A 121,896-nucleotide genomic window follows, 5' to 3' on the forward strand; every position below is an offset into this window, starting at 1 on the left:
TGTTGGGTTGGTGGTTGGACTTGATGATCTTACAGATCTTTTCTAACTGTAGTGATTCTGTGATCTCACTTAGGGATTTACATCAACCCCTTTCCAGTTCTGCCTTGGCAAACGGGTGGCATGAGGGTGGCTGAACCACACGAACTACCTGGAAGAGGAGTTGTGGTAGGGGCGCTGAGTGAGCCCAGCAGTATCACTTCTGGAGTCTCCCTTTCTCTTCCTGGCTTCGTGCTGCCAGGGAGAAGCTGGAAAGCTGGGAGCAAAACCCAAAAGGCAAGGGATTCGAGGTGATCACAGGGGTACATCTCCTAGCGCAGCCTGAGAGCTGAAGAGCCACAAAAGGCTGAAGTCTTTGTGGCTGTGACATTCTTGGTGTTTGAGGATTGCAGGCAGCAAGGTTAGCAAAAGCTGGCAAAGCTGACCCCTAAAAACTATTGTTCAGATATTGGGAGGAAAAGTTTCCTGGACATCAGTTTGCTGGAGGCCACTCCAGCAAAACATTACTCCAAGGAAATGGCTAATGTCATTATTTTGGATTCTTTCCACTAACCCCGAAAACCGTTAAGAAATTTATTACAAGAGAATACTGAGCAGGAGAAGGAGTAGGTTAAAAACTATCATGTGCCTTGTAGCAACTATGTTTTTATGAACATTTCTACAACGAGCCTGGCCTTTATTTGCCAAAGGATGTGAACTCCACCTGCAATTGCACACATGCAGTTTGGTATGGAAAAACATCAGGAACACTGATGAAAAATTGCATATTGACAATTTCAAGATGGGACATTAAAAGTATTTTAAAACATTTGGCCCAAAATGCCTGAGTAATGGATAGCAAATAGCAAGTGGAAATTCGGGTAATGGCCCTGGATGGATTTCACTCAGAGCCTGCATCTCAGGTAGTCTTTACGGGGGCAAAAGCTGTCTGAAACATGAAGGCTGCTCATGAGTTTTGTGAGGGACCCACATTCATGCCATTAGATTGAAGTCATCAGTATCTGGGGTGGTTTGCGTGCCTCTCACCCCAAATGTCTCTGAATCTTGGTCTAGCTTTCTTGTTTTGTAGGACACTTCATGGTGAGACTTTATTTTTGAGCTCTAACTCTTCTCTTCGAACTACATCGTTCACATCCTCTCTGCTGGAAAACAGATGCATCCTCCAGTGCCCAATCTCACGTATCAGAATATAAAGAATATATTTACCAGATCCTCTGCTCTGAAAATGCTTGGATGTAATTTCTGAGGCAGGACACTCGCTCGTTAACACTGGAAGAACCTGTTCCCGATACTGCAGCCCACATGCTGCTCAGAAATCGTTTCTTTGAGCTGTGCTGAAATTTCACAAGAGACTTGAAGGAGTCTCGTTTCAACCCAGTGGGGAAATCTCACATTGTTTACACCTTTACACCTCAATGCCTCAAGACCACAATTATTATTCATAGCCCCTCATGTTCAAAATGGCACATAAACCCTCACAAAGCCCTGAGCTTAGCTTCAAAATCACCAGGTATATTTGTTGGTGCTGTGCTTTTTCACAGCGCAGCCAAGACAGACTTTCAAACTTTGCTTCACGACCTGAAGGAGTAGGGAAAAAAATTTACGTTTTCTTGAAGTGCAAATTGAAATTCTTGTAGTTAGAAGACTCCAGAAACCACAGTTTTAAATGGAAAGAGGGTTGGTAACAGCAGGCTTTGTAGCAAAAGTGCGTCGCAAGAGTTGTTGCAGCTGTATTTACAGATACAAATGTATTAAATTACGCTGATTAGCTAAATATCTTCCAAGAAAGCCAAGTGAACATTGTAACATGAGAGCTAAAAGCACTGAATCTTCAATGTCACATCAGGGAACTCTCAGCAATGGAGGTATTTTCTCCTTTGTGCTCTCCACGTTTCCAAATACCACGTGCTTCCACAACGACCCAGAAGAGGATCCTGAATTAGTTCAGAGTTCTCACTTCTCATCCAGAAAATGGTCCATAACAGCTTCCAGAGATTGCAGAGAGCACCTCCTCAGCCAGCGCGAACCCCTTGGAGGGCTTCAGGATTCACGCCAAGGAAGCCATGGCAGTTTCCACCGGGCAGGAGCTGCCGCTTCGGGAGTCCCGCAGTGCCCTGCAGCCCTTTGCAGCGCTAGGGACACGCACAAAGCAATGGGGGAGCTGAAAAAGCAACACATTTTGTGCCCCTAATCCCAAGACCTGGATTCCAGATCAGGGCGCTGAAGCGTGCAGCTCATGCTGACAGCGAGGGTCTGCTTCGCCCAAACCCTGCCAGAGACCAGAGCGCCGGGGCTGTTTGCACGTCCCTGCTCTGGGGTTGCTCCAGGTTAGGTGCAGCCCGACGTAACCGAGGTGCAGCCCAGTTGCAATCTGGTCCCCTCCTGCACGGGCAGCATTTTCAGTGCTTGCTCTCTGAAAGCAGCGGTTGTTTCTGCGTTGCTGCTCGTGTCATGGCATGTGCTGCATCACGGCAAAGCACCGCGGCCAGAGGTTGCTCTTTGAACATTGTAAATTTTCAGCACACAGCTGCTGCATCCCAGTTACAGAGCGCTTGGGTTGTCTCCACGCTAACCCACCGGCAGCGGACACGGAGGAAAGTTACTCGGTGTGCCTGCGTGGAGAGTTAGTTTGGCTAAGGGAGGGACGTGGCACAGAGGCATAAGAAATCTATTAACTCTGAGTAAGCAAAGAGCAGCTGAAGGCTGCAGGCAGTACCATAATGAGGTAAAAATGATATAAGCTGGGGAGAAAACAGGAATTACTCACGGACTTGCTCCTCAGCACTCCCACTGCGGCTGTTAGTGCCTTAGCCTCACAGATGTCGAATGCAGGCAATTAAAGTAAACCTTACGTAAGGTCGCAGCTGAAATTAACCCCCACCACGCAGCAGTTTGCACCCGTTGGCAGGCGGAGGGCACGCAGGTGAGCAGAGCCACCCTCCCGTAGCGAAGCAAACGAGTGGCCTCTGCTCGATGGCCTGTGCACGGGCTTTAGTTCAAGTTACACGGACAGCAATAGGTGCTGGGCTGCAAACAGCCCTGGGCACACGCTGTAGAGGACAATTTCTAGTCCAATGAACTGCTGTTTTGCCGTCCTCCTTCTCCTTGTAGACCAGTGACCCTCTCACGTACGGAAACAGTGCCCAGCCTTTGTTCACAGCGTCAGATTTCCCCTCCTCCTCCTGTCCTTAAAAGCGTCCCGGGTTTGTAACACGCAGACATCCGTGTTGTGGTTCCTTATAAATGTGGGTGGGCACAGCATGGAGGAGTGGAGCGTATTTTGCCAGAAAACACATTTTTTTTGTGGACAGGCTATTTTAGATAGCAACCGTACAACCTTAGAGAATAACACCAGCATCACAAAATTACGGTGCTAAATCCGATGCACATCTCGGGGCCGTTAGGAATAGTTGTAGATTGTACCTTGAGCTGGAAAACTGACTGACACCTTTCCTTGCCTGACGGGTACGTTCAGATTAAATGCACGCCAAGCATAGTCTCTGTTGCAAGAGACGAATTCTTCTGGCAACACACAACTTTTAGACCATTGGGGCCTGCTTTCACCTCCTTAGCTGCCTTCTGAATTTTAAAAAGAAACAGAGATTTTTAAGCGCAGTGCAAAAACAAAGTGCTGGGAAGAGGCTTGAATTACTAACAGGAGGAGCCAGCTGCGGGGGAAGCTGTGAGTGTTGCATGCAAGCAAGCTGGAAGGGCATTTCCACCACCGAGGGAAAGGCGATGGTCAGTGAAGCAGACGGACGCTGGAAGACACACAGCCGTTGCTCTGAGATGTGCTCAGAGGTGGCCCGGGTTCCTCGGGCAGCCCTTGGAGGGAGAGCCCGGGAGGATGCCGCGTCCTGTGGAGTCGGCACAGGGCTGCTGCACGTGGGTCCCGTGGTGGGGCTCCCCTGTGGTCCCAGAGGATGGCTGAGAACTTGGATCCAGGGACAGAAAGGAAAAAAAAAGAGAAATAAAATGGAGCATTCTTCATTTGCTATTCAGTGTCAAGGAAAAGAAAGCTTTTCTGTGGGTTGCAGCTATAAGATTAGGAGAGACAAAGTTGAATTATTAAAATATTTATTCACCCAAGTACATGCTGAGCTCTCCGAGGACCAAACACATCCACTTAATTAAAACAGAGAACTTCCCAAGGACCATTTATATTGGCACTAAGTGGCACATTTAATACTTGTGTCCTGAAAGGGTCATACATATCCTTAGCAGTAGACCTGCAAAGATAAAAAGCTTTTCTGACTTTGCTGTACTCCCTGCCAAAAAGCACCAGCACTTGGTCTGAAGGCAGCACGATGAGGAGGAGGCTGTTGCCTACGGGCTTTGCCGCTAACAGTTGGTCAATAGCAACAGTAGGTTGTGCTTTAGCAAGAACCACTCACCTGTTGTGAAAGAGCGACAACGTCCAAAATCTGACAGACAAGGCAGGCAAACATTCTTGGGGACTTACAGAATCACAGAATCACTAAGGTTGGAAAAGAGCTTTAAGATCATCAAGTCCAACCATCAACCCAACACCACCATGTTCTCCTGTAGAGAAGGGAAAGGGAGGAGGACGTGGCCTCCTGAGGGTCTTGGCCAGGGTTCCTCCCTTGTGGTTCCCATGAGCACAGACCCATCAGTGCGATTCGCTTTTTCAAGACTTCTGTGGCAGATGTGGAAGGGGCAGAGGAGAAACATCTGCATTGCTCATGTCCCACAGCAAACGTAGAGAAGGATGGATGTTTTGTCATCGCCTGTTAAACCCACGTGGCTTTGCAATACGGTTACTGTCTGCCAACTCTGGCAGGAGTTTGGCTCAGGAAGAGAGCAGTGGGCAGGCTGGAGAAGGGTGACTCGGGAGGAACGCCTGGCTCCTTTACCTTGCCAGTCTCCTGGTGAGACGCAGTGACTCACAGAGGACAGCTCAGTGGGAGAGGGCAGCTGCGGACGCAGCTCTCCATCCCACGGGTACAGCAGCAAAATGCACTTTTCTTACCTCTGGTGTTGCAGGTTAGCATCTGCTCCACCTTTACAGCCCCTCTAAGGGGGATAATTTCTGTACCAGAAACAGAGGTTGTACAAAACAGGGCCTCGGCTTTTGGCTCATCTCTGCTTCTCCTGCATTCCAAGTGCTTGGCATCCTTCTCAAACCTTGTTCCCATAAGAAAATCTCAAGTAGCTCAAAAAACCCCATCACATATATATTAAAATCCACAGTCTCCTTAACATGTGGTAGGGAATTCTCCAGTACAGTGGCTAGTATTGGACTTGGAAGACAACAGGCTTCAGGCAAGCATTCATCCAAAAGTTTCAGCTCTTGGAGAAACCCAAAAGTGAGGTCCACACCTGCCTTATGCCTCCTCTGTCTTAGCCAGCATTGAATAGTTAAAAGGAGCTTGTTTGACATACGCAACAGCAGTCATGCTCCTTGCGCTCATTCTTTTTTCCCTTGCATATCCCCTCAAAAAGAAAAAAAAGAAAATCTTTTTACTGTGAGGGTGACCAAGCACAGTCTGTGGAGTCTCCATCCTTGGAGACATCCAAAACCTGACCGGACATGGTCCTGGGCAACCAGCTGTAGGTGGCACTCCTGCTTGAGCAGGTTGGACTAGATGACCTCCAGAGGTCCCTTCCCGCCTCAGCCATTCTGTGATTCCGTGAATTTCTCTGTTTATATGCATATATTGATGACAACAGACTCAGTCTTTTTCCTTGGAGGAGAAACATCACAGGAGGACACGTGGGCCCAGTGGAGAGCCAGGAAAGCAGCTGGCCTAGCTCTTGGGGAAATAACCTTACAGCTGCTGGGAATGAGCCAGACGAGAGCTTTACAAGGGAGCCCAGACCAGAAGCAAAGGTGAGTTTCTCCATTTATGGTTATGAGCTGTACAACACTGAGGAATAAAGTTTTCCTAGGTGAAGGATGTTCCTCCCTCCACGTGGAAGCACTCACACCCAGCCCACAGAAAGGCAGTGGTTTCACTTGTCCGTACTATTTGTAATTGCTCTGTTGCTATAGTTCATCTGTATAAAATAAAGCCAGTTGAAGACTCTTAATTAAAACAACTGTGGTGGCTACTTTCCCACCTGGAAGAAACTGAGACTTACCTAGAAGGGCTTTGCGAAGCCTCCAGCACCTCAGGTAATGACTGTGTCTACAAGAGGTGGAGCACCGGGTCCTTCATCCTCCGGCTGCTCCTGAGCAGGCTTAGCTTTCAGTACTGAAAGGGGGCTGGTAAGAAAGACGGGGACAGACTTTTTAGCTGGGCCTGTTGCGACACGACAAGGGGTAATGGTTTTCAACTAAAAGAGGGTAGACTGAGACTAGATGTAAGGAAGGAATTTTTCATGATGAGGGTGGTGAAACCCTGGCACAGGTTGTCCAGAGAGGTGGGAGATGCCCCATCCCTGGAAACACTCAAGGTTGGATGGGGCTCTGAGCAACCTGATCTAGTTGAATATGTCCCTTCCAACCCAAACTATTCTATGAATCTATGATTCTATACCTTACCTGTGTGGCCATGACCGAGAGCTGCCTCTGTATCTGCTGGGTTCCTGGTTGGTGAAGACAAGGCTTTTGCTGGGCCGGCAGCCGGGAGCACGCCAGGATGAGGAGGACCCTCTTGATGGAGCTGTGCTGGGGGAGGAAGCCTTACATCTAGTGCTGGTTTTGGAATTTTTATGGGGAGATCAGGTAGGTGATGTGATCGCCAGAAGAGGCGCTGCATAAGCTGCATGTTCTTTTAGCGTGCTTTAGATGGGGAGGGGAAGGGCTGGTATGATCATAACAATATGATAAAATAATAACTATTAATGATGCGTGAGTAGGAAGGAAGATCTCATTAGAAAGAAAGAGCAGAAACACCCCAGCCAGATCACCAGGAAGAGCCTAGGGCATGCCGCTGCAGCAAACCAGCCTGGTGTAGGTGATGCTGCTGGGGGGATCAGGTAGTTCTGCCTCCCGTTCCTCAGAGAGGGAGAGGAGAGGAGGCTGTGCCGGGCACTGGGCTCCAAACACTTCTGAAATGACAGCAGAAGGTGGTATTGGACAGGAAAAACACATGTATAAAAAGCTTGCATGCGGGTAGTGAGAACTGGGACCTACTGGATAAAGACCGTGACGGGAAAATGTTACTTCAGTGATGGAATTGGGCACACGATGGCTAGGGCTCAGTGGCAAGTGAAGGAGACAAACCAAGGGGTGGAGTGGCCCACACAGTGCCCATAAACTTGAATTAGACAAAGAAAAGAAAGAGGATTTGGAGGCTCTGCTGAGGAGAGAAGCAAAAGAAATAATGCACAGCCTTCCCCCTATTTTACCTTCTGTATCACATAAACCCACCTGTTTTTTTTGCAGTATCAATTTGACTTGAAGGCTTAGCTACCAGGGAACATTTCTACTTAAAAAAAGCGCTGTTTTTAAGAACTTCTATGTGCACTTTTGTTTTTTAGTTAAAAATGATTCGTGAATGTTTTCCTTTTGGCTAAGCCTGATTGAATAACTTACGGGAGACTTCTCATGCTGAATTTTCAGCTACATGAAGAGATCCACTTCCTTAACAGGACCACTATATATTCAGTCTTCGACTTGTTATCTACTGCAACGTTCACTGTAGTAAAAATAGGCAGAGCTGAGAAATCTTTAGGTGCGGCTCCAGGTTTGTGTGTGTGGATTTTCACGCTTGTAAGACAGTCACCTATTTTGCAAGCAGTAGTGCTAAGAAGGAAACTTGAGACTTTCCACCCTCCGCAGAGGATGTTACTATCTAACACTGAGAAGACTCGAGGGCCCACTCCACATATGCACAAAACCTGACAGTGAAGGAGTTTTTCACATCTCAGCGCTAAGCGACACTGTTCCCTTGTCTTCCCCACTTCCCAGCACACACGCGCAAAGAAAAGCTTGGCCGCTACCCGACACTTTTTGCTTTTATTATGGGTCCCGCTACATCCCCTACACAGAGCTGTGCTGTCTTCCTGTTCTCTTAAGATCTGCTGAGGGCAAATCGAGACGGAAAAAGTAAAACTGCTGGACTTTACATTGAAGTCTCGCCTGTTTTTGAATAATCGTCAGACCTTAGGAGCCATCTTTCCTGGACAGCAGCGATAGTACACGCTCAGAAAGCTTAACGAAGCAAGGCGCGCTGAATGTCCCTCCTGTGCTCGCTTCCACGCCTGGTATCTCTTCGGAAACCAGCACTGCCCAGTTAAGTTCGGTGCGAGTCAAGTCTTTGCTTCTGCTCTGAGGGAGCCCGTCCTGGCAGCAGGTCCTTGCAAGCTACCCGACGTGTACGTCAAGAAGACAGGGTAAAACAACTAGTCAAGAGATGCGGGTCACTTAACAGAGAGTTAAAAGCCATTTCACAAAGCACATTTGTTGCCTTTCCGAGGATGCTCCTGCATCTTGAAAAAAGCGTAAGTTAGTGGGAGTGAGTGACAACTTCATACATCCAAAGACTTCTTGCTGGCAGGTTAGTCAGGGCATTTCACTTATCACCTATCAAATTTTCAGTTTCCATTTCTCTCTCCTGCCCGTGCAGAGAGAGAGGCTGGTGACCAGTTTACTAGATACAGCTACCTGAATGAGCAGGAGTCTTACTTCTAGATGGAAAGCAGGCTCAGTGCTGTCTGGGTTGCTCTGGCAGCGAGGAATGTCCTGGTGCCTCTCAAAACCCCCGTACTAGGTACCCCCACCCTGAGGATTGGAGAGCAGGGGTTATGAAAGCTACCAGAATAATTAATGTCAAAATAAGAATTGTCTGGGCATTAACGGTCATTAGTTAAAGCCAAAATTAGTTAAAGCCAGAAAATCTGCTTGGCTTTAATTCTGGCAGCACGCTGCCTGCTCCCTGGGCCCCTGTGTGCAGCACCAAGCGCAGGCTTTCGCAGCTCCCGGAGAGGCAGAGGAGTCTTCACTGGCACCGTTCCCCCGGATAGATGCAGCGCTCGGTCTGGTGGAGAGCCCTCGCTGGAGGGCTCCAGCTCATACTGGGTTTAGTGGAGTGCTGATCGCTTTTAGGACTCCTGCCCAGACACACACCCCACCAGTTAAACTGAAAGTGGCAGCCATAAAATTAAACTGGGAAGAGGTTACAACCTTTCGCACCAAAAAGCTTCTCAAACTTCACAGAATCACTACGTTTGGAAAAGACCTGTAAGATCATCAGGTCCAACCACCAACCCAACCCCACCATGCCCACTAAACCATGTCCCGCAGTGCCACGTCCACACGTTCCTTGAACACCTCCAGGGATGGTGACTCCACCACCTCCCTGGGCAGCCTCTTCCAGTGCTTCACCACTCTCTCAGTGAAGAAATTTTTCCTAATATCCAGTCTGAAACCTCCCCTGGCGCAACTTGAGGCCATTTCCTCTTGTCCTGTCACTCGTCACTTGGGAGAAGAGACCAACACCCACCTCACCACAACCCCCTTTCAGGTAGTTGTAGAGAGCGATGAGGTCTCCCCTCAGCCTCCTCTTCTCCAGACTGAACAACCCCAGCTCCCTCAGCCGCTCCTCACAAGACTTGTGCTCCAGACCCCTCACCAGCTCCGTCGCCCTTCTCTGGAAATGCTCCAGCACCTCATCATCCTTCACGAGCACTGCGAGACAGCTGCCGTGCCGGGAATGCGGCATCCAACAGGCAGCAGAACGCTGCTGAGCTAACAGCAACCTACCCTGTTTTGCTCGCTGGCGGTGTTTACATTCAGAGCTCGCATGCTGCCACAGAGCCGCGTGACTGGCAGAGATCATCAGCCGGAACGAATCTCTACTGAAATTTGTGCTGTCATTTGCAGCATCACAGTGACCTGAAAAGTTGGTATTATTTCAAATTATTTCAACTTTCAATTTAATTTTTAATTTAAGAAAACACGAAACGTACCCAACAGCCCCCCTCATTTTAATATTTAATTGCAAGGAGTCATCCTCTGATAGCTGGGAATGCTGAAAAATAGTATTTTGACTTCCCAATTTACAAGCACTCGTCTTTTTCTTCTGTTCGTGCAACTCAGCGTGGAGACATCCTGCTTGTTTTCATGGAGTTGCAGCAGGCGGGTCACAGCAGGCTTCAGCTACGCGGCACCTGCCTAAACGTCCAAGAAATGTAACGTTTCCCCACAGAAAACACTATTTTTGTCTTGTGGATGCTGACCTTGCATTCTGAAGTGGAAAAGTAGTATTAATCTGAAAAGATTTTCCTACTTTCTTGGTCTTCCTTTTATTGCCGTTACGAAGCGTTGAAAACTAGGCTGTTCTTCGTAAACCAGCTGAGATTCTATTGAAATATTCTCTCTGTTTTACTGCTAAGTGGCAAAATTAAGTATTTCTGCACCAGAAAGTACCTCCTTTTAACCATGACATCTGAATTAATGAGTCTTCTGTTGCTAACATGTTTTAAAAGGATTTGTCTCTCCAGCTGCTAACAATTGTGAATAAACCATGGTTCTAGCCTCAGAAATTCAACACCAGGGCAATAACTCCTACGGTATCTTCAGAGGCCAGTCACAGAGATCCAAGAAAATGTCAGAATGTAAGAGTCCACACGCCAAAGAAAAGGGAATCTTCTGAGCCAGTGTTCCTCTCCTCTGCCTCAGTTACTGCCAGAATCTACAAATTTGCAGTTGCTTTCAATGTTTTTCATTATTTTCCTGCAGAGTAAAGGAAAGACACCATGCAAAGGGGCCTTGGGTTTGATGGAAGCAAATGAACAGGAAAGGGAAACAAAGTGTACAAAATGAATTTTTATTAAATGAAAGAAAATCTGTTTTGTGGGTCAAATATGAAATAGAATATACAAAAACTTTACATCAGATCTCTTGTCAAAGAAAGTAAATCCTATCTAGACTGAAGTAGCACTCGTTCTTTCCAAGACAACACGAATGGGTGAATATGCTTCTTATGGCAGTACAGGATCACACAGTATGCTGTGCTAAATTTCCGGTTACAGAGAAGGAAAGTTAAAAATCTAAACGATGTCCCTAAAGAACCCAACTATTCCACACAGTAACTTAAAAACATGAGTTTTGATCATTATGTATTCTCTTTGAAGCAAATGACAGGTGGGTCAAGTGCAGAGGCCACAAAGCTTGCATATCTCATTCTCCGTTTCTATACAAATATAAATCGTTCTTTTTTATTTTAAAAATCCTTTTTTATTTGATAGCATTTATTTGTGGAAAAGGATGACCAGTTCATCAGGTTCCTGCTGTACTACCCAGACAATTCCATCTCCTTTATCTCCTTTTTTGTGAAGACCGTTACCCATAAACCACAGACTGCAATAGTTTTAAAAAGTTGCTTTATGTTTAATCACAAATCTTTGTATCACTGTCCTGTATATGAAGGTTCTGCAGAGCTCCTAATGTGTCTTTGGCATAGCACACCAAGTCCCATTTAATACTTTTTTTTGTTTAAAAAAGTATATTTTCCTTTAGTAAAACACCTTAAAAACATCTATTTCCAATTTTGTAAAATAATGTGTCACCTCTTGTGTTGCTTTGCAAAATATACACACACATTTTGGAAAAACATTGAGTACTGACACAAGGGACTCATCTGAAGTCCGATCCGTTTATGAGAAGTGAAATATAATTACAAATTCCGTCTGCTGCATGAATGTCACATGAAGTCGTTCAATTCAGCTTCAAGCGCTGCTGCCATTTCGTCCGCTTCAGAACTGCTTCCTTCCTCATCTTCGTTGCTAGATTCTTTACTGGATTCACTGGCAGCATCATCTTCATCCAGTTTGCGCTTGTGACCCCTGGAAGGGTAGACAGAGATAAAGTCCATGAATCAAGGTATCGCATTGCTTATTAACACAGACCGCTGTTTAACGGGAGAAAAAAACGGGGCTAACGGACTTGACTTTTTCTCAGGTCTGGACAAAACGTACAGCACTTGCTTTTAAATGAATGAACAGTAGTTAGTTCACACAATTGATTTTTTAGTTGCTGTTATTTACTGTCAGCTGTAGGTGCAAAGAACAAAGTACTGTTAATTTTATTTCTCCCATTCTTCTGAACAAGGAATGAAAACAAAGTATAAGGCTGTTTGAAAATAACGAGTTAATTTACTTCCCTCTCACCTTGCAAAAGAAAGAAGAAATCCATCGTGTGAATGAGAGATTACCAAAATACGTTATACGTTGTTCTATGATTTTGAAATATTCAAGTTTCTGCTTTTTTGTAAAAATAAAGCCTTAACTGACCAACCAAACCTCACTGCACTAGCTTCTACACTCCCATGTTTCCAAACATAGGGGTCTCGTTCTTCCCTTTTATGTCTCTTTGGATTAGTACTGCCAGGCTGAACAACACAGTTCTTAGCACCTCCGGAGAATTGACCAGTTTAAGCAGGAAGCTGATGGGCCCCTTCCCCAGTCGGAAGAATAGAACGACAGAATGAGAGGGGCTGGAAGGGACCTCTGGAGATCACCTAGTCCAACCCCCGCCAGAGCAGGGTCCCCCAGAGCAGGTTGCACAGGAATGCGTCCCGGCGAGTGCTGAGTATCTCCAGAGAAGGAGACTCCACAACCTCTCTGGGCAGCGTGTTCCAGGGCTCTGCCACCCTCAGAGGAAAGAAGTTCCTCCTCATGTGGAGATGGAACTTCCTATGACCAAGTTTGTGCCCGTGACCTCTTGTCCTGTCACTGGGCACCACTGAAAAAAGACTGGCCCCATCCTCCTGGTGCCCACCCCTTCGGTATTTATAAGCGTTGATAAGATCCCCCCTCAGTCTTCTCCAGACTACAAAGCCCCAAGTCCCTCGGCCTTTCCTCATAAGAAAGATGTTCCAGTCCCCTAAGCATCTTTGAACCCATGAACCCAGAACCCATGTTCCCGGTGGTGAACGATCTCCAAGGAAAACCTAACGCTTCAACTGGGACGTGGCCATAAGCCAAAGAATTTGGATTTGTGGAATCCTGAACTCTCTTTTCCTTGCCAAGAGGGATTTTTATATCAGACATGTGCTTATGAGACAAAAATAAAGTTGAGAGTTTGCACTGCATAGACTTCATAACGAGCTGTAGAAACACCTTCAAAATCCTTTCTTGATCATTTGATCAAATTTGAAGCAGATGAAGATATGGAAAGGGGTATCTCTCTTAAATAACTGTCCTATTCATTGCTAGGTGGGGTTTCATTAAGAAGAGAATGCATCCGCCTGCAATCATGAAAACTTAATAAAATTATTTTCTATCTTTTAGCAAAAAGCCGTAATTTAACAACGGTCCCTTTACTTCTGAGAATATAGAGAACTAGCATATAGCAAGAAAGACCTTCGATAAATACTGACTTGAACTGTGTATATCTAAAAGAAATAAATACAAAGATGAACAGTCAAACTTGTGAGCTTGTAAGCAACACTGAAATACAAAGCAATTTTTATTTATACAGCCATTCTTATTGCCATTTCCCTGGAAACCTCAATTCTCAGGAGCCCAGACTGCTTGATTGGTGGGCTGGTGGAGTGCCACCCGACCTCCACTTTCCCGGCTTTTCCGGGAGATGGACAAGACGGGGCATGAAGTCAGGAGGGGACTCCGAATCGGAACGGGAAGCGAGCAGTACTGTGTTACCCTGCTTTCCCTTTCTGCCGCACCAGTGGGATCCGAAGATACGCCGCTGCCGCTTTACTGAGCGCTTCCTCCCCGGCACATTAGGTGGGTTTTTCTGTTTGGTGTAGGGTGGTAGGAATAACATTCCAGGGAGGTAACCTGAAGCCCTGGGATTCAGTCTGGGGTCTGAAAACCGGGATGAGGTGATAGCACTTCCTGAATATTTTGCTATTGAAACTCAAACGTGGCCTGCTGAGGGAGTTACAGGGCACTAAATGCAGCCTAACACAAAATAAAAAGCAGTTTCTCAGGCGTAACACTGATTTCCACGCAGCCGACATTAGCACCCGGTTCGGACGAGGAAGCACTCAGACTAAAAATGCCCAGTTGGAAGAAATCTTCGCACATTTCCATTAAAAGCTCTACAAATGTATGGAGCTTGAGTTTCGTTGGCTCGCTTCATGATGATTTCAGCCTTCAGAGATACGGCACTATTTTAGGCATTAATGATACTATAAGCTAGGGAAAGCTAATGGGGAATTAAAGAAAGCTGAGTCTTACTCAGCAAAAGCAGAAAAAAGTTGTGCGTATTTAACAAGTAGTGGATAAGAAGTATACAGGTAGTGCTAACCGATAAATAAATATAAATAAAGACATGGAGGGAACCCATAGCACAACATTCACAGCTGAAAATATTCGTATTCATCTGTTCGTAACACTGCATCTATGGGAACTGATGGTATCTGCCAATTGAAAGATAAAATTGACAATCTGACAGCTATAATTTGCGCATGTGAAACACGTACACACAACCGCAGATCATGTAGTAAAGAACGTGGCAGGACAAGCAGGTTTTTAGAGCCAGCCCAGATACCGTGAGTTTGTTGGGATCTAAAGGTGCCGTAGAAAAAAGGTCTATGAAGAAATAATATCTCACTGCCAGTTGATTATTTCTTAAAAGTAAGGAACAGTTCATTTACTAAATAATTATGGCAAAGACTAGCAAAATTACTAATTTATACAACAAAGCCACCTTTTTATTTAAATCTACTCCACAGCAACTAGGTTTCAGTGAGGACAGTCAACAAAATACAGGGACCTGAAACAGTCAGTGTAACTAGATAATTAAAGAACGGAGCTCCAGTCTACAAAAGGGCTTTCCAGAAAACTTTCATCACAGAATCACTAAGGTTGGAAAAGACCTGTAAGATCACCAAGTCCAACCATCAAACCAACCCCACCATGCCCACTAAACCATGTCCCGCAGTGCCATGTCCACACGTTCCTTGAATGTCTCCAGCGATGGTGACTCCACCACCTCCCTGGGCAGCCTCTTCCAGTGCTTCACCACTCTCTCAGGAAAGAATTTTTTCCTAATATCCAGCCTAAACCTCCCCTGGTGCAACTTGAGGCCATTTCCTCTTGTCCTGTCACTTGTTACTTGGGAGAAGAGACCAACACCCACCTCACCACAACCCCCTTTCAGGTAGTCGTAGAGAGCGATGAGGTCTCCCCTCAGCCTCCTCTTCTCCAGACTGAACAACCCCAGCTCCCTCAGCTGCTCCTCACAAGACTTGTGCTCCAGACCCCTCACCAGCTCCGTCGCCCTTCTCTGGACACGCTCCAGCACCTCAATGCCCTTATTGGAGTGAGGGGCCCAAAACTGAACACAGCATTCGAGGTGCGGCCTCACCAGCGCCGAGTACAGGGGCACGATCCCCTCCCTACTCCTGCTGGCCACACTGTTTCTGATACAGGCCAGGATGGCGTTGGCCTTCTTGTCCCTTCTTGGGACAGTCCTGGCATATTTTCATCCCTCATTTGGTTGTATTAAACAGTACCTTTGGAAGTGCAAAAGGCTGAATGTGATCTACTTTGTCAGTCCTTGGTCTTTCGGGAAGGCTAGAACGACAGCTCCGTTCAGTCTAGACATGAAAACCTTCCTCACTCATGGGGAGGGAAAAAGCATCAAAAACAAAAAAGAAAACACACCTAAGTATTAGTCCTCTGCTAGAAGAAACAAAAAAAAAAAAAAATCTCTGGAGAATGTGAGTATTGTTCTTATTAAGATATAAAACCCTTTCACTATTTGTGCACTGTAAACTGCAGCGTCAAAGCTATTCCAAAAACATTTAAATGTTATGAAACCAAATGCAAAGCTAACTCTGACACAAGTATGGAGGAAGAACATCAGTAACATAGTGCTGCATTTGTTATTTGCAAATTCAGAAAAGAGAGAGAACATCCCATTAATCATTTCCGTCTTCAGAGAAAAGCAGCATACCCCCATGGCAGCGTATCTATTAACATAACAAACAACTTAAAATGTGTATTTTCCTCATTATTTTGTGCCCACTCCTTGTCATTTCCAGTATCAGAGCCATAGAGCATAACACTTTTGAGTGGAAAAGTTAAATACATACAGGATTCCTTCTTACTATTTAGCGAAAATGATTCAGCAGTATGTTGCAGGCTTCCGTTAGCCTGGTTTGCATTTTAAAAAGGAATTTCGCTTGACTGCTATTAAAAACCAAACATATGGATAAGAACCCAATACCTTTAACCTCATAAACGAACAATTAAACTTTCCAAAAGACTGAATTTAGTACTTTAAATATCTGACAACTCTGTGAAAAAACTTGTACAATTCATATTTCCCACCAGTTCACGTGATGGAGAAATCTTTTTAAAAGAGAACTAAATTTTAAAAAAACACGTATTTAAATGAATTCTCAAGACATTTAAATAAACTACAAGTGTAATTCATAATGATATTAACCTAAAAAAACCCCACATGTATAAATCCTAAATGTATAAAAGTTATTTTTAGGAAAATTTAATCTACAGAATGCTAATGAGAAATACACTTCGCGGTATTCCAAACAACAAGACAGGAAGCAAAGACATTAGAAAGTTGCAACAGAGCACGGTGTATGCATGTGAAAAACAGCACAGGAAAAATTATTGAAAATAAATATTTATTCAGCTCTTGATCTGTTAAAACGATCACTAAAATATGATTGCGAAGTCCAACTATAGGTCGAGTGAAAACTTCATTCTTATAATTTCAATTCAAATTTAGTTCACTGAAAGAGCCATAGGGAACAAAGCAGTGAAAAAAAATCCAGCATTTGTTGCTTTTATTACCTTAAGACCTTAATTTACAGTTAGCTGAAAAGAAATAATATTGCAAAAAACATTTTTTTCTATTCATTAAAGAGCAGATTGTCTCCGCTCTGTTTTGCATCCCAGTGGCACCTTTTGAAGAAATACAGTGCTACGTTAAAATAGAAACGTCTACTAAGCAAAGGAACTCAACGGGCAACATAACCCTTGTTTTAAACAAAGCAAACCTAAAGCTTTTGCAAACCTTGTTTTAAACTTGCAAAAGAAAACTACAGCAAGTATTTCAATAAATGTTCATGTATACGTCAAACTCCAAAGACCCACAAGCCCCATCCCTCCTCTGATAAGAAGTAAACTTCTAAATTATTGCAACTTGACCTGATTTTTTTCAGTAGCTCCTAAAATTGGTCCAGTGACAAAGTGGCGTCTGCAGACTAACTGGGTTTAGTCTTTTACAAGCAATCAGCTTATACCATTGACATCATAAATCATGACTTAAATTTGGTACCGAATACAGTCAAGTTCCCTCTAACGAGGATACTCGCACAGCAGCCGTAAGCAGTTTGGAAGGCAATGGTTTGGAAAGAGCGTTTTGTAACAGCTTGCTGCCTTCCGACAGCATTGCGACCCTGCAAGACAACCGCTGCCGCCCCAGCGATGCCACTGATGTGGAAAGTCTGTCCCACAGACCTCGCAGCCTTCTGTAAACTTCCATAACGAAGAGAAGGGTGATGCTGAGTTTGGTAACGCAGCAGGAATTTGACTCCCTTCCATAGGAATTTGACTATCAGAACGATTTATTTAGATAAACTAGTTCTGTGGCAATGTCCTTCAGTTAGGAATTAGAGCTGGTAAAGCAGGAAAACTGTTCTTCAACCAATTTTGAAGATGCCAGCCCAGTACTTCACTAACAAGGTTAAAGGATGTGAGACCAGAGAACATAGAGATTGAAAATCAATGTTGTGGGCATTCGTACATGACATCAAACAGACAAGATGACTAAATTTTCAGGGAGGTGTTCCAAGTTTTGCAGTTGTATTTTCTTAACATGGGATACAACATCTGTCATGTACGCGTGATACAACAGCGAGCAGTTGTCCATAGCAGGCCTGTAGAACACAGGTGTCTATCCTTTGGCAATTTGTCTCGTTCATCTGCGCAGGAACATTGGTTATTAGGAAAAATGTCTTTCCTGAGAGAGTGGTGAAGCATTGGAAGAGGCTGCCCAGGGAGGTGGTGGTCACCATTGCTGGAGGTGTTCAAGGAACGTATGGACGTGGCGCTGCGGGACACGGTTTAGTGGGCATGGTGGGGTTGGGTTGGTGGTTGGACTTGATGATCTTACAGATCTTTTCCAACCTTAGTGATTCTGTGATTTTCCGTCCTGGTGCTCATCCCTGGCTCTGGCATAGCACGCTGCCAAGAACACAGCCTTAAGAGCAACAAATAGCACTAGCCCCATATTGGCGAGCTGGAGTGTGTGGTTTTACTTTACGCTCATGTTATGACAAACAGGACAATATTTAGTGTCACAGGAACAAATGCCAGACACCTCACATATTTCCTCAGGAACTCATCCAACGTTGTCTGTGGGATTACAGGACGAACCAGAAATCTAATATGCAGAAAAATGCACAGAGAATGTTTATTGCACAGCCCCGGCGTGCAGAGAGAGATCCTGCAGTTGGATGAACAGCATGCTTTTAACGCTCTGCACAAAAACGTCTTTGCAGAAAGCCACCAATTCCAACTGACAGCTCCAAAACGTATTTTAACTAACACGACAGTAAAGTGAGATCTAATTGAATTCTGTGCAGCTTCAATGCCTTTCTGCTTTAAAAGTTAGCACACCTGCATGCTACTCTAACAGCGAGAAAGTATTCTGAAAACTTTGAAAACTATTTTAACAGCTGTATAGTTCTCTGAAGTAAGCACTCAATGTATATCAAAATTGAAAGAAAGTTTTTAAAGTCAGCATGTCACAGAAAATTTAAAATAAATTCAGAAATTACTACAACGTGGCAACAAGGACATATTGTACATTTTGCTAAAACCGTCCATTTGGCAAGGCTGTATTTTCCCGATATTTAGACCGGTGGCAAAGTTTAGTAACAAAAAACCCACCCCAACTTTTTGAAAATGGTTATTTCTTAACAATTACACATTTGGCTGGGATATTTCAAAAACAAACAGTGCAGCAATAAAGCTTTAAAATGAAAGACTGTGCACTGAATTAATTTTCTCTGCACTGAACTAATTAGATACAGCTAATAATTAAATTGGATAATGCAAAACCGAGAAGTTAAATCTACAGTTTTGCTTATGTAACTAAATCACAGATAAGTAAACTATCCCTCTAAAATATTACTTGTTATGTTATTAACGGCAAGTTGTTTAAAAATAATCCATGTAGCCGTTATAAGACGACGTTTACAATATGCAACATTGAATATTTCTTCAAAAGGCAAATATGACAGTGGCAGTTTTATATTGCGTAACAAATACTCTTGGCACTGGTCCGTAGAAGACAACGGAAAATAAAATATCCTTTTCAAGATGTGGAATCCCAGACTATTACCTGACATAATGGCAAATGCACAGATGCACTCTGGCATATCATCTCTTAATCTTATCGCAAACAAACAGAAACATGATGATTTAGTCACCTTTCCTGAACAACCTCACCCCCTTTCTAGATGACTGCGTTTGAATAACCTCCCAACGCGGGAACAAGCCAACATTCAGACAAAAAATACAGATCCATCAACATATCAATATTTTTAAAGCTAACCCAAGGCTAAAGCCTTTGTTGGTTGAATCAAGTTCTCTCTCCAGCGTCTTCTAGTTTACCAATATTACCCATTCTGACAACAGATGTCCGATGGTGGACTTACAGCTCTGTAGAGATTCTGGGTAGCTCTGGGAGGCCGTAAGAGGAGATACCAAGGATCAGCAGTGAGCAAAGGAAGCTTCAAGCCTTCCTTCACCACTGCCTGATGGGTACAGTACAGCAACTCCACCTGGATTTGGTTTGAAAAAAGTCCTTTGAAAATGGTGTCACTCAAATTAATTGCTGTTACAGGAAGCACTGCAGGAGATGGTCTTAGTGATGAAGAATAACGTTCTCGCTCGAGATCTAAATATGAACTATTGTTCTAGAAAATGGTAGCATGCAATACAAAAATTAAGACGAAAAGTGGGCAAAAAATGTAAGATGTATGGCCAATTTAGAAAATTCAAAACCGCACATCAAAATAAGGAGTTGGAAAAGAAACAGCATCTCATTTCTCTGAGAAAAGTCAAAATACCTTCATTTTTCTCACAGGAGCATGCTGTGTGTGTGGAGGTACCGCTAGGCCAATGTAGTGGAATACAATTGCACTTTAAAGACCCAGTGCTGTGAAAAAATGCTTGGTATCCACCTGCCCTGTCATCCTGGTCAGATTTGCCAGCATCACCCAAACTCTGAGAACATTCTTCAAAATGCATCACCGGGCATTTTAACAACTAAAGATATAGTTCAGCTCATAACACACCGACTGTGCTAACCAGGGAGACTGGAAGTAGGATTTGGTAGTCTCTTACTTATGTGGTGGGTTCTGAAGTTAGATATTCACAGACTGTCTTAATATGTGTGGTAGTACGTCTGTTATGGGCTACACTAAGTTATATTGAAAGCGAAGACCATTTTGTCAAAGCTTTTAAGTCTGATTTTTACTAAGTCTTCTATTACTTTGTCATTGCTTTCAATAAATTATTGAGATTGAATTTCAAATAGCTAAACCCAACATCCTTCTAGGATGTTCATTCACTGAATAATGGCTTTGCTCACAAGAATATTAACTAAGAACACCTCTGTTTTATCATAAAATATCAAAAATAACACAAAACACATCACTGACTCTGTATGGATACTGGTAACACTGTCATCTCCACCGGAGCACAAAAAAGACTTAAAATTCCTTTAAAATGTTGCACTCCGCCGGGGTAAAATACACACGCTCTTTCCATGCAGGTATGTTATTTCGTGAAAGGTACTAGCTGACTCCTGCCAAAACAGGGAAGTTCTTCATCCTCCTCACATTCCCAAATGATTTAACTGGATTCTCCCTCAGTTTCTTCGCTCTGCTGCCTGCCTAATGGTGCAGTAAGCCAGTTCAATCCTTCAGCACAGCAAGTTGTCCACTGTCTTTCTAGTTAGCTTTCAATGCGCGTTGCCTTATTGTGCAGGTGTTGGGGCATTAGAGCTGTTGTGAGGGTGCGGGTGATACTGTGGTACTGCTAGGAACGTGGGAGTGAGATTGCCCGTCCGGCCATCAGCTGCCAGCTTTGCTCCTCTCTACCATACAATGTTTTCCTGGAATATTATGTTCCTCTACTACTTCTCGTTCTTTATCAGAAAACTTCAGCACTCCCAATGGCAAGACACCCTATCTTGGCACTCCCCGTGCCCCCACCTCCTCCTTCCCCAAATTCCAAGCCCCGCCAGCTTAGATTTTTCTTTATTTATTGGTAGAAATTTTACACCATAAATCTTTTTTCCATTCAGTAAAACAGGTTTGGGAAGACTTTGTTTTGGAGATACAACAGCACTGAAATGAAAAGCTACAAAGAACCTAAAAAATAATTTATCAGCTTTAAAAAGTTGTATTTTAAGTCAACATTTTGCTTTGGACATTCCAGTATGCTTCAAGATGTTTTCGAAAAGCCAATAAATTACAAGATGAAATGACATCAAGGCAGGAAGTCACCTCTTGGTAGAAGAAATGTTGAACTTAAATTTGTTAGAAATTTGGGCTAGAAATTGCTAGGTTTCCATGAGAAACAGAGGAGAGCGGTGTCAAGGCTTGATTTACAAGTAAGAAAAATTTGAATTAAAGTTGTGAGCGTATTTGACAGAACTACATGACTTTTACATCAGTTTTATAGGGTTTGCGTAAATGATATATACAGCATACCAATACATGCAACATGTTCAAAACAGAATGCTCTCCGTCTTTCTTTAGCTGTGCAATACTAACAAACTCCCTAAAAAGTGGGTCTACGTTCATTAAATTTGGTTCTCTACAATGCCGGGTCACTGAGCATCACAAATTCCATCTGGATCGAACCGGCATATGCCAGCCTATCCGCCAAATCAAATCACACAGCAGAGAATTCACTGTACCCCTTGTTTTCACGCTAGGTAAGATATGACAAACTACCCAGTGCAGCAGATTACAGTTCTGCTGACTTACAGTACTTCATGTCATCTACAGTCTGCTCTACAATTTTTTCTGTCACTATTTCTGGAATTAACTTGAACTAGCAAAGGCGCTTTGCACTTCATCTGGTTTTTTTGTTGTTGTTTCTGTTGTGCAGTTGCAAATTTTTTTGATGGTGCTGTCCAAAAACCAGATTCACTGTATTGTTCAGCTGCAGCCTTTCCCGTACGTCTAATGAAGAAGACATCTGAAGGAAAAGATGCTTCATATCTGTTATCAACCCAGAGCAACGGGTTGCTACTGAGCCCGGTCTTATCAACGTAGTGGTACCACCATAGGCTCATATAAAGTAGGATTAGCAAGTTACATGGATGCATGTTATATGGAAAAGGTGTTTCTCTGGGCCCCAAATGATGACTGAGAGCGTCGCCGTACTTCAAACATTTACCAAAAAGTAAGACTGCGACAAGTTGTTCTCTTTCTAGTTGCTGTGTGAGAATGAGACAGCCACACTGGTGCCAGGACAGGAGCAAGGTCTGACACGCCAGGCAGAGGCCTGACTGGAAAAAAAGACCAGACACTTCTGTAGAATAATTGCTGGAGGTAACTTAGAAATTAAATTTATATTAAAGGTACAGCATTGAAGAAATCTTCAGGGTGGAGTGTGGCGAATATGCAAGGAATCCATCCCACAGAAGTTCTCTAGGCAGCCTTAGATGTTGGCAACACCAGGGGAGCTTGGTGCGCTGACTCTAAGAGAAACTACACGGAGGGTGGAGCGGAGTGGAGACACCGCGGCCAGGCTCTGGGATAAGACAGGAACTGGAAGATACTACGGAACTGGCAAGCTGCGTATTTACCGCCCTGAGCCAACAGTCTGTCATGTTTTGACAAAATACTATCCTTTGGGTGAACTTTCCTCATTATAATCTCATTATATTACCAAAAAAACCACACCTCCACCCCAAAGCTACCCACCTCCAAGGTGCGACCACCCCTCGCTGAGCTTGCGCTCTGGATTTTTCTTAGCCTATATCTTTAAAAGCAGAACGAGAAAGTTTTACACCAATTACAATAGAGGTATGTATGACTAGAGTCACACAAGCTCCACCTGACAAATAATATAAAAACAGCTTAAGAGAGGAGGGATGCCAGGGAAGATACCATCGCAGACCACCTCTGACACCTGGGATCAGTCGACGGGCTGAGCCTCTCTTCCCCCCCACAGGGACGCCTTTGGGTAAGATTCAAACACTTGGTTATACTGAGTGCTTCCCCAGGCAACTTAGAAATCTCTGTAGAGTTGTTTTATAACTTGAACGCGTTTGTAGCCAGGCTACACTCACATTCTTGGTATTTGCACATGCTTTGCAAGCAGTAATTTTATCACTGGCAATCCAAAAGAACTTGTGTATCTGTTGCTTCAATAAACTGCACTATTCACTAATCTAGCCGTGAGAGTTCTCATTGAACGCCACCAAATCCCTTAAGTGTGGCCATGCTAGTTCATGGAACGCAACTAGACTGAAGGTGTATGGTGTTACGAGTGTATCCGTAATCGTGAGAGTTCAAGACATTGAACGTGACCGGACTTGTAACACAGAGAATTGGGCATCACTCCGAACCTGAGCCCAGCTGCCCCCAGCCCCTCGGATACCTGAGGACAAGCTGGAATGCAAGGGGATTTATTTTCTGCCAAATGGCCTTGCCCTTTAACGCGACAACTTCCCTCTGCGTGACTTTGGGAATAAAATCACTTTGCAGGCCCTCTCCAAACCGCCTGAGCGTGCTCCGCAGCTGAGCTGTCTGGAGCGAGGGCTCACTGGGATATACCTCTGCTCCTCTCTAGCCTGCGCGGGCAGGTTACCCTCGTGGGGGTAGCGCCTGTGCGCGGCCGTGGCAGAGGGGAGAAGTACGCCTGACCACGTACCAAGATGCTGCAGGCAGTTCTGGCCCTCCAGCTCAGGTGCGGTTTACCTGCCCTTGTTAACACCTGGAACACTAAAAACCTTCTTGTGAGGCTTTCAGGTATTACCATTAGCCACAGCAGTCTGAAGTGAACAGCAAGGTCAGCTGAGAGACGTGTCTTGTGTTTCTGTTGATTGCATCTGCAAGCTCTACAGGTCCTCTGCCTAGTAGGAATGTATTTTGTATAATCATTTAACACCTAGTAGGAATGTATCTTGTATCAGCATTTAACACCTAGTAGGAATGTATCTTGTATCAGCATTTAACACCTAGTAGGAATGTATCTTGTATCAGCATTTAACATGATCTGGTTTGTTTGATGGATTATTTCACCGTTAACTGGCAAAACAAATACCGTCATGTATTCAAATTCAGTTTTCCGGTAAATATTTCCTGGGATAGCTAAAGGCACACTCAAGCCACACTGGTAGTTTGAGAAACGGCAAAGCGAGGTTCTGAAGAGATGTTCCCTTCGGTGAACAGGGACCCCTTCGGCGCAGCGCAGCGGCAATACCCTCGAGCCACGTGGCAAAGGACACTTGGTGCTGTAACATCTACTGTGGGGTGGGGAATTAAAACATCCATATTCTGCTCTTCATATACTTGGCTGATAACAACGCAGGGACAATTCTCCACAATCAGCTTGATACAACAGACTTCTGAAATGAGCTCAAGTTTTCTACAACATCTGACTTTGTTTTTCCCCAATGGAAAAATCTACTGGGAGTTCACATGATTAATAAACTACTCACAAATAGGACGACCTACCCATTTTAATTCCTGTTTCACCCCCCCAGCATTAAGAAGCAGCACTGCTTCTCTTCTACCGACATTTTTAGCACATACTTCTAGCAGGCATTTTAATTGTTGATATACACTGCTGTTCAGCAGCCATTACAGACTTGCAGGGGTCAAGATTAATGCACATCAGTTATTATGTGGAATTTAAAGTACTTTTAGAATTCATTAGGGAAATGAGAGGGTTGTAATCTATCCGCTATTTTTCCTGATCGGAACAATGTTGCCTTACAGCATTCCTGCTAATGTCCTAGGTCTCAACAGTGGCATAGAATGAAGGATTAAAAACCTTCGCTAACAGTTAATGTACTTCTTGGTTTCCTTATTCTCAAGAGATATTTAGATTTCCATACATCTTACTGAGGAAAAACCTAAATTGTCTAATAGCTTATAAATTGCACTGAAGCATTCGGCCTGACTAAAGGGAAAAAATGCTGCCTAAATTGCCTTTGGGCCAATGCCAGGCTGTTCTCCAGAGGCTTCATGCCAGCCTTCTCACTGCCAGGTAAACTGAAGCAGTACGTTACTGGTTTTCCTCACCCTGAACTTCTACTTTACCTCTTCCTTACCCCTCTCCATTCCTTCAAAGCCACAGATGCAAAACAACATTAATATCTATAGACTACTGAAATGGGGTAGTGGTGGTGGTGGTGGTAATAATAAGTGCTTAAATATTCACCCAGTGCTGGGGGAACCGTATCTCTTACGTGAGTGGGAGTAGGATACTGAAGCTTGGTACTGTTAATTGTTCCTGTGGAGGAACAGAAATAACTCCAAAACAATCTGATGCTTAGAGTTTATCTGAATTCAGATCCCATCAGAGGAAGGAACTGCTCCCTGGGCATGGCACAAGCGCTCTGAAGTCGAAGACAGAGTGAAGTGTTTTTCCTACTCCTCCCCCTGCGAGTGAACACTAAGAGGTTATGTTTTCTAAACCCACTTGGGTTTCTGGTTCTCCTGCTCTTGCTCTGGCAATCACGGGAGCCAAGCTGGAGCTGCTGAGTCTACAAGGTGGCAGAACAGGTAACAGACCCTCAAGCAGATCAAGTCAAGAACTCCCAACTCATTTCCCATTATCCTAGTTTCTTGCAGCCTTCATTTCTTCAAACTTAAATTGTACTCTTGGCATTTCTTGGCTCTAGGTAATAACTAAATAAGATATTTCGCACAATAGCACCTCTCCCAGCTGGGCTACAGAGCCAGCATCACGTAACTGCCCTTTGTGCGTTGTTCTGGAAACTCTCCACTCCTGTCTCTGAGATTGTTTTGAACAGTCCACAGCCAACGATCTCAAAGGGTAGCATTACATATAGAATCACAGGTTGGAAAAGATCTTTAAAATCATCAAGTCCAACTGCAAACCTAACGCTGCCAAGCCCACCACTAAACCATGTGGCCAAGCGCCTCATCCACACGTCTTTGAAATACCTTCAGGGATGGTGACTCCACCACCTCCCTGGGCAGCCTGTTCCAGTGTCTCACCACTCTCTCAGGGAAGACATTTTTCCTCATATCCAGTCTAAACCTCCCCTGGCGCAACTTGAGGCCATTTCCTCTTGTCCTGTCACTCGTCACTTGGGAGAAGAGACCAACACCCACCTCACCACAACCCCCTTTCAGGTAGTTGCAGAGAGCGATGAGGTCTCCCCTCAGCCTCCTCTTCTCCAGGCTGAACAACCCCAGCTCCCTCAGCCGCTCCTCATCAGACTTGTGCTCCAGACCCCTCACCAGCTCCGTCGCCCTTCTCTGGACACGCTCCAGCACCTCAATGTCCTCCTTGGAGTGAGGGGCCCAAAACTGAACACAGCATTCGAGGTGCAGCCTCACCAGTGCCGAGTACAGGGGCACGATCCCCTCCCTACTCCTGCTGCCCACACCATTTCTGATACAGGCCAGGATGCCGTTGGCCTTCTTGGCCACCTGGGCACACTGCTGGCTCATATTCAGCCGGCTGTCGATCGACACCCCCAGGTCCTTTTCCACGGGGCAGCTTTCCAGCCACTCATCCCCAAGCCTGTGGCGTTGCATGGGGTTGTTGTGACCCAAGTGCAGGACCCGGCACTTGGTCTTGTTGAACCTCATACAATTGGCCTGGGCCCATCCATCCAGGCTGTCCAGATCCCTCTGCAGAGCCTTCCTGCCCTCCAGCAGATTAACACTTCCGCCCAACTTGGCAGCAAACTTACTGAGGGAGCACTCAATCTCCTCATCCAGATCATTGATAAAGATATTAAACAGAACTGGCCCCAGTACTGAGCCCTGGGGGACTACGCTTGTGACCGACCGCCAACTGGATTTAACTCCATCCACCACAATTCTTTGCGCCCGGCCATCCAGCCATTTTTTTCAAGAGTTTATCAAGAGCTATCCCTGTCTGGGAGCTCCTCAGATGGGGTCAATAGCCAGCTCCCATTTCCCTGGGCTGGGGTTAGGCCGGGATCTCGTCAGCACCGGCTCTCCTCCTCTCTCACCTCGTGCACCTCTGCTGTAGGCTCCTAGGAGTTGCCAAGGGCTCTTCTGACTCCCAGGTAGCTTATGCGCACTCTTTCCTCCAACTCTGCAATGCTGGCTTTACAGTTCACTTAACAGTGATATGCTAATTAAAGCAAATAAAACACTTGTTCTTGATTCTGAGACAAACTCAACTTTACTGGAGAAGCACTGGAGAAGAAAAATAGCTAGATAAAAAGACAAACATGTTCACTGAATTCCGTCCTCTCACTAGTCTAGATCACTCCTTAGGCTTAAGGTCGGGGTCCTCGAAGGGTGCCAGCAGCCTCCCTGCTGCACACGGACTCTTCTCCAAACTGAAGTGTTGTTTTCCAATGCTTTGCACTTTCTTCTTCAGCTGGGCTCACAGTTAAACAAGAAACCTCTGCTAGAAAGCACGTCTCTCTTCTCTGTTCTTTCTCTCTGATTATGTGAATGCCTCTCATCACTTTTCAGCCCTCGCTCTTTCTAAAACGACAGTAACAAATACTTGATTTCTATAGTCTGCTTCTACAAAATCCAGCTGTTGTAGACTGGTGCTCCTTGCAGATCTATTATAGAAAATTATTTTCCCTCAGGCTCTAGTCACTCCATTGTCCCAGGATGGAAGCTATTAGTTAATGGCTCCGCAGTGATAAAAGGCAACGGCTGCAGGAAGACTTCTACTTCAAACACATTGACGCATTAGTGAGAAATCAATTTCATTACTTCACCCAGAACTCTAAGTTACACACAGATTCACTAAATCACGACAGATGGTAAGAGTTAGAAAAGAGAAATGTAAGAATAACAGCAATTCCTGTATATACTTTAGCATTTATTAGCACATTTAAGGAGACAAGGAGAACAAGGCAAATACTCTTATGCCTGACGACCTACATTATGGTCCCAAACTTTTGCTCCTGCGTAAACTAGAAAAAAAGTAGCATCTTAGATTCTCAGTTCATTTTGCAGGTACCAGCACACTTCTTATGGAAAGTTCAAGTGAAGCCAATTTAGTGTTAAAGTAAATTGAGAAAATAAAGATATATTTTAACAGCACTTTCCTAATTCTAGTAACGTACAGACTTTAATTACCTACCTATCCTTCCCCTGAAGTATTAGAAGTTAAGCATCGTGTAGACTTACACAGTTAAGCCACATAGTATTGAAGTAGGAAAACCCATTAAGAAAAAAATGGTATTGACGATTTAGTTCGTTGTTAATAAATTTTCTATATACGAAGACATGCTAGCTTTCAAATCTGTTACTGAAAACACTTACTGTAAGAGGAGTTTATGCTATTTTTCACTTTCCCAAGGACAATTCTTTTCTTGATCTCAACTGCGTAATCACTGTGTTCGTAAATAGGTATAACCTCAATAGAACTTGAATTGCACATGATATTAACTGCACACACAGACACACCTAGACGGGATAATATTATCTTACTGCATCTCAACGACTTTCTAGGTATTTTCACAGCAACCAGTAAAAGTAGCTGGAGGCAGACGGTCACTCTAACCAGACCATATTTCAAAGCCTTTCCAAATCTCCCATCTGACGTGGCCTAATACAAACACAGGGATTACAAACCACCACTTCGTGCGAAAAGCATCTTGTGCAGTTCACGTGTCTTTTAGCGATCTGCAATGATTTGAATCCTCCATGTTGTGGAGGGAAACGTGAAGATACCACAGAACCATGTTAAAATATCTCACCCAAGTTCAAAGTACCACTGTTCGGCTATTTAGTGAACAATGAAAAAATATTTATAGAACAACTGACATTATTCTTAATGTAAAATTTATTATATTTAGGTGATAGTTAAAGTGGAGATTACCTCACTTATTATACCACCAAATGCTAAAGAAAGTTGGCAAAAAAGCAACATCATATCCATATGGAGAGAGACTTGGGAAAAAATCTCTTAGAAAAAAGAAACAAGGTTAAAAAAAAAAATCAACTGCTGTTTATATTTGATAGGTTTGATTTGAAAAAACCTCACGTGTTGTGGATATGAATGTTACAGAGAAACAATTTATTCAAGTTGTTTAGGAAGACTGTACAAGAAAAGTAGTTCAGATATTCTCTCCAGAAAGAACCATCCCAGAAGAAACCAGCAAAAACCAGTCAGTCCCCTTGAACTTCAGCTATGGCACCTGCCATGTACGATTTATGAAAATACCCATGTATCAGGGATAATACTGAAGTTTCTAAGGACAAATCACAGTCACCGACCATACAACAATAGCCGGCCGCATACTTGCACACACTCCATTCTGCTGCAGCTCGGAGAGCAAGTCAGCACCGACCCCGCATGGTAGAGAGCGGAGCCGGCTCTCTTAGGGCAGGTGCCACGGATATAAGGTGTAACTACAACACTTGGCATTTTAGGACTGTGGGAATGGCCCAGCTACAACTTAAAGAGCTGCCTTGAGGTTAACCCAGGCTCTAGGGCAGCCTACAGTACAATGAAGCCAGTTGCTTTTCGCATTAATTCTGCGCCAAGGTTTGCTTGGTTGGGCCAGAGAATGTATAGATTGCACGGTTTGCTTTTGAAAAGCCTCTAGGAGGATGAGCGTCTCCATTTTAAAGGAGACAAAAAAGCTGCAACGGGAACTTAGCAGCTTGACGCTTTCAGAAAACATGCACAAGCTGTACACTTGCTCCTTGTAGGAAACACAGAGAAATATAAGACCGTTTCAGCCTCGTGATCTAAATGTGAAGCAGCACCTTGGTTAATTTTAGCTCTCGTTAATAGTCTAAATGTGTGAAAGTTTACACTCTCACTGTTCTCCCCTGTGACTTTTTTTTTTTTCTTATCCAGTTAATGATCTGAGGCTTTCCAAAATGCATGTTCCTCTTTAATTAACAGATACTGTATTAGGCCTTTGCAATAACTCAGCAGTCAGCAGCCTAAAGTATTTCAGAATCTATAAGCAGCAGCTATGACGTGAACAATGTCCCGTGATCAGACTTTGCATCTATCTCTTGTGCTACGTGTATCAATGATGTACCTGTGCCTGGATTCTTAGACCAAAGACCGTCCTCTTCAACAGCTGGGCAAGCATACCTTTGCTTCCCTCCTGATCAACGCATCTCCGAACATACAACAGACCTAGTTAGACCTGGTTTTTCTCCATAATCTTTCAGTAATTTTGAGAGGTTTGATTTTGCTGTAAATGGGGATGGAATAATTTTGAGTATCTCAGCATCCCCCTGCACAGTGAAATCCTATTCTCCTTTCTTTGCACATGAGTAATTTTGACACAGGAAAATTATTTTATCAAGGAGAAAGAAAAAATTCAGGATACATCTCTGACAAATAGAATGAAGAAAAAAAGATCTGTAGAATTTCATGCAAGAATACAGCAAGAAAATGCATATATATATTGTTTCTTCATTCTGATGTGAATAGTAAGCCTAGTGCAGTAACTGGAAAACTGGAATTTCAGAGAATTACAGCATGTTTGAAAAGCTTTACTGAAGAATTTTCCATGTTTTTCTGATACAGAACTCCCATTCAAATGCCTCTTAGTTGAACTTGAAGTTTCAAAACCAAAAGTTTGAGGGCCAGGTGTCAAAGATCAGCTCTGAAGTAATCCATACTTCATGCAACCACGTTCATTATGGAGCATTATGACTTACGCCAGAACAGGATGAAGATGTTACTTCCCCTAAATTTCTACCTACAACAACCCATTTGTTGGAATCCTCAGTCTCTTGCAAAACTGATTTTGTTACTGCAAACTCCGTATGGCAAAAGCAGCCGCTTTTCATCTGTTCATCATACTGAAGTACTTTTAAATCTAAGCCAGTACTTTAAATACTGCACCTTTCCCATGCCTTTATGCTGGAATTACTATTACGCGTGTTAGTTAATAGCAAGGACAAAAAAATTTTGGTGGTTTTTTTTTTTTTAACCAAAAGGGTACTTCAGAAAAAAATTATTATGTCATTCTAAGGGTCGTGTAACTCTCCGAAAACTAGTTTACTCTGTGCTTACATCCTTCCCATCACAGCATGGGCGGTGACACGTTAGAGGGCTAGTCATGCACGCACGTCATTTCCATTACTCCACTGGTACCGTACCTTCTGGGTAGTTACAAATCTACACTTCAAGAGTTTCTTGCTTTCCACAGGATTAAGAGTATACATTATGTGAAGGAGAACATAAATGTACAAATATGAGTAGCATCTAGCTCCGTATGAGTCGTAGCTTTGCATCCGCAATCTTGTCTTTCTATTTTCTTTGAAAACCATTCCTGTTTTCATTGAAAACCAATGGTCTTCAATGAAAACTGGTTGGAAAAAACAGTTTTCTTTGAACACTGGTTGGAAAAACCTGAGATACTTCATCTTTTTTCCCTTAAGGTATATTTTGAATTGGTGTGTGCTTCCTCGTATTTGTTCCTCTCTAGTGACCAGTATTATTTTTTTCTACTCGCTTTTGAAGATGAGCGAAATCTACACATTTCTCCCATTTGTCAAATACGCGCTAAGTACCTTCATCTGAAACATGACGTAACGTTTCAGTAGGCACAAATGTGCCGTAGGAAAAGGTAATCTCCCCTAAGTATTCCATAAGGAATCCATGACTAATTTCTTAAAGTTTTTCTTCTCTTACAGAACCCTACCATTAATAATACAAGTTATAAAAGAAACCTAAGGTTAATGACTGTCAACATTGTTGTTTAATCTCTTAATTTACCACTCAAATAAGAAAATTATATCACCATCAAGAATGATACTAGAAGAAAACTGAAGTAATGCATGCTTCCCAAATGAAGCTGCAAGAACAACACTTGCTTAATCATGCAACATACCTTTCTTAAAGCCTCTGATTTTCATACTATTCATCAACAACTTCTTAAGCACAAGACTATATAAGATTATATTCCAGACAAGCATCTGAAATCTATTTTAATAAGAATACACAGTCAGTTTCCTACAAAATTCACTGATGAGTCTTCAGGGCTAAACTTCCCAGGTCAAGAGCAGCACAGATCCTTCCGTTAGACCCAGGTTTATCCCTTAGAACTGATGCTGGGTTTTGCGGAGAGTTCCCCAGTTCCTTCCACTCTTTTTTTTTTTTTTAAAATAACTGGTTAAGATAAGAAGAAACTATGACTGTATATATTAAATCTGATCTCTTAGTATTAATATCTGTCATTTTCACTATAAAAACCATTCCCTTCAAAATGCTTTATTTTCACCACATATGGAAGACAGCAATCACCTAAAATTTCTTCTTATAAAGACTTATTTAAATTTTTTTGTGTGTGGAACATAGCTTTATGTCCATGATGCCCAGGAAATCATGGGTTTCATTCTTCCCCTTCCCATATCTTACAATGCCCAGGTGGGAAGGAAAACTGAGACATACATAAATATACACATATGCAGTAAGGACTCTGATCACTGAATCACTAAGGTTGCAAAAGACGTGTAAGATCATTAAGTCCAACCATCAAATTTTAAACCATGATGTTTAAAAGGAAGCCATTTTGAGGGCATAATAGAGTTGACAGTCTCCTTTTAAAATCAAAGTAGGGTTTTATCAATTGTCCTTTCAAAATCCTTAAAATTACCTCTCTTTTGTAATGGAAATAGCTGACAGCACTGAAGCCTAAGGAAATAAGGAAGATGACAGATGATATTGAAAGGGGAAAATAAGCAATCAGGAATACAGGGAGTTTAAAAGCCTCAGCCAGCCCATGGGAATCATTCATTCACATTTTTATTTTCAGAAGGATGCTATGGCATTTTCATCTGGAAGAGTGGCTTCAGATAATAGGGAGTCTGATCAATTAAAGGGCTTTAAAATACTACCAGTGGGACTAACTGACAGAGAAGAGCTAAGATGGACACTACTGTACTTTGAACTCTTAAGACATTAAAAGCACGATTCACAAACTTCTCTTCCTCCAGCCTGGGAGACACTGAAAGACATCTCTAGTAGAAAATGCAATCCCTGAAAGGGTTTGCTCACAGAAAGGGTGCACCACAGCAGGAAGGAACTCCAGCGATGACTCCGCCATGCAAGGTATGTGGTGCTTTACGCGCAAAGTGCACGGGTTTGATCTGCAAGAGCATATTTTTCTCTCTGTTGTCTTCAGGATTTGATTTTGCTCTGTTCTCTCGCCTCTGCCCCCTCCAGAACTGTCCGGTTCCTTACATCAAACTACCATCCCTGGCACTTCACATCTTTTCTATTAGTTTCCCTAAAACTTATATCTTCCTTTCTTCTTGTACCTTCTTTTATTCTCTAACTCAAATTCTGCCCATCCTCACAAGAGAAACCCGCTTTTTTGCCAAGACATCCAGCCATGTCAAAATTTAAAAGTGATGAAATGGAGAAGGGAGCCCAAGCTCACAACACACGCATTTATTTTTCAGTTGCTGGAAAGAAAAAGATGTTCCTTGATAAGCAATAGGGATGTCACAGGCATTACACCCTAATATTCATTCTCAGCTTCTGGAAATAAGGCATCAGCTTAAAGCTTGTCTGTCTTCATTTATGAACAGTGAAGAAGGTTAAATCCATATGAGGAGCTGGAAGGAGAACTTAATGAACACAGGAGATGGCAGGAGTTTGAGGGGTTGTTTTTAGTATTAAAAATTTAGCAAGGCTAAAACTCTGCAGAAGATGACACCAAATATCAAAGAAATTTTAATTGACAGAGTGAAGGAAAACTTTCAAGGCTTGCAAGCGTTTGTGTCACTGTTGTCGACCTCATTCGGAAGACGAACCTTTCTACTGAGAAGAACACGCCATTTCCCCTCCTTTCTTCCATGCTTTGATGCAATATGTCAATAGCATCTAGAGAAAGCTATTTTTATTGGAAACCGCTTTTAATAACTGGCTGCTATTGGTCAAATATTTTTAAAGAAAACTATCCTTCCAAAGAATGTATTTGACTGCAATGCTCCTTCATTTTACAGCTGTACAAAACAGGGGCAGCCAGACTCCGTGTGCTGGGTTATCCTTGACAATAGGAAACTCAGGTAATACAAGTATTATCAGGCGCAGTTGGAGCACAGTGCAAGAAACACCAAGCACAATTTAGATCCACTGATAGAAGCTGGGGCACTGCAAGACCCCAGATTCCTCTTCTGCAACTCCAGAGAATGTTCTCAGATAGCTGAAAAATCAGTAGACTAAACAAAAAAACCCAAACCCAACCCTTCACAGAGATAGCACACTGGAAACATCCTCCTCGAAACACCCAACTTGTACTGCATGGAGCCGCCTCAGTTCCGGCGGTTTATAAGCTATCCAAAAGTAGCTGTCCTGCTGGAAATTGTGCAGCTTGGAGGTGTTGGACCTGAATTTGTACTGTACTAGCTCAGCTTCAGCCTTTCAGTGTCCATGATTATGTATCTAGCTCTTGGTTACGTTCCCTACTCCTTCATTGCACAGTATGGCCCCAGCCGTCCTTCTAATGCCCGCAACAGTAGCGCGCAGCACCGAACCCAAGCAACTGAGGAGCCGACGAGGAGAGATGCTCTGCTGGATCTCGTCTTCACAACCGAGGAGGGGCTTGTTGAGGGCGTGAAGGTCGAAGGCAGCCTTGGCTGCAGTGACCATGAGATGCTGATGTCAAAGATGACAAGAACATCTTCTACCATAAGCGTCAAATGGAAGACTAGGAAAAACATGGGCCTGCTGCTGAATGGGGCAGGGGACCCAGTGACACAGGACATGGAAAAGGCTGAGGGACTGAATGCCACCTTTGCCTCAGTCTTTCTTTACTAGCAAGACTGGTCTTCAGGAGCCCCAGATCCCACAGAGCAAGGGGAAGGGCTGGAGCAAGGAAGATGTACCCTTGGTGGAAGAGGATCAGGTCAGGGAACACTAAAGCAAACTGGACATACACAAGTCAATGGGCCCTGATGGGAGGCACCCACAAGTGCTGAGGGAGCTGGCAGTTGCCACTCTCAATCTTTAAGCAATCAAGGAGATTGAGAGAGGTGCCTGATGACTGAAGGAATGTAACTGTCACTCTTACCTTTAAAAAGGGCAGGAAGGAAGATGCAGGGAACTACAGGCTGGTCAGCCTCACCTCGGTCCCTGGGAAGGTGATGGAACACCTACTTCTGGAAACCATTTCCAGGTACATGAAGGACAAGGTGATCAGGAGTGGTGAGCATGGCTTCACCAAGGGGAAATTGCGCTTGACCAACCTGATAACCTTCTACAACGAAATGCCCGGCTTGGTAGATGAGGGAAAAGCAGAGGATGCTTCACTAAAGCCTTTGACACTGTCTCTCATGAGATCCTCATAGAGAAGCTGTTGAAGTATGGGCTGGATTAACAGACAGTGAGGTGGACTGACAACTTGCTGAATGGCCGGGCCCCAAGGGTGGTGATCAGTGGTACAAAGTCTACTTGGAGGCCGGTAACTAGCTGTGTACCCCAGGGGTCCATACAGGGTCCAGTCCCGTTTAACATCTTTGTTAGTGATCTGGATTATGGGGCAGAGCGTACCCTCAGCAAGGTTGCAGATGATACAGAACTGGGAGGAGTGGGTGATAGGCCAGAGAGAGGGGTGTACTGCCATCCAGAGGGACCTCAACAGGCTGGAGAAATGGCCTGACAGGAACCTCATGAAGTTGAGCAAAGGGAAGTGCAAAATCCTGCACCTGGGGAGGAATAACCCCATGACCTGTAGAAGGTGGGTGCTGACCAGCTAAAAAGTGGAAAAGGACCTGGGGTTCCTGGTGGACACCAAGTTGAACCCCCGGTTCATGACCCAGCAACGTGTCCTTGCGGCAAAGAGGGCTAGCGGCACCCTGGGCTGCAGTAGGAGTGTTGCCAGCAGGTCGATTGAAGGAGACGCTCCTTCCCCTCTACACTCAGAACTGGTGAGGCCACACCTGGAGCACTGTGTCCAGTGCTGTGCTCCCCAGTACAAGAGAGACATGGACATGCTGGAGAGAGTCCAATGAAGGGCCACAAAGATGATTAAGGGACCGGAGCACCTCTCCTATGAAGAAAGGCTGAGAGAGCTGAGACTGTTTAGACTGAAGAAGAAAAGGCTTGGGGTGGATCTCATCAATGTGTACAAATTCCTGAAGGGATAGTGTAAAGAAGATGGAGTCAGGGTCTTTTCAGTGGTGCCCAGTGACTGGACAAGAGACAACGGGCACAAACTGAAACACAAGAGGTGCCATCTGAACATCAGGAAACACTTTCTCACTGTGATGGTGACTAAGCACTGGAACAGGTTGCCCAGAGAGGTTGTTGAGGCTTCATCCTTGGAGATACTAAAAACTGCAGCACTACCACCCTACCTCTCTAGCCCTTTTGAGATCTCCTGTCTTACACATAAGTATTTCATGCTTCTCAGTCAGGAAACACCAGAAACTTTAGGATCATGTGAAGAGTCTGATGGTGAACAAATGCTAGATTAGACCTGCAGAGATATGAAATCATTCATCTCCCCTGGTAAGGGTGATGCTTTCAGTGCTGAGCACCTTGGCACTCATCTGAGGGCCAGCAGACTTTGAAGAGACAGTATTCACCTCTGGCACTGCCTTGCCCTTGCCTGTTCTCCTGTCCTCCGCCCAAACACATTCCAAATCTTCTGGGAAAAACAGCAGCACGCTGGTCCTACCTCCACAACAGCACTAGAGCACAGAGGTGGGCAGACAGATGGATGACTTGCTATAATGATATCTACTTTTCCCACCATTTTCATCCTCCATTGCCTCAAATACTACTCAAAACCATCCATTACGTATTTCCCAGATGTGGATATGCCAATGATAATCAATCATTGCATAGTCTCTAGTGTTTTACAGACCGATGCATCAGTTCTCACAGAGAAAAAAAGGACCACATCTAAACAAAGCTGGGCTACACATTATAAAGACAAGTTATTAACAGATCTATCTTTGCAAACCAACTGAAAATTTGAATCCCTTCTCTCCCAAAAACTCATGATACCAGAAGACCATGGAAAAGACAGGAAACAGGAATGGCTTCCTGGGGCCGGAAAAGTTTCCAGAGTCTTATCTGTCCTCATTCGGAATTTGGGAGGGGAGTTCCTTGCAAAATTCTAGAAAGGAGAAAGTTTTCTCAGGGGCTACTGTTTTGTTTCTGGAACAAAATCCTACAGAATCCAAGGAGCACAACCATCCACCGGCTTGCTTTCCAAGTGAAACATTCCCTTTGTTCATCTGGACTTCTCTAGCAAACATCTAGTTTTGTGCCTACGTTTCTGTATGTGGATAAAACACAAATTTCAAGCAAGAACACACAACGCTACCATTGAAAACACTGAGATTATAGTAATTCATGACTAAGACGCTACAGAGAACAGAGTGAATAAATGAATCGGTACACATCCAGCTTTCTGATTTTCACAATGCAGCAGCAGCAACTCACATCTAGAACTGAAGATAGTACAAACTGCCCCTGAGGTGCTTCCCTTAGCATTTGCTCACAGTGTTCCTGCTGTCTATGAAATCATAAGCCACAGTGAGAAAGTCGCCAACAGAGAGGCGGACAGTCAGGAAAAAACAGGAAGAAAAAAGAAAAATAAAAAAGGCCTTCACTGCAAGTTTGTCTCCAGCAAGAAGTACTGGCCCGGTGAAAACCAAATCTCACATTTTTCAGAAAGATCTAAATTCTGGATCCAAGCAGATCCAGGGCTAGAAATAAAATGCAGCTTTGCCACCGTCACATAGATTTTTTAAGACAACATTATAATCAAGCCTAACGTGTATGAAATAATTAAGTTAGCATTTGACTTGCCTTCATAGAGCAATATTCCAGTATAAGAAAATGTTTGTACACATTACAGATAATTAAGCTTTGTCCAAAAGTAAACTTCAAAATAAAAGCATAACTATAGAAATGTGCCACGTTATAGCACTCTCTTTTCTCATCTCAAGACACAGCCCAGATGGTTACTGATACAGAAGATTTCTGGTAACAGGAAGAGGGCAAGACACTTACTTGAATGAATGAGCGAAGGACTGAGTCTCAATTTCTTTGCCATCTCAGACTTAGGTCTGGTTTCATGCCTTACCCAAATTCTAGGATCTTCTACAAGTTCAAAGTACAGAAATCACTTACATGGCTACTTTTTATGACAGATATTCCTCTTCCGGAGCAATGCAGTCATCTGCTTAGAAGCCTATCTATCTACAGACAACGTGAATTTGATTTCTAGTTTCCGTTGGCTACATCAAAATTCTGGTGGGCTGCTTGCTCTCCTAGTGAGCATCCTAAACAGGAACTTAGTTTATGCAGAACTGACTTTTAATTGTTGCAGCTTTTCACCTTTAAGTCTTCCCACAGGCTGTAAATACAATTCATACACATAGCCAAAAGAAGAGTTTAATAGAATTTATAAATTTTTCAGTGTAATTGAATGACAGTAGATTCTTACAGACAACATAATACAGCAGTAAAGCCAACAAAAATTGCAGAGAACACTTCTCTGAAAAAACCCGAGGCGAACTGCTACCACTTCTGTCCCCAAGCTACTGAACAGTCAGATTCATTTTCTCAAGTATTTTTCTTACAATTTTCTTGACATCCACATGCACACTGTGTACCAACAAGACTAATCAGCAGCTGGAAACACAACTGTAACTTAATCTGCAACTGAACTGAAGTTGTAGTAGGTATAATTTTAGTAACAGCTTGAAAATTTACACCATTAAATTCATTAACAAGCTTGAAGATATGAATGTCTCATCTACTTAATTGAGCGCTTTTATATAAAACTAAGCCATGCATTCATTTAGTTATATAGTTGATTTTGCCATTCAGCAGTGCTACTCTTGTAATTTAAGTAATTTACCACTTGAAATTTTAAAATAAAGCAGTGTACTGCAATGTCCCAACATTTAAATGATCAAGACGAAATAATACAAAATTGTGGTCACTGTCTAGATATGAGACTACCAAAAGCGATAGAAAAGGCATCCAACCCTGAAAGCATATAAAAGCTTAAACGGAGTAATAGTCCAGATGACTTATTTACTATTACCTCTTGACACTGTACATACCAAGAAAATACATTTGGCATTCAGGCGCGTGGGCCATACAGCTGATTAAAGTAAGAAATAGAGTTTTACTTTAGGCAAGCTGTAAGCTCATCCTGTGGATTGAAGGTGCATTAGTGGCTGGAGCACAGCAGGCAAGCTCTTAGAGTCGCATCCCAGTGCAGACTGACCTAAAGGAAAGGGTGAAGACTAAGACCCCTCCGGGAAGCACACCCAAGCATTGCTTCTACGGCACACTCCCGACCTGGTGTAAAACACTCACATAGACCCAACCACCAAGTACCAGAGCGCAGGCTCACTACCACCATTTGCTTCTCCGCTGAGAGCTGGGTACCTGCCTTCATACACAGAGACTGCCTCTTCGTTTCTCATAACTTCTTTTAAACATTTACCAAGACGTGCGCTATAGTTTCTTCTCTGATTTATTTTTGAAGAAATTTGAAAGAAATCATATGTCCAGTACTTTTTGTTTAATCCACCAAGAATCTCTACTCTTCACCCAACCACAGCAGTGTGCCCAGGTGGCCAAGAAGGCCAACGGCATCCTGGCCTGTATCAGAAATGGTGTGGCCAGCAGGAGCAGGGAGGTGATCGTGCCCCTGTATTCAGAATCACACACAGAATCATTAAGGTTGGAAAAGACCTGAAAGATCATCAAGTCCAACCATCAACCCAACACCACCATGCCCACTAAACCATGTCCCACAATGCCGCACCTCAAATCCTGTGTTCGGTTTTGGGCCCCTCACTCCAAGAAGGACATTGAGGTGCTGGAGTGTGTCCAGAGAAGGGCGACGAAGCTGGTGAGGGGTCTGGAGCACAAGTCTTGTGAGGAGCGGCTGAGGGAGCTGGGGTTATTCAGTCTGGAGAAGAGGAGGCTGAGGGGAGACCTTCTCACTCTGTGCAACTACTTGAAAGGGGGTTGTGGTGAGGTGGGTGCTGGCTCTTCTCCCAAGTGACTAGCAACAGGACAAGAGGAAACGGCCTCAAGTTGCACCAGGGGAGGTTCAGGCTGGATATTAGGAAAAATGTCTTCCCTGAGAGAGTGGTGAAGCACTGGAACAGGCTGCCCAGGGAGGTGGTGGAGTCACCATCACTGGAGACGTTCAAGGAACGTGTGGACGTGGCACTGCGGGACATGGTTTAGTGGGCATGGTGGGGTTGGGTTGATGGTTGGACTTGATGATCTCACAGGTCTCTTCCAACCTTAATGATTCTGTGACAGCATCATCATTAATGCTTGTCTGGCTTGCTCCGACTTCGGAAGTGTGACCACTGGGAAATTGTTAGATCTGAGATTAGCCAATTTTAAAAAGAAAAACATCCAATATCTTCAAAGAGAACATAACCTATGTTCTCTAAAGTCCCTTGTAAACAGGAGGGTATTAGAATTTTCTGAGCAAAGCAGTATTTTTCTATTATATAGTAATGCTGGCTGGTCATGACATTAGTACATCACAAAAAGGTGATCTGAGAGCATATAAAGGAGCCAAATCTTGCATAGCTCAGGTGATAGCCTATCAAGCAGCAGTGTTACAAATTTTTTTTTTCTTTTTGTAGCTGAACGACATACAGAAATAACACCGAAGATTCTTCAACGGAGAAATAAATGATACTCCAATTACTGACAATTTTATTTTATGCTTTTGCTCATTTTGCTTCCTGAACAGCTAAAGTAGTTCAAACTATGCTTTATGATTTATGAGTTTTTAGACTTGCCCACGTCAATTTTTCCAAATGAGATCATAAAGCTTAATTCCTTTAAATTAGGAATAAAAAACTTCTTTACCACAGCAGCAGAAGAAAACTAAACACAAAAGCTAGAAGTGAAGGACACACAGACCCGCTCTGAAGGTTTAAGATGTTAATAGAAAGATAACTTCTTTTTAAAAACCAAGCAAATGGTATAGCTTATATCTCAAAAATCCCCCTGGGGAACAGTTCCCTCAATCAGATAGCATATAATAGCAAATGAAGAGGAAAAATATTTTTCACTGAGATGATAATTTTGAGATTTCTTTCCTTGTATTACAGCACTCCATTCAGTCTTCCTAAAAATAAATGTCCAGGACCAACCTCCCTTTCTGACACTGTTGTCCTCTTTTGTGGCAGATCTCCCAGATACCCTTTCATTTGTGGAAATTAATTATTTTAGGGTGGTTCCCCCCCCCCCCTTTCTTTTTCAATAGAAACATAATAATCTTTAAACAATCAATTTAGTCACGCGTGCCCGGCTTTTTTTTTTTTTTTATACTATCAAATAAAATAGCATATTGAAAAAAACATCACACATATAGGCTCCTTAGACCACATCTACCTACCAATAACTTTCAGTATCTTCCCATCCACCTGTGGGTTTACAAGGGTGTAGAAAACCCACTTCTCTGCACCTTCACACCTGCTACTGGTACACCAATGCTGCAAAACCCCGGTAAAACTAACACATACCTGTTTTTCAACCCAACATTTCCATACGGTTTAAAGTTAGTCCCCCAGGCATAACATACCATAGCTGCACCTCATAGCTTTGGAGAAGGAGGAAAAAAAACCCTCTAGTTTTACAGGGTGCTCATTATAGCAGATTGCAAACTAATTTAATACTGAAAAAAACCTTGAAAATCAAATTTTTGGCACAGAAAGACCTACAGAGACCTTTCTGTTACTAAAAACTTTCTAGGAAGATTTTACAGAACAAAGCTGAGCAAATTGGATATAATCCTTTCACACCAATGGAATTTTGAATCCTCTGTGAACAGCAATCGATGAAGCATTATAACTCCTCCTGTGCATCCAACGAAGAAAAGAGAAGTGAACAAGTTAGCTAAAAGACGTAATTCAGGTACAGCAAGCAAGTAGGTTGTTGTTGCTACTTTGCAAATGCCATTATTTCAAATATCGTGTATAAAAGAGCTACATGATTCAATCTTAAGGTCAAAAAGATTTCTCTAAATCTTAAGAAAAGACAACTCAATGAGTAAAATAGGTTTGAAACAGCATGTAGCATTAACACCTTAAACCTTTAACAAAAAAGTATTTTCAAACTGATTTCTCTATGCATCTATTTTGGCCAAATTCAGAAAACTTCTGAATTTCTCAACGTATATATTTTTCAAATAGAAAGATAACATGAATGTAAAGCCATAAAATCCTTCAACGTTTTCATGGAGGGGGGTGTGTGTGTCTATAAACCACGCATAGAAATACGTATTTAACTCCAAGTCACCTGAAACGTAGACTAAAAGAGAGAACCCCTCATTGACTATTACCAAATCTGTGTGTCCCTCGTATTCCTTTAAAAGAAAGCAGTATTTCTACCCAGGTAAGAAAAAACCTCCAGAACAAAAGCAGACTTTAAACAGAAGTGAACAATGTTTTAGAAATAGTCAAAGGCCAAATACTGTCAGAGTAGGGTGATGGCACAGGGACCTAAGGAATTAGTGGGATCCTTCATACCATCAACTCTCTTCACTGAACCCGACAAACCTTGTTGGAGAGCAAAAAGTTAAGTTCCAGATAAACTCTGGTAGCTTTTTTAGAAGGTAGCTGTCTATCCAGTGGAAAAACGATGGAATATTAGGCTGACAAAGAAGATAGATTTCTGCAGTCCCTCCCTGGAGGAAGCACTCCTTTCCCCTCGCTTGACTAAGCGACTTGCCCGTCACAATAATTCTCTTCAACACAAGATAACTGTTAATTTTCTGATATGAGGAGTCAGTGAAGAACAGTGAGCAGTCAGAGTAGTAACTTGTTTTCCAAGCCAGGAGCAACAAACAAGCCTCACAGTTCATAGAATCATCGAATGGTTTGGGCTGGAAGGGACCTTAGAGATCATCTAGTTCCAACCCCCCAGCCATGGGCAGGGAGACCTTCCACTAGACCAGGTTGCTCAAAGCCCCGTCCAACCTGGCTTTGAACACCTCCAGGGATGGGCAGTTCTGGTTGCTGCAGATGTGAAAAGTGGTTTTGCTCTAACAAAATGATCTTGCATGGTGGGGGAAACCCCCCCCCTCTGCCCTGTCCCAAGACATTGAGGTGCTGGAGCGTGTCCAGAGAAGGGCGACGGAGCTGGTGAGGGGTCTGGAGCACAAGTCTTGTGAGGAGCGGCTGAGGGAGCTGGGGTTGTTCAGTCTGGAGAAGAGGAGGCTGAGGGGAGACCTCATCGCTCTCTCCAACTACCTGAAAGGGGGTTGTGGTGAGGTGGGTGTTGGTCTCTTCTCCCAAGTGACTAGCGATAGGACAAGAGGAAATGGCCTCAAGTTGCACCAGGGGAGGTTCAGGCTGGATATTAGGAAAAATGTCTTTCCTGAGAGAGTGGTGAAGCACTGGAACAGGCTGCCCAGGGAGGTGGTGGAGTCACCATCCCTGAAGGTGTTCAAGGAACGTGTGGACGTGGCACTGCGGGACATGGTTTAGTGGTGGACTTGGCAGTGTTAGGTTTATAGTTGGACATGATGATCTTAAAGGTCTTTTCCAACCTAATCGATTCTATAGTTCTATGGTTCTGTTCCCCTCTGAGGAAAGGCGCAGACAGGCACTGCCTGCAGCTGACAGCTTCCTCGGGGCAGAAGTCATGCTGGATCTTCCATTTTGCTCTAATAATCAGAACGAAAAAAGCAAGCGGTTTCTCTAATACGACAGCTTAAAACCTACATTCTGTAATAGCTTTAAATTAATTATGGAATAACTCTGCTTTCTACAAGGAAAACCAATGATGCTTAGCCTCATTAACGAGGAGACAGAACTCCCCGTCTTTCTGGTCGCGCTGTTACAGTACTCGCACTGTCGGACAGAGACTGAAAGACCAGCAGCTACCTAACAGACAAATGACAACTAAAACCAAGGAAAAGCTTTAAACAATATAAATACAGTGGAAATTCTTCCTGATTTGTTACAAAGCCTACAGGTTTGCTTCTATGATGATTCAAGTCTACTGAGCAACATACGGCAAAAATTAAACGTGAAATTCTTTCAAGCAGTTGTTTAAGATGATTGCCTTTCTCTGTTTTACATAGATTCACTGTAACCCTCCATATCATCAAACTGAAATTTTAGAGGCAATATCTTGGCGAAAATATGCATCAAACTTACAGACTTCTATGGCATTAGAATATTTATTTTCTGTATTGTAGAAGTCTTCAAATAGTCCTTCAAAAGAAGGACTGGCTTAGCAAACGGCAATGTTACTTACACTTGCAAACGAAGCACAACCCGTTACATGTATTATTTGTGAGGCCATGGCATAAGAATGATTTTTATAAGTATCTTTACAGTCAAACAATGTGATTGGCATCTTCAAAAAGAAAAAAAAGAAATCCAGTTTAAAGCTAGTAAGTGGCGTGATAAACAGAAGCATGCTGGCAAGTAGATGCAATTTTAAGAGTAAGATTTCCAGCTCTCTTGATTCCTCCTTCTGCATTTTTTAATTCTCCACTGATAATTATAAAATGCTTCCAATATGGTGTTATAACAGTTGAGTTTGTCAATAACTTCTCTAGACATTTGCAATTACATTCTAACGCTGTTGAACTTCTCTGCTTAAAAATCCACTTAATTATCAAATTTCATTTAAAGCCACAGAGCTCAACGAGTAAAGACTCACTTAGAATAACCCACCAGTACATACTGAAGCGTTATGATAAAGACTGCTATAAGGAAGGAATCACTTAAGAGCTTGGACCGTCTTTCATTTCAATCAAATCTACTTTTCATGAAACAAAGCTACTCAAAGGAAACAAAGCACGGGCTATATCAACATCTTTCAAGTATAGCCATCCTTTGCACGGTTTGCTCTTAAAAATAAATTTTTGTGCTTTAAACCAGAGACAAGTACCACCAAAGAGTGAGATTTACCTTACTAGGTATAGATGTTCAAAGTCGGTGAAATAAACTATCTCCCCAAACTACCTATTCTTCTCCGAGGAGAGGCGGGGATAGCCTGACTGGTTCAGAGACACAGAAATTTGGAGAGGTCACTTTTACCAGGAATGCGAGAGACACACAAAGATAAAAAGCTGAGAATCAACCTTAACAGTATATTTGAAATAAAAGTATCAACTATCAAAAGAAATAACGTTTTTACTACTTAAAGAATGTGGTTAAATGTTGACGGGATAGGCTCCAGTTGCCTAAAGCAACCCTAACGAACCTTTGAAGGTGGTCACTGATCAGATCCTTACCTATCAGACAAAGATCACAGCTGAAGGTCTCTTGTGTTTTTAGGATATTCCTTTAGAATCCTAAGTATTCTGGATTACAGCATGTTTAGTTTCTCCAGCAGGAAATACTTGGTATAAAATACTTTACTAACCGTATAAAATGTGACTAAGGATGGGCTAACACGTGCCTAACGACCTGTTGGGAGAAACATGCATACTTGAAACTTTGCCACATTTGGACAGTTTTCAAGAGGGACTGAAAAAGGCACAGCCTCAATACACATGCAAGCTGTCACCTGAGATCCAGTGCTCCAAAATCCACAGTTACGAAGCCACAAACAGGTTTTTCAATACTGGAAAACCAGCGTGTTCTGGGGTTTTCTTTTTTTTTTTTTAAAAACTTTCTCCCCCCAGCTGAAATGGCTGAATCTTTTTTATTTAATTTTTCCCAAAGCAATGAAGTGTGAAGCACAGAGCAAGTCTGAGAGTATTTTAGCTCTCGTGGTTTACGTCTGGCAAAGCTAAAGCCAGTAAAATGGAGTTACGCAAGAAGGAAGTGTCAGGCAACTTAACGCTACTGATCCCACCTATTAAAATGTTTACCTGAAGACCATTTCTGCAAAGACAAACGCCTTCCATACAACAATTTATCACTTGCCGAAGCCTCCAGTTTGCCCAGTTTGCTTTTTAGCCCTTTTAAACTAAGTCAGTCCAGAAATACCTGGGACGTAACAGGCTCGTAGGCACTACAGCAGTGTGATTTCTAGTTGGTACAGCAGCAAAAAGTTCAGGTTGGATAAGTATTCTAGATATGGTTGGATAAGTATTTTAGATATTTGCCCCACATGAAAAAAAAATCTTTACTAGGCTGCAGTTTAATAATTATGCAGTAACTCTTTGCTGCCTACCTCCTCACACCACTAGAATACATTTTTACAAGACAACTGTGTGCACATCAGTAGTTAGTTTTATATCCATACGTATTTCACTACAACCCTAAATAAAGGTAATAAGGAATATTCTGAGAATATATTCTGATTCTAACATATTAGTCAGAAACAGTGGATAAGTGGGGTGAAGAGGGGGACAGATACAGTATAGATACTTCAATATCATCTTTTCTTTATGAGAAAATGTATATAAATGTATATAAACGCAAAGAAATTTCTGTGTTAAGAAAACATAGTATCAACAATAATTTCCTGGGTTTTTGATTTTATTGCTTAATTTAAGGATCTACCAATGCCTTCTGCTTGGGTTTTTTTGTTTGTTTCCATTTATTCAACCCTCTGGAACCAGGATCTACAATTTTCTAGCTGGCAATTAGTGAAAATGAGTTGTTGCTTCAACATAGTACAGAAGGTAGGTAGAGCATTTGGGACTAGAAACATTTGAAAAAACAAAAACCCAAAAAAGAAAAATCACCTTTGGAGGAAACAAATTGATTTATTTAGAATGGCTTCAAAAAGCTGTTATTGCCCCAGTAGGGATTTTGTCGTGTAGAAATTTTGGATAACACGAAAGCTTTCAAGTAAAAACATTCCAAATGGAAACTTAACGTTAATGTTTGCAGCGGAGACTCAATTCAATAATGATAGATAAGTACAGAAGCAAATTCTGCTTTGCATGCTCAGAGCTCTCATCAAAATCGCTTCCAAACAGAAGCGATATTAAAATTCTGCAGAACAGCCGGCTCGTGGAAACAGCAAGATGTGCTGCCAACAAGAGCGGTTGTCTTTAGAAGCCGATCCTGGATTTCAGTCTGGAGTGTTTCACCATTGCTTCTGGGAAAAAACCTAACTGAAGCTGCAGTAATTTTTTAATTGCTTATGTATACTACGTACAAAGAGTCTGTTTACTTCCAAACTGTTGGAAAAGCAAGGGAATTCGGTCATTTAAACATACTCTTACCTTGTCCTAATTATGAGAACTATCATTCTATCAGGAAAAATTTGTACCATCAGAAAACACAACAAAAATTTCCACTTTGGAAGTTGAATTCAGGCAACACTTTTTGGGAAAAGGAAGTTGGTGGAAGCTTCAATTCTTAATTTCTTGAATTGCTGCTTAAACTCTTCACAAGAGTACTGTACAGACTTGAAACATGCTAACTCATTCAGGCGTTGTATTGCCCGTATCAGTTAAGTTTCAAACCCAAGAAAAAAGTACTTGTGGTAACCTTGCAAAATTTTAAATCAGAATTTCCTGTTATATAAAACAAATAGTAATCACCCTCTCTTATTACCTGAAGCATGTCTTCTTCTCTCAGATGTTGAATTAGACTGAATTTATAAGAGATTAGACTAATCACGGTGATTATTACAGAGACAAATTTGGGCTGTTCTCTCTGAAACAAACTCAAACTTTCCCCATCAACTTAAAACTTCAAAAAACTATAAAATTGGAGCCATCACATCATCTATATTGAGCTTCCTTTACTTGCTCCACTTTAAGAAGATGACTTTCCAGGGAAGTACCTTCAAAGCTGACAAATGCCACTTATCACTGCAAATTCTTAAAGCAAATCAGCTTTTCCCACCACCGGGAGAGGAGGTGGTTGCCTGTCAGGGATCTTTAATTTTGGAGAGTTTAGGTCTGTTTTTTCCCCCCTACTCAGTGCTTATTCATTGTCTTCAAAGGCTGAGTGGGTTTCCTCCTTCAGCGAGGAGAACGACTGGATCTCACTAAAATGGAGTGAGATGCTCATTAACATGTAGTATTCAAGTAGGAAAACAGCATTTATTTACCAACTAACATCAAGGAACAATAACGAGCTGCTGCTCGTGTCAAACGTGCTTTGTTTGATTGTGGATTCATTCTCTCATCGCCAATATCAATAGATGGGCTCTATTTGCTTTCTGAAATTGTCTAGCAATCTTAATTCCACGCAGCGATCTTAAACCACCCAAACAAGCTGCAAGATTCAATGTAATGCACCAACGCTTAACTCAAATGCTGCTTCTGCAATACAAAGATAGACATGAGTTTTGAGGGAACACAGTCTTTAAGATGAGGCGTTTTCCTCCGTCATCCCGCAGCCATTGCCGGTCCACAGCCCAAACCACAGTGCAGTTTTAGAAATGGGCTTATACTACAGTTTGGGTCAATTCCAATATTAACTCTAGTTCTTACAGAGCGAGATCTGCACGGAAGGCTTAGAAAAGGACCTCAGTGTTACGCATGATTAAACTCTACTGCTACAGAAACTTAAGTAGTTCAGAAGAACCACACACCACAGAGATTCAGATTAAACATCTGAAGCAATTACTTGGGAAAAGATCTATCAATGTGAACAAAATAAAGTTAAATTTTTCTTCAGACAAGCAAAATTTTCCAATTACCTGCAAGGGTGAGTAATTGCTCATTTGAGGATTTGTTCTCTCCAGAGTTAAGTGTAATGTTTTCTTGGACATCCAAGTGTTGGCCAAATACAGAAATATCGATCCCCTTCTCATTTTGCAGTTAGCCGTACTGAGCGTCCCTTTAAATAAAATCTCCTTCAAGCGAAAGGAGCTAATGGAAGATTTAATTCTTAAAATTAACTTCACACAATGCGTTCTGTCTAGGGTGACCTTACAGAGAGGCTCTTGACCACTCAGACTGCCTGACGATTCCGTGAGCTATGCTGATGCAGCAAGTGATCCAGGAGGATGACTTTAAACCACCAATGTTTCTAAATCTAGATCTTCAGCTTTTCTCTATTGTAAAGATCAAATCAACAGTATATTCGCATCATTTAGAGAGGAATTCTGGAAGGCTATACAGTGTATTAACACTAAGACTTTACTCATGAAACAATGCAATGAGTTGCTTGGATAAGAAAACAGAGAATCACCATTCTTTGGCAAAACGTTTGAATTTCTACAATTATTTTGTCAGCCATATTTGAGATGTGCCGTTGGCTATTAAGGGTACCTTCAACAAGACTCTGACCATATACCAGATAGTTCCTTAACACATTTTGAATAGATTGTCACTGAAATGGTTTTTGAAAAAAATTTCAGATGACTATGAATGACAAATGCAAGGCTGACAGCCTGGCAAGTGTCGAGCTGTGAAAACTTAGGTCCCAAAATTCTCAAAGCCGAGTGTCTGAAGACTGGGAACTGGAAGAAAGTTACAGTGACAGTGAATATACCGGTTCAATTAGGATGAAAGGTGTCATCAACAAAATTTTGCACAGGAGTTTGTAGCAGTTTTTTCTGGCAGAAAGAAAGCAAGCAAACCCATAATTTCTGTCTTCTAGCAGAGTGGCTGTTGAAAGAGGTGCTATTATATTTGAAAGGAAAGAAAACACTTAAAAGAATTGAAGTAATTCTTAAGGTAGTACCTAAAATATCACTACTCCTTTTAAACAGTCTAGTAAGTGGGGACAGAAAAGACAATTGAGAGATTTTGGAGATTCTGAGCTCAGTTTTCCTGGATTATGAACTAGCAAGCCCTTTCTATAGGTAGCTGAAGTTCTACCATAGATGGTGAATCATCTAACACAGCTGTATTTTAAATTAAACAACTATTCTCATTCTTTATGGCAACAAAGAATAGACAGATTGACAAAACCTGTTTTGGAAGAACTCAAAGGACAACTTTAATATGCAGACTCTTTCTGATCCGACAGCCAAAAATGAGTAAGATAATTTGTTTTAGTTCAACCAGAGTTCAAAGATTTCTTCTGTGTAGCGTTTTAAAGACTGGAGGCTCCCTGAAAGACTTCAGATCAATACCACTCTAGGAAAGTAACTTAAAATGCTTTTCTTGAATTTAGTAAGAAATACAGAATCACAGAATAAGTAACATTGGAAAAGACCAGTAAGATCATCAAGTCCAACCATCAACCCAACCCCACCATGCCCACTAAACCATGTCCCGCAGTGCCACGTCCATACGTTCCTTGAACACCTCCAGGGATGGTGACTCCACCACCTCCCTGGGCAGCCTCTTCCAGTGCTTCACCGCTCTCTCAGGAAAGACATTTTTCCTCATATCCAGTCTAAACCTCCCCTGGCGCAACTTGAGGCCATTTCCTCTTGTCCTGTCACTTGTCACTTGGGAGAAGAGACCAACACCCACCTCACCACAACCCCCTTTCAGGTAGTTGTAGAGAGCGATGAGGTCTCCCCTCAGCCTCCTCTTCTCCAGACTGAACAACGCCAGCTCCCTCAGCTGCTCCTCACAAGACTTGTGCTCCAGACCCCTCACCAGCTCCGTCGCCCTTCTCTGGACACGCTCCAGCACCTCAATGTCCTTCTTGGAGTGAGGGGCCCAAAACTGAACACAGCATTCGAGGTGCGGCCTCACCAGCGCCGAGTACAGGGGCACGATCCCCTCCCTGCTCCTGCTGCCCACACCATTTCTGATACAGGCCAGGATGCTGTTGGCCTTCTTGGCCACCTGGGCACACTGCTGGCTCATATTCAGCCGGCTGTCGATCAACACCCCCAGGTCCTTTTCTGCGGGGCAGCTTTCCAGCCACTCGTCCCCAAGCCTGTGGCGTTGCGTGGGGTTGTTGTGGCCAAATTGCAAATATACATAGCAGAAACTCACAATGTGAATGTACAGAAACAGAAAGCATTTCAGATATTTTGAATATAAGTGGAAGTCCAAGCCTCGTTTCCCATTGTTTAAAGTACTCACTGCTTGGACCGTAATTTCTCAGGCACAAGTGAAGCACGTAAAGAGATACCGCATACCAGGGTGTTTGCAGCACAAGCTGTCCTTCAAAAATCTGAAGCTTCCCATCACGTCTTTTCCCTCAAGAATTAGAACCTGACTGCAAACCCTGCACTAGAACATATGAACACAGAAATGGAAGGGTTCATCTGGACTATCTGTTCAGCATCTCACATGAACATAAGCACTCAGAAACTAAATTAGTATTATGTGATTTTTTTTTTTTTTTTTCTGCTAACTCCCACTCACCACTAAATACTTCCAGGATCTTAAGACAAATTTTAGGAGTATTATAGAAGACCACATGCCACAGATAAACGGCATGCCACTGGGAGACAGCGATAGAGACGGCACATCTCAAATTCCTCTTTTGTTGCCCCGATTCCTTTAACATTTCAACTTACTAAATGAAGTGCACCCAATTTCCTAGCTTCAGTAATACAACTGAAGCATTTCATTAATTTCTTTTCAAAGTCTGCTCTGCATCAGAAAATAGGCAAGTCAATAGACACACAGCACACTTATATTTGCCGTACAGGGCTTCACATCTCCGCTAGAAACTTCCAGGATCTACACACTGATAGAAGCTAGACCCCAACCTTTGACATATCACTCGGCTAATTTTCTCAACAGCATTATTTGTTTCACGTTCCTGTCCATCCTTCTACCAAATATTCTTTTGAGACTGCCACAGCCTTTCACCTGATTTCTCCTCTTCCTATAAAGACCAGTATTAAAGCATACTAACATGGAATATATTTGTTCAGTACATATTATTATGGCAACTACTTCAAAATATGCAAGATAAGGGGAAATAAGAGAACTGCGAACGTGTTCACTATCACTCAAGTCTCAGTGGAGAAGCAGAGTGAAATCAAAATGGACTTGAAAAATAAAGCAAACTGTGCACTGACAACTTAAAGCTTGAAATATCTCAACTAATTAGACACACAGAATCACTAAGGTTGAAAAAGACCTGTAAGACCATCAAGTCCAACCATCAACCCAACCCCACCATGCCCACTAAACCATGTCCCGCAGTGCCACGTCCACACGTTCCTTGAACACCTCCAGGGATGGTGACTCCACCACCTCCCTGGGCAGCCTCTTTCAGTGCTTCACCACTCTCTCAGTGAAGAAATTTTTCCCTCTTGTTGCTAGGTATATACTGTGCTATGGAAGCTAAACATTCAGTTTTCTCTCATGAACAAGTTCTATTTCTACTACTCTCAAAAGCTTATTCATATTACGTGTCATTGTTACCAACGCTTATTAAAAAACACCTGTGCACGTTCATGATTTTTAAGTCCTTATTCATAACTTACAGCAGTAAGTTCCACGTGTGACACGTTTCAACTACATGAAGCGGAATTTCATTCCAAGTAGAAAATTTTAGTAGAACTGTGAGGGGGCTCAAGTCCAGCTCCTGCTGAAGTCAGGCTCCTCTTCGCTTCAACAAAAGCTGGATCAGAGCCCTAAACAGCAATCCTTTTATGTTAAAAAATTAGATAAGAAGCAGCTCAGAAAAAGACTATCTACACAAAGATCAAGACTATTTAAGAATAAAAACTTGTTTACCTCTTTTAGATTTTCTAAATAAAAGTAAGCTGCAAATGTATTTTATTGTTACGCGGGTCACAATCACAAGGGGCTGATCAAATGTGAACAGTATAAACAACTCTTTTTTTTAATTTACTCATTTCTGTTTTGTCTTTTTACACAGTATGAAACTCAGGTTCATTGTTTGGTCTACGCAGTACCCATTTAACACGACATGGGAGATAAAGGCAATAATTTTATTAAGTTGCATAAGAAGCTAGGGTTTTAGAAGGACTCTAGGCTGGCAAATGGCAACCAAACTGCATGGTACCTACCAAAAGTCATAGAAGTAAATGGATGTAGGAAAGATGCTGCATTTCCCCATCTCCTCTCAAAAAGTAGCTATTAGACTTCTTAAAGATTATTTTTTCTCCGTCTATGAGAATTTTAGAAGTGGCACCAATCAGAGAAACGATCAAGGGATTCTGCAGATTTCAAGACCCAAGAATAACATTAAACAGAAGTGCTATATTTCTATCTTGTAAGTGCCAACGGTTCCAGTGTCAGTAACTACTGGAAAGGCGTAACAGAGCAGTGGAGCATTGCCTACCAGGAACCTACAGTCTCTGCCGGCCTCGGCTCTGGTAGGAATGAGCTGAGCCAGAACATGGGAGCACTGGATCGTATTTGGACCACCTTTCTCTTGCTCAACTTTTGTTTTCCAGAAACATTAATAACTAAAATGAGGACATCAGGGTGATCATAACAAGTTGTGAAAAAATGATTTCAACAGCTGGTCCAGGGTGGATTTACATAACGAAGAGTTGGGACTGGCCTTTAGAATACAAAGCCTCCGTTTTCTTAAAGCAGCAAGAGGTGACCATGTTCATGGTAACAAGTAACTCATAAGTTCTGTGTTGATCGACAGCCGGCTGAAGATGAGCCAGCAGTGTGCCCAGGTGGCCAAGAAGGCCAACGGCATCCTGGCCTGTATCAGAAATGGTGTGGGCATCAGGAGTAGGGAGGGGATCGTGCCCCTGTACTCGGCACTGGTGAGGCCGCACCTCGAATGCTGTGTTCAGTTTTGGGCCCCTCACTCCAAGAAGGACATTGAGGTGCTGGAGCGTGTCCAGAGAAGGGCGACGAAGCTGGTGAGGGGTCTGGAGCACAAGTCTTGTGAGGAGCGGCTGAGGGAGCTGGGCTTGTTCAGTCTGGAGAAGAGGAGGCTGAGGGGAGACCTCATCGCTCTCTACAACGACCTGAAAGGGGGTTGTGGTGAGGTGGGTGTTGGTCTCTTCTCCCATGTAACTAGCGATAGAACGAGAGGAAATGGCCTCAAGTTGCGCCAGGGGAGGTTCAGGCTGGATATTAGGAAAAACTTCTTCACTGAAAGGGTTGTCAGACACTGGAACAGGCTGCCCAGAGAGCTGGTGGAGTCACCATCACTGGAGGTATTTAAGATGTGTGGATGAGGCGCTTAGGGACATAGTTTAGTCGCGGACTTGGCAGTGTTAGGTTTATGGTTGGACTTGATCTTGAAGGTCTTTCCCAACCTAAATGATTCCATGATTCCGGTTATAAGACAGAGCAGAAATAATTTAAGATTATTAAATACCGTTTCAGCCTCACCACGCTCCTAACGCCCCAAAGACTCCAATCTTCAGAACAGAAACTTCAAATCTTATTGGGATGTATACGCTTGTACAACACTTAGCTTTTCGAAATGTGGCCCCCAGAAACTGTAGCTAGTGTTTGTGTTGGAGTGGACGAAGGTCCTCAAGATTTTAATCCTGCTGTTTAACAACTGTCCTTACATTACCCCTCTGGTACGGTATCTCTTTAGCATGTACAACACTGGCTGACCACAAGAACGTCAATTTAAGACTTCAAACTTAAAATGGAATTAGGATGACAGGCGGAGGCTCCTTTCTATCAAACAGAATTTCCTGCCTAGCAGACACTGAGTCAGCATCTGAACCAGCACTTTGTGTGTACGTTTTCCAGCGCTCTGTTCAGGTTCAATCCTGGATGCAATTTAACAAACTGCCAGGGAAGCTCTTAAGAGGTAGAAAGGTCAAAAATGGAAAAGTTACTTAAGAAGCCCTCTTAAAGACTTTATTCTAGCAACAACGCTACTACCTCTACATGGCTTCTGAGTGCAGAAGTATTGCCAAGGTTATTTATGAACTTTCCTATATAAAGCAAAAGTTAATCACAAATGTACTTGCTCTATCTTTGTAAACCATACATGGGGAATAGTATTTAGCAATAACCCTAAGCAGTATTCCTTAATACAATTCTTTTTGCCTTTTGTTTCTCAGAATTTGGTGCATTTTCTACACAAGAAAACATCACAGTATTAGGATGAATTAACAGCAACATGCCACCACTGTGCCTTGCTGCTTCAAATGGTATGCTAAAAATATTCATCACTGGCTTGCCTTTCCTCTTCCAAGCTTCATTTAGGAGGGAATTTTTCTTCTAGCTATGTGAGACTGATTAAATACACATGCCTTTTAGACTGATATTTTTCTGAAGATGCTCAACGATTAGACATGCCCACAATAAACTAAAAGGCCTGTGCAAGCTTTCCATGTAGCTCTTTCTCCAATAAACTCCTGACACACAGCAACCTTGCTACCCCAATCAAAATCTCCTCATGAATATTTATATATCGCTTTCTGTGGTGGTTTTCACAATTTCTCTCATACTTTCTTTGTACGCTAGAACAAAGCTCACAAAAGTTAAAATAACGTAAGTCACAGAATCACTAAGGTTGGAAAAGACCTGTAAGATCATCAAGTCCAACCATCAACTAACACCACCATGCTCATTAAACCATGTCCCACAGTGCCTCGTCCACACATTCCTTGAACAAATAAGTCATTTAAGTCCTACTCCTTATATTACCCTCCAGTAAGGAAAAACTATTAGAGCTTAAATTCTTATGAGTGAGAACAAAGTCTGGTTATGAGAGCAGAAGGACACTACAGTGCTCATCTGAGTCATGTTGGCACTTCTAGCACTTTGCGGTACAGGATGACGATCCCAGCAATTCTAAATTAAAACTGCTATATTCTTCATCTTATATTGTTCCCTATATATTGTTAGGCTTAAAAACTATTAAGGGGCTGCAGATTGAGAACCATTCCTTAACATACGCACTTATTTTATCAAGTTCTAGTATACTAGCAAAGTGGTTGATAGTCATCATTCAACAGTCAATGGTAGGACAGTAAAATCATTTTTGCAGAAGAGACTAGCAAGTTTAAATTTCTTTCTAAGAGCCTAAAGCAGAAAACCATCTCAACAACCTCATTTTTATATGGGAAATTCATAAAAATATCTCAAAAATTTAGGATGAAAAAACCATAGCTTTCCAAAACCATGCTTTATTTTACTTAAAGTAACATTGCAGAGGACATTGTCCTATATCTGCTTCAGAATCAAGACTACTTAAAAGAAGCGCAGTTCAGTGATCTTCAGTTCTTTCAAAACAGCTGATGTCCTGGTTCTCAACAGACATTTACTACAACCATTTCCTTAAGTCAAGCCCAAAACATTGCAGAGGCAAGCATGACAATTTCAGAGTTACAAAAAAAGTTACCTACATGCAGAGGTTAACAACAACATAAAGGCTGCATTGCCAAAAAAGCATTCTGAACAGCGCACCACAATGCAACATCATTAACGCTTCTTTTTACGTTTGAAAAACTCATACCTGGGTACACTGCCTGTTAAGCTTCTTTCACTTGACGATGATGATGACGACGATGATGATCCAGGTCTCTGATCCGTTTTCATTCCTAGAGCCTCTGTTGCACTAATCTGAGGTTTTTCACCTTCCTCTTCTGGCTTTTTTTTTTCACTATCGCTTTCATCACTGCCTTCTCCTAAGATGTCATCCACCTGCCAAAGAGTGGAGAGTCAGTTGTTAGATTGCTCTTAAATACTCATTAAGAACATGCTTCAACTTTCCTTGACCTTCTCCTTGAAAATTCAAATTAAACCTCAATGTCTTCAATGCAGTTTCTGTAACAGCTCTAGCAACATTCTATTCAAATTAAATATATTTAGTCTATGTTTAACTTAATATAGATATACATATACTCACATACATGATACAATCACATTTAAAGGTGTTTGCAATTCATTATAACATGAACAGCTGTAAACAAGAAACTGCATTATGAAAAAAGGGCTGTCTTATGAAATTAAAGGGATAGATGTTTTATACTATTGTAAGTTATAACATATACTTTATACTATACGTATTTTATAGTATTATAACATATAGAATCACTTGGGCAAGGCATATTAAATTCTCTGCCTAATAAGTATCCTTGTATTTACAGGTATTCCTTGATAGATATATAGCTTTAAAGAAGTGTATTCCTAAAAAAGACAGTATGAATGGAGCGGAATGTACAGAAGCCCATTCTAACCCAATTGCTTCTGCTAATTAAGAAAAGCAAATCTATCAAAACGTTTACACGTTTCATTAAATAATTCTTTGGCCTTTGCTTCTGAAAAGTTAGCATGGGATTTGATACTCCTCCAAGAACATCCTAATTTGCTCTGACAGGTCTGGAACTGCTGAAACCATCATTAAAAGCAAATCATACTCATGAGCTACCCTGCTGAGCTTCAAAAGGTTATGTTCTCTTTGAGTTGGCATTCAACCTTCAGAAAGAGATGAAAACAGGAGAAAACACAGGTGACGATCCCACAGTCTCTCTATTTTTGTGAATGGCAGAGGACATGGGAAGAAGCTACGTGTATTTCTCTACTGATATTTAAGGATTTTTCTTGAAAGCAGCTTATCTCAGCATAAGTTAAAATATGTTTCACAACTACTCTCCGTTCTCACTCATGCCACACCTGCTTTATCAAGAAAAACTCTGTATATGAACATGGACCAAAAATTTTTTTTTTTTTTACACTGCTTAGCCACTGCTTTTACCTCGATAATCCCAAAAGCTAGAAGCAAGCTGTGAGAAAGTCACTTATATCTGCTTCTTTATAAATGCACCTCTAATTTCTTTGTTTACCTTGATACGCATGGAAGGCAAGTCAAAGCTGCCCTCTGTTTATCGAACTAAACACAAAAGACCTACACCTTGCCAGTACTCTACTGGAAATATGGCAGAGGTAAATGAAATACCCTTTTCAGAGAAAGGGAGCTCACAAGCAAGGAGGGAGAGGAAACAGAATACACACGTTTGTAACAGCCAAAGACCTATTCCATTTCTTTTTCTGCTGTCCTAACAGAGAGAGAAAAGGCGTATGAGCCAAGATGGTGAAGGTGCTCCATAGGGCAGTTTCACCAAGCACACAGGTGACTCCCATCACACTCCTGTTGACTTCGGAAAGATGGAGTATGGGGCATTTGTCTTCAGTCCTCTGCTAAACAGCTGGATTTGGGGGATTTATTGTATTTCTACAAGCCTCATTCAGCTATTCCTGTTTGAAGGTAGTAGCAATTAATTTTTCTTCCTTGTCTTGTGCTACTTTCCACTGAGGGTTCTGCCAATCTATACTGTTGCAAAAGAGAAATGATGTAGAAGGACGACTACTACTACTACTACTACAGGTAAGAAGTACTTCAAAACATCCTAAAATAATAATTTTGAGGAGACTTGCCAGCGTAAGGGAAAGCAAGGATGTCTTCTTACAAAGTATACTTGTGAAAAACAATTTCTTTAAATACGTAATTGTTTCAGAGTTCTACAACTCAAGCTTTAAAACTGGATTTAAAAATCCAGGCTGTGCTATCCTTGGATGGAATGACTTCTACACAAAACGGAAAGTAACTTGCAAGCTTCTTGGCTCTACGATTTAAGGTGTTTTTCCATTGGCCCTTGTCTTGGTGCATTTTTACTACCTGAAACATTGCTGTCTGATGCCCATTGTGAAAGCTGTAAAGAAGCCATAATAAAAAAGGAACCACCTACCAGCTTAGTGCATCTAAACACAGATGACAGTTACAGGTAGAGACTTTAGGAATTGCTGTGTCAAATCACATTACATTAGTCCAAAAATGCTTTTCCCGTGGCCAGAAGTTGTCATATGCGTGGAAAATAAGAATCATGGAACGCAACCCAAAGTCAGGGAGACTGAAGAGAAGGGTAGAGATAAGCCAACGGTGAACCTGGTAGAAGTGCGGGAAGTACACAGGGCAGGGATTTTTTGGTGTGTACAGAATATACAGAAAGTCTCAAGTGTTTAAGTGTCAGAGTTTGGGATGGGATGACAGGAACACCATGCCTCTATATCTTCGTTAGAAGATACTCACTGTAGCCAACTTGGCCGGCAATTGACAGTCAAACAGCAGCACAGGTCTAGAGCTCTAACAACCCCTTCCCAACAAGTCTTCCATTTAAAATTACATTCCTTCACTCCAAAAGCAATGCTTTCCCAGAAAGTCACGTGTTGAAAACTATGTTGTCACTACAAAATATGTTAAGGTTTTCAAAGGACAAAGTTAGGTTGATAGACATTCAGCGTTACAGATGTCTCTCACAAACTGCACTTTTATAGTCTTTTAAAATCTACTTTGTGTGAACAGCGTTGACAGACCAGCAGTCTAGTTTATTGCCATGTCTTTTTTTCTTTCCTTCTGCACAAAGATGACATTATTCTTTTGAAGTCTGGATGCCATTTAATATTAGAATTACTAAGTTAGTTGTACATGTACATGCCCCATTTCTGTAGAAGGGCATTTAAAAAGCACATAAATCATAGAAATATGGAAAATTTTGAAAATCATTGCGTAGGAAAACAACGTGGGATGGTCCTTACAAACCACTTTAACTAGAAAGGCTCCCAAAACACAGATTCCTGCCTAACTATTGACTAAATTGCAAATTGTGCTGAAAAATATAACGATGACCATCTTCCATTTCTTTTGAGAATTCTGGAAGATGAAAACAAACTAGGTTTTCATTGAGGCAGCGAGATTTAAGCCCTTCACCTGAACAAATTAATAGGTAAAAAAGCACGTTAATATTTAAGCAGCAACTATCTATCTAGACACATCACTAACTTCCAATAAATAAAAAAGCTTAAAGAACAGAGGAAACTTTCAATCTGGTTCAGACCACGACAGATACTGATGTACCAACTACAACTTCTGCTTAGAACATTAGATTTTGTATGATTAATACAAACAGAACACGTAACACTTCAGAAGAAAATGCCAGCTAATACCAAATCTTACTGATTAGATACAGCGAGGGAATGTTTACTGCTTAAACACTACCAGAGCAGCTATCTTTAAAATATACTTAAAGACTTTTATAATGCAGCAAGAATGATTAACATTGAAAAAGAAAAATGATTCATCCCTTGAAGACGACAAATTGTTCCATTTAGCAGGAGAATGAAAAGCCTGACAATTCTTTTAAACACCCAACGATAAAGGCAGATAAAGTCCTCAGCTGACAAAGCTATTTTATTTCTCATTTAGGAGGAACACAGCATACACTCAGGCAGACAAAATAGAGAGACCAAAGAGCAATGAGATTTTCAGTCTCATATTTTCTGCTTATGTGCTGTAAAGTACCTAAACCTTTGTTAAAAGAAAGCCAAAACCTTCTGTAGTATTAACAAACCAGGTCAGCTGGAAAAGGTTCTTACTCCAGAAGTTGAGTTGACACATTCAAAATTAATCAAGACTGAGAAAACACCAAAAAAAGAAACTGTCACAAGCAACCTCAGTTTGTTAGAAAGATAATTTACAGGCAGTGTTTTGGGACAGCATTATGGATATAACAGAGACCTATCACAATGCTTTATGGGTTTTTTTGAAGAAGCAATTACATATGCAGTAATGTAAACTACATATTAAAAAAAAAAAGGAGCTGTGAATAAACTTGAATTCTTGTTTTTAAACTAGCAAGTATTTAAAAATTCAACTTTTAATAGAACTGAGAAACCAACTACCTTAGACAGCAACAGGACAACACATGTAACTACCTAAATGCTCTCTCCTAAAAGCGGTAGAATGCTCTGAATCAATTCTTTACTGGGATTACAGAAAATTCTACAAAAATAATAGGTTTGATGGACAGCTGTTCATTTTGTGCTCCAGTTTTGCATGGAAGATACACACACTACCCCCCCCGCCAAGTCCTTCCCGAAAGATCAATTATACTTTTGCTCCAACTGATTGCGTAAGTTAAGGGAAAACCAGAAAAACCCCAAGCATTTACAAAGAGTTCTTTAGGTTTGTTTCTACTGCCACAAAAAATGACTGTTCATTGTTAGCAATGGAAACAGTTGAACTGGTATTGACAGTAAGCACAGAGAAAAACCGGCTGCATTTCAGCACAAAGCCTGCGTCTCCTAAGCACGTATTTGAGGTTCTGTTGAATACCTTGCATCTTAGGAAGAACTTGCGGATAATAATATAATCTGCCACCTGAATGTGCCAAAAGGTGTCGATATGTACCTTACATTCCCCCCCATGGCACATAAATTCATAAAAATAACTCTAAAATGAAAAGAAGATGTCCGAGTACAGCAGTAATTGCAGGTATCCCCACGTAAACCATGGTATTACCTCCACATGCTCTTTACAAGTGCTTTAAAATGCTGCCATGCTTGGGGCCAGGGACCACGATGCCCTCTTAGTAGTTATTAAACATAAAAGCTAGCAGACCACCAACTCCATCCAATTAGTGGGTAAACTGATGCTCTGCAAACAAATACCAGATTAAAAAAAGGGCCAATAGATGTTTCACATGTCAATTCATCACTAGCTTTCTCTGCACTGCATTTCTTTTAGCGTTCTTTCAATTACCTGCACAAGTCTGACTCTTGGTGTTTCTGGTCAGGATGATACACCTACATCGTCAACGTGATCAATACTGATTTCTTTTAATATGTATCTCAAACTGGATGTGTATGATTACTTGAAACATAATAGGCTGGTAGTCTTGAAAAAAATGAATCATGAAATGCACCCCGCACCTTTTTTTGAATATATTTAAATACATTGCTGATATCTTGAAATCCCAGCGTGCTCAAAACCATTCCTACGAACCAAAACAGTTCAGTGTTTGGGGCTGGTTTTGCTTGACATTTTCTCTTTTTAGCAAAACATATTTTGGGACTGATCTCCCACATGCTTGCATGACTTATAACGAAGATTTATTATTTTTTATTAAAGAAAGTAAAAAGCTAGTGTTTTGGTCTTACAGGTTACTTCTAAACTACAGGACACAAACTGCTCAAGGCTGTAAATATTCTGCAGGTATTTTAAAAATTATCAAGTAAATGTGCATAACCAGGCAGAGAACATGAAAGACAGTGCTTTTTAATTCTATCCTCAATTATGTCTAAAGCATCTTAAGCCACATCTGCATTAGAAAGCTGTCCCTGAAGCATGGGTGCCTTCCAAATGCTGCTAACACCCTAATTGCTTTGCAGGGCATTAGCAATACTGCCAAAAAGATGCTCTTCCATCTAATTCGTGGTTTCTCCAGCAGAACTGGAGGGCGTGCTGTTTGTGGAATATGAAGAGTTTCCCTAGAGGACACAGAGCTTGCTTTTATAAGCTCCCATAATTCTCCATTTGATCCTATAATCTTTACCCCTGCTTCCACTTCCAACATTCCCTTCTGCTTTGTCCCAAACTATTGCTTTTTAGTAGCTCAGCTGAGTTTTTACATATATTTTACATGAGATGTTAGAGGAATCCACAGACTATTTCAGGAACTTTAACGCAGCAGTAAAATGAGAAGCCGAAGAAAGAGTAGATGAGAAAAGTGACATTAAAAATTACAAATTAAAAAAAGCACTTCTGAGCCGGTGAAATTAACAGTGAACAATGGTATTGGATTGCAAATCAAATCGGACAGAGCGGTGGCTCCATCTTCCCGGGGTTGCACACTGAACTTTTCTAACCTCCCAGCACAGAGGTATGAAACCAAAACTCTCCTGTCCGTGGCAAAATAAATGGAAATAATATTGTAAAATGTTTACTAACTCCACATTAGCAAGTCGTTAGCAGGAATTAATACAGTGCTGATAACCCTAAAGAAGGTGCAGTAATCGTCCCATAACCCAACTTACAAGAGGTCACCCAACAGTGCTCTAGCAGTGCCGCAGCCCTGGAAGATGTGACGCCAGCCCAATGGTACGTGCAATTTGGAAGCAATGCTTCCCAACACGCAAACAAGCCGTACGTTGTCCCACGGCAGCGTGGGTCCCTGAGAATATTTCACTGGTAAAGTATCACAGTCCAAGAAAATAAGAATGAGAAATCTTTTTAAAAGAAGTTATGTTCTTCAAAAGGTTCAAGCAAGGCTGTCTTGGCTGCCGACACGGCATACAGTTGCCTGACAAACTATGATAGCACATTCAGAAACGCTTGTCCTCTCTTTCCTCAAGCTCCTCAAATCACACACCAGGCGTTTGGTAAAGCAAGGAAAGCTTTATCGCGAGCGGGGCAGAACGGAGATTTGTGCAACTGCCTTGGAAAGTTTAACCCTTTGACACACACACACAAAAAAGCTCTTTTGCAAAGAAGAAGAGTGAGAGGCCGTGACGGGACTGCTAAAGCACCTTCACGAGCACGCGGCAGAAACTCAAGCACAGGGTCATTTAACTTTTAAGGGCAGCCATCTTTCATTTCAAATCCCGCTTGGTTCTATGCTAGACAGCATAATACCGATCTTACCCATACGTAAAACTTCAGCAAGACCAGGCGTTGGTTGAGCAACGTTGTATCTCAGAGCAAGGTTTCGATGATGGCTGCCTACTCGAACGTTGAGTTGTCTTCTACCAAATACAGCATTAATCTCGTTTTTACATATACTTTAAAAGGCAACTGATTTGTGTTACGCTGTATCCTTGATAAAAGGGGCCAAGTTCAGCAGTATACCTATAAAATCGTTTTAATTTCTAGTGAAGGCAAATAGCAAAAAAGAAGCAGTAGCAACACTGAGGTGCAAAGAAAACGTAGTTGTACTTAAAGACAGAGTTCCACTGAAATTCCAAAAGCAAACAAACCTTTTACAGAAAGAAGAAAAAAAAAAAACCTGAAGTGAATTTATCTTAATGAGTACAGACAATCACAGTTATTCACATCGTGAAAAAAACCAAAGTAGAATCTGTTTTTAATGGTTTAAAAATGGTTTTATGACAAGCCTTCAGAACATCCAATTAGTATCAAAATAAGGGGACTTATTTTTCTTCATAACTTTTAACACCGACTGTATTTAATTATTCTTGTTCTTTGTTCTTATATTCATCAACACACTTTTTTTTTGTTTCTCTCTACCTTTCAGCAAAAAGACCCCCACAAAAAATAAAAAAAAAATAATCAGTAGTTTCTTCATTAGCAATTAAAGAATCATTAAAAGATTTCACTGTGGTTTCGTAATACAACAGTATTAATGCAATAATCAAAGACATTACTGCTTTGTTCCTCAGCAGCAGAAGTGGCAGAATAGACCTGCATTCTCAAAATGTATTATTTAAAATCACCTTGCTTTTCTAAATATCTTACGGTGCATTTTTCAGTGGGAAGGGATTGCCTTTTTCCTCTGCGAAGGGGCATTATCCACGGATAGCGTTTTTTAGTTTAGGCAGTGAACAGATTTCTATTAGAAGTCAGGCTTTTGCAATGAGAGCAAAATCAAACCTGGAACGTGCCCTTCCCGGAGGTCTGGAATTCTGCTCATCTACTATTATCGAATTGCACAAAGAAGTATTAGCAGCCCTGGTAAAGACCTACCAGTTTTAGGATGAAAAGCAATTAAGCGAGAAAAAAACCCCTTTAACCCTTGGCTTTACGCTGAGCGGAGCGGCTATGCTCAAATCTGAAAAACAGCAATTTAAAAATACCAAGTGGAAGTTGCTTAGAAGAGCTCCCGCTGAGAGCGCCGGGAGGCTGTGCTGGGACCCCGCTGCGGCAGCGGCAGTAGCTGGAAGTTCACTGCACCGCGGCACGGCATCGGCTAGAAAGCCCGCACGTATTTTAATCACAGCTCTGGGCAATGCAACGTGCTCCTAAAAGGCAGATACTGCAGGGAAGAAACCCAAATGAACTAAGATGGTCACCTGGATTAATGTGACTGCTTAACCTTTGCAAATGAACAGGTAAGGTAACTGTGACTACAGCTGTACAATTCACGACCTTTGAGTTTTACTGCAGTTAACGCTTCGACTAGAAATAAGACGTCACTTGGAGATTACATCCCAATACTGTTATTACAACGCAACACTAATAACAAACCCGCATCCTTGCTTACGATGGACTGACGCTGTTAATCCTTCAAAGAATGCCATTTAGAAGTTCTGAATATCTTTGAATTTCCCATCTGGAAAGCAATGCCTAGATTTGAGTAGAAACTTCATAAACGTTCTCAAAATCTTTAGGCCAAATACTTGAAACTGCTAAAAGAAACGTGAGGTCAACTCTTTCCTTGGTAATTAGTGCTGACTGAAGGATTCTAGGCAGTCCTTCTAAAACATTGTTATCAGCATAATGAAAATTGCTTTCTTCAATTAAATCAGTAATACTTCGTGATGTTGGAAAGAGAAAAAAGCTCATTCCTAATTACCGATTTCTGAAATATAAAATAAATTTGCATGGACTAAAAGTTACTGTTTGTAAAATTCACAATGGTTTTTTAATTCAAAGTCTCTAAAGAGAAAAATGTCTCAAGGGAGATAATACAAGGACTTCTCCAAAGCCTTCCTGAGTCAGTTACATCGCTGCAGCCTGGAAGCTACGGCTTTATCCGATTAAAGCCACCCATACCTCTAATCTTCCTTTCCTTTATTCTGTTTTCAAAAGAAATCCTCTGCCAAAAGTTGGTTAAATAGCAACAGGCCTGTAAATCTACACTGTTTTTTTTAAAATGGTGAAGTCTGAGAATAAAACCAGAATTACCACAATACCTACGGCCAGAACACAGCTGTTCACCTATCCAGCAGGACAGACTTGACGGGAATCACTGAGAAATAAGAGCAGCATTTCAACTCTGCCTTGACTCCACATTAGCTTATGACTGGGATGGAGAGGAAGGACAGCCTGAGCCTACCGGAGCCAGCACGGGTCGAGCCCTCTGGTTCTTTGGGTGCAGCGTTTCCAAAATGGGGATACCCTAACAGAAATAAGAGCTCCCTGGCTGCGAAATGCAATGCTTCTTCAGCTTAGCCTGCTGAAAACATCCACGCCAAGGTTCCAGAGAAGGCTCCGACAACAAGAGTTAAAGCCCTTGAGTAAGAAGATGATCTACAGCTACCCTTCAAAGAAAGAATGTGTTTTTAGTCTGTTACTGACCGTTACTTAGGAAAAGTTCTGGCTTTAGGGAAGACACAAAGCCGGTAGTAGGAAGAGGTCTGTCCTGGGGTTCTTCGCAGGGAAGCAATCCTCCGCTCACACCGCTGCCTCCTCAGCAGCAAACAGCCTTTCAGTTGAGTCATGTTCCGCTCTGCTACGCTGTACGGCTTAGTTCCTTAGTTCATGGTTTGCCTAGTATTACTTTATCCAGTCATTAACAGCTAAATACCATTAAACAAACACAAATGTGGTAAGACAGAGTCGAGTAAGACCCTTTCCTCCTCTCCGAGCTTAGTTGGGTGATCACAGACCAGGAGCGATCAGTTGAAACCTCACTGACAAGTAAACTCTGCGGCACTTGTATAGCACAGCTGCAAGACCTTAAATAGAAGAAAAAGCCCATTTTGGGCCTGGATTTCTGCACTTCTTGGTGCCTCTTCCCAGTATTTCTGAGTCCATTATTAAGTCTGGCTGAAATGAGCTAACAATATTAATTTCTTCTAACTTCCATAGCTTTAAGCAGCTATGGACTGCAGCATGAGGTCATTTCTTAGTGGACAGAAAAGAATCCACTTAGTTTGACATCAGGAAATTTTTTTTCCAAATAGGGTAGCTAATCTCATTATTTTTAACTTATCTTTGATTTTAATTTTTTCCTCTGTACATGAAAACTTTTCATTTCGCTTTTTTTTTTCTTAATTGACTAGCTTTTTGTGTGTATTCTTACCACCAGAATGTTTAGGAACAGTTATTTGAGGAGCAAGACATTACCACCCATGTCTTCAAAAAAGCTAGCAAGTTTTTTTACATGCTTTAAGAGGTGATATTATGACATAATGCACGTGAACAATTAAACTTTCCTATAATACACAAAGTCTGTACTGAGAGGTTTGGGCTGAATTTATATCACTTTGAAACTGAATATTTTCTTCTACAAAGATGTCACTGGAAGGATAAACTGTCCGAAGTAGGTTATGTCGTCCCCCAGTACATGAAATTTAAGGGAGAATGTGTGATATAACTCAGTCCCATTTCTTCTGAGTAACCTCAGAAGAACTTGCCTTTCATGTTCTGTTTCACCTATGTTCTTTCTTTGGCATTACAGCATTTTTTTCCCTTCAAATTTCTGACTTGATTTTTAGTGTCGCATAATGCGTTTATGCACGTGCTTCAACACCCCTTTGTCTCAAGCACGTCAAATGCAGATTTTACTGTTCTCTATCACAATTACCACTGGCCCATCTGAGCAGGTGGTGAATCAGTAAGATCAGAAATGTAACAAAAACTAGTCTCGCTCATCATTAAAAGAAAAAACATATTTTTTCCTCTATTTCAATCTCTATACACTGAAAACTGTCTTTGTACTATCCTGTTATTGATAAAGGCAGTTTCAGGTTAGAATATCAAGTCTGGCAGTGCTATTATACCTACTTTGATAGATTAGAAAAAAATCACTGTAAACAGTTTAAGGACTATTACCAAACCTTTGAAGAAAGCTTTTATGAGATTTATTTCACATATAGTTCATTTAGAGATTGACTTTCATGCCTTGGATCGCTAAATTCAAATTAAAATGCGTTCTGCTGAAACAGCTGGTGAAACCAAAGCTAGTCAGAAAAAAGGCTATACATTTATATAATCAGTCACAAACGGCATGTTCTTCAGTATTGGTTTCCCTACTGAAAATCGTAGGATTTGACTAGTAAACATGCTCAATACTTGCAAGCTTGAAGGAAATGGAAACCATCTGAGCATTCAGCATCTCCATTAAGCAGACTACTGATCTTGCTTTTTCTATTTCACCATCCCCCCTGTTTAAAAACCCCACACCTTGTGGGACATCCGAGAAGTTGTTAGACTAAACACCCAGAATCACAGAATAATTTAGGTTGGAAGGGATCTCTGAAGCTCACCTGGTCCAGCTCCCTGCTTGAAGCCAGTCCAGGGCTTTGTCCCGGAGAGTTTTTTTGAGTATCTCCAAATACAGAGATCCACGACCACTCTGGGAAACCTGTTCCAAAGTTTGATCACTCGCAAGATGAGAAGTTTTTTCCTTATATACAGTCAAAGTAAGCCAGGTTGCAATCTGTGTCCGTTGCCTCCTACCCCGCTGCTGCGCACCTTTGGGAAGGGTCTGCCTCTGTCTTCTCTAAACTCTTACGCAGTTGTTGACAGCTACTGAACTCTCATCACCATCACGAAACGAGTTGCCACGTGTTCGTAACGGTGCATATGTTTTAAGGAAAAACACTAGTTTGGATCTTGGGGGGCTCTAAGCAGGAGTTTGTTTTAATACTGCACAGCTTTTTCTAGTAGGACAGACAATCAACCATTAAACTTAATAAAACATTCATTTCTGATCTCTGAAGAGCTAATACTTTAATGACAATTAAAATAAAAATGTCAAGACTATGAATTGAAAAATATTTAGAGGGAAGTAGCATGCTGGAGTTTGGCTTTATTTTCACAAATTCAAAACTTCTAATTTGCTTTTTCTCAGAGAGTCAGGATAAGAACATTGGAATTACAGGAAAAAAACCTGAACATCAAACAGGAAGAGGAATTTAGTTACATTTATCCAATTTTTTTTTTCCTCCCCTGCATAACACTACCAAATATCAAAGCAGAAACACAAGTGGGTGCACCTTCAACAAATAGATGGTAGGTTTAAATGTAAATACAGGGTTTCCTGGTCTTGCAAGATGAGCACAGAGCAAGAAGGAAGGAGGACTGCCACTTTCACCATCCCGCTGCTAGACTGGACTACATGCAACAGAACTATCTCATTGCTTGATGAGTAACATCTCAAGAATAGTAACAGCTTAATTGCCTCCGACTACTTTTTTAAAGCTGGTTTATTGCTTAGCTACATCAGTTCCCTGTCCCTCTTCATTTTATGTCTCCACAAACACCCATGCCGTAACAGCACATGACAACAGAAACAAAACACTGGGAATAGACTTTGGATAAGCATCTCTATTACGTGTGTAGCCACAACCTGAACAGTGGAAGTCTGCAACAGGATGCAGACCAATGACTTGGAAGAGTTATGTTAAAAGTATTATCCTATGCTCTTTCGTGGGCAATACAGAATTTCATAAACTAATAAACCGAACCATACGCTACTATTGTGGTTTACTGGCACTATCAGCAGATTCTCTTACAGAGAGTAAAATTTGTGTCACTGGGCAATCTTTCAAGTTTTCACGTACGTGCAAATCTTAAAAAACAAACCCAAAAACCTGCAATGGAACAGAAACCCAAGCTGCATGCTCAAGTTCAAGTGCCACACTTCACTAAGTGTCCTGATTTCACCTTAGGCAAACCTTCATCTTAAAGGAATCAGCTAGTGTGTAAATCCACAGATGATAGTCTGTGGCACTCAAATTCTGTTACATTCTTTTTGTAGAGATAAGCACTATATAAATATCCAGAGACTGGAAAACCTAGAGACTCTGTTGATGCTCTACAAAGAGAATACTAACGTACACAAACTCACAGAGCGAAGACAAAGGAGCAAGGAGAAAATTCTTAGACACATAGACTTTCAGTGACCTTTAATCAATAGAAGCTAACTTCCAGGTGTGCAAAATGAACAAAGACTAACATCAGTGTAATCTTTTCCTAGCCAGCAAAAAGGCCTGGTAAAGACTAGAAGTATCCACACCTGGTAAACAAAAAAAATGTAACACAGGTGAACACTTCAGGGATTTCAGCCTGCTGTGAACATGTATTGGTATAGCTCCCACCTTGTAAACCTTTACAGCAATATGTTTAAAAGTCACAGAATCACAGAATCATTAAGGTTGGAAAAGACCTGCAAGATCATCCAGTCCAACCATCAACCCAACCCCACCATACCCACTAAACCATGTCCCGCAGTGCCATGTCCATATGTTCCTTGAACACCTCCAGGGATGGGGACTCCACCACCTCCCTGGGCAGCCTCTTCCAATGCTTCACCACTCTCTCAGCAAAGACATTTTTCCTAATATCCAGCCTGAACCTCCCCTGGCGCAACTTGAGGCCATTTCCTCTTGTCCTGTCGCTTGTCACTTGGGAGAAGAGACCAACACCCACCTCACCACAACCCCCTTTCAGGCAGTTGTAGAGAGCGATGAGGTCTCCCCTCAGCCTCCTCTTCTCCAGACTGAACAACCCCAGCTCCCTCAGCCGCTCTTCACAAGACTTGTGCTCCAGACCGTAAGTCGTAACAGTTTATGGTAGTACTGCTCACCCTTGTTTTAAAACAGGACAGTGTCATGATACTTTTCTTCTCCAAGCCATCCTTTCTACTTTAAAGAAAGTGTATTTTGCTGATACGCAGCAAAAAGCAGCTTTGCTTTACAATTTTGCTGGTCTCTCCTAGGAACTGTCAGTCTGGCTATTAACTGAGGCACCGTTTTGCCAGAAGTAGTCATAACTTTTGCTAATTCTCTAGGAATAAGAAGAGACATGCACAAACAGTCTAGTGATCAAGATATTTTTTAGTAACATAAATTAACCTGATTTGCTCATGAAAGTATGCGTGCAAGAGGTGTTTAAATCGTATCACAAAATACCACTGACACAGTAAGTGACAAATCTTAACATACTATTAAAAATGACACATGGCAATTTGAGAGGGCACAGTGCCTAGGCTCAGAGTGATCTTTTCTGACACATTTCACTGCCAAAGGGAGACATCTGTAGTAAGATGCTAATGAAGTGCCGAGGGCAGCATGGTATCAGTATGTTAGTATCAAGGGATTGTGCAGTTTCTGAGCTCCTAATCTGGTTTTATATTATTTATTTTATTTAAAAAAAAAAAGATATTTGGGTACAAATAACTTAGCATAAAAAAAAATATTTAGTCTACTTGTATTGCTTCCAGTCATTCCCTCCGAGCAAGCTTTCTTTGGGCATAAGCTTCATGTTACAACAATTGATCACCAAAACATGTTCAAGTGCCCTCTTGACAGCATCTGCTCTTGTGAAGTTCCACTTAAGAACAGAATACAAAAATGAAAAAAATCCATAGACATTGAACATATCTATTACGGTGTTTACTTTCACGAGCATTTTGTAGAAGCAGCATATTGATTGCCCAACCTCCCCCCAATAGCATATTGATTGCCCAAACCTAAAAAGCAGTGGGATTGGCAGATAACAAAGACGAGGATGAAATGTAATCTACTGCTAAAACCCACTCCCACTCCGGGCCAGTTGATATTGCATTGCTTGACACACAGAGGCAGCTTTGAACAAGTGTGGGCGGGTTTCCTCCATCAGTCCAGTTTGTTGTCTGTCCAGTTGGTTTTAAAAAGAGAACGGGACAGTTCTCTCTATATACTCACTATTTTATCTGGCAACATCTGCTGAATTGGTGGAAGATGTTTAAAATAATCCTTTTTCTTTTTTTCATATGAAAAGTGACACAGGTTTTTTTGCAGCCTGCACTTCTAAACAGAAAATCTCAGCTTTTCTGAAAAAAAGTACCAGGATACTTATCTACACATTCTCTTTAAGTCATCCCCAAAGGCATTAGTTAATGCTGTAGCCAACCTGCAAGCACACTGAGCACATTATCCTTGAAAACTTCTGAGAACCATTTAGGGCTTAACCCACTTGGTTATTCCATTAAAATAAGAAATCCAGGAATGGGAGGGAGCTTGATTTGAACTAATTTCCAATCACTTCAACCTGAATTACAGATTATTTAGGTTACATTTAAGGGTCTAATGTGCTTCAGCTCAGAAACAAACACCAAACTTCTGCAATGCAGTCTGTTACTGAACAGTGTCATGATCAGAAAACATCGTCTTTGTAGAGTAACAGTCACAACTATGGACTTTACTCCAACAGATAGGAGAACCCAAACAATCCCCATCCTGAAAAGATATGTACAAGCATAAAGAGTTTCAGGTATACACAATATGTAGACAAACCCCGTATTTTTTGCATCTCAACTGTTTCAAAGCTTTCTCACAATGAATCCTTGTTACCAGATGTTTTAACTCTGTTAGCACAGTGATAGGTTTTCTCATCCCAAGGTTAACTGAAAGCGTATCTTTCACTTAGAGAGACTGAATATTCATTGCTACATACATATTTCAGAGAAAAATGAGGTTTTTTCCATTTCAAAGGTTGAACTCCTGAACTTCTTGTTCAGCACCACATAAAGCTGTTCAGAAGGCAAAAATCTGCTTTCATTTATCTGCAAGTGCAGGTTTTCTGCAGGTATCACAGCTGCAAAGGAACTTAAACTACTACTGGGTAGAGCAGCTGGGATACAGTAGGGCTTACCAGCTCAAAACCACTGCTATATAAACTCAGAGATGCTGTGTTCAGTATAGATTTATTCACACATACTGTGAACAAGCTAGTAAACCCACCCTCCTCCAGGCTAGCTATAGGCAGAGCCAGCTTGGATCTGCCACGACTTACTAATTTGAACTTAAGTTGAGCGTTAGCATTGCCAGACATCAGCTGGCTTCATAAAGCATTGCTTGGTGGTCAGTGAACTTCCCTCTTCAGTAAGCCCGACTAGCTTGGTCCCTTTATCACAAGAGCCAAAAGACATTTATCAATGTGCTCAAGCTACCAAAGCCACCTCAAATAATGAGCACTGGGGAAAGCTATTTCTGCATTGGCTTTACTAGAAACTTAAAGATGACAGTGAAGACAGGTCAGTTTTGAAATTGGTTCTGCTGAACTGGGCAATGGCACTGCAAACAGATTCTGTACCATCAAACATGCAGCTTTTAAGTGAAGTAGTGAAGAAATATAAGCACTGTGCATGTGCAAGTGTCCTGCCTAGCTGGCCCACTCAATAGCCAGAATTAGGGACAGAATAAGTTAAGAAAAAGAAGAATCCAAAACACAGTGAAAGATAGGCCCAGCAGCTGAAGAGCCATCAGTTTCTACAAGCAGCTCAATATTAAGGTGATGAATACTACGCAGGTTCTGATATGATCTCTGTGTCCTGGTATGCCAACTATATCCTCAATACCTCTGTGATGAAGCAAGTTTGATGTCGGAGCACTAAAATATCTAAGATGGGCAGCTGTCTGTGTTCATCTCAGAGAAAGCGGTATCATCGTTTTTGCTACGAGGAGCAACAGAGAGTATTGCCTACAGCTGACTGTGACCCCTGGCAAAGAGAAAGTGCAAGCTCATATACACAAACCATAACAATACAGAGTAACAATGACATTCTCTCAAAAGCTAAAATTAATACCACCACTGGAGACATGAAAAAGTTAGAGCAGCATGGCCATTCAGGTGATTATTCATTTTGTGACTGCACTGCAGCAGGGAATTTTTTACATCAGTAGGAGGCTCTACTTCTGCAGCTTTTCATAATCTCTGTTAGAGCTGTACATGGAACAAAAGTATTCTTGGTGACGCTGACGCGGGAGCTAGAACACTTGCAGCTGCAGGACTATCACACAGAGGCAGAGCTGAGCGGCGTATTCAGTGCTCTCTGAAGCTGGCACCCGACAAGAACAAGGACTACCAAAGCAAAGCAAAGGTATTTTATCTCAAAGATGTCTTAGAGTGAGCAATTGCCATTATGCATCATTTAGATTTAAAAATAAGTCACCTTATGATAACTGATCAAGAACAGCTGATTAAAGGGTAACGGTACAAACTGTCATTCAATGCTGCATTTATAAATAACCTGGCCTTTATGTCACCAAAATGGACTTGCATTTTTATAACCCCAGAATTCCAAACACAAATTAAATCTGCAAATAATTATAGCAGGCTAACATTATGCAAGTATTTCTAAAGATTCTCCATGGCACTTAATGTATATTATGCTATATTGCATAGCTATATTTATTCTTATGCTGAAATACAAGTATCAGGGCATCTTGATAAAACAAAAAAACCATAGTTACGAAGAAACAGTTCAGACTTAGACCAGGACTTGAGCAGACACTTTAAATAGCACTCACTGAGAAAAACAGCTCAAATTTAAATGTAAAAACATGTTAGACTCATGATGAGGCCCAATCAGGCCCTATATGCAGCTGCTCAGAATTATGTTTGGGATCAGCTTGCAAATTGTTTAACATGGCTCAGAGGACTCATTCTTAACTGTGGCCAATTAGTGTTGACAGCCTAGCTGCATTTGATTTAGAATATGGAGGTAGACACATACATTAAAATGAGGTTCTTGAACTCTATTTAAAGAAGTTTTGCCCCATTTTCAGGGAGCAAGCGCTGCTATATTCTATATTCTATTCTATATTCCCTACAGAATAACTACATATATTCCCTACAGAATAACTACATATATTCCCTACAGAATAACCACAGAATAACCACAGAATAACCAACCCTCACTTTTTTTTTTAACACCTTGTACATACATTCTAGAGGTGGAAGCTTTATAGACCTACTTTTCATTTCATATGGGATAACATTAGAATAGCGCATTTGCTATATAACCAGACATGCTTTAAAAGCTAAAGAAGTTGTTCATATCTGCAGAAACAAACACGCGGAGTTTAGATTTAATCTTATTTGCATAACAATTTTTACTCCGCGCTTAGCAGAATAGCAGCAACATGTAAAAAGAAGCTACTTTTCTCAATAACTTATGAGAAAACCCTCTAAAAACCCAAGATTACTTACAATGGAACATTTTTGAGAACACCTTTGGAAGAACGGCAGAGGATGTGAATCAACTGTTGATTGCATCAGAAAAGTATGAAGAACATGTCAACAAAGATGCTTCTGCCATCTTACAAGTAAATCATATCAATCTTTGACTGTCAATAAAATAAACAGGGAAATCCAGACAAAACTCAGGCAGTCCATCTTATTACTATATATTTTATCAGATTCCTCAAAAAGAGGTCAGCTCTGAAGTAAGTAGGACTGCTTCTTCAGCTGACGTCCCTTTGGTGCAGCCCATTAGTAATATTTATTGTAGCACAACCCTTTGCACTTATGTCGTGATTCAATTACCCGCTAAAATGTCTGAGCATAATATAAGCGAATCAATCTCAGTCATACATTTTCTTTTATTTTTTCCTAACAATAGCCTGACCAGCCAAGAATGTGACTGATCATGTTCATTTTGCACAAGATTCTATATAATAATATCACCTTTTAATTAACAACTTGTCATGAGCGCCATCAAACTGCTCCTTACATATATAGGTAGTTTCCATTTTTATCTACAAAATGCAGATATTTATACAGTGTGCCATCTGAATGCCAAAAGGTCCCAATATGTTTCCCATATTCCCTCATGGCATATAAATTCACAAGAATAACTCTGAAATGAAATTAAATAAATGAAATAAAATGAAAATAAGATGTCCAAGTACAACAGAAATTGTTCTTACATAATGTTTTCTAAGCAACCTGTGTAGAAAAACAGAAGCTGTCCAAAATTGATTGCCTACTTGTGGTAATATTAAATTGGATAAAAATATTTTTCCTATTTTGGTAATCACTTGTCTCCTTGTAAAATGTGATATTACATAAAAAAACCTCTTTACCGACACTTAAATAAAGCTGCTAGGGCAAGCCTGGACCATGATGCCCTCTTAATAAACAAAAACTAGCCAATAACCAGCTCTATGCAATTAGAGCATAAACTAATGGTCTGCAGATAAATATCAGACTAAAAAAAAGGAAAATGTGTTTCACATGTTGATAATCTATTCCAATTTCACTAGCCTTACCTACACTGCATTTCTTTTAGAGTTCTTTCAATTAGCTGAATAACAGTCAGAGTATCAATGTTTTTGGTCAGGGTGATTTACCTACAACTTAAACACGACCAATACTGATTTCTGTTTTTTTCTTAGTATGTTTATATCTTCTGTAACTAAAAATAAATAGAAATGCATTGCTACTTTTTAGAATGGTTTCTATTTTTCAGTGGAAAATGAATTCTTCAAAGCAAAACATAAAAGCAGAAACAAATGACCGATATCCAGCTTTCCTTTAAGCGCCTGTCTGTCCTCTCTCCATCCCACTGTACCGATCTCTTAATTCCACACTGTTGATTCTCATTGCCAAAGTATTAAAAATAGTACTGGACAACTTTACTCAGTTTTCTCTACTGATCAGATGAGATTGGGTGAAATATTGCTTTAACATTATAGTATTTTAATGTTCAATTACTTCTGTGTTATTTAACCACATTAGAGACAGGTGAATGTCAAAAATCTTAAACAGGGTAAAGCAGTAAGAATACTTTCCTTGATTTAGGCTGGATATTAGGAAAAATTTCTTTCCTGAGAGAGCAGTGAAGCACTGGAAGAGGCTGCCCAGGGAGGTGGTGGAGTCACCATCCTTGGAGGTGTTCAAGGAACGTGTGGACATGGCACTGTGGGACATGGTTTAGTGGGCATGGTGGGGTTGGGTTGGTGGTTGGACTTGATGATCTTACAGGTCTTTTCCAACCTTAGTGATTCTGTGATTCACAACAGCCTTAAGGCTATGTTCATTGCAAAACAAAGTAACATTTCTTGGCGCATCAGCCAGCCGCCACACCACAGCAAGTGCTCCACGAAGACAAACCAGCACCCTGACTCCGTGCACCACAGCCTCACCGTTTCTCTCCAGAAAACTCAGAGCGAACGAAAGTGAGTGACACGTTTAGTCTTGCTGGGTTAAGCCATTCAGTAATGAGCACTCTGCATTGAAAACGAGAAGCTGACGGGGCTGGAGAATCGGTTTCTCCAGCTTCCATGCTGCCTGCTCTCCTGTGCGGAGCACGGGGGCCGGAGGGGATGCGGGAGCTGGTGCGTAACGGAAGGTGACAGGAGGGCCATAGGTGAGGAAAGAGGCAGCCCACCACCCACCCAGGCCAGCCACTCTGAGCGTCCTCGGGTCTGCTTACACCACAAGATGTTCTGGCAAATTGTTTTCACAGGCTCTTACTGTCTCGTAAGTTTTTGACAAAGAGTAGCGCATTTACCTTTGATACTTCTCCATATAATTACCATATAGTAACTCACCAACTCCATACAATTGGTATACTTTCACCAATAGTTACCTCAAATTTTCTTAAAAGTTCAGTTCGAATGGAAGGGGTCTAACAACCGTAAAGCAGACCTCAACTTCCACGGGCCAGGGTGCCTGGGTGACAGTCACTGGCAACCGCAAGCGTACGCACAGGCTCGTTCTTCCACCTTCAAAAAAGGCTACAATTTATAAGAATAGACTGCTGACTAAATTTGGCATCTGTACAATTTATGACATGTTAAGGTGTCACACAAGGAATTTTGTACAAGAAATGTAGTTGTGGAAATTCAAAGAACTGTTAATGTGCAATGCAGTGTCCAAGTGAGCCCCAGGCAGCTATTATTTTGCACTAGAGACCACATCCTCCACATTAAATTAGTACTTTTAAACTAACCAAGAGGCTAACCACTTACTGAGGTAATAGCTTTCGCTAACCTGAAGGAGACAAACACTGCCTCTTAATTCACCGCATGGTATAGCCACTAACTTAAAAATACAAAACAGAAATTAAGGGATAAAACTGCTTAGATGAAAGCAAAACGCAGCGTGACAAAATGGCCTTCCGTAAGAGCAGAACGTTGTAATTTCAGTCTTTATATACGGCACATAAATTCCAACTTAGTTAAAAGGAAAACAATGCGCAGAGTATGTACCAAATCAATGGAACCATTTTGATGCAGAAGTAGCTCACGAGGCAATTCCCACTCAAGAAAACTCTGTATACTTAAATGCAGCGATGCCCAGCACATCCCTTTACAATGCGGTCACTTTGCTAAGTACATATCCAGCCAGATGGTAGGAATCATTGCAGCTCCACTAACTGAAGTGGGAGATGGGAAAGTTGGAGGTCTGACTGGTATCGGATTCATTCCCTCTCTTCCCCTCTCCCAAGTCCCAAACTGAGAGGAATTTAAACCAGCAACGTATTTTACCTTAGATGGCAGAGATGATGACACTTGACAAGGTACAGACGCTGCTCTCAAACACCCTGACGAAAACACGGTAATACACACAAAAGCATAAGGATCATACAACCAGCAGACGATGTGTGCACAGCTGTTCCAGGACATGAGCAATCCCAGGCCACCTTGGATGAGAAGGCACTGCGAAACGTAATTAGAAACCTTTCTCCCTTACTGAACTTATTGAAATCTTACTGCCTTACTGGAAGTTCCTTTTTGAACTTCCCATCAGTGAAGCCCGTACTGGCTATCTGCCCAAGACTGGTCCTGCAAGTGTTGACAGTGACAGATACAAGTACCTATGGCTGTCTGTCTTCTACTGTTACTTCCAGTCTACCATGGATCACACAGAATCACTAAGGTTGGAAAAGACCTGTAAGAGCATCAAGTCCAACCACCAACCCAACCCCACCATGCCCACTAAACCATGTCCCGCAGCGCCACGTCCACACGTTCCTTGAACACCTCCAGGGATGGTCACTCCACCACCTCCCTGGGCAGCCTCTTCCAGTGCTTCACCGCTCTCTCAGGAAAGAAATTTTTCCTAATATCCAGCCTAAACCTCCCCTGGCATTTGCTGGATGTGGCAGCAGCCTATATACGAGCAAGAGCGAACAGGATCTTGAGCTCAGCACAGGCTTATAATTCATGGGGGTGGGGGGGGAAGAGACAAGAGGGTAATTTCTTTTTCCTTTGGCACTGGTATTTTAGAAGGGAGCATCTTGGAATCTTTCTATGCGTTTCTACAATTTACACGGACTGGTGAGTTAGAAAGCACCTAAAAAATAAAATAAAGGGACTGTACTGCCAGCCAGAGCTCTTAAAGGGAGAGACAAGAGAATAATTTGTAGCCAAAAGGAAGAGAGGAATGAAAAGTCTTGACCTTGCTTACTTATCTCATGGACAAGTGATTTATCATACACAAGAACATCAACCTAATTATGAAAGGGACACTGATAACGAATGGGAAAATATTTAAGATTATATAAAGCTGATTCAATTAAACATTTTTAAAATAAGTTAGCACAATGCACAGGGCTAAAAATCACCTTTTGGGTCTGCAACAGATATCCATGAAGAAAGAATAAATTTTACAGAAAAGCAAAGTCAAAGTCCATCAGGAAGCAATTAGTATGTAAAAACAAACACAGCTTATTTATAGCACATAGGACTCCACAGTGTTAAGATTAGATCAACTTGACTAGGTAACTGGACATGACACTAGCCCAGTTGCAAAAGGTTTTCTCCAAATATTTAGGAATATAAATTCAGAAGAAAACCATCCTTAATAAAAAGGAATTAACAATAGCTTAACAATTTCTAAATCAGCAAGGCTAACAGGATTTATTGAATATTGATGACAGGCAATTTTTGCTGGCCTTTTTTAAACGTGTAAGTAATTGTATCAGTGCAGAAAAGAATCAATACGCTAGAAGTTCACAGGAGGGGTTCTCAATGAATTCTGAAGAAATATCCTCACAAGATGATCCATGAGTAACCTCTGGGAAGGAGAACTGCACGTCACCCTGTACCGAGATAATCAATTATGAATGGAAAGACAGCATATGTCTTCACATGATTTGTATGCCATTACCTTCCTTTGCGCAACTTGCTTTAGCTAATAAATCTTATTTCTGGAAACGAATAGAGTCACTTGAAGTCTGGATTGCACTTTCTGGTTTTTGTCAGTAAACTACAGCACAACACTGTAGTGACTGGTAGGTCAGCAACTTCCACCTCGCCCGGGGGAAGGATGGCGAGTCCACACAATCACACCAAAACCACACAACGAACGGTCCGGTACCCCTACGTTAAGCAGGTGGGCAAGTGGTACAAGTGCTGTAGTGGGGGACGGGGAGACATGCAGACAACCCGGCACGCTCTTCCCCCAGGACAGGCATCTGCGACAGTCACTCTCCAACACAGTCAATGAAAGAAAAAGTAGATCCCTTCTCTGTGAGAGAGATTATTGGTTCTGAGAAAACAAAAGTCATCCTGGAACGGGTATTATGGACAGGAGAGATTTCTAGTTAGTTATTATTGACTGCATTTAATGGTTTGGAAATCTCCCCTGTAAAGATGGTTTTCAATCCTTGCCCTTGGGTGAAACCAGCAACATACCATGAAGGTCACAGCATACTAGATACAATCCAATACAAACAGCATTTTTATGGAGTAACCTTTTGCAGGTTGTATATCAGATAACCAGTTATTTAGAAATAAAAATTTATCCAGGCCTTTAAAAATGACTATAAACTAGCTAATTTAACTGGCAGCATTTAATTCTGCTTCCCTTTACCATTCCATAGCAGAGACAAAGAACAGCAACCAGTTGCAAAGCATCTGTGTCTAGCTAGCAAGGAAAAGAAAGGGGGAAAATATTCTCTCAGCTGTGAGGCAGCAGTATTAGCAGGCTGTGTATTTCCCAAGTGGGGATCCATGCCTTATGCACTTACTTGGATTTGGCAATTGCCCTTTGAACGGCAATTCTACCACATTGAATACTCTTGTTCTTGCACGTTCCTTAAGTTCCAACAGTCCCTCACATCAGAGGGAAAAAAAGAAGCTACCGTTGGATCTGGTCTCCCAGATCTTTGGCACTGAATAAGATACAAAAGGCTAAGTGACCTCACACTGCAGCCCAACAGCTGGGATGCTACTCGTTTCCTTTCACTTATTTGGTATCCATAGCACAACTACATCTAAAATAATAAAAAGAAGATAAAAATCCATGTAAGATCAAATTTTAGTAGAGATGCCTATCCATGGCAGTTCTTCCCATTGGAATATTAGAACAGATACTGCTTTTTTACTAGGAAAAGCAACAAACAAATGTTTAAATAGGTTAAGGATGGAAAGGGATTTAATTTGGGAATAAATTGTAATTAAATTCTCTTTATTGGCTTCCATCTTGATTCTTCTAACAAAACTCTCCCATGTATAAGCTACATGCAAATTTTGTATTGCTTGGGGCTGTGTGGCATTTCAGAGATTTTTGGGGAAAAAAAAAAAGCAAGATTTCCTTTCAATGTTAAGCGCAAAGGAGTTATTTATTGCTCGTTATGTCCACAGAAACAGTATATATAAATGCCTGCATTTCCTATTTCATTTCATTTAAAAAAAAATCCCAGTGCCTAAAGCTAAAAGACTCTTTTTGATCTAGTAAAATTCCTTATCTGAATTTGCCAGGGAATTCAGCAGAAATACTGGGGATGCAGTTTTAAAGCTAGAGGGCTGCAGTTCTGCCTTCACTGCTCATTCCCAGCTCTTCCCATCTCCTGCCGGCTCCTGGCACTAGCACTCATGCAGTGGCAGTTATTTCAGGAAGCTGGTAATGATGAAGATTAACCTGGCAAGTGATCTTTTCTGACCAAACCAGCTCCCTGAACGGGCTTGCCATACGGTTCCATGATTATCAATGGTGGCTCAGGGGCAGGAACACAGCAGTTGAGACTTACGCTGCAGCGAAGTCACGCTGTAACTTGCTTTCACTCTTCTTGGACCACGTACTCCTAACCCCAACAGTCTCAGCACTAGCACTTGTAGTTGTGGAGCAAGACATCACCGTCGTGACCAAAACAGACTCTCTCGCTCCAAGGTAGTCGGCAATCTTGCTTCCCATCTTGTGGCTGGCATAGCCACTAGAATGGATGGAGACAAATGAAGCAAAAGCATTTTTGTGGCAGAAAGCAGAAGTCTCACACCTCTTGGTGACAGGACTGCAGAAAGGTTCTTACCCTTTAACATGTTTTGATAAAGAATGAGGTGGGGGCAAACACTTTTCTGTGGAGTTAAACTAGTCACAGTGTCACCAGAGTGAACCGAGCACTAACCAGCAATGCTTGTCAACCTTATTTTCACTTTATTTGATAATGTTCCTGACAGCAGAATCTCCTGTGTATGCTCCACTAAACTTTTATATTTTATGGACTACGTTACCACACGTCCTCCCCGTTTCATAACTGTACTCCCACACAACCCCATAAAATCCTGTTTTGTTACTTAGATTTCTTGCACATGAATACATTATCTTTACCAAGGTGATGCTAGCGGTCCCGAGGCTAGTCCACGAAGGTTAGTCTCCCTTGGCTGTCTCTATAGCTGGCTCCCAGGAGATGACGACCTGCTGGCACTGCCATGCCCAGTTCAACCTCCCCAATACACGTCCTCTGTGTCCCCTTCTCCATGTCATTGCTAATGTTTGATCCTTGATCAAACTGTGTTGGGGAGCTAAAACACCAGAAACCCCCACCCCTGTTCCCCACCACACAAACCCAAAACATACTGCCACATAAAAAAAGTGAAGAGTTTCTACTGGTTCAGCTGCTCGAGGATCAGAGAAATGTAAATTTAATACAGACAGGGGTGGGAACAGAGACTGGTGGAAGGGAAACCTTTTGGCAGCAACTATAACCTCAAATCATACTCCTGGAACAAAAGCTAAGTCAACTATGAAAAAAAACCCATTGGAATTTGGGCTTCATTTGTTCTGAAGTTCATGTAGTCTAGTTTTCAAACATAATATGCAGCTATATAAGCAAAAGCATATAAGCTTTAGAGATATAGGTATATAAAGCTATATAAGTAAAAGCATAATTTAAAACCAAATCATCACAATTTAACATGTTTATATTTGTAGGATAGGTAGAAAAACTTTCATTTCTTTGGTCTAACTGTAGCAGCGTAGAGAGCAATCAATTACAAAACGAACAGTGCCAGAAGATCCAGATTTTTTACGAAGTTCCCGAATAATATCTTTAAAAACAGAACAATAAATACTTCCTGCAGTAATTCTGGACAACATGCACACTTTCTTCTGGCTCAGTGCACACATTGCAACAGCAATTCATTAATGTTTTCCAAAAGCCACACCATTAGAAAAATGTTAGTACACAGAAACATAAAAACAACGCATAATAACGATTTGCTTTAAGTACCACTGACAACACAGAAGGAAGAGACAGATGGATTTAGGGCTCAGCATCATGACAAGAAGAAATACTATTTCTTGTGAAAGTCTGAGATCAAATGGGCTAAATACTTTGGAACACAAAGCCAAAGAAATCAAAAGTCGTCAAGTCTGAGAGTTACCAGGTAAAGTTAAAAGCTTGCACTCATCTGAAATTCAGAGTAGACCATCACAGGGGTTGAAAGTTATTGGACCTGTCCCTAGAATACCAGCTCGAAGTTCCTCCAGAACATCTCTAGCAAGAGCACGTCTCAAAATTAAGCCAGGCTGTATACATAAACCTCTTTCTTTCCTTGGTGAAATACGCAGTTTCCTTCTCACACGTTTATTATATTTTCTGAAGATAACTCTTGACGCCTGGTATGGCTAGAACCTTGTAATCAACTTGCTGCCAGAAGCTGGCAAATTATACGCTCCTGTCCCCAACCCAGTGAACGATCTAAGTTCAAAGATGAATTCAAGCTCCAGAGTCGCTCAGTTTTATAGTAAAGTCACACACAGTGTAACAAATTCATGAAAACATGGTGTGCAATGCTAGGTATTTTTTCCCCTCTGTGTATCATTTAATATTAATGTAAGATGGTGGCTCATTTGAAAAAGGCACACACAAGGATAAGTGAAAAATAAGCTGCTGCTAGAGGTTCCCAATGAATTTCAAAGAACGTGATTTTGTATGAAAAAAGTACAGTTCACTCTGTAAGAGAAAGCTCCCCTTCACCTGCAGAACCATGACAGCTATGATTTACCAGCACTGCAGCTACGTGCCTATGGATAAGGAGACCCCATGCTCCCCTTTGGCTCTCTGATCTTCTCTACAGCCTGTCCTTTTTACGTCCACAGCCCTCTTCTCTCCCATCCTGCCACTGATATTTTGTCCAGATCATTTGAAGATTTACTTTAAAAACAAAAAAAAAGTTTAAAGTGACACCTGGCAAAGCTAAACACACAGCAAACGTGATAACGTATTTCACGTGACAAAGCTATACTTAAATGAAGTTCTGCTTTAAAGGCGTACTTACACAGAAGAGTACTCCCGCTCCTTAATTCAAGTTTGCTTTGCAGAACATAACCGCATTTTCGACTGAACTGTACTTCTTAGTCTGCTGTGGCTTTTATTTCAAGTTATGGTAGTGGCATACAAGGTCAGTTCACATACATGCATAATTTAACAGAAGTTAAACTGTTACGCATAACTTGCGATCATTATATTAGAAACCTGTCAGAATTAGTTAAGCTCACCTCTTTATCCATACTCTCTAAATCCTCTTTACATAGCGTGTACAGGGGCATTGTCTCAGACATACTTGGCTGGCGTTTCCGCTTAGATGGACCAGGCTGCTCTTCATTTTCACTCGCTGGTAGGTCGTCTTCTTCAAACATCTGCTGCTGATGTGGTTGAACAACTCTGAAAAATTTCAGGGGTCCCACATAAGAACGATTTACTTGTTTTACAGCTTGTCTAGAAATAAAAGCCTATAAACAATTTATGACTACTGAGTATCTATGCTTTTGCTTAACAGCGTTCTGTGCTCATCAACAGAAGAAAGATCAAGTCTCCCAATGATTGCTTTTCTTTTCAATCTGATGGCTTAAGTTCTTATTCTACCTTTGACAAGGTACTCGCTCCCCTGCCTTCCCATTGTTCTCACAAGTAACCATCAAACCTTTCTTGAAGCCAAGAGTTTCAGTAGCTGCAGACGCATTGCCCTTAAAATACTTCACGGTTTGTGCTCAAGTGGAGTTCGTCTGTCACTTGACACATTTATCATTCAGGAAACAATTCTTACATTCGAACATATTTTTCCTGATCTATGTTACGCTTGTATTCTTGAGTCTCAAAGTATATCTTTCTATTTCTCAACCTTACAGACAAGAGGTTTGCAAGTAGAAAGCTCATTTCTGCAGCCTCAATCTTCAGACATTTCCCAGATGCTAAGCCTGGATGAGATGCAAAACAGACCATATTTCTTTTTGGCTAGTGTATTCAAGTATGGAAGCTTTTTATCTTAGTTTGTATTTTATTACCTTGTTAGTTACTGTATTTAACCAGAACATGCAGATACAAAAAGGAATGTTCATAAAAATGTTCATAAAATGGATAAAATAACTGTAACTTCATGGGATTTGCTTTAGAGTAGTAATAAAAAAGACAGACTACATCTAGAACAACAGCAGGAGACTTCTACCTTTCTTGGGTAACTTGGAGAAGCTAAAACTGCTACACAATACACTTTAACGATGAATACTGAGCTGTCACACTAACCTCCTGGAACACATTACAGCAGCTCAGCACCAACCAGAATCCTACTCAAAGACCTCAGGTCATAAGGCTCATGGATCACAAGTTATTTACATTAGCCACAAGATTGCACGTGTGGGGAATGATTACCACAAGGCAAGTATAAAAGGGACTGTATTTGAAATCGCAAGCTGTTCCAAGTTGTAACTACCAGGTGAGAGACCATCAAGGTGTTTCTGAGGGTGGTGGCCATCAAGAAAGGGTACAGTGTTGTCTCTGCTGACAAAAGTTTCAGCGCAGGATGGCTGCTTCTCATCAAGCCTGGATTTTCAAGAAACTGTTTTCGATCAGCAGCCCCACCCAAAAAACCATTATTAAATTATGTCACAGGTAAGGCTCTATAAAACCGTTTAATGAACTTGACAGCTTCTTAAGAAAGCCATCTAAATACCAAGGTTTGGGGTTTTTTTTTCCCCTACATCAGTACTTCAATCCCAGAATGTATGAAATCTGAAAGCCAGACAAAGCTGTCAGTCGAGCTCATTTTGAGGGCTCGTATTTCCTAACCACACGTCTCTCCTCTCAGATCCCATGGATAGGTGCAGAAGATGTGAGTTCATTTTCCGAATTGGGGGGGGGGGGGGGGGGGGGGAAGGGAGCCAAGCCACTGCGGTGCTACCCAGAACTGCGCTATCTGCTGCGGAAGACCCCCCCCATCAGCTCAGCTCTACGCAGCAACACAGCAAAAATGTTCCCCTTCGCAGTTTGTCATTTCTGTACACTGGAATTTCCTATGAAGCCAAAGCAACGATTTAGATGTTGTGGAAATGAACTAACGAAACTGTTTTTCTGTTAGAGGTTTGCATCACAACTTAACAGTTAGTTGTTTTTTTTTTTCCTCTACTGAATGTTTTCTATTTTACAAGACCACACAGTTTTCTTTTGCTATTGAACTGCTCTCAGAGAATAATTTTCATAGGTAAAAGAGGAAAAAATTACAGCATTCTGCTATATTTTCCAAAAGGATCTTTTAAAATATGATTTCCACGCCTTTTTAATAGGTACCCTAGCCAAGAGAAAGGCGGTGATGCTATTTACATTCTTAGTAAAACAAGAGAATGACAAAAGGTATAAGCATCTTGCCCAACTGCATTAAAAACATGACAAGCTTGACCATGCCAAGAATTATACACAAGTTACAGGTAGCAGGCAGCCAAGCAGATTTTCTTAACACTAGAAATAATCTAGTATATTATATTATTTTAAGGTCACATTACCATACTGATGACAGGGAGAACTCCTCCTTTTGCAGTTTCTGTATCATTGTATTCTTATTCACACTCTTTATTTGAACACTTTAGAGAACATCACCCTCAACCGGTGGCAAAGGCAGGAATTATTTTGCATCATTATTAAATAAGAACTGTATTGACAGTTTAATTATGGAGATACTGTATCCAAGACTAGGCACAGCTATGAACTTCTTTACTCTGAAGCAATAATACGCAGAAATATTACAACTGTCAGGTTAGTCTTGAAAACTCCACCATTGCAAAAAAAAGATAAATTATCCTCCCCCAAGAATAAAATGTGAGATCACCCTTGACCGCAATATTACACAGAAATACTAACTGTAAAATCACTGTATTAATAGTTTCTAAAGGCTTTTGTCTGATTTTTTTCCCAGTGTTTTCCAACTGCTACTAAATAAGAAATACTGGGACTTCTCTCCAAAGCATTCCAAAAAGCAATATAAAACAAAGACTTCTTTAAGGTTTGTAAGAAAAGTTTTTATTTTATCAAAGACATTTTTCAGCTTTACATTTTCAGCTGCTTGCTCCGTTGCTTAAAATTTAAAGACATACAAATGCAGGAACTTACATTTATTTCTAATCAGATGAGAGTCACGAATACTTTTTCAAAAATAACACCGTATTCAACCCTGCCCAGGTTGCTTGGTGCTTGCCAGTCTTACACGCACAAGGACGCGCACGTGCACTAGAACTCACCGCATGCAGGGTTCATGCGCATCACTGGGTTCAACATCTGTGGCAGTTACAAGCATCTTAACACTTTCATTGATACAGCATCAGGGCAAAAGCTAAAATAGCATTATCCTCATGAAAATGTTAAAAATATTTAAATTCCACTGATGATTTCAATAAACTCCACTGATGATTTCAATTTGGTACTTTGTATTTTCGCTGTTATAACAAGACTGTTAACATTAGATTGGACAAATTGTAACAATCAGCATGTTAATTAAGACACAAAAAAATTTATAAATGAAATTAATTTATACGAATCTTAAAGAATTGCTTCAGCCACCAACATCTGCTTGACACACCTTTTCAACCCAAACATTTGGCGCATCTTAGCATTATTTAAAACCAGAGTGCCACTTTTAACTTCTCACATGTAAATTATATCCATATTTTAAGCCTTGCTTCATCTGTTAGTGTATTATTAGCGTTCACTAGAATTTAACTTGCAATATTGTTTTTTCTTTATTCCAGTCCAAGATGCCATTAGCATTTGCAATTTTTTGGACAACACTACGTTACACATCTCATGACCTGTTACAACTTTAGCGTTTACTGTCATGTTTGTAGCATACTGTTTCCATATGAAAATGCAAATTGTTGAGATACATAGGGAGTTTCAAAGCTCTGACACGCAGGTTATTTTTAAAGAGGAATCCTTCCTGTTCTCAGAGCTGCGAGCAGCCACCGAGCAGCACTGCATTCCCTTCCCTTCCCGTACAGCCGCAAACTGTTTGCCACCCTTCCGCTCAGGCTGCGACAGCCACGACAAAAAGCAGGCGTTCAAGTCTCACAGAGCCGAGCGCAACGGCAAGATCTCTGCCCGTCGCACAAAAGGTTGACCAAATTAACTGAACCATCTGTCATTCACTGGTGACGGTTTCACTGCAAATTGGGGGTAGGTATTTAAACTAGCCGTATCCTATTTTAAGTTATGTTTCAAGTTGAATCCCAGAAACTAGAAATGCTGAACTCAAAATAAAAAAGTGATATCTGAAACAGCTCTTACGAAACAGTACTCAGACAACTTGAAGCCCTTTTCAGTAACCAGCCTTGCAAGAGGTTATCTTCTAAGGTCTACTCTTACAGTAAGAGACCGAGTACCACTGCTGTGCCACGTGCGGCTACAGTCTCCCCGGGGGTTTCCCCTCGCAGCAGTGCAATTTTGCTGCCCGCTGTCCGAAATTCAGAATCAGATGAAGTTTTTAGAAACTATTCAAGAAGATTATTGGAGGCTTTGACTACATCCACCCACAACAGGAGCAGTTGTGAGTGTTAACAGCTTTATCTAACTCTGCTTAAACTCAATGGCTTACTTACAAATACTCTCATCTTTCTGTAGGAGGTGAACATATGAGCACATGAACTCTGTCAGGACACAAAATACATTGCCCTCTACCAAGAAATTGCTGCACTGAGGTCATTTTCTCTAAAGTCAAGTATCACGTAAATTTTAAAATTGGATGTGAAGCTTTTTTTAAAAGCTATCATTGACGTATGCATTAAGACAAAGCAAGGTGATGATCCAGTACCTCAGCCTCAGCTCTTGCTCAGGCAAAACACAGCAAAGCTGTTCCGATTTGTTTTTTTGTTACTTCTTTACAGCCTTCGTGCTCCGCCTGCACTGTACTTCCTATCCATTAAAAGTACCGAAAGCGGTATTCGATCACTGCACCGCCTTCCTCCTAGACTTTAGCAAGACGCTCCTCACCACTTTAATTGAAGACAGTGGAACTGCTCTGAGAAATATAGACGTGCCCCAATTAGGAGATCAGTATTTACAGGTCGCTAATCTGACCACTAGAACCAAATCAACAGGAAATTATGACGAAAATACTGTTTCCCAGCATATACCTTATGCTAATCTCTTTTCTTACAGCTGCTTAGTTATGGGATGAAGTTGCACCACTAATTGGATTCACTTTCTTAGATTAAAGCATCTCAACCCTGAGCATCAATAGTCAAAAAAATGTTTAAGTGAAATAAAGTAAGGGAGTCAAAAGGAGATACAGTCTCGCTCCACCCCCAAACCCTGTCTGGGGCTATGAGAAACTCAACTAAGACGACAGCTGAAGTATATTTCTATCCTTTTCCGTAAGATGTTCAAGTGAAGAAGCACCTCTGCATTAAAGAAAAATAGGCTTAGGTGTGGACATAACTCTTCATTAAGCTGTTGACAAAGGTAGGACAAACATCAAACCCTATTCTTTTTAAAGCATTGAATGATGCATTAATATCAACGTAAATCATCATATGGAAGCACCTTAGAAGCGTCATGACAATTATATACACGTACAACCTTCTCAGCTCTATTTCTAGACAAATTCCTTTTCACAATAACCAACAAACAAAAGCAAAAGCTTTTCAGGTCCTCTCTGGATACATGCTGTGTCTTGATTATTTAACGTTTTTCCTGTTCATTTAACATGCCATAGTAAAGTAAAATACAGACTTTAAAAGACACAGTTAAAAAGGAACTGAAAACAAGATGTCTTCACAAACAAGAGAGACTCAAAAAACCTGTGTTGACAGAAACAAGGAAGCCGAAATAAGAAAAAGCCTATAAAAAGATGACAACTGAAAAAAACATAGGTAGAAATAATTAAGCAACAGGAAGATAGAGTGGAAACGTAACAAGCTACACTAATATACAAAACCTTTACAAGTTATACACTGCAAAAGTGGCGGGGGAGGGAGAAGAAAGGTAGAAAACTGTGTGCATTTATAATTGTGCTTTGTATTTCTGTAGCTGCTTGGAAAACTGAATTAGCTTTGTAACAACTGCTGCACTCTGATGACATTGTACAGAGGAATTTTGATCACATTTTATAAAGAGAAAAGCTTCGCTTTCAACTGGATGCTTCTTTACCACTGCAGTCAACAAGCCTTGCTAAACTTGTTAGCATTCCAGAAAGTTAGATCTTTTACATAGATACTTAGGGATGAACTTTAGATACTTTATGCATACTTAAGAGACAAGTGTTGTCTTTGTAGCTTAACCAAATCCACAAATTTTGACAAAGTCCAGATGCTAGTCTTTGTACTTCAAAAAGCAGGCCGCCTTCTCTTCCTGCTGCTTTAGTGTCTTGATTTAGTGATCTAAGGGTTTTTAACTAGCACTCAGTCACATAGCCTTATTTAATAATATTCAGTTAGCTACACCCCTCTTCCACCACTTCTGATATTCCTTGAAACAAAGCACAAAGCTGATGTCCCATCGGAAGGAATTAGGTAAGAGGAAAATTTTATAAACAAAAGCCAAATGCTATCAGATGTATTTTACAGACAGAAAAACAATCCAGTATTTTAAGACTCGTTAAAAAACACTAGGCTGCCTCACTTCAGAGATGAGTTATTCTAACATTAGATTGTATAAACTACACATCGCATTTATTTGTTTTGAGGTTTCTAGTTACACTTAGGTGAGACACGAAAAGCACCTGGAATTCTAGCATCCTGATTTCACTTCAGCTGACTATTCATTTTCACTCATTTCCTTGGCTTTTTAGAATGCAGATGACGTACTAAAGCAAAGATGACAATTTGATCAAATGCAAAGATTACAAGAGTTAAATTTACTACAGCATCTGAAAATAGAGTTGAAGTGACTCTTAGCTATGCTTTAGGTACCTGAAGGACGAGTGTTCGCCGTGGACTGGTAAGGTGATGGGAGGAGCTGGAGACTGGATGTACATCGACTGACCAGAGGTCTGAGCGCCTTTCCTGATTAGCTTTCCAGTGTTAGGATCATAAAGTCGAACTTCAGGACCAGGTTGAGACTTTGGATGGATGGGTGTTGGGTGAAACAGAGCTGTCTGAAATGTGCTGTGTGTCTCAGGAAACGTGGCAGGGCTGTTCTCTCTGTTGGATGAAGTTCAGGAAAAAAAAAATAAAAATATCGCTTTAGAAATTTAAATGAGCTATCTAACCAGAATGTAAAAAATGAGCATTCCCTTTTTCTAAAGGAGAAAGTGGGGAAAAAAAGTGGTTCGGAAGATTTCTGAAGAAACATTTCTTCTCCCTCACCCCCATTGAAGTGTCACTGAACTTAAAACAGAAAAATGCAAAGACACAGATAGCGTCATATTTACATCATTAAAAAAATTAAGTGTGCCTTAAAACGTGTCTTAACTTATAATGTTACTGAAATTGCTGCCAGGTAGTAACAACTGCACGACTAGAGCAGCATGATAATCTGCATATATGCTACAAAGAGAAAAGCATGATATCATATCAGATCTTAGTATTTGCTCTCCAACTTGGCTCTGAGAGCAAATAAAACACACAGTATTAATTTGCAAGTCATCCAAACTCATTTGTTAAAATACTAAGCTGCCTATGATCACCCTACTGCATTTCAAAACATAATTTTAGAAGTGTCAGCAGAAACATTCAGAGATCAGTCTGCAGGAATCACCATTATGGCATACTATCCAATTATGATGAAGTGCCACAAAAAAAAGGAAGCAAATTGAATTGTTTAAGAAAAATAATAATCAAAACAAGTCAGCATGTTATGCACCATGAACCCGATGTTACAGAAAAAACAATTAAACTATATTGTAACAAATATTAGAAGTGCCACAAAAAGTGGAGTTTTTACCATATGCTTTCATGGATGTTTCTGATGTAGTCTTGTAGCATCAATACTTTAGGTCAACCAATTCCACGTTTACTTACTCTTTTTAGCTATTCTTAAGTTCATTTTATATGCAAATATTTTCTCAGAGTTCATCCCTCACCTAGTTCATAGTGCTTTGGACCAGTAATCACTACTTCAAGCAGCTTCATTAAAGAGAGAGTATTTTCCAAAAAAGTTGTACATGTTGGGTTAATAAAGTAAAAGTATTTGCGTTAAGATAGATGTCTTACTGACTGAAGTTGGGGGCTGGGGTGAGGGAAAGTATGAAGTTAAGGTATATTGTATTTGAAACATAGAAGTAGGAAAAGTTATCATCATGTTTTGATAAAATGGAAGAGTAAATTAAGATAGGTAGAAAGACCAGCATTCGTCTAGACATCAAAAAATTATGCTTACAAGTCACTGTCCAGATTCCTACTGAGAACTTGGCAGTGTCAGGCCTCTGAGACAAGTTAAACATCCCGTAGAAATATTCCAAAGTTTGATTAAAAAAGATCTGATAGAATACTTTGTTTTTAAAAAGTGCTAAGTCAAGCCATAAGTAGGCTACATCTCTTTCCTAAGTTTTAGAGATCCTGGGTCTCTCCCTAGTCTCCCATTTGATAAGTGATCTCCCTTCCAGACATTTCTACTTTTGGTGTCTTCGGAGCGTATGAGAACTTTACACATGCACATTCTGCCCTCAAAGGGTTAGCGTCTTCTAAGCAGAAAGCGTATCTCTAGCCTACTCAGTCTATCACACCGCTATCAGTTCAATACAGAATGCCCCTTCCTGTCTAAACACAGAAGGGAAGGTCCTCCATTACGCTTGCAAGTGCTATTAATGTGAGTCTATCCAAACAGATAACAAGTCAAGAAGCAGAAACTGGCTCTACAGTATCTTGCCATGAGTTATTTTAGCCATGGCACTTTCCTAAAGGGGACTGTTCTTAATAGACCTCTGACTTCCTCTGTGTTAATCAAGTCTTTGTCTGTCCCTTCTATTTGCTGTCATCCTAATGCTCTGATTATTTTTAACCCTTTCTCCTTCAACACCTTTTTTTATCATGCCAAAACCCCCTGTTCTTTCACTACTTCCTTTCTTCCAGTTTTTGCTTCTATCTTCATGCCTTCCAACCCCTCTTAAGTTTTTCTGCTGTATTCTTCTGTTTCTCTCTTCCTCCTCACTACCAAGCCTCAGAAAAAAATGCCATACTTTACCAATTTTTCATGTTCTGGGAGCGTGTACATTTTTAATTCATTTGGCAGCATGAACAATCCCGTGCCTTGGCGGCATTCCCTGTGTTAGTCTGTGGATGAACTGACAAGGTCAACTGCTCCAGCTGAAGATGGCCAACAATGACAATTGCTAAAGAAACGACGGGTACCCCGGGTTTCTCCCGATGCTGCTAGCTGCTGAACTGCCTCCCGATCCCTTAACACTCTTCAGTTTAAGCAGCGTAGAAACGGACAAAAATGGAGGGTTCTTTCATAAAATCTGTAAGCATTGCACACCATTCTGAATTTGGCAGAAACCGATTTTACAGCTGCATGAACAAATTAGTGTAACTGCATGAATAACCTATTTCCACGGCCCCTACTCCCCCGAGTTCCCACCTACCTGTGTGTTTTGATGTAGTCATCCTTCAAGGGAAAGAGCTGTTCCTCAACCTTGTCCCAGCGCTCCAGGCAGCTCCACAGCCAATCGGGGTTTACAACATGGAGGTCCTTGCAGTCCTGAGCTTGCCGTACTTTTTCTGTGCCTATTACGAAGTCAAACATAACATTACAGCGTTCCCAGAAACACAGAATATAGTTTTAAGTACACATTGGTTTAAGAACATTTTTCTGATCCATCTTACAGAAAAAACAACCACCTCTCCCCAATCCAACAAAACAATCACAACTGATAAAAGTGAGACTCTAAATAAGATGCGATCACCTCGGTCTCAAGCTGGATGAAGGCGTTCGTAACTTCCCAAAGCACTGGCACCATGGAAGTAGTCCACTAAAATTAATCCATACGGAAAAGCTCTACATCTCCATGTTAACTAAACAAACAATACAAATGCACTTCTGTATTTTCACAGAATCACTAAGGTTGGAAAAGACCTGTAAGATCACCAAGTCCAACCATCAACCAACAAACACCATCATGCCCATTAAACCATGTCCTGCAGTGCCACGTCCACATGTTCCAGGGATGGTGACTCCACCACCTCCCTGGGCAGTTTATTCCAGTGTCTCACCACTCTCTCAGTAAAGAAATTCTTCCTAATATCCAGCCTGAACCTCCACCGGCGCAACTTGAGGCCATTTCCTCTAGTCCTGTCGCTTGTCACTTGGGCGAAGAGACCAACACCCACCTCTCTGCAACCTCCTTTTAGGTAGTTCTAGAGAGCGATGAGGTCTCCCCTCAGCCTCCTCTCCTTATCGCCTTCATTTCTATTTGTCAGAGTCTAAGCAGCGGCAACTCTTCAATGCCGTTAAAGCCTAACACTAACTTACCATACTAACTTCCTTACGCACAGCACGCTACCTTTTAACACCCAGCCACCCACTCGACCTCCATTTGCCAGAAGCGGGTGCAAAGCAGCCAAATGGATTATTTCGTGCCAAAGGGGAACAATGAATGCGAAGTTAAACGTGGCGGTCTAGCGCAGAGTCCACGTGAAACCATCAGAAACGCAGCGTGCGAGTAACAGGGGATCTCAAATCTCACCCTCTGGAGAAGCCAGAACAAGAGAGAAACTCAGTAAAGTTGCTATAAATCCTTGCCAAGAAGCATCAAAACCAGTAAGCAAAAAGCAGCGAATAAAATAAAGGTTGAAATTAACCTTGAAGTGTAGTCTGTTCCCAGAAACAGCTGACTGCCCAAATGTTTCGAGAATGTATTTCTTCTATTTGATTGGAAAAATTAATTTTACCAATTGTGGTACTTGTTTCAGCATTTATCAAAGAGATCTATGGAGGGACTGAACACTTGGAGACAACACAAAATTGTATAATCTGCTAATAAATCATTAAATATATACGCGACAGAGAAAAACCCCAAGGATTCTGACCTGATACATCTATGCTTGACACTTACACACGGTATTTTTACCCCGCACAAATACTGGTGTAGCTGGAATGTGATAAAGGAACTCTCATCAATCTGACAGTCTGTTTCATAGCTGAAAGCCATCACTCTTCCCTTTTGTTATATCCCTATAATTTATGGCATTTCATCTTATTTAGACATTATTTAAAATGCTTATCAAACCAAATAATTTCTCCATATTCTGTCTTGGTGCAAAGACATTTAAATACACTGAAAACCGCACTACATTTTTTGTTTAGAAATGCGAAATAAAAGGAGACCATCAAGAACTAAAGGCAGGAGTTCAATTAACAACTTAGCCCTCTCCTCTAGGTTAAGAGCAGAGCTCTCAGAACCAAAGATGAAGAATACATCACTTCAAACACTACCCACTTCTGCTGAAGCCTGTCAATTCTGCACAAAGACCCTGGGGTTTCTTCCTGCAGATGCTTATATAAAAACACAGTACTCCAGAGTCTAGTTTACTGTATTACTTAGATTTTTTTTTATTTTTTAGGTAAAGTTCTTAATTTCTAAAAAATTTATTTAAAGTTAGAATTTATGAGCCCATGTCTATTTTCACACACGTGCCTTCAGGAATGAAGCCTTCAGAAGAAAAATAATTGAATTTCAGAAAAATACTGACAAGGAAGCAAGAACAGTAAGTTAATTTGATGGTTTCAACATAGTTCCCCAGAATTTTATCTGCATGAGTGTCATTTAACATGCCTTTACTTGTTTCAATTAAGATGAAAGTCTTGAAGTACCCGTACTTCTCCACGTCATCTGAAGATGAGAGCAAACAGGTAACAGCAAATACCTAAAGGTCCATGTACAACCTGAACTAGGATCTACTGGGGTAGACAGATCAACTGGAATGCACCTGAGGATTGACCTAACTAGTTAAGACAGTTCAGTTTCTAGGCTTCTGTAAATTCAAAAGACTAAACAGAAAGGGCAGGAGATCATTGTCTTTTACCAAAGTGCCGAAAGCTTCCGTTTCCTTACTTTTCTTCCCCAAAACCCAACAGAGGACACGAGTAGGGATACCTTTTCTTCTATCTTTAGATAACAAATACATTTTTTTCTTGGATTTAGATTAAGAAAAAAAAAATGTTCTGTTTCTTCTATTTTCAGCACCAAATGCAAGCAATTCCACAGTTCAGGATTTAAGAGCTGTACAGTAAATGTAGAACTTTTCTCCACACTAGTATCTTTGCAGTAAAAAAGCATTAATTTAAGAATCCAAGATAAACACAAACACAAAAATGAGTATTTAAAGATAAAGCCTTTTCCAAACCACAAATGATTTAGAAATGCCATATTTTAAGTTTTGCCATAAAATAAAAATAAAACCACTGTCCAATGGAGACTCAACAAAAACAATTTTAGAACTCCAACCATGTTAATCCCAGCACACCTTTGCTGTTCAAGAGGTTTTAACCGGCTAAAAAGTAAAACTCTAAGAAGGGAGGTCAGCGCATTCAGATCATTCATCCCCGATACAAGAAATCTGTTTTCCAACTGATCATCAGTTACAAAAGTAATCAGTGACTCAGAGCACTTTCATCAACGGTTGCTGGAAACAAGCCCGTTTACAGTGCCAGAGGGAGCTTCCATGGGAGGTATTATTATCATTATTATTATTATTATTAATATAACCTCAGTAGGAATTGTAGAAATACCTGCAGTTAGAAACAGATAAGTATAAAGCTGTATTTAATTTATACACAGGGTATGTTTCAGAGGAAAGGAAGCAGAGATTCTGAAGAAGAATCAGATTAAGAGATCTGGGGGAAAAAGTATTAAAAAAGTAAAAGACTTGGCTTGGAAAATACTTTCTTCTGAGAATAAAGGAGAAAAGCAACAACAACATAATAAGAACAAAGAGGTAAGACGACAGCTATTACAAAGAAGATGCTGAAATCTGATTCATAAGCATAGGAGTTTCAGGGAAAAAAGCAACAAGAGCAAGAAGTCCAGCAGAAGTTTAGGTATTGTGCCTGGTGTTAGATACTGAATCAAATATCAGACATGACTAGCAATGCTGTCCTGCACGTAACAACTCTGGAACTGACTGAATACAACATGCAATAGCACGTGATTTCACTAGTAAGCACACAGAACAGTTAACCGGAGTTGGTGGTGCTATGGGACAGACAGACTGTGCTTGTAATACCCTGAAGAAAAGCTTCTCTGATACTGTAGTACGTTCATTTGCCCAACTAAAGGTATTGCTACTCCTTTTAGACTTCATCGGGGGAACCTGAACAAACCCATAAAACTGCACCTTCACCTCACGTTAAACCTGTGAAGTTACGCGAGAAGATGGTTTCCTCCAACTATTTTTAAAGCGGATGTTTCTGCATTGATGATTTGTCAGGCGCTTCATCTGGCTGCCCGTTCCACACACATACACATCCTGCATTCACGCATACCTGATCGCTTCATACCAGATGTACGCCGAGAAGCGAAGCAAATACTTCTTCTAGTCAACAGGATTGCAACGGAAGCCTTAAACACGAAAGCCAAAATGGTACTATTTTGTAGGAAACTTATGGTTCTGAAACAATAGCTCCAAAAGGTATAAGCCATTAACAAACAAGTCAAAGTTGGCGACGTGAAGACCAGCGCGTGACCAAACCCACCTCCCGAGGGTCGAAAGCTTTACCTTTCTCACCTCCGCAACACCAAGGCTTTCTGCTTCCTCCCCGTTTCTAAAGCGCAGCTGCCTACTGCACGCTCCGGCGTACTGAAAATGGCATGAGGCAGTACAACCGTGTCATCTCGGGGGCTGCCTTCTATTTCTAGCTGACATCTTCACAAATCAAGATTTCACACGTATGATGTTCTTAGAGCAAGATTTGGTGGAACACCAAATTTAACTGGGTAGGAGAAATAGTACTGCGATACTTAATATCCTTGCCTTCTCCTCTCCCTTTCCCCAGTGTAACCTCCCCTTTTGGAATTAGGCTTATTAAGAAGAAACAGCAGAAAGGATTTTAACCCACCCAAACAACAGTACTTCTGACGCAGTTAGGAACATCTGAATCATCCAGCTGGGCTAAAAATCACTTGGAGAAAAACTTGTTTTTCTGGACTACTTTTTTGCATTATTCTCCTCTAATGACCTTTCTCTACTTCAAATTCAGGTCTAAAATTGTTCCAAAAAGTTAAAAAGGCACACTAGCCTTTCCACATGAAGCAGCTAGGGTCCAAATTCGCCACATCTACCCTCTGACAGGGTAGCACATAATATTGGGAAAAGGTTTTTTTCAAACCTGGGGAAGGGACTCATCAATAATACTTTGGAACTTGCAAACAAAAGGTTGAAAACACAAAAAAGCCGCCTATTATTCTTGACAATTCATTAATAAAACAGTGACCAAAATCAATAACGCAACCGTAAACTTCTACAGCTGTTCTCCAGGACGTACAGTTTCACTACAGCAGTTTATTCTGTCTTTTCCAAAGTATGAAGCACACTAGGCACTTAAGCAACACGGATAAACGAGACCTAAGCTGTATGTTTATGAAGACTAAGAAGAAATGTTGCACTGCGTATTTGGCTACATTCCCATTACCAAGTAGTGCAGCCCAACAGGGAGATCTGCAGGGCAAAAGGGTGCTGGAGAAGCGGTGCCCACCCCACGTGCATTTTCAGGGGGCTTCGCTTTGGATTAGCTCTGCCCAGTCCTGCGGACCGAACGCCTGTGAGCGCTCAGCTGACTGCGCCCTCCAATTCAGTCTCACCCATAAGGAACCCAGCGTGCGGGCTCAAGGCTGTGCCAGGACGAACCGAAGCACACGATGGGAAGTGGCTGCCAGAGCCGCTCTCAAAATGCTCTCCTGATGCCAACACAAAGTCAACATATCCTTATGGCTGTTTGCAACCAGGCTGCCAGACATTGCTTGGAAAATCTGATCACTGAAAGTTTATTTTCTCTTCAGACCATTTTTCTATCTAAATCTTGATTTATGATCAAATCCTGAAGCTCTTCTCGGACAATGTTAACCTAAGACAAGTCGTACAGACCTCAGCGTTTTGTCCTACAAGAATTAAGTGATCATGAAATGGTGATAGATGTGCTGTTCGGATGCTACAGCTACAGTTCAGCTTTAACACCAGCAATAGCAACAGGCTTACCTGGTCAGTGCCCGAGTTTAAAAAAAAATCCCGTTAAGCACCGCTCTAAAGACACAGCCTTTGAAAATACTCTTCAGAAAAAAAAAATATCTGTGGCCACATCATAGCTATGTCTGGTGCAGACCTCACACCAAGTCACAGGGCAGGCTAACAAGACTTTATCAGCTGGCAGCTTTCTCTTCTCTCAGCACCTCAGAGCCACACTCAGGAGTAAGAATTGTTTAAGTAGGTAGATGAGGATGAATAAACGGAGCCATTGGCAATAGTACAATCGGTATTTTAAGCAACCTGATATTTGATGATATTAAGCAAAACTTGACATAGGTTAAGTCACCAAAAGAAAGGAAATTATTCCCATATAGCTTTCAAAGTATAGGAAAAAGAGACAGAATTAAATATATTTTGAAAATGAAAAGACAAATTCAGGACCTAAACTGACATATTTCCGCTCCTACCCTACTAGAATAATTTTTAAGCGACCTGAACAGCTTTATCTGCTCCACCAGCAAAAACTCAATACAAAAACCAACTACAGTTATCCTTCATTTGTTCAGGAAGGGACATAACAAGGTTTATGAAATAGTGTGATAACTGCTTAGCCGAGTGTGTACACAGCTATAACAACTCATCATCCAGCGCAGTTTACTGTTGCTTAAAGCAAACAGCAGCTGTTTCAAAAACTGAAGTAAGATTTATGCAGCCTATAGGTAAGTGGAAAGGACTACAGTGTAGTCTGTTCTCAGTCACTCAGATTTATGAAAGCTGATTAAATGATACAGAGATCATTGAGTTTTACAGTAATTCAGGTAGATAGTATTTTCCTCCTTATATAATGACAAAAATCCTAATTTTCTCCAAGAACAAGGATTTATTTATTATTGGAATTCAGAGTATCTGCATCTGCAAAGAAACAAGCTGCCTACCTGCAGAGAAAGAGATGAGCATATACAAAGAATAAAAGAAATTTAAATTATTTACTGCAATAGGCTGGCAAGAATGCTCTAAATACAATCTAAAATGGTATTCACTAGCTGTTCATTCCGCACACCAAGCTATGGCCACTTTGCAAGGGGAAAACCCATCCCTCCAAGACCTACGGGGTACTCTGTTTCAAACTGATTTCTTCCCTTTTTATTTCCTCTGACAAATTCTTCCTCAGTCTTCAAAACTCAAAAGCTGACAGTATTTACGCCCACCGCAGATTGAGTATATGCCATTTACTACAGCTCAGCTAACGCAAAGTAAACATGCAAGTTAACTTGCTGGTCCAAGTCCTAAGGCTGCCGTTTTTAGCGGGATCATCCAGGAATACTGAACTGACACGTACGTTTTAAAATCCCATTTTCACAACCACGTTAAAAACAAAAAGGAAAAAAAAAGAAAACAGCAGCAGTATGACATTGTTTGGTCTCAGGTCACTGACTTCTGTATAAAACTCAAGAAAGGACATGCTTTTGTTTCCACCTTTCACTAGCAATTAGACACCAAGCAGAGCTTCAGATGTTTGCCACGGGAGCCAGAGATGCAGTATCTGTGTGGCTTACCGGACGTAATAGGGACTGGTAGAATTTGCTTTCTAACCAAACATGAGATTCAGTATGAAAATCACGCTGACAGCTGATTTATCACAAATCCAGCTGTGACAGGACACAATTTATATCCTTAAAATCTCTGATGAAACTTCAGGGTTTCCCTCATGGAATTAGGATGATGCAGTGTAACTAGTCCTATCTAACCAGAGGTGAGAAAATACAGTCTTCAGTTGAAAAAACAAAACCAAAAACCCATCACAAATCCTGAACAATCCATAAGAGTCTTACAAAAAAGGGTTATTGGAGAATATAGGGTTTTCACTCTAAATCCCCATATTTCACTGCCATTGTTACAGAAATGATTACTAAGTGATGATGAAAGATGACAATAGTGTTGCTCATTCGGCAGAAAAGACTGCCAAGTTACCTCTTTTAGAATTAGTTGGTGCAATTCTTTTCTTACTAAAAGCAGGGGTCAGCTTCTACATACTGACAATAAAGATTTTTCACCCCAGCAAATCAGGAATAGTGGTGTTCTTGTGATTTCTTGTTTTAATTAGCAGGCAATATTTGAATATATTTTAAGTACAAGTGCAACACCAACTTTACATGACTATTTTGAAGGACAGTCTAGGTCTTGACAAAAAGTCTGACAAATATGACAAGCCCTCCCCACCCCCCCCAATTTATTTATTTTTCAAAAGAGCACTGAAAAGTAATTTTAAATGTGTTAATAAAGTCAATTCAAATACTGTAAAAGCACATTAATGTGATCAAAACCTAAAGTTAAAGTAGTTTTTCATATGAAGATCTACATTAGTGCATGATTCACTAAGAACGTGCAGGTAGTGAATAATCTACGTATACACATCCTTGTGTTCTACTTTTATATGTATCTATATAAACATAGAAACCCCCCCTCAAACTATACATAACAAAAAATAAGCAAAAAAAGCCTCAACTGTTTCTCATTATCACATGCTGTGCACCTTCACATAAAGTTATTCAACATTTTTTCCTCTAGAGAAACGCGTGTGTTGGGGGTGGTCTCATTTACATTTACCCTATCAATTTTACCACCTCGCACAGTAGTTGCGTCCAACGATCAACCACGTTCAGAAGCCATCTGGTGCAAATTAGACAAAGCAAGTTTGAAATAAAGCATTTTAAGATTTGATATTGGAAAAACATGAAAGTTATATTGACAGCTATTACATCTCCAGTGAAGTATGACAAACTGTTGTAATTCTTTGCTGATAAGAGTATCAGCAGTAAGAGCAATTTTAGAAGAGCTGTTCAGCAACTGCAGTAAAACTACGGAGTCTCAAACTGATGTACCCACCAATTTTAACACTTCCCATTCACTATTTCAACTATCACACCTTCACAAATCAGAATCCCAGCTAGTCTCAATGAAACCCTGTACTCGGCGCTGGTGAGGCCGCACCTCGAATGCTGTGTTCAGTTTTGGGCCCCTCACTCCAAGAAGGACATTGAGGTGCTGGAGCGTGTCCAGAGAAGGGCGACGGAGCTGGTGAGGGGTCTGGAGCACAAGTCTGATGAGGAGCGGCTGAGGGAGCTGGGGTTGTTCAGTCTGGAGAAGAGGAGGCTGAGGGGAGACCTCATCGCTCTCTACAATTACCTGAAAGGGGGTTGTGGTGAGGTGGGTGTTGGTCTCTTCTCCCAAGTGACAAGCGATAGGACAAGAGGAAATGGCCTCAAGTTGCGCCAGGGGAGGTTCAGGCTGGATATTAGGAAAAATTTCTTTCCTGAGAGAGTGGTGAAGCATTGGAATAAGCTGCCCAGGGAGGTGGTGGAGTCACCATCACTGGAGGTGTTCAAGGAACATGGGGACGTGGCACTGCGGGACATGGTTTAGTGGGCATGGTGGGGTTTGGTTGATGGTTGGACTTGGTGGTCTTACAGGTCTTTTCCAACCTTAATGATTCTGTGAAACTAATTTCAGCTTCTTCTGGTTTTCAGGTTGTTTTTACTACTTCAATGCATATCTCCATCAGGACAATTAACACAAACTTGCTACTTCACTGCAGGTCTATTGGTAGAGTTTTTATTCTGATGCTACTTGACTAGGTCAATACTGCAGCCCCTTCTTGCTACGGTTGGCCTTACCAACTCTTTAATAAAAGCTACCCGTCCTTTTTGTCCCTAGGACCGTACATTGACATAACTGGAAAGTGAGGTAAGTTTAAACTTGCCTAGCAAATATACAGCCTTATTGTTATTTAGGCTAATATATATAAAACAAAAAACCAGCTGATTAGGATATCACAATATACCGATAAATTGGCTGGTTTTAATCCATAGATTTTTTAACACTACTCATATTTAAAGGGGTGGAAATGAAGGAACTGCAACATTCTCCTTTTAGTCACTAAACACTGGAGGGGTTTTTTTTATCATTGCCTCCTCAACAGGAAGAAGCGATTCCTGGTCAGCTGTATAAGAAATACCTAGTTCCATTTCTTGAGTCACACACACTTCGAGAAAAGAATACACATCTATATTACAGCCAGTGAAAATATACTCCATTCTTTTATAATACAAGCTGGTGAAACAAAGATGCTTCTAATGTACTGAAAGCTTACATGAACAGCAGTCAAGAAAAAAATAATCCAATAGATGGTAGATGTGTATTTCTTGCTTATGACATCTAAAGGTATCCTAAAACTATCTAGAAGTTTTAGATGATCCAAACCATGCGGTTTTACTTTTGGATTTCATGGGTTTGATTACCAGATATTTACATTCCATGCAACTTCAAAAGGCCAACAATGAGGGGACCAAGGGTCAGGGTGCACACAAAAAATTTGTATTAGAAGCAAGTGGTAGCCTGTTAGCTACGGCAGCTACCCAGTGACACATTCCTATCCATTATCGCTATGTAAACCCAGGTAGCTTAGTGAAATACAGATCAAAAGTTAGGCTAAGCTCTCTTATGTCTCCCATGACAAAGATATACAGGCTACGCACAGAGCAGTGACAGAGTATCATCAGATTCCAGTCTCTTAAGGTAATTCGTTTGAATTCCATACAAAGTGAAACTGAACCATGAGAGGTGAAATCTGAGAAAGAAAGCATTGCTGTAACTTCATAGCAAGGCCCCTATAAACTTTTCTCTGACAGAAATGTTAAAGTTTCTATTCAACATCTTTAACAGTCAAAGAGTCAGTATCACCAGCTCTTAACCAAGAAGTAAGACATGACACATTACATCAGAGGTTATTTAGCGCGTCCTCCTTTTAACAATTAAAAGCCACACTTGATCAAAAAGCAGCAAAAAAGCCTTTAAAAAAGGCTTCTAAATTGTTTTGGGAAGAATCTTTCCTTTAATGACAATTCTAATCTCAGTTACATTAAAGCCTGTAGGTTATACAAAAACAGCTGGAGGCATGAATGAACTGTAACAGAAAAAAAAACTGATGGAAAACCCGAGTTTCATTTACCTACCTGTCCTTGCTGCAATGAGATGCGTTGCTTTGTCAGGATCATCAGCACTCAGTACTAGATTCTTCACAATTTTAGCTCCAAGTGCTGTGGCGTGATAGTGTTCCCGTGTTTTCTCAATGGGGAAGTTTGTTGGGTAGAGTCCGCTAAATATTATGGTTACATCTGCCAACACTTTACTTTTCAGTTCTGGTACTATTTTTCTTATGTCTGGAATTTCCTCAATCTCTTTTTTCAGGTATTTATCATACTTTGTGTAATAATCAGTGTGAACCCGCACAAGGATCTCTTCGAGGTATATTAAATGGTCATCATCATCTGTATCATCCTCCTCCTCTTCCTCCTCCATACTCTGGTCTAAGGACTCACCCATTGTAATTCCAGACTGTTCGCTATTCTGAGACTCTGTTTCAGCTTCCTTCTTGTCTGTACACCCATTTCCTAAATCACAAAGGCTTTCCTGTTCGCTTTCTTCTTGTGCTTCAAGATCAGTTTTGTCATGAGTATTTTCGCTAGGTAGAGATTGCGTGTCCCCAGAATGGTTCACCAGACCATCCTTTTTCTCACTCGCATCAGCGCAACTCCCTTTCTGCAAATTTTCTTCTTGCAGAGGTTGTTTGGATTTCTTCCAGCTTCTCTTTTCCTCATTCTCACTATCTGATACAGAAGTGGATGACTTTCTGGTATCCAACCCACCATCACTTTCACTGTCACTAGACAGTTCAAAGTCCAAGTCATTCGTTGTTTTGTCTTGGGTTTGCTGCTTCTCTATCGCTGTTCTATCAACTTGTTCTGAAAAAGTCTGAGATTCTTTTGCATTTGTCAGATCGTTAGTGACCTCACTGTCCATTTTGTGATCAGTGCTATCATTTAGGGAGTCCTGGGCATTAACTTTATCACGAGAGTTCATATCCCAGTCAGATGTTTCACTGCTTACAGAAGTACTTCCATTTGCAGTGCAAGTGTCCTTTGTACCTTTCTTGAGACCATTGCTTTGTTCTTCTACACATGTAACATTCTTTACTTCTTCAGCATCTTTTGCTGGTGTCACTGCTGAATCCAGTGCCTCTGGTTTTGTAGAGTGGTTTACTAAGACACAGGAAAGAAAGAAATAAAACATATACACATTTTCTCAGGTTTGGGTTTTTTTTTTTAAAGCTTAAAGAAAATTTAATTGCCTTTTCCCTTAAACACACAGTTTACATATGCAGTTAGACTTCACTATGTTTAGAAGTGACAACTAGGCTTTTCGAAGTTGTTAATATACTTTAGGTGTTAAAGATTACTAGAAAGAACTGGCAAGCCTAACAAACTGCACTTTTGTAAAGAAGCTGCGTAAGCAGCTTTTTTTTTTTCCTCTTGAAATCACACAGGTCATAAGTAATTATTTGTTAACTATGCAAACATTAAAGGATTTATCTTGCAGCATGAGTTTTACAATTACATCTCAGGGCAATGAAACCACTGCAGAGAAGAAAAAAAGGGCAGAATTCACTTAAGAAGGTCGCAATTCAGAACTACTAGAACTTCCTTTATAAACTTCCATGGCTTTCATATATTTTCTATTTTTTCATAACTAAAATAACTGTATTTTAATATTTGAAAAGATATGCATGTTTTAGCAATACAAAGATGCTCTTTGAGGTTCATTTCAGACTGCTGGAATGCAAGCAAAGAGTAATAGACTCAAAGGCAGAAAAATAGTTTCAGGATGTGTCCTCAGATGTCTGCAGAAGAGAGACAATTAAAGAAACTGTAGGCATCCAGAAATTTGCACACAGACATTCATCAGGAACACTGGACGAAGTCACCCTACTTTGTGTCTCTTTTGTGAGCATGTCCCTGCCCTGCAAGTAACAATACAAGTCAAGTGTAAAGGTCCCGCGCCACAGTGGCCTGATTCAGTTTGAGCACATTATTATCATTTCCATATTGGACATCTCTAGTTCAACAAGGCAAAAAGAGTGATGTCACATAGATTAAAAAAAAAAACTTGGCTAAACTGGAAAAAACCTGCAATTCTTTCAAATACATTTTGCCCCCAAATTAATACTAATATAATGATGTATACCTTCTAAATCCACTGTTTGTATTACGCTGCTAGGCCTGCTGAACACGAGGTTCTTGTGTCGAATGCCAGAACACTACATTCAGTAGATGCTAAAAATCCCATTTTATTAGCATGATTTAGGCGGGGAGGTAAGCAGAGATCAAAACATTCACTTTTGGCAGTATGTTGAGAGCAGTTTATTAACTATTGCTCCAAAGTGGGGCAGGGAAGGGGACGGAAAAGGAGAAAGAAGAGAAAGTTGGTTCCTTGACCACCTCCAGAGAAGGAAAAAACCACCTTGTTTTACATGGAGGGGGTGGGGGAAGAGAGACACTGTCCTCCTCTACGTGTTCTTGAACAATTTGGTGTATTGCCACATCAGCTCTCCAGCCAAAACGCTATTACCAGTACTCCACTTTTGCTGTGGTTGCCCACCAGACACCAGAAGGAAAGCTATCGACAAGAACAGTCCAGTTTTACGAAGCTACTTGCATTTCTGCTGCAGGAGCGCTCTCTGTCAACTACAATAGTCTGGGACCGCTCATCTGAGCACAACAGGAATACTAGTAAGACCACCACAATAACTTACCATCAATCACATTTGAAAAGTAGAAAAGGTTGTAAAAGTGGTTTAAGAACTCTATAATTACCTTTCTTCTTCATTTGAATTTCTCTTGATCCAGGAGGTGCATTAATATCTCCTATGCCCTGAAAGTATACATATTTCTTCACAGTTATCAAATTGGGTGCAAACTTCCAAACATCCTCTCTATCATCAATGATGCAAACCATGGAATCCCCACACGGGAAGAGGTCTCTAAGAGACAAAAGAGTTGAGAAAATGAATACAGTTTTCGAAATTAATACTATCAATGAAAGTAATTTCTGTTGACGTTCTGGTTTATTACGAGCATGTCTGCAGGACATGGTTATAAATGAACTTACAAAAGAAAAATAATCAGCCATATTAAAATTACAGAATTCAAAATACAATATTTGAACTAATTAATGTTAATAAAAAAATGGAAACCACTATTTTTAAATCTCTATCCCAAAGGCTAGAAGCAGGAACCAACAAGCCTTTGCAAGAACAAAACATTACAACATTTCAGTCTAGTTTTCACAGGTTATGTCGACGAACAGCCCAAAGCCAACTATCACATATAAACTAGGAAAAAGACACAAGAACAGTTTTTAAAGAGTAGACTCATTCAATCTAAGACAAGAGATGCAAAAAGTACTAATATATCACCTAGGCAGAGGAGGTAGAGTACTTAAGATATACACACGCATATGAAAACAGAGCAACAGAAGAAAAAAGCTTCTCATTTGCTATGTCAGATGGGGAGGGGGCAATCATTTTTAATCTGGCTTTATGAAATACTAAACATATGTGCCTTTTAGAAAAAATCTCGGCTTTATACTCTGAAAAAGATCAGAACCTGAATTTAAACTAGAATATGAATTCAAGGCTCTAGATGACCTAATTTCAAGAAACACTGCAGAACAGAAGCTGCTAGATGTATAGCACATTTGAAAGCCAGAATACTAGATAGTCAAATATGAATTAACCTAAAACTGATTTTGGTTTAATTAAAAAAACCCACAACATACAAGTCATTACACATCACAAGCCGTAACGTGGAAACATGGTTAAGTTATGACAAAAATAAAAAGTATAAGTGAAAACATGATGCCATTGCTGCACATTCTTACTGTTCTAGTACAGAACACACTAAGTAGATGAAATGCTGCAATACCTAACATCTTGGTTTTATTGAGACAGCATTGATATTTAAGAGGTAGATAAGGAAGGACTATAAACATGTTAAGTACAGAGGGAGTAATTTTTATTATATTTAGCATATTCTGTCTCTTTGTTGTCCTGTTTTGTTTAACGCATAAGACCCATATACATACCTAAGATTCCCAGTTTTAGAAAACGGATCAATACATTCATCCCTTGACAATATCCGATGGGAAAAAAGCTTCTTTTCAGGGTCCAAAAATCCTTTTGAAAGAAGAAATTAAAAAGTTAATGTTCAAGATGTTTGTTCCATGTTTACGTTCTATATAATTCAGCTATTTTAATCTGTGCAACAGCAGTTTAACTAACAGACAATTTTAAAGTAAGAGATGTTATATGGGGGAAAGGGTAAGCACAGTGGATCAAGTATTTGCAACTAATGCAATGGGATTAATTTTAAAAGTCCCATCTCATTTTCTTTTAACATAGCAACAAAGTTGAGATTAAAATAACTAAATTTGTGACAGCCAAATAAATTAGGCTGAAAGAGATACAGCAGGCGATAGATACACATGATTTTTGCAACTTACATTTATCTCTCTACAGGTGGTTCTTTAAAGCTAAATGCTCTCCTTAGCTCATTATGCCTAGGGACTGCAGAGAAGTCTCACAAGAGTCGGCAATGTGCTGCAATACTTAAGCACAATGGGCAAGTTAAGGGACAGTTTCAGCCGGAGCTCTTGCATTTGTAGGTTTTAAGTTGTACCGCTAACAAATACTTCAATACCTTTACATATAATGAATATATCCTGGGATTCCTAGAAATATTTAGGCCCAGTAACTTTACTGACTGCACTCTTAAAAAACAAAAGACAAACCAAAAACAAAAGAGGAGAAGCTGTGCTAGCTAATCTTAAAGCAAGATAAAATGCCATTATTTAGGAAAACGGTGACTTGGGTGTACAAACACACATGCACATGCTTCTGAACCTAGCCTCCAATAATGAAGTTCATCTTCATGAGCAGATCACAGCCACATAATCGCTTAGAATAAAACTGGCATTTTACATGCTAACCTGAATTTTTCGTTTTACTGAATTTGTGTTGAAGTCAGCATCAACTTCTCATTATTCTTACGAATAATACAAGGCAGTCAATACTTATCTGGGAAGGATTTTTTAAAGTTTTACTTTATTTTAAATGGTGGCCATCTTATAGCCAGAACCAGAGTTCAAAATGACTACAGACTCTAAGGACCAACTTTAACTTTCTTTCAGAGCTTTGAGATTTGCACAGAACACATGTTCAACTCCTTTTAGAAGTCCAGCTCCCAGGAGTACGTTAAGTTGGGTCTTCAAAAACAGAGGGTATAAATTAAAAAAAAAAAAAAAAAAAAAAATCAGTCATCACTTCTGAAAAGTTGATCCTGTATGTATTTAATATTAATGTGTAATTGGAATAACTTAAAACCCATAAAAGCAAGAAAATTCCGAGTTAAGGACCGAGGTTCAACCTTAACTCACCCGACTATGCTTAAGAATTGCTGCAAACTCGTAGAATCATCCCCTGTAGTGAGACCCTTGCAGTACCTAGGCATAATGAATTGAGAGAATTAGCTACAAAGATTTATTGCCGTACACACAGATATTTTGACAAACTACATAAGCTGTCATACAAGCTGCTGTTCTCCCCAACCAAATTCTCTTCCACTAATTATCTGAATACATAGGGACTCTACACTAAATTGGACAGGAGTGCACTGATTAAATGGCAAAACCACAATGAAGCACTCGGTTGCAGTGCTGTCTAGCTAAAATAGTAAGAAAAGGAAAGTTGAACTAAAAGCCCACACACAGAAACCCTGGCTGCCAGGGATTAGAGATGAGGTAGTGTTCTGGAGCTTTTCAATAATGCTTTGGTAAAGACTTACTAATTTTAATACTTTTTTCCCCCCTTGATAATTCACTAAAAATACACTGAGGCTACAGCTCACCAGAGATGCACCTGCAAAGATAAAAGCCCATCTTGAGAGAGCCGGGTCTTTCAAAGCTAAGCTGCTTGAATAGCAATACGGAAAACAGCACTGGTCTTTTAAGGAAGTTCTTTACGTCTTAAACTGTTTGGTTTCTTTTGGATGTTGCTAGCCAACTGAATCAATGTAGTAGACATAATCCTGATGTTTTTACATTTCAGGGAAATGACAGATAACATTTCATTTGTCAAACATCATTTGTTTTCTTCAGTAGTACGTTAATGTCATCTTTAAATCTCTGAAAAGGCCATATTGGCTTTTCACTAACCTATTTAGTGATTCTACTCCACACAAGAGCAAACAAGACACCTAGTGGCTAGATCACATACCGTTCGTTGAAACATTAACCTTTAATTGGTTTATGATTGCAAATAGAACATAAATCTGAAGAAATAAAAACTTTACATTAAAAATAAGTAGATGCAGATATGCCCTCCAAGATAAAACTAAGTAAAGGCTAAGATTTAACTTCTTTATTAAAAAAAAAATCATTATTGTACTGCTTTCAATAACAAAAAGAACTGGGAAACCCTCATTATGGAAAACCTTACTACCTTCAAAATAAAAATCTTTTCACAACCAACATATTGAAAGATTCAGAATTTTATGATAGTACACTGTTTGGCTATTAACCTTTAATAATGAAGCTGCAGGTTTCATATGGATGACACCTTCCAAAGTATTGGTGGCTTTTCCTTTAAGAAAAGTCAATACAGACCACCAAAAAACCATCTGCTTAGACAATGTCACTTTTCTGTGTGTTGCAAGTTTCTATGACTTCGGAGCAATGAAAAGGTCTATGTATAAACTCATCAAGTATACAGAAACAGCAGAAGTGTCCCTGAGATGTACTATTTATTTATTTATTTATTCCCATCCATTTCCCACCACCATATCCTGAAAAATGATTATGGTCAGTATGCTGCCTTAGTGTTGATAATGAATTTTTTTCTTAACAGAATTTTTTTTTAATTGGAGAAATATCAGTTTGCACAAATCATTCCAGCAGAAGGATAAATATTGATGAATTTCTCCTTTTGTAAGCATGTTTAAAAAAATTAAAGCCTTTTGTAGAAGTCAAAATGATTGAAGACAAAGACTTGCTGTTTCAAATCAAAATTAAGCTTCCATTTATTCTCATAAATTAGATAATGTGCTAAATATGCCTCTAAGTAGTTTCCTGAACAAACTGAAGACACTATCATTATCCTTTGACTGCCATATTACAAGGGACTATTCAGTAGACTTACCCAGCAGAGACTATTCCCCCAGTTGTTTGTTTTCCAGTATTCTCAGACTGGGTCTTTGCACATATAGTCTTACCCAGCTGTGTTACCTATCTTATATAGACTCTCTTAGAAAAGCAAACTTGCAAATAAGACTTGTAAAGTTAAGTTAAAAAACCACAACCAAATGCAATGTTCAAAAGTAACTAACTCATGTTGTGGAAGTCTCAAACCTTAGAGACAGATTGAGGTAAGTAGCAATTCCTAGTCAAAGTGATGTAACAGTAGGATTCAACATGAATTTGAAGAAGTCCTTTAAAAAAAAATCTAAAATTGAATTTCTGAAGAATCAGGTCACCTCCAGTTCTACTTCAGGTCCTACTTTAGAACCTGGAAAGACCTGTTGACCCCATCTTTCAACAGCATTGGAGACCTCGAGACACTGGTGATTACATATATGCACATATTCTGTCAATTATTTATTGAAATACACACTGTAATATACTGGCTGTAACAGACCATATAGATGAACCCCCTCAACTTAGTCCTACTTTCTAAATCCCACTATAAATCTTAAGAATGATTTCACACTGCAGTATTGTTGCCTGGTGGCCTCTGAACTCAAAATTCAGTGGCACTGACTTTTACAACCAACATTTAAGCTGACTTCAGTACTAAATACATCAAACTCCTCTTATGCAGAGTAGGAAAAAAAATATTAAGTAACAATTGGTCAAAATAATTATGTAGAAGAGAAATACTATAGGAAGCTCTAGATCATAAAATCCAAAGCTCATCTTCATAAACATACTACAAGATGCCACTTTGTAAGTCTGTCAAGCTAAGAAAGGGTTTAGGATAAATGACTTCAGCAGACATAAATGGTGTTTACAAATATCAGCTAATCCCAATTAACAGCTGATAGGAGTCAGCTGGGATGAGACAAAAGGACTGAGAAGATGTCATCTGTTTGCAAAATGAGGAAAAAGCCTTCCAGGACATGGAAGGAGCAGCTCAGAGCTCAAATTTCACAAAGAAATATAGGACATATATGGAGGACCTAAGAAAACAATCTTTTTCATAAGAAATCTTTCCCATCATTTCATAAGAAATCATTCCCATCATTTTATTACAAGTCCTTCCTTTATGTAACATAGGGATAACGGTTAAATATCAAACTGACAGCTCTCTGTGAGAAATCATTTAACCAATACTGCCATCAAGTGTTCTCTCTATATATTAGCTATGTAGTTCTCTGTTACTGCACCTTGGTTACACAGGTGAGTGTGTGGACCAAAGGCTGTGTCACTGTTTCCCCATACCAACATATTTTAGCTGAAAGTATCATCATCACTGTACAAGTAATCCACTTGTAGTTCGAATGCTTCTGCTGAGGTTAGACAGCTTCAGGCAAAAATCCTTAAGTCTGGGGATGTCAGGAAGCAGCAACACCCTAATTTACTCATTTGGTGGCTATTTCCTCTATGAAACAGATGGAGCAGCTCACATACGATGCCCAAAGAGGCTTGTCCCATTGTAAGTATCGTAAGTACCAGGTGCCAGCATGGGCACTGCAGGGGAATCCAAATTTTAGCTCAGAGATTAAAACGAGCAAACACAGGACCAACTCACACATTGAGACAAGATCAGTCACCAGGGAAGCACTTTCACATCATGAGTTAACCACCTCTGCAACTCACTCTTCTCCCTGGCTCTGAAGCATATTTGCTATACGTCTTCTGACCTATTTGGTATACACCTTCTGACCTTAGGCCACGTGCAGATTTCGGCACATAGATCCAAGTGAGGAAGACTGCCCACCCACTTTCTTACTACCAGGCATTTAGACCTGGTGTATAAGAAAGCCATTCCCCTCGTGCTACACAAGAAATAACCACACTCTAAGGAGGACAGCAGGGTACAAAAGTGTTAATGCATTAGCAGCACATAATGTATAACCCAACAGTGAGACTGACAAAGCTTTAGGAAGATTCTTCAAACAACTCAGCCAAAAAATATTGAGTAATGTAGAAACGTTCACTTGGACGGGCAGGACAGGACACGCCTCTCCTGAACTCACTTTCAAGGAGAATTAGTTGGAGACCACCAATAGGTATCGCTTTCTGATTACAGAAGTCTCTTTGTTTGTCATTACAAGCATCTTCTGTGCATTATTTAACAAGCATAAAGAATTCTCTAATTACACAATTCTTGTCTAAACTGTTCTAGAGCTAACCAGGATAGTTAGCTCTCTAACTATTTTGGAATATTCCTTTCTTGCCAAGACGCGGGACTACCAAGATAGCCACGAGTGCCTTGAGCAACGCAACATGACACAAAAAAGCAGACGTGAAAGACAACTTAAAAAAAAAAAGCTAGGAGACATGGAACAGCAGCAAGGACAGTTCGACATGCAGAGTCATAACCTAAAACACTGTTAATTATATTGTCTTAGTCCAACAGACTTAATAAAGGGAAGTCTGAGATGAAAATGCTATTCTGTCAAGGAAGACTGAAGATAGCGGGCAAAGCCAATTTTACAGTTTAAACACATGGTCACACTCCTAATGCGAATTTGACCCATATGCTTGCGTAAGAGGGTAGGTTTCTTCTCTGCTTGTTGGAAAAAACAAAACATTTCGGCCAGTGACCCACACCATAGACTACTATCGCTGTAATTTAATTGCAAGTTTTCAGTTACTAGGAGAAAATCTTTCTAAGTTGTTAGAAGAATATGTGAAAATACTGCTAGATCTGTGCTTTCCCTCAAATAAGCGCATCTCAGCTCCAGGACACAAACAGAACTGCTGTAAATTGATTTATAGCAGCCAAACTTCCTTTGGTGAAAGGACACAGTATCCGGGGGCAGAGGAGTGTCCCCACTGGAGGAGATAATTTCATGTTGTTGATTTTTATGGAACTGTTGCTTTAGATTTCTAAAACAAGTGATGTTGCCGATCATTTTTAGAGCCCATCAGCATAATTTCTTTCTTAATTCAATACAAAGGCACTCATTGTCATGCCACAATCTGATTCTCTAACCATCAGGGAAACAAAAAAAAGCACATGGCTGACAGGAAAAAAAGGATTCTTTCTAAAATTACAGTCCATACAGGTACTGCCTTGTAAACGAGCCAAGAATTCTGCTTACAGGACTATTTAGGAAGTGGTTTTGCACAAAACAAAATACGCACTTGAAAACAACCACAGAAAAAAAAACTAGTTACATGAGTATGAAGGCTGATTACGTAAATATTGTTGAATGTAACATACTACTCACCTGCAATTGTATGTGCATACAGTCTGCTGCCAAATGTAAAAACATGTAATTCATAGAGCTTGGCAATTTTTTCCAGGAATTCCTTACAATGAGGACGCAAACGAGTATGCAACATAGGCTCACCTCGACCTAACTGGAAATGAAATATTCCCTAGAAGAAAAAGCATGTTTCATATTATCAAAATACCAAACAACAATGCCAGCATTTCAGAAGCGCCCTCTTCCATCACTTCCACTACTTTTATTCGGTCTGACTAGGCTAAAGCAAGTTTCGGCCACAAAGATTATGTGGATGAATAAAATCCAAAGCACATTTTTGCTCTGTGCCAAGCAGTCCAACGCTAAGTTTTTCAAATGCCAGAAGCTGCACTGTTGAACAGTTTATGATCAAGGTAACTTTCCTTCAAATCTTCGCTTACGGCAAACCAAACTGAAGAAAAAGCAACTTGAGAAATTTCTCAGGAAGTTCAGGATCTCACTCTGATCGGTACTACTCAGTGAACTTCACTCAGATTAGTTTCACTACATATCAAGCTTGGAGAAAGACTTTGTTGGGTGAAAAAAATATTATGTCTATGGAAACATACCATCAGATAGCAAACCAGGAAGGAAGCTTGCAGATAAAGATCCCAGTTAAAAATCTCCAAATCTTTTAAAAAAGATTTTTCTTCAAACCATACATTTATATAGATAAAGACACAGCCTTTCAAATACACAAGGTTTTTAAATCTTTAAGTGAATATTCACTGTTCCATTTCCTCTCAATTGCAAAGTACATTTACAGCTTGGTTTTTGCTAGCAGGTGTGAACACATGCTGGACATGAGAGAACAGCAAGAGGAAAAAAAGAAGAACTAAGCAATTGCAGTTTGTATAACACTGGAGTTTGAATTTGCACTCTCATGGTAGAGTGCAAGACACTGTAGGTACGTTCCAATGTGCTTCGTGTTTTAAAGTTTCCAAATTGGAAGTATTACAAGCCAATAGTCCCTATCAGACCAATGACAAGTGTTTCATGAAGAAATTAAACAGCAACACCCAAACTCCCTCCAAGAAAACAAAACTGAAGAAAAATAAAATCACTAGACATATTAATGGAATGTCAGACATAGTAACACACAAGACTTCCAACAGTAATTTACTATATCCGCCTCAGACCTGGAGGGAAAAAAAGTCTCATTACTGAGCACTCAAGTTGTGAACTGTAGAAGAAGGAAAGCAGAGATTAAAAATAGCTACCTGAAACTTCTCACTTAAAGTGACTGGAATGGAAAAGTGGAGGAAAACGTAAATGGAAGAAAGAAAACAGTCAATTTAAACTGTAGAGAAAAAAGGAACATATTTCAGAAGACTTGTTTCTCATCGTCTGTTATTCTTCAACTACAATTTTACCTAACCAGAGAATGTTCTCTTAAAGAACCATCATTTAAATATTCCTGTTGTTACTTTGGCTTGAAAGTTAGCACCAAATATTTACCTTATTAGACATCTGTTGGCAGTGCTGTTCTGTAGTATGGATCAATGTCTGGTCCAAATCTACCATGAGCACCAGTTTTCGATTTCGGTGTAGTCGCTGTTGATCTTCTCTGCCTAGCTGCTCAGCTTGCTGTAACAAAATATCCACAACTAAGCTTAGCTTAGAAGAAATAAATTAGGTTTATTGCTTTTGTGTATCGTAAACTTCAGAAGAAGTTCTGCTACAAACTAACTGCATAAGAAATTATGCTTCAACACAACTGTAGTGATGGCAGCTTTGTCAGCAATTTTTCTACAGAAAAAAAAACCCATTCCTGAAGCCTACTCTCAGATCTTTGTGACACTAGTAACTCTTAAAATTGATAAACTCAACACAACAACTTCCAAATTTTATTAAATCAGTAACCACTGAATTAATTTAAGGGCAAGAGTCTTGAGAGGAAATAGCAGTAGCTTTGGGGTACACAAAGGACAAGTTCATCAGTAGGTCTTAAAACTTTGGCTGCTACCTTCAGCGATTTTGTATCAATTAGGTACAATACAGCCGGCAACACCAGGCTGAACATAAAACTGAAGCTGCTAATGACAGAAATGGTTATAACCGTCAACCTGAGCTTAAAGAATATATGCCTTCAGACATAAATAGTTTATGTAGTTGTGTGTGGGCACTGATATCAAAGACCTTACACTCCAGTAAATCTGAGTTGAAGTTTACTCCTCTTGTGCATATTTACAAACTTTCAAAGTACCACATTAAGCTCTGTGTTCGCTTTAACCACTTCTGATAGCAAGCTGCAGTGTTACCCACAAAACTTTGCTTTTAAGTTTAGCTGTCAAGTGGAGCATTATGAAGAAGTAGGAGCCAAGTGCAAATTGCCCTTTGAAACACTCCTCTATGATGAGGACACTTCTAGCTGCTCCTATCTTTACATTTCTTCTCATTGGTATTCTTTGAAGAGTTACCAGAAAAAAAAAAGCAAGCAGCAACACAAAAAGGTAAAAAAAAAGATCAAGTTAGTAAGGAAGATAAATAGAATGTTTATCTTCATAATAAACATGCTTTCTCCTCTAAAGAAACTGAGGGATGAACAAGCATATGTTGATAACTCAGCTGAATGGAATATTTGAAAAACAATGAAATAAATTTAACACTATAAGCTTTACTATGTCTAGCGGGACCAATTTCAAGGTGAAGGTAGGTTTACGAAGACATTGCAAGCTTTGAAGACCTTTCAGCTAGTGGAAACTGAACTTTCCACAAACTGCTCATTCTTAAAGACAAAAACATTAAAGTAGCAAGTTTTCAGGCTGCTGTCACAGAAGTGCCATCTTTTCAGTGCACAGCTCAAAAAAACCCCAACACTATAAAACCTGTTAACAATCAATCTACATTAGGGTAAACACACAAAACCCCTGAGCTACTGATGTTCAACACCAAATTCCTCTACAAAGGCAAGCCAAAGTTTCTGTATGAAGTATATACAACATTGAAGAAACTCCTATAATAAAGCTTCTCAACTGTGGAGCTACAGTGAAAGGTATGAATAAAGAAAGCATGATGGTACTTACCTCAGAGCTAACTTTCAGTTCTGGGACACTGTGAACCATAGACACGGTTGCTGTGGATAATGGCACATTCTGCTTTCCATTCTTGCTTCGTATCCTAATCAGGCAGGGAAAAGCAGCATCAAAAGAGTTATAGTTTAGCGAGAAGTTGAACGCACTAAAATCTGTAGTATCAAACTAGTCACCACCAAAAAACTGTGATTAAAAAGAGCTATTTTGACTCATACACTCTTTCAAATTCTTGTTAATGCAAGTTACTGAACAAAATGGATAGAGAGATCAAAGCAGCTCACCATAAAAACCTTGCAAAAAGTCACTGTATTTAGTTATGCTTCCATAAATATTTCATGAAAAATGACACTAAGATGAAACAGACACCTATGTAGTGATTGGCACTAGAAAACAGTTACAAACTAAGTATAACCACCAAACCATTCAAATTTAAAACTATTCCTTTCTTTTTTTTTTTCTCCCCAATCACTCAGCATGCAATCATCTACTTTTCTCCAGGCCAGACTATGAAATAAATTTAGGCAAAGGATAGGCAAAGTTACTCGTTAGGCATAGCAGAGTGACTTACACATGACTGCTGCTTCAAGAAAAACATCCAAAAAATCCCCATACGTGCTTTTCCCTTCAGCACAAACAGGATGAGGTACTGCGTGCATGTGCCTATATTTATTTTATTTAGGTCTATATTATACACACAGTCTTACTTGTATACATATCCATATGATATATAAATGCATGTATATACAGATAAATATTCATACATACAGAATACATATCATCCTCATATATATATATATATGAGAGAGAGAGAGAGACAGAGAAAGAGAGAGAATGTGTGCACTTGTGTGTACACACACCCGAGTATGAAATTCCTTGAAAACTGAGCAAGTAGCCCCAAATAGCATCAGCAGCTTCCAGCTTACACACATCAATGTGGCAGGAACTCTGATATCTAATTTTTAAAGACAATATTTATGGTTCACCAACATTAGAAGTACTACTGTACAAATTTTGTCCTATGTGACACATGCGCATCTTAATTCTCCGAAGTGCCTGTCCCACCAAGGACAAAATTTGGTATCAGTCCTACAGCCTGAGTTAAACTTCCCCCAGTTTTTACTTCATTACAAGCAAGCTCTTGAGGAAAAAAAGGTTACTGAGCTGTGTTGAGGCAGACACAATCACAGACAGGCTTTTCCTGTACTGTAGTGTTTGGAAGCATTGATACCCAGAAACAAAACAGATATTCCATTTGGTCCAAAGTTTACATGCACATTTTAGCGTCTTACATCCTTTGTTTCAGAGTTCGGAACACCTCATATATAACACCGAACAGTATTTTAAACGAGCCTTTAAAAAAAGATGAACTGTTTTCAGACCATTTGTTGAATGAGCGTAAGAACTGTTTCACAGAAAGGATGCACCAATGACTAACACCCAACAAGCTGGCAGTGAACTGGCTGTAGTTGCTTTTCTTCAAGCAAGAAAAGCATTGACACTTTTGAATTGCCTTCTGATGTAGGCTGAGCAGACCTGACACATTCTTCCAGATGTATAAGCCATTTTGTATAAAATGAAGACATTATCTGAAGTAGAAGAGTATTAATTGAGAAAACTGAATTCACTCCATACCCTGAATTTATCTAGATTTTTAATGAAATAATAGCAGTATAGCAATATTTATATGTGACTGTATTCAAGCCTCAAACCAAGTATTCATTCAGGGCAGACAAAGCCGTATTCGCTATTATCCTAACTTTCTGTTAGGTTTGTTGTTTTGCCAAATAACACTTGTTTACAAAATATTAACAATCAACTTCTAATGGAAAGTTCTATCTAACTATTAACTGGGCTACATATTACATAATGTTTTCAATATTCAGTCCACGCGTGCTGGTTTATGGGATAATGCTCACAAAAATAATTCTTAATAATGAGTACGAATTAAAATGAAACCGAAGTATTTCCTTCCAAATGAAATGAGCATGCAACGTTCATATCTAAAAATCCAGGCTACTATACAGTCCATTTTGGAAAACAGCTGTTGAATTAGTAATTTGATATGCATAAGAAACATTCTCTTTACCAACTGTATTAGCAATGAGACAGAGCAAAAGAGAAATACAATCATCTTTTGAATTTGCTTTCTTTTTGGCCTAAGGCTTAAATTCCTTTAGTTCCATGGCAGAATATTTCACAAAAAAAAATTGAAAATGGTTCTGAAGCCTTAAATTGAAAGCACTGCAGACAAGCTAGCTCCCATTCAGACACAGTACAAATGAAGTAAGGTCCCGTGAATGAGACTGATACTACCTCACAGCTATTTACACCTGCACAGATAAAACTCTCAGGTTTATTAAGTCACTGTTGACACACCTTAGAACTCTCAGCCTCAGTTATGAGTACATAAAAAGCAAAGTAGGATATACTGGGATGAGAATTTATGTCTGTATGCATGCTCTTTCCATTTTCTACCTAAGGTAATAAGTTACCCTACATTTATCTCCACAGAAAGAGAGTGTGCACAGTTGTTAAGTCATACATTTGTAACGTGAACTGTAACTCAAGTACCTACATGGCATCCCCTTTGCCCATATTCCTAGTTATGAATCCCTGTAATGGCTAAAAGGAAATATAGTTCTAAACAACGTACCTGTGACTACAGTGACATATAAGGAGAAAGAGTGCACATATTTGAAAATTTCAGGGTGAGAAAAGAAGTGCCTTGTGTAAATAGCAAAAGTAAATTCAGACACTTTGCAAGAGTGGCACAGATCTTGCCTAGTTCCTCTTCATGTGTTGGTTTTATCCGCAAGGAACACCGAATCCTGCCTAAAAGCAGCAAGTTTTCAGTAAAGGAATACACTTTATTAAATGATTACACTATTAATAACGTGATCAAGAATTAATATATTCAGACCACTCAACTTTAAGCAATGATTTCATGAGTCAATCTCAATAGATGTATTTTTTTAAAAAAGCAAATGTGAAAGAGTGCTTTATGCTGAAATTTAACTTTTAGAGGAAACTCTCTCTCAACTTTCCTTATAGGAGCACCCTAAGTAGACCTACTTATGTTAGGCAGTATGAATACTGTTCTCCCTCCCTACTACTATCTACAGCTTCACAGCTACCCTTACAGGTATAATTCACAACTACCAGGACTCAGAACGGAGAAGCGAAGAAGTAAGCGAGAGAAGGAAGAGCTTGTTAATCACAAGCAAGGGGAAGCTGGAAAAGAGAGCTGAGAATACTTACTGAGTCAAGTCCTGGCCGCATTCTGCACACAAGCCTTTCATAACAACAGGATGGCTGCATCCTTCCAGTCTCACCAAGACACCCCTGAAAAAGACGTAGTCATTCCATTTATTGCAGGTTGATTTCAGACACTTAGATTAATGACTGCAGACTGAAAGAGTTCAAAGAATAATTTTGGGTTATGATTTGCATGCCAGCCCCCTAAGATATATGTTTTCGCCCGAACATGGGGAAAAAAGACATAGATTAAGTGTTCAAATTATTCAATTTCACACCTTTAAAAGTCACCAAAACATGTATTAATGTCAGCTTCTAACCTTAGTTTAGCACAGAAGTTCAGTGTGTTAACAAAGCAAGCATTGCTTGATCAGAAACCGTTTACATTCAATTAGATACACCTCCCCATTAATATGCTACTGAGCTACACAGTAATGAAAATCAAATATGGAAACTTCAGAACCACAGAGTCATTTAGGTTGGAAAAGACCTGTAAGATCATCAAGCCCAACCGCAAACCTAACACTGCCAAGTCCACCACTAAACTATGTCCCTAAGCACCACATCTACAAGTCTTTTAGTCTTTTAAAAACCTCCAGGGATGGTGACTCCACCACCTCCCTGGGCAGCCTCTTCCAGTGTCTGACAACCCTTCCAGTACAGAAATTTTTCCTAATATCCAGCCTGAACCTCCCCTGGCGCAACTTGAGGCCATCTCCTCTTGTCCTGTCGCTTGTCACTTGGGAGAAGAGACCAACACCCACCTCACCACAACCCCCTTTCAGGGAGTTGGAGAGAGCGATGAGGTCTCCCCTCAGCCTCCTCTTCTCCAGACTGAACAACCCCAGCTCCCTCAACCGCTCCTCACAAGACTTGTGCTCCAGACCCCTCACCAGCTCCGTCGCCCTTCTCTGGACACGCTCCAGCACCTCAATGTCCTTCTTGTCGTGAGGGGCCCAAAACTGAACACAGGATTCAAGGTGTAGCCTCACGAGTGCCGAGTACCAGAGGACCAGTTCTATATTGATTTTATCTTAGTTTATCATTTTCTTGTGTCATGGCAGAAACATATTGCTTCAGTCTTCTCACAAAAAATATTTTAATTTTTGATCCTTAAGCCTTGGATTGGCACATTTTAAAATAAAGACATGCAAAAGGATATTTTATTCTTTCTTCTAAACAATGGCTAAAACAAAACAGAAATTAGAGCTTGAAATGCAGAGAAGTGCGACATTTACTATTCCAAACTGCTTAGAAGACATAAAACCTGCTTTTCAGTTGAATGATCCAACTAAACTACTACTTTGTTCAAATTCAGTTCTCAAAATTCAGGGTCTTGAAAATATCGTTATTTATTTTCTCTCAATTACTTGAACAGTCATTTCAAGAGACTTCTCCCCTTTTCTTCAATACAGC

The 121,896-nt window shown here is 40.7% G+C and overlaps 1 protein-coding gene across 1 annotated transcript; it reads right to left on the minus strand.

The window, feature by feature from the left end:
• Window positions 1–10,717: 10,717 nt before the first annotated feature.
• CTDP1 (CTD phosphatase subunit 1) lies at window positions 10,718–120,552 on the minus strand. Its single transcript, XM_059836156.1, has 12 exons — window positions 120,484–120,552; window positions 117,217–117,310; window positions 115,649–115,777; window positions 114,173–114,323; window positions 107,808–107,898; window positions 106,538–106,704; window positions 103,841–104,926; window positions 93,233–93,374; window positions 90,621–90,851; window positions 83,949–84,114; window positions 56,226–56,413; window positions 10,718–11,751 (listed from the first exon to the last, which is right to left on the minus strand). Exons 1-12 carry the CDS (start codon window positions 120,522–120,524, stop codon window positions 11,610–11,612), a joined length of 2,628 nt encoding a protein of 875 aa, XP_059692139.1. The 5' UTR covers window positions 120,525–120,552; the 3' UTR covers window positions 10,718–11,609.
• Window positions 120,553–121,896: the final 1,344 nt, after the last annotated feature.

This window comes from Gavia stellata, chromosome 3 (assembly GCF_030936135.1).
Source record: "Gavia stellata isolate bGavSte3 chromosome 3, bGavSte3.hap2, whole genome shotgun sequence".
NCBI classification, from domain to species: Eukaryota; Metazoa; Chordata; class Aves; order Gaviiformes; family Gaviidae; genus Gavia; species Gavia stellata.

Excerpts from the sequence above, each read along its gene's own strand:
- CTDP1 (XM_059836156.1), bottom strand. The coding sequence starts at position 120,524 with ATGAAAGGCTTGTGTGCAGAATGCGGCCAGGACTTGACTCA. Across the intron at positions 114,324-115,648 it reads GCCAACAGATGTCTAATAAG|GGAATATTTCATTTCCAGTT; the intron begins GTAAATATTTGG and ends TTTTTCTTCTAG. Across the intron at positions 107,899-114,172 it reads GTATGCACATACAATTGCAG|GATTTTTGGACCCTGAAAAG; the intron begins GTGAGTAGTATG and ends TTCTTTCAAAAG.